General features: G+C 42.3%; 3 protein-coding genes and 1 pseudogene across 7 annotated transcripts; 3 read left to right on the top strand and 1 right to left on the bottom strand.

Annotated features, from left to right (window-relative positions):
- Positions 1-4,226: 4,226 nt before the first annotated feature.
- Positions 4,227-67,394, top strand: LCMT1 (leucine carboxyl methyltransferase 1). Of its 4 annotated transcripts, none has more exons than XM_090277712.1 (12): positions 4,227-4,395; positions 23,849-23,940; positions 39,248-39,369; positions 41,563-41,639; positions 43,140-43,201; positions 51,313-51,415; positions 52,939-52,992; positions 54,157-54,277; positions 58,426-58,527; positions 59,413-59,504; positions 65,062-65,159; positions 67,184-67,394. In XM_090277712.1, the coding sequence occupies exons 1-12, from the start codon at positions 4,286-4,288 to the stop codon at positions 67,204-67,206; spliced, it is 1,056 nt and encodes a 351-aa protein (XP_090133838.1). In that variant the 5' UTR covers positions 4,227-4,285; the 3' UTR covers positions 67,207-67,394. The 4 variants fall into 4 exon arrangements, with proteins under 4 accessions (XP_090133838.1, XP_090133839.1, XP_090133842.1 ...); XM_090277715.1 differs by lacking the exon at positions 4,227-4,395 and adding an exon at positions 26,520-26,630 and having other exon boundaries at positions 23,921-23,940; XM_090277713.1 differs by lacking the exon at positions 52,939-52,992.
- On the top strand, positions 45,815-47,057 carry LOC150009744 (ras association domain-containing protein 8 pseudogene; annotated as a pseudogene).
- A 23,079-nt stretch (positions 67,395-90,473) lies between the features above and the next one.
- AQP8 (aquaporin 8) lies at positions 90,474-96,710 on the top strand. The gene is given in 4 exon segments (XM_090279389.1): positions 90,474-90,715; positions 92,747-92,876; positions 95,030-95,244; positions 96,581-96,710. Coding segments are annotated over 4 exon segments (717 nt in total).
- A 19,882-nt stretch (positions 96,711-116,592) lies between these two features.
- Positions 116,593-117,058, bottom strand: LOC150009741 (cytochrome c oxidase subunit 6B1-like). 2 transcript variants are annotated; one of them, XM_090279209.1, is made up of 2 exons: positions 117,015-117,058; positions 116,593-116,809 (listed from the first exon to the last, which is right to left on the bottom strand). In XM_090279209.1, exons 1-2 carry the CDS (start codon positions 117,056-117,058, stop codon positions 116,593-116,595), a joined length of 261 nt encoding a protein of 86 aa, XP_090135335.1. The 2 variants fall into 2 exon arrangements, with proteins under 2 accessions (XP_090135335.1, XP_090135336.1); XM_090279210.1 differs by having other exon boundaries at positions 116,593-116,817; positions 117,026-117,058.
- Between the last annotated feature and the right edge of the window lie 8,755 nt (positions 117,059-125,813).

Below are 125,813 nucleotides of genomic sequence, written 5' to 3'. Positions count from 1 at the left end.
CTGAGGTATAACTAAGTGGTGATGGGAGGTAGGTTTAATCTGAGTTCAGCTTAGGATGAAAGCTGCAAGGTGCAAGCAGCATATGACAGTTTCTTCCATCTTTCTGAATTCAGCTGTTTCTAACTGCCCAGCTCCACAGACTCTGGTGATTTTCCCATCAGCTCCCACACTCCAAACTCAAGTCACCTCTAAGTGAGCATACAGTGCTCCAGACTCCATTTGCCTTGCCATTAGCATCATTGTCAGGCTGCATGAGGTAGCAAGATGGTTCTCAGTAGCTCCAAAGACACATCCTCCCAAGTTCAAGTCCAGCAGAAGAGAAAGCTATTCCAGCCTTAGCAACTTCCATTTAACTCCTGGGATTCATGCCCATTGGACCAACCTGGTCGCCACCACCGCCACCACCACCACATACACATACACCCTGAAGTATATTTACAGTGATTTTGTGTGTGATTGACCAGGTCTTTGTAAGGTTCCACTCATTAGGCAGGGAACCTCACCTTATAGACGCAGGCTAAAAGGAGAGTGTAGTTCTCCATAACAAACTCCCTATAGAAGAAAAAAATACAAGAGAGCCAAAGCAACAAATGCCCACTCTAACCTCTCGGGGGAAGTTTCATGGTTAATGCCCAGCTTTTTGCTCCCAATATTAATATGCACAGTGGTTTTAAACTCCACTTTCACTCTTCCTGACTTTGTCAGAAGATGCAGATTAGTTTGTAGTGACTTTTCTCCGTATGGGACATTGTTTGCAACTACTTAGTAGTCTCATATTTGGAGGCATCCCACAGCCTTAGATAGCTATGCTTGCCATTTCCAAACTCCACTTCTGTGTCATAAAGTTTTAACCCCTTGACCAGGAACTTAAATGGAATGAGCTGGCTCTGCCTGAGGGAAACCTTTGGGAGTGGCCCTCAGTGACACACTGACCAAAGTCCTCTGAATCACCATCTTTTTCTAAATTGAAGGCTCAGCAAAGGAACAGAAATGTTCTTTGCTCACCAAACACCACAGGTGTATCAGAGTATCTGTGACCTTCTTCCAATTACCCTCATCCTCACTGTCCACACCTATCATATCCACAACTTATTCTACTTGTTGTTGACACTTATTAACATCCATGGAATTTGTACGTTGTTGAGCTAGAAGACTGTGTTTGTTCAGAGGTTTGCATTACTCTTTTGGCAGAGGACCTCTCAAAGAAAGTGGTGTATGTCATCTCATCACCAGTACCCTTGACAAAACTCTCTAATCTCAGCCTTCCCCAGTGTCAGGTATTAATGAGCTCTTGTTTCTCCAATGAATACTAAGCAAATACTTTATATCTGATCTTGCCCCAGGCATGTGTATTGGTTTTTTGTTGTTGTTTATTTTGCTTGTGTGTGTATATGATCCAAGGTTCTTAAAGTTGGAGTATATCTGTCCCCTACTCCTGCTAGATAATAAAATGGAATATGCAAACATACCTCTTTATCTAGAAGATGCTTTGTAATAAATCCAGTACAAAGTATGTGTAATGAACACCTTGAAAATGCATAATAATGAAACAAACTTGAGAAATTATTGAGGTGTCTATAAACTTCTTCCCCATTCCCTTTCTTTGTCATCCTGTGTCCTACTCTCCACTGTTAACGGTCACAAATACTTGCCCCCGCCCCATTTCTTACTTTCCCGTATAGTATTATTTTACTGTATAGGCATGCCTCTCTAAACAACATTAATTTTTCTCAGTATGAACTCCACAAAAATGTTGTATTTCTTTCTTTAGGTGAATATCACATTTCTGAAATTCAGCCATTGGTGCTTGCAACTGGCAGCTCTAGTTAATTCATTTTCATTGCTACGTAGTTTTCCATTTGTATGACTTTCCCACACACTCCTTCTTTTACGAGATCTCAAAGGCCACTGTGTGTGCCGAGCACAACCCCGGGTGCAGAGGGAGCTTGATAAACACTTACTCAGTGGCTAAGTGAGGCTGAGCCCCGATTGACTGTCAACATGACGTTTGTTTCCTTCTGCTGGATTCTCAGCCTTTCACTCCAGTGGTAGGGTCCTTCCCTGACTTAATTAGTTTAAGATATTTCGTGACCAGCAATAAGAAATCCAGTGGCATATAGAAACTTCCGGCCAAGATGGAGGCCTAGACTGACACGCTCTGTCTCTCTCCACAACTAAGAAGGACTACAATTACCACAAAACCAGAAATAACCAGAAGTTCCAGAAAATAAAGCTACATGGAAGTCCAACGTATGAAGTTATAAACAAGTGGTGCTCATCTGGACAGGTAGGAGGGGTGAAGCTGGGTCAGAGAGATCAAGCTGTGCTGGTGGCTGCATCGACAGACCACAGTAAGCACAGACGCCCGTATTTAAGGGGAGGAGAAAAGCACCCAGGGAGCACCCCCGGCTGCAGACTGAAGCTGTCAGCTCACGATTCCAATGCCAGAGAAGGCAGACCCCCATTGCCTCGGTCTATGAGGCCCAGAGGGCATGGGGATGGAGGAGGAGGCTCCGGTCTTTCAGTGGAGAACAAATGGCAGGAATCCATCTTGGACCCCTGCCCCCACACAAAGCGCCACAGTGTGGTGAGAAGGGTCACCTGGTAGTGACGAGGGCACAGGGCTCTGCCCCCTATAGCATAGGAGGCGTGACAGTACCCCGCCCAAGAAGGAAAGATAAATGAAAATGGTCAGGATGGCAGGAATCATCATTGAAATACCAATCACGCAGCTGACCAAAAAGCAAATACGTGAATTAACCGATGACCAAATAGATAATCTTTCTGAGGCTCAGTTCAGAGCTATAGTTATAAGGCTGCTTACAGAATTAACAAAAGATATTGAACAAGATGGGGAAGGAATGAAGGCTAGTCATGCTGAAATGAACGAAAACACATACAAGACAAGTGGCGAGGGAAGGAAAACCAGGAATCAAATCAACAAATCGGAACATAGGGAAGGAACAAACAGTCAACCAGTGCTGAAAGAGAAAACAAAAAGTGAGGAATATGAGGAGAGGCTCAGAAACCTCCGGGACAGCTATAAGCGAATGAACCCCTGAATTATAGGATTGCCAAAAGGTGAAGAAGAACTAGAAATTGAAAAATTATTTGAAAAAATAATGAAGCAGAACCTCCCTAACTTGAGGAAGGAAATAGACTTACAGGTCCAGGAAGCACAGAGAGTTCCAAATAAAATGGACCCAGGGAGAACCACACCAAGACACATTATAATCAAAATGTCAAAAATTAAAGATAAAGAATCTTAAAAGCAGCAAGAGAGAAGAAAAGAATTACATACAACGGGGTCTCAATTAGACTACCAGCTGATTTCTCAAAGGAGACTCTGCAGGCAAGAAGGAACTGGCAAGAAATATTCAAAGTAATGAAAAGCAAAAACCTATAACCATGATTACTCTATCCAGTGAAGCTGTCATTCAGAATAGAAGGGCAGAGAAAGTGCTTCCAGGACGAAGCAAAACTGAAGGAGTTCATCAGATCCAAACCACTGTTATATGAGATGTTAAAGGGACTTGTTTAGAAGAAGCAGGATCAAAACTATGAACATTAAAATGAAAACTGTATCACAACAACCAACAAAATCTATGGAATCGAAACAAAGGCAAACTAAGTAGGGAATGAGAGTGGGAAAAGAATTACAGGTATGGGGAACATATTGGGGGGAGGTCAGTGGAGAGGGTGAAGGGGGAAAAGGAGGGAAATGATGCAAGAATTAAGCATAATAGGAAGGAATGGAGTAGACAGGAAGATGTTGAGAAGAACTATATGCACAACCAATGGGCATGGACTAAGGGGCGGGATAACTGGAGGGAAAGGGTCACTGGGTGGAGGGGAGCAGAGGGAAAAGAAACTGGGACAACTGCAACAGCATAATCAATAGAACATTTAAAAAAAAAAAAACCCAAAGCACCTAAGACTACAATTCCCAGAAAGCATTGCGTTGCCATCGTGGGTCAATTTCAGTTTATTGCCCCCACCAAGGCAATTTCCGGGTTATGTGGGCGGTGCCGAAGGAATTGTCCAATGATAACCTCCTCAGGCTGAGAGGCGGGGAAATTGCCCAATGGGCGCCTTTTCAGAGGCTCCGATAAGCGTGAAGGTTGCTGGGAGAGCGGTTGTGGGCGGCCTCAATGCGCGGCGCCAGCTGTTCACGGCAGAGCCGAGCCCGTCTCCTACATTGCTGTAGGCGTGCTAATTCTCCCGGCGGCTGTTGACCCCGCTTCCATGTCCGGGGTGGTTACAGCACCCCTGAACCTCTACGCCCATGGCTACTAGCCTGAGGAAGCCAACTTTCAACTCTTCTACTTCCTCTTCTCCTGAAACTGACGACGAGGGCGTGCGCGGCACCTGCGAAGATGCGTCTATATGCAAGAGGTGCCTGTGGGGCGCGCGTTAGGGGCCGCATTTCCGAGGTGCTGGGACCCGGGTGGGAGGCGGGCATGTGTCTGTGGAACACGCTTGTATGCCAACAGGCGCCCGCCAGCTTCTGCGACCCTCGCCTCATATCTGTGACTTGCACAGAGCAGGGTTTCATTTGTGTAACTCATAGTTATCTAATATTTTTTAATGTTTTTTATTGATTATATTGTTACAACAGTTCCAATTTTCTCCCCCTTGCTCCCCTCCACCCAGCACCCTCCTCCCCCAGCAATCCCTCCCAAGTCCATACCCCTGGTTCGTAAAAATTAACTATCCCCCCCCCTCAAATATTAGGACCCTTTGTAATCTTGTAAAGGACAATGGGCGAAGGTCTCGTGCTCCTCTAGCTGCTTCAAGCTGGACATGGTCGTCGTCCTACCTACCCTTGGGTCCAGAAACCCTAATAAGAGTGGGGGTGTGGAGGGGAGGGTGGCCTTCCCACATGGGGAAGGATCGTGCAGACTCCAGGTCAGTTGGCTGTCTCCGGTCAACGGCGTGCTTGGTTTAACAGGCTGGTGTCCTTGTTGTGTTCTGGGGGCAACAGATTTGGCGAAAAGGGTTAAAAGACATCATTCAATCCATAACTACTAGATGACAAAAGGCAGGGATTAATTTTTCAATGTTCCATATTAGGAAAAAAAAAAAAGGGGGGGGGGGGCTTCTTTGTAAGAAGGTGTGCTAGGCACATCTCACCTGTCCAAAACCCTTTTGCCCATTATACTTAGTTTGGGCTGAGGTAAATAGTTTAGGTTTTCCCCCTCTCAGACCTCTGGGCCTTTTCTGTCCAAGCCATTAGGATAGAAAAGAGAAACCCGTTTTAAAGTGAGGCCCACAGACCACCCCATTCTTCCCCAACCCAGCCATTTAGTTCAGTCAAACCATTGAGTCTCAGGAGGCAGCGCTGCAGAGAGGATTAAGTGAGGCTTATGCGTATAGACAATCACTCAGGTAATGCGATCATAGGCTTATGTCCTTTGAAAACAGAAAACACGTGTTAATTTATGTAACATAACCCACACATAGTTATCTAATTTTTGTTGTGTCTTCGGCACGGTGCAGGCCCAGGATACCGTGCTTGGAGTATGGCGCTGCACGAGGCACACGTGGTCTTTGGCCTACCTGGAGCTAAAGTCTTGCCAGAGAGAGCCGTGAAGCACGTGTTAACTACAGCCTTGATGATTTGGGAGAAGTTCAGGTTCTCTCTCTTATAGGACACATTCTATTGGGGGTTGTTATGATCCCCATTGTGCTCCTAAAATTTAGGCCAGTCAGGGGGGAAATGACATGTCCACTACCACATCTTATCGGTGTGCAGAGCCAGTACTTTTCAGAGTTCTTGCCTGTATGCTACAGAATCTACTCTGTTAGGAGTGTAGTGAGGGGCATTGTGACCTCAGGTATATGTCACACACCTGAAAACATGAAAAACAAAGCATGCTACTTGAGTGTGCTCCATTCATTCATTCAACACTTATTGAGAGCTTTGTGCCAGTCCCTTCATTTGCACAGGGTGGTGTGGATTCAGTGATTGGGTCCACATAATGAACAAGACTAACATGGTGTCTGACATACAGCCTGGTTGGAAAAGAGGGGACAAATAATCATGAAATGCACAATTACAGTTCGAGTGCTGAGAAATACAGCGTTCTGTTAGAATTTGTGATTTAGGTAATGATATTTAAACTGAGAATAAAAGTCTAAAAACTAAAACGGTGTAGGAGAATGACCAGGCATATGGAGGAAAGAGTGTGGACGGTTACAAGGAACTGATCAAATGTCCTGGCTGCTGGGGCCATGTAGGGATTGCAGGGTGGGGAGAACAAAGGTTTGGGACTAAGGCTTGCACTTTTTGTAGTTTCTTGGAGACTAAACATAGTGACACAGAAACTTACTCTGGAGTCAGAATGTCACACTGATTAGAGCTCTACCAGTTACTAGCTGTGTGAAAACTTGGGTAAGTTACTAAATCAGTCCGTGTTCTCAGTTTTCTGATACGTAAAGTGGAGATGATAATCCTACATACTTCATAGGTGATTGTAAAGATTAAATGATACTTAGTAAAGCACTTAAGCAGTGTCTGTCGAGTGATATGTGTTAATGATGGTAGATTAAATAAATAGATAAATACACACATAAGTATTCAAGGCATGGAGGCAGTGCATGCTGAAATTTGTGAACGTAAATGAATTACACACAGCTTTATTTTTTCTCCAGCTTTTATTGTTATTGACCACATCTATAGCACTGTTGAATTAGAAATATTTTTTCTCATATTGACTGTGTTATTTGCTAAAAGAATAGCTAGGAGAATCTGCAGTGCCGCCTAAATTATGAGAGGGAACTAAAGTAGTTTTCTGTAGCACATCAGCGTTAAATTTACTTAATATTTGTTGATAATATTGGTTTGCTTACTATTTGTTAGAAATGTTTTTGGCATACTTGCTTAAAATAGTAAATAGCTATAAAGAAGTTCAGACACAAATAAAAGTGCAGAGAAATAGTAGGATAGAGCAAGCCTTTCCTTGATTCCTCCTTGCGTAGTTTTTATAATTTTACTTCTTCTCTTCCTCAATTTCCAGTGCCCTCTGTGTTTACAGACATCTAAATATTGTAGTGGAAGTTCAGCTTTGGAACTGCAGAGAATTTAAGGCAGTATTTTTCAATCAAACTGCACAGTAGTATGGCCTGTGCAGCGTTTTAAAAAACACATCCTCGAGGCCTACTTTAGAGCTACTGAACCAGACAGTAGCTTCTGGTCTAGGTCCCAAGCTATGGAGACCAGACATGTTGGCCCTGTGGATGCATTTCATCTAATCTTTTTTGCACTCTTTTTTTTTTTTTTTTTTCCCCAACTTGCTTGCTATGCCTTTAGCATATTTTTCCTCATGATCTCCATCGTTTTTTCTACCCTGAGACGCTTCCTCTCGCCTGTTAACTCTCAGTTGAGCTTAGAGTTCAGAGTCAATCTGTCATTCAGTAGTTCTCTTGGCAGTGACTTTATCTCCCTTGCTCTCCAGTCCTAGTGAACCCCAAACCCTGTTTGAACCAAACTCTTCCTTTTTTTAAAATTTAAATTTTATTTTATTTTCCATTACTACCAAACTCCTTTTTCACCTTGATTACTGGTGGTAGAACTCAAACGGCAGGGAGCTTGGAACTACTGTGAGTTCATGTCACCCAGCCTCACCTGTGCCCTTAACAGAGGCTGACCATTCTAGTATGATTCTCTGGTCAACTCACTTTCCTACTTTACAGAATACTTAATTCAGATATTTTCCGCTTTCCTTAAACTTCTCCTTTACCCCGCCCTCCCCTCATTCGCAAGGTAACATGGGTGAAGGTTTAGGTATAGCTTAACAAAGAAAATGGAAGCCTTGAGGTTGGAATTCACTAACTTCCCACCAAGAATCTTAACCATCCTTTCCTGTTACAGTTGTCAGTGTTGTCCAGCAGAGACCACTGGAAACATATCTGTAGTTAAACAAGTTGGGTTGAATTACTGAGCGTATTGAGGGAGCACTACATGCGGAACTTCTGGGATCTGTCAGTGAGAGGGTGTTAGAACTTATAGGAGTTGGGCTTTGGTTGGATGATTTTGGGGAGAGTTCAAGGGAGCCAGGGATTTGCTCTAGATTGGATGCTGACAGGAGGTGGGACACTCCTATCATTGAGTACTTCACTCAATCTTTTCTAGAAAGAGGTGTTATTAGAGTGAGAAAACACTGATTCATAAAGGAGCCCCAGTCATATCAGCAAGGAGAGAGGGGTGTCTGGTATTTTGTGGATAGTATGATAACCTTGTTTTTGTCTGTTGAGACTAAATTATGAAGTGGTTACACTTCATCACTGTTGCAGCCTGACCTTGTGTTGATATCCTATGAGATTGGGTCCAACAGGAGGACAACATGGCTCTCTGTGAGGGCCAGACCAGCACCTAGATGTCAGAGCTGCTTTTCTGTTGTTCACAGTGGGGCAGGTGAATCTTAAGAAGGCAAATAGGTGTTTGTTAGGCCAGTGGTCCCCAGCCTTTTTGGCACTAGGGGCCAGTTTCGCAGAAGACAGTTTCTCCATGGACCGGCAGGTTGGGGGTGATTTTGGGATGATTCAAGCACATGACATTCAAGCTCACCTCTTGCTGTGTGGCCCAGTTCCTAACAGGTCTGGACTAGTACCAGTCCGTGGCCCGGAGGCTGGGGATTCCTGTCTAGGCAGAAGGAAATAGCGTGAGATGAATAGCATAGTGATTGAAGCAGTCGTGTGTTAGGGGAACTCGACATTGGATGGGGGCATGCGTGGCAAGAGAATGTTGGAGAGGTTGTGAGAGAACGGGTTGTGAACGGTCCTGAGGGATTTGAAGTGGGGAGCTGACACAATCTGGCCCACCTGGTATATTCGGTGCGTCCTTATTTTTCTCCCTGCTTCCAGTCTAGCCCCCTCCCCCATCCAAGTGTTTGTGCTGTGGCCAGGGTGACTTTTCAGAACCACACATCTTATCCTGTCACTTGTTACTGAAAACCTTTTGATTAACCCATCAGACTAAAAATCTACACAACATTGATTGGCACATCGTACCTTCCATCATCTGATCATGTCACCCTGGATATTTCTCTGCCCCCTGCAAGTCTCCATCTGGATGTCTCAGAATCATCTCAAATTCATTGTTTCCAAAACCACTCAAGATCACCTTCCCACCTTCTCCTTGCCATCCTCTCCCCGAACTCAGCGAGTGGTACCGTTGTTCATTTAGCTTACAAGTGAAAAATGTAGGGTGATCTTGAAGCTGCCCTTTCACTTATCTCCTATGGGATCAGTCACCCAGATCTTTGATTTTTAATCTGCTAAATTTGCCTGGAACCTGCTTCCTTTTCTTCACTTCTGCTTCTGCCGTCTCTGTCCAAGCTAAGGTCATCTGTGGTCTGAGTTATGGCACTAGTCCGCCTACATGGCGTTGCCTTCTCTGCCCTGCTTCTCCAGCCTCGTTTCACCCTAACCCTCATACCTACCCTCCAGCCTTTTGTTCATCAGGTGTGTCCTGTTCCCACCTTCCTTGGCACCAGGGACCTTCCAGCCTTCTGCTCCCCTTCCCAGAATGTTTTCTCCCATCCTCCTTGCCTGATTAGTTCCATGTCATGTCAGATTAATGCATTCATTCAACATTCTTTCTGTATGCCTACTCAGTTTATGGAGGCATTGTTCTTATGTGGAATAGAAGTGAATAAAACAGATAGAAGCAGAGCTCTTGTGTGGCATTCATTCTAGTATTTTGGGGTGGGGGACCAGCTGGAAAACAAAAAGCAAAATACCTGGCATGTCAAATGGTGGCCAATGCAGTAGGAGTGCTGAGGAGTTGTAATTGCGGATGGGATGGCCAGGGAGGGCTCCACCAAGAAAGTCAATGCTGGGAAAGACTTGCACGGTATAAGGGAGTGAGCCCTGTGGATAAATGGGAGAACAATGTTCCAGGCAGGAGAATGGAAAAGACAGCAGGCCCTTAGGCAAGAGCTGGCCTGACCTGCTACCTGGGGGCCATGGGGACGGATGTGACAGGCTCTTTTAAGGACCTAACTCTTACTCTGAGATTGGAGCCATTGGGGGATTTTAAACTGAAGAATGAGGTGACTTGACTTGGGTTTTAACAGGATCACTTCAGCTTCTCTGTTGAGACCGAAGTGCAGGGGGCAAGGATGGAAACCAGGAGGTCAGTTAGGCTTTGGGGTATCTGAGAGGCTGACGGTCTGGTGGCAGTAGGGGTACTGAGGATCTCAGGTAGAGCTGGTGGAATGTGCTGGTACATTGGACATGGGTGAGGTCGGGGAGTCATAGATGACACCATGGGTTGGCCTGGCTCAGATGGGGCTCCCTCAATCAAGGAAGCCTCTCTGACACTCGCAGACCCTGAATATACACCCGGTTGTATGTTAACATAAACACCCTTTGCATCTCCTTTGTGGTAACCAGTAGTTTGTAATTCAGATAGTCGTTGTTTAATGTTTGTGTCTCCCACTAGAGTAAACATGATACAAAGCGGAGACCTGTCTACCTTAGAGCTAAGCACATTGTAGACATAGAATGGCTAAAGTGATTAGGAACTGAATGCGAATGCTCAAGATTCTGTTGCCCTATAAGGCCTTAAAAATCTGATTTTCTTTTTTAGTGGTTTTGAGTGGTCTTTGGGTTTTAGAAACCAGACTGGGGACTGTAAGGCTGAAATGTCATTATGAAAATTATAGAAGTGAATCTGATTTCTCAACCAAATTGAAAAATGTACCCCTGGACATGCACGTGGCCATAAGATCACCTTGTGGGAAAGATGACGTTGTCCAGCTGACCCGGCTCTTCCAGCAACTGCATCATCACAGCTATGCCCTGGATAGCAGGGCTGAGACTTTGATCTGAAGTATTTGCTGGCCACCCCCAGAGAAGACATGAGCCACTGTAGAACTAGAACATTGTGTTGAGGAGAAATTACCTGCCAAACTTGCCCATCAAGGAAATCAAATAAATCCTGGTTGTACCCCTACCCCGCCCTGTTTTTAAAAAAGGAATGACTTAAATATTGGAAAATACCTGTGAAAGATAATGATCTTAGATCTAGAATAGTAATAGTCACATCATTTTTTTCCTCTTTGAAACTTAGTTTTTTAAGTGACAAAGTGAGAAGTTTCAGCAGAATGGTCCTCAGGAGAGGTGAGATTCTAATCTTTGTCTCAAATGGTTCATCAGCTGGTAGGTGGAAAATACTACCTCTTTAATTTTCATTTCTGTAATCACTAGTGAGACTGAGCATTTTAAGTCTGCTCACTGTTGTTGATATTTATTTTTTGTTCATTTTTATTTTTTAAGTATATTTTATTATGCTGTTATAGTATTGCAAATTTTTCCCCTTTGCTCCCCTCTGCCCAGTAACACCCTTCCCTCCAGCAATCCCACCCCCTTAGTTCATGTCCATGGGTTGTGCATATAAGTTCTTTGGCTTCACCCTTTTCTATATTATTCATAACTTCTCTATGTCTATTTTGTGCCAACCAATTATGCTTCTTAATCCTTCCACCGTGTCCCCATTTCTCCCCCTTCCCCCTCCCAGCTGATAACTCTCCAAATGATTGATCCCCATACCTATAATTCTGTTTCTATTCTGGTTTGCTTAGTTGGATTTTGTTTTTACTTTTTAGATTCAGTTGTTGATAGTTGTGAGTTTGTTGTCATTTTAATGTTCATAATTTTGATCTTGTTTTTCTTAAATAAGTCCTTTTGACACTTCATATAATAATAGTTTGGTGATGATAAGCTTCTTAAGCTTTATCTTGTCTGGGAAGCACTTTATCTGCTCTTCCATTCTAAATGATAACTTTGCTGGATAGAGTAATCTTGGTTGTAAATCCTTGCTTTTCATCACCTTGAATACTTCTTGGCAGTCCCTTCTTGCCTGTAAAGTTTCTTTTGAGAAATCAGCTGAAAGTCTTATAGGCATCCCTTTGTTGGTAGCTCTGCTTTTCTCTTGCTGCTTTTAAGGTTCTCTCTTTATCTTGAACCTTTGGTATTTTAATGATGATGTGTCTTGGTGTGGTCCTTTTTGGGCCTAGCTTGTTTGGGACTCTGTGTTTCCTGGACTTGCATGTCTATTTCCTTCGCCAAATATGGGTAGCTTTCCTTCATTATTTTATCACACATGTTTTCAATTTCTTGCTCTTCCTCTTCCACTTTTGGCACACCTATGGTTCGGATGTTTACATGTTTAAAGTTGTCCCAGAGGTTCCTAAGCCTCTCTTCATTTTTTTCAATTATTGTTTCCTCATTTTGTACTGGTTGACTGTTTTTTTGTTTTTTTTCTTATGTTCCAAATCATTGATTTGAAACTGAGTTTCCTTCCCTTCACCATTGGTTTTGTGTGGATTTTCCTTTGTTTCATTTAGCATAGCTTTCAACTCTTCCCTATTGTGTTTGCCATACCTACAGATATCTGTCAAGTCTGTAAGCATCTTTATCACCAGTGTTTTGAACTCTGAGTCTGTTGGGTTGGCTATCTCCTCATCACTTAGTTCTCCCACTGGAGCCTTGATGTGTTTTCCCTTTTGGGCCATACTTTTCTGTCTCCTCAACTTGAAAGGCTCCTGTGTTTGTTTGCCTCTGTGTCTTAGGTAGAGCTCTTGCACCTGTTACGTTGTAAGGGGCGGAGCCTTAGGTATTCGTCAGTACAGGGTGACCTGTTTCACCACGTTGTGGTGCTTTGTGTGGGGGAGGGGTCTGAGAGGGAACAATGCCGCTTGCTCAGCACTTGTCGCCCTTCTAGGCACTTCTCCCACTTTTGTATGGGACTGGTGCCTCTCCAGCTGCTGCCCTGGCTGTCACTTCCAGGGTGGGTGGGTCCGCAGATGTTCCAGGACCGTGGGGGCCCCTTAAACAAGCGGACTCTGCTGAGAGACTGGTAGTCTCCACCTCTGCCCCACACCCCACTCGTCCACACAGTCAGAAGCAACAAGGCTTTATCCTTCCCAGTGCTGGGACTGTGAGCTGTGAGGTCCGGTCGGTGCTGGGAGTGCTCCCCAGGTGTCTCTCCTGACCCCCTAAGACATGTGACTGCACCTCCTGCCGGCTACCGCTGCTGCCGCCGCCGCCGCCGCCGCCACCACCACCACCACCACTACCACCACACTGCGTCCTCTCTGCCCCGGCTCTGCCCCTCCTACCTGTTCGGATGAACATTTCTTCCCCATAACTGTGTTTGTTGGACCTCCATGCAGCTCGACTTTCTGGAACCTCTGGTTGTCTCTAGTCTTGAGGTAGTTGTATTCTCTTAGTTGTGGAGGGAGACGCAGCATGTCTCTCCAGGCCTCCATCTTGGCCGGAAGTCAAGTTGTTGATATTTTTTATGCAAACCCTTTCTGCAGACATTTTCCAACTGGGCTCTTGTCTTTTTCTTGTTTGGTTATTTGTATTTTTATTCTGCTTTAAAAGAACTTTTTATATGAGGGATAGTAATCTTGGCCTATTTGTTGCAGTATTTTCTCTCAAATGGATGCTTGGTTTTCACTTTAGGTTGTCCATACGTTTCATAATACAGAAATTGTGAAGCTTCATAGTGCAAGATCTGACAACCTAATTTCATGGCTTGTGGTTTTTGAGTAATGACTTTTGAAGGGCCTTTTTTTTTTTTAAAGATTTTATTTATTTATTTTTAGAGGGAGGGAGAAATAAAGGGTGAGAAATATCTTCGATGTGCAAGAGAAACATCGACTGGTTGCTACTCGCACACCCCAATTGGGAGCCTGGCTGGAAACCTAGGCATGTGACCTGACTGGGAATTGAACCAGTGACCTTTAATTAGGAGTCTGTCACTCAATCCACTGAGCCTCACCAGCCAGGGCTGAAGGGTCATTCTTAATCATTATAACATTTTCTTTTATCACTTTTATGGTTTTCTCTTTTATGTGTATGCTTAAATTATTCATCTCTTTTATGTAAAAAAGTAGCAGTTTTAATTTAATTTTGTCTCCAAGTATTAGCCAGTTTTCCCTACACTGTCTATTAAATGGTCTGTTTTTCCCCATTGATTTGAAGAGTCACATATAATATACTAAATTCTTATATATACTTTAACACAGCAATGCCATTCTTTACTTCCAGTTGAAATGGTTTTTTTTTTTTTTTTTTTTTTTTTCATTTTGATGCCTGAAAACTATAAATCACGAAGTTACTTAGTTGTGAATTGATTCAGAGCTCCCATAGCTTGCTTGCCAGGGTAAGAGCAGGTTTGTACCAGGGAATTTCAGAGTTTTTTTAGTCTGTTTGCGCACCTCTGCTCCAGGAAGAAAGAAAAGGAAGGGACACTAGCAAAAGACATGTGTCTGAGTCTGTCTCTTTTCATCAGGAAAGCAGTAGATTTTGGGGAAGCCCTATTCTGTAGACTTCTGCATATTAGGACATGTGGTCCCACCCCCAGCTGCAGGAAAGTGTGGGGAGGTGAGAATTTCTAATAGGGCAGATTGATGCCTCAAACCAAATTGGGGATCTTTTAGTAAGGGAGAAGGGCTGAGTGGATATTGGAAAGGAAACTTTAAGGTCCTGCTATACTCCTATTCCTCATCACCCCCCCCCACCCCCCAGAATTTTCCCAGGAGAGAGTGGGAGGCCAGGGAGGGGATGGGAGGGGAGGGAAGGTAGAGGAGGTAGAGAGGGACATTATTTATATATAATTAAGAGCTCAAGTTGTCAGTGTTCAGTTTGATGGGTGCTGACAATTATATATATGTGTACTACCACTCAAAACAAGATATAAAATATTTCTGGAACTCCAGAAAGGTCCCTTTTATCTCTTTCTAGTTAGTCTCCTTGTCCCTACCTCACCAGCATTTTCTGATTTCAGCTACCATAGATTAGATTTACCTATCCTTGATCATCCTATGAATGGAATCATGGAGTATGTATACTTTTTCTTTTACTCACCATGTTCTTTGAGATTCATTCATGTTGTCAGAGATAAAGCCAGATGCTAAAGTACTAAGGTCATCTTTTAATCAATTATAACTATTGCAATAGGGGAAAGAGTCCAGTGCGAATAAACTCAACTCCAATGTACAGAGGGCATTTTGAAGGGAGATGGGGGAGTAAGGAGTGGGGGATGAGCAGGGACTCAGTAGAGTCAGAGATGGATGTTCTAAATTTTCGTAGTTAGGAATTTATTAGAAGAAAACAGAAGATAGCATTATCAGACCTAAGGAACTCGAGAAGTTGAGTTGATTTAAAGATATATCAAATTGAACAGGTGTTGCGTGAATGTCATGAAAAATTTGAAAGCATTGGTGAGTTGAATGAAGACAGAAAATCTTTGAGGCCTTTCCAAATCTGAGATTTTTGATTCTCTGAATCTGGGTTTTAAACATGAAATCAGGATATTCAAATAAAGTGGATGTTCTCTGGGTTTTAGGAACAGAGGACTGTGGTGGAAATGGACAGCAGAGCTGGATGCACAGTGTTGAGGTGTAGAGATAATAACTGTTACCATTCTGGGATTTGCTCTGGACTGTCCTTATATACATATATATTCATTCTGAAAAAATTGGGAAATCCTGTATATAGGATTCTGCAGCCTGCTTTGTTCACTTGTTACTGTAACTCCAGTTTTTTTGTGGGAAAATCTTTGTGTTCATTCTTGGTTATTTCCTTAGGATGAAATTGGATTGTCTGGTCATTTTGTGCTCATATTTTTCTGGTGTTTTATACCTGTTACCACCAGGCTTTGCAGCACACCTCTGCCAGTTTGCAGTGCTCGAGTACCCTCTTCCTTATTTCTCTCCAAAGCTAGGTTCCATTAAAAATGCTTTTGTGGCTGATTTGATTGCAGAAACACTGCTCTTTGCTTCTGCTTTATTTATTTTTTCCTGCTTATCAATAATGCTGAGCTTTTTGTATGTTCATTGGTCAGTAGTTTCTTATTTTGTGAATGACCCATTTTTGTCCTTGGCCCATTTTTTGATTTAGAGATACTATTCTTTTCTCTTCTTTATGAGTGCTTTATATCGTAAGGATATTAGTACTTTGTGACATGCTACAGAAGTTTTACTTGGTTTCATGTTTGCCTTTTATATTTGTTCATGATATCCAAGCTTATTGTTTTTCTTGTTGTGTAGGCAATACTGTATTTGATCGCTTCTGTGACACACATATTCTTGTATTTTAACTTCTTTGAAATTAGCTGTGGTGTATTCTCAGATAAATCCTGCCATCATTGTTAACTTGTGTTAGAGGTGTCATTTCCTGTGCAAGCGGATGTGGTTGCTCGTCTTGGTGGCATGGCTAGACAGCTGTGACCACAGCCCCCAGGTGCTTTAGTCCACATACCATTTAAGGGCCATTTGGGGAAGGAGCACAAATCCTGGTTGCTGTTTGAGAACCAGCCATAGACACCTGCTGATGAGATTGAGAAAGAGCCAGTATCAGAACTTTATAGAGTGAGGAACAGCGGCTGGGAAGAACACTCCAGAGGAGTGTGGAGATCCATCCCTTAAGAAATTCCCCCTCGCCAAGGCAAAAAGGTCAATACAGTGTGGAAACTCACAGGCATCCTGAAAGTGAAGACTCAACTCATTTCACTCAACTTTTCCTTTTTCTTAAAGTTGATTATGCTATTACGGTTGTCCCAGTCCCCCTCACCCCCCATCCCCGACCCCCTCCTGGCAATCTCCCCTCCTTTGTTCATGTCCATGGGTCATTCGTGTAAGTTCTTTGACAACTCCATGTTCCTTACTATTCTTTACATCCCCCTGCCTGTTCTGTACCTCCCAATTTGTTCTTCTTAATCCCTTCATCTATTCCCCTACCCCCCCAGGCCCCCCTCTGCACTGGCCACCGTCCCAGTGTTCCCCATATCTCTGACTCTGCTTCTGCTTGTTTGCTTAATTTGTTTTTTAGATTCAATTGTTGACAGTTATGTATTTATTGCCATTTTTAATGTTCATAGTTTTGATCTTTTTATTAAATAAGTCCCTTCAATATTTCATATAATAAGGGCTTGGTGATGATGAACTCCTTTAGCTTTACCTTGTCTGGGAAGCACTTAATCTGCCCTTCCATTCTAAATGACAGCTTTGCTGGATAGAGTGATCTGGGTTGTAGTTCCTTGCTTTTCATCACATTGAATACTTCTTGCCAGTCCCTTCTTCCCTGCAAAGTTTGTTTTGAGAAATCAGCTGATAGTCTTATAGGCACTCCTTTGTAGGTAACTCTCTGCATTTCTCTTGCTGCTTTTAAGATTCTCTGTTTATCTTGAACCTTTGGCATTTAAATTATGATGTGTCTTGGTGTGGTCCTCTTTACATCCATCTTGTTTGGGACTCTCTGTGCTTCCTGGACTTGTATGTCTATATCCTTCACCAAATTAGGGAAGTTTCTTTTATTATTTATTCAAATAGGTTTTCTATTTCTTGCTCTTTCTGTTTTCCTTCTGGCACCCCTATGATGTGAATGTTGGACCTCTTGAAGTTGTCCCAGAGGCTGCTTACACTCCTTGTTTTTTTCTTTTGTATTTTTTTTCTTTTTGTCATTCAGATTGGTTGCTTTTTGCTTCCTTATATTCCAAATCATTGATTTGGTTCTTGGCTTCATTCACTCTGCTCTTGATCCCTGTAAATTGTTCTTTTTTTCAATTAGTATATCTTTCATTTATGCATGGGTCTTTTTTATGCTGTTGAAGAACCCACTGAGTTCCTTGAGAATCCTTATGACCAGTGTTTTAAACTCTGCATCTCATAGATTGCTTATCTCCATTTTGTTTAGTTCTTTTCTGGAGTTCTGTTCTTTCATTTGGGTCATGTTTCTTTGTCTCCTCATTTTGGCAGTCTCCCTGTATGTATTTGTTTCTGTGTATTAGAGCTTCTATGTCTCCCCAGCTTGGTAGTGTGGCCTAATGTGGTAGATGTCCTGTAGGGTCCAGTGACACAGCCTCCCCTATCTCCCAAGCTGTGTGGGCTAAGTACTCCCTCCTCTTATAGATGAGTCTTGATTCCTGTTGGTAGGTCAATGGGAGGGATTTACCCAGTTCATACAGCTATGACTCCTGGCCAACAACCGCCTCCTTCTGGCTTGTGGAGATGGTCGGGTGGTGCTCCGATGTGGTCTGTAACTCCACCGGATGTGCAGCCTATGGGGTTTCCTAGGTGGTGCAGGCCAAGGTCAGCCTCCACCCGTGTGCTGTCTGGGGCCCCTTGGCATAAGCTATAAAGTCATCTGCAGATGGCTGCTACTGGTGCCAGGTCTGGGGCCACTGAGTGAGAGGTACAGGGGGCTGAGCTCAGCTGTTGCTTGTTTGAGGGAATTTAGGAAGGTCTGAAGCCTGGCTTAGCCACTGTTATCAGCTTGTGTGGGCCCCTAAATTGAATAGGGTGGAGCCTTAGGTAATCATCAGGGCAGGGCCGAACCAGGTTGATGAAGATTCAGATAGGGTGCCCCTGCACTGTGGCACTATGGGACGGGGGCCTCAGAAAAGGAACAATGGCCACTCTCTGTAGTTCCATCTGGGAGGAAGCTGTCCCCCAGCTCTTGCCCTGATGCCAGACATTTCAATTCCTCCCTGTATGCCACTGGTGCCCTTCAAGGTGCTGTCCCAGTGGTAGAGACCAGAAGGAGTGAGTCTGAGTAAGTCCGAGTATAGTGTGAGTCCCTTTAAGAGGAGAGGCCTGAGAATCCCATAGCTTCTTCTGCCGATCCCACCCGTACTGGTTTTTATAGCCAGAAGTTATGGGAACTTATGTTCTGGCATTGGAACCCTGGGCTGAGTGGTCTGGTGTGGGGCTGGGATCCCTCACTCTCAGGATATCCATCCATTTTATATCCACCACATGTGGGTTTGGGACCAGTCCATTCCATGTCTCCGCCCCTCCATCCCTCCTACCCATCTGGATGAATGTGGGTTCTTTAATTCCTTAGTTGTTGGACTTCCATAGAGCTTGATTTTCTGACAGTTCTGAGTGATAGCTGTCCTGTAGTTTAGCTGTGATTTTTCTGTGGTTGTGCAAGAAGGTGAGCTGCGTTAACCTGTTTCTCCACCTTCTATCTTTTTACAAGACAGATACGATAACATATTTAACAGATATGATAAATAAAAGAATTTCAATAACCACAGAGTTAAAATTCGTAAGCAAGAAGAAAAACATGTCAACTAATTGGCAGTGTCTTTCTTTTTTGTCTTACAACTGAGGTATCTTAGATATAATGAAATATGACATATGGTTGGTCCAAAAAATTTTTTAAATATAGATTAATAGAAAATACCAGATATCTCAGAGATAATTATTGTTAATAATTGAGTATGAATCCCTGAGTAATTCCCTCTATATACAGATGCATGCACATGTATTTATGGCCATATACACTACCTATATTCCTGGTCTTCTCTTTTTCTGTTAACAGTGTATTTTGGACATCTTTCTTTTTCTTTTCTTTTTTTAAGTATATTTTATTGATTATGTTGTTACAGTAGTTCCAATTTTTTCCCCTTTGCTCCCCTCTTCCCAGTACCCCCTCCCCTCCAGCAATCTCACCCCCCTTAGTTCATGTCCATGGGTTGTGCATATATGTTCTTTGGTTTCACCCTTTCCTATATTATTCTTAACTTCCCCCTATTTTGTACCAATCGATTATGCTTCTTAGTCCCTGCACCATATCCTCATTTCTCCCTCTCCTCCCTCCCAGCTGATAACCCTCCAAACGATCCCCATACCTATGACTCTGTTTCTATTCTGTTTTGCTTAGTTGGATTTTGTTTTTATTTTTTAGATTCAGTTGTTGATAGTTGTGAGTCTGTTGTCATTTTAGTGTTCATAGTTTTGATCTTCTTTTTCTTAAGCCCCTTTGACATTTCGTATAACAATGGCTTGGTGATGAACTCTTTTAGCTTTACCTTGTCTGGGAAGCACTTCATCTGGCCTTCCATTCCAAATGATAGCCTTGCTGGATAGAGTAGTCCTGGTTGCAGGTTGCCTTTCATCACATTGCATACTGCTTGACAGTCCCTTCTTGCCTGCAAAGTGTCCTCTGAGAAATCAGCTGATAGTCGTATAGGCACCCTCCTGTAGGCAACTCTCCGCCTCTCTTTTGCTCCCTGAGACTCGGTCTTTATCTTTCACCTTTGACATCTCAGTCATGATGCACCCTGCTGTGTTCCCCTCTGGGTCCAGCTTGCCTGGGACCCTCCGTGCTTCCCAGACCTGTATGTCCATCTTCTCCACAAAATTTTGGAAGTTTTCCTCATTTTTTTCAATTCTTGCTTCCTCATTCTGCACTGGTTGACTTTTTTTCTTCCTTATGTTCCAAATCATTGATTTGAGCCCCGGTTTCGTTCCCTTCACCATTGGTTTTGTGTGGATTTTCCTTTGTTTCACTTAGCATAGCCTTCACTTTTTCTCTTATGCGTTTGCCATACTCAAGCATATCTGTCAAGCCTGTGAGCATCTTTATCACCAGTGTTTTGAATTCTTCATCTGTTAGGTTGTCTATCTCATCATCTGTTAGGTTGGCTATCTCCTTGTCGCTTAGTTCTCCCACTGGAACCTTGATCCATTCCCCCTTTTGGGCCATACTTCTCTGTTTCCTCATTCTGACAGGCTCCTGTGTTTGCCTCCGCATCCCAGGTAGAGCTGTCATTCTTGTTATGTTGTAAGGGGCGGAGCCTTAGGGATTTGTCAGTACAGGGCGACCAGTTTCACCACGTGGTGCTGTATGTGCGGGAGGGGTCCGAGAGGGAACATTGCCGTTTGCCCAGCACTCCCCCCACCCCCACCCCAGGTCCAGGCACCTCTCCCACCTCTGCACCGGACTGGCGCCCCTCCAGCTGCTGCCCAGGCCGTTGTTCCCAGAGTGTGTGGGTCTGTGGACACTCCAGGACCGTGTGGGCCCTCCAAAAAAGGGGACTCCGCCAAGAGACCAGCAGTCCCTGCCTCCACCCCAACCCCCACTGGTCCACAGAGCCAGAAACAATGAGGACTGATCTTCCCTGGTGCTGGGACCTCAAGCCACCAGGTCCGGTGAGGAGCTGGGAACGCTCCCCAAGGGTCCCTCCCGACCCTTAAATGTGTGACTGTGCTCTCTGCCAGCCCGCCATCGTCGCTGCTGCCGCTGCTGCTGCCACCACACCACATCCTCTCCACCCCGGCTCTGCATCCCCACCCCTCCGGACGAGCATTTCCTCTCCACATCTCTGTTTGCTGGACCTTCATGCAGCCCAACCCCCTGGAACCTCTGGCTGCCTCCAGCCACAAGACAGTTGCACTCCCTCCCAGCAGTGGAAGGAGACACAGCACATCCATCCATGCCTCCATCCTGGCCAGAAGTCCTGGACATCTTTCTATGTCCAGTTCTTCAAATTTATAAATTAAGTACTTGGTTAGTGTAGTGTATGCATACACTGTAATTTGTTCAGCTAATCTCCAGTTGATGGTCTGTAAATTCTGAAATACGGTGCCCATCTCCCTTCAGAACTCCCATGAGCAATGCCATCTTCCTCTTCTTTCCAGCTGTAAATCTTTTTATCTTGTCACTGTGATAGGTAAATCAGTAAGATCCTTTTTCCTTGGATGCACAGAAACCACTGCTAGTCATCTAGATTTGAGGATCAGAAAGAGACATGTTAGAAATGGTAACTAGTGATCAGATGTGTTTGTGTCTACATTGATGTATCTCTCTACCCATCCAGTATACTGTTAAAGTCAATCCCAGGCTCCTGCCAGGCTCTGTGTGACCTGAGCTTGCTTCTCTCTCCAACCTCTTCCCCAGTTTCTCCTGTTTTATTACTGTTCTCCAGTCCCCCTGCCTACTTTCCGCTACTGGGACACTCCAAGTCCCTTCCAACACCAGAGGGTTTCTGTTGGCTTTTCTTGCTGTCTGCAATGCCTTTTGCACAATGACTCTCTCCATTCTCTAGGGCTTAACTTGGCCATCCCCCTTTCGGAGTGGCCTTCCCTTTTACCTTCTCTCAGTGACATCCCTTGATTCTCCATATTTTTCATGCCTTTTATTTGCCATAATCTCATATTTATCTTTGCCTCTGGCCCTTCTCCGTCCTGTTCACTATGGTATCCCCAGTGCCTGGCACTGAGAAGACACTCAATAAATATTGCTCGACTGAATCAATGGTACAAAATTAACACGTAATACAGGGTTGAGAGGAATAGAAATTGCTCCTTGTTACCCACCAGGGCAATAATAATCCAACAAGGAGTGCTTGGAGAGAGGTCAACTGATGAGCTTTCCAGAAGTTGCTTCGCAGTGGAGTGAGCACTTTCTTTATGGGGCCTAGTCAAGCAGTGTCTTGATACCACTGAAAGTGTTCTTGCACTGAATGTTGGGGTTGACTAGATCATTTTCAATGCCCTTTCAACCCTTAAACTATCATCACTAGGCTGCCAGTCTTCCTTCAGTGCAGAACGGCAGTGACCACAAGGTGGCACTAGATGATTCCTTTGAAATCTGTTATTTAAACTCAGTGAGAAAACTTATTTCCTCCAACACAGACATGAAGCAAAAGCTTCGCAAAAGTCTGATCCCTTACTATGCATAACATACACCGGTGTTTTCTATTTTACTCTATTCTTTAATTTTTAAATGCAAGTTTTCAGACTGTCAAATTGATTTTATGATATTTCACAACTTACTGTTAGTAAAATACTTTTGGACCACTGAGCAACTTTATTCTTGTAATACTCAGTAGGTCTGTTTTCCTTGGACAGTCAGGGCTTATCGCAACTGGCATTCTTAGTGAATATTTTGTATAATTCTGTGCTGAGTGGCTGCAATGAGTAGCTGGACATGTGAGCTTTCTTATAAGTGTCTTATACGGGCGAGTTTCTGTCGGGGACATATTTTTTCAGAATCAGCACCTGTTGCAGTCAGGGCTGCAGTAAGGCTTATCAGTAGATATAAAGAAAAGAAAACAGACAGTATTTGCATCTGGGAGCTCAGATCCTATCTGGGAAACATAACACAAAAAACACACATACATCCCCTTTAGATTTCAGCTTACTTATCAAGCAACATGGCAAGGAGTGCATTACTGAAGTATTAGTCAGGATTATTTAGGCTGAAAGGAACAGAAGGCTGGCTCAAGTTGGCTCAGATGGTGAAGACATTTATGATCTTACAAAATATCCTTTGAGAGGTAGAGCAGGACCCAGGCCCACAGTGGCCAGGCCTGGCCTGGCTTTAGGGATCCGGGCTCCTTCTATGACTTGTCAGTGGTCCTAAGGCTCGATCCACTCATGGTTGCCAGAAGAATTCCAGTGTGATCAGGCTTCAGCTCTCAGACTCAGGACACTAAAACTTTATCTCCTTGTAGAATAGACTGGGGTAGAGAGAGTTCAGGCTAGTGTAGCATTTTCCAAGTTGTAGTTGTTTTCTTTATTCCTGGTCTCCCCACTTTGACCTCCTTCAGGGATGTGAAGTGACTGGCACCAAATACAGAGTCAGGAGAAAACTTTAGGTCATTATTAGCGATGTTCGCCAAATATTTCTGAATTTCCTTTTCTTTCAACACAGAACTTTTTGGTTGAGTGTAGTTATTTGATTAAAAGCTTTGGCCAGTGAATATACTGAGTGAATAAATTGTTGTAAGTCCTGTATATGAAGATGGACTGAGGTTATTTGCTGTATAGGGTTCTGCAAAAGGAATTAGTGATAAGAGGAAAAACAAAGGTGAGAAATGGCCACTGTGGAAAATGTGATGGGAAGTGTGTGTAATATAAAGATAGGTGGGTAAGTCTATTTAAATGTATAATGGAACACTGAATGTGCATTTATTGGCCTTTTGAGGTCGATAATTTTCTTCTGGATCCTTAACCTGGTTCCTGGGAATGTGGCCATGAACCTTGGTCAGAAATACAATTAATCTCTACTCACATGCCTTTTCTTTCATTCTTCTCAGGTTTGCGGTAAGCATTGGCTACTGGGATGACCCTTACATCCAGCATCTTGTGAGACTGTCTAAAGAGAGGAAGGCCCCTGAAATTAACAGAGGCAAGTGTGACAGTCTTTCTCCCAACATCTCATAAGCTAAGAGGCCTGAAGTTTTAAGGATTCATTCTTAAAAATAGAGTTTTAATATGCACTCTTTCCAATAGTATATGATAGTGCTTATTTCCCAATATCCTCACCAACACGATGTATTATGAAACTTATTAAAAATGTTATTTTTTAAAAACTTTTATTATGGGAAATTTTAAACCATGTAAAAGTAGAATCACATGTGAACCAGTTTCAATAATTACCAAATCTTGGCCATTAGCGTGAAACTTTTTTTCTTTTTCATCTTCACCCAAGGCTGTTTATTGATTTTAGAGAAAGAGGAAGGGGGAGAGAGATAGAAACATCGATGTGAAAGAAATATTGATCAGTTGCCTCCTGTATGCGCCTCAATCAGGAATTGAACCCAAAACCTAGGTACGTGCCCTGAGTAAGGATTGAACCTGTGACCTTTCGGTATATAGGACAATACACCAACCAACTTGAGCCACCTGGCCAGGGCTCAGTGTGAAGTTTTTAAAGATTTTATTTATTTTTCATTTTTAGAGAGAGGGGAAGGGAGCAAGAAAGAGAGGGAGAGAAACATAAATGTGTGAGAGAAATTGGTTACCTTTCACATGACCTGGCCCACATCCCAAGCATGTACCCTGGCCAGGAATCCAAACAGTGACCTTTTGGTTTACAGTCTGGTGCTCAATCCACTGAGCCACACCAGCCAGGGTGTGAAGTTTTTCAGTCTTTGTTAATCTAATATTGAGAAATGGTATCTTAGAGTAGTTTTGTTTTTTATTCCTCTTATGGGTAAGATTGAAGAGCATTTTCATATGTTGAAAAGCCATTTATATATCTTTTTATAAGTGTATTTTATTGATTATATTGTTACAGTTGTCTCAATTTTTTTTCCCTTTGCCCTCCTCTGCCCAGTACCCACTTTCCCTGCATGGTCGTGCATGTAAGTTCTTTGCTTTCACCCTTTCTTGTACTGTTCTTAACATCTTCCTGTCTATTTTGTTCCTACCAGTTATGCTTCTCGATCCTCGCACCTTTTCCACCATTCTCCCTCTCCATTTTCCCCGCTAATAACCCTCCATTTGATCTCCGTATCTATGGGTCTGTTCCTGTTCTAGTTGTTTGCTCAGATTTTTTTTTTTTTTTAAGATTCATTTGTTGATAGCTGTGAGTTTGTTGTCATTTTAATGTTCATAGCTTTGGCCATCTTTTTCTTAAATAAGTCCCTTCAACATTTCATATAATGATAGCTTGGTGATGATGAGCTCCTTTAGCTTTACCTTGTCTGGGAAGCACTTTATCTGCCCTTCCATTCTAAATGAGAGCTTTGCTGGGTGGAGTAATCTTGATTGTCCATCCTTGCTTTTCGTCACTTTGAATACTTCTTGCCAGTTCCTTCTAGCCTGCAAAGTTTCTTTTGAGAAATCAGTTGATAGTCTTATGGGAACTCCTTTGTAGGTAACTCTATGCTTTTCTCTTGCTGCTTTTAAGATTTTCTCTTTATCTTTAACCTTAGGCATTTAATTATGATGTGTCTTGGTGTGGTCCTGTTTGGGTCTAGCTTGTTTGGGACTCTCTGTGCTTCTTGGACTTATTTGTGTATTTCCTTCGCCAAATTAGGGAAGTTTTCTTTCATTATTTTTTCAAATAAGTTTTCAGTTTCTTGCTCTTCCTCTTCTCCTTCTGACACCCTTATGATTCTGATGTTGGTATGTTTAAAGTTGTCCCAGAGGTTCCTAAGCCTCTCCTAGTTTTTTTCAATTCTTGTTTCTTCGTTTTGTACGGGTTGACTAATTATTTCTTCCTTATGTTTCAAATAGTTGATTTGAATCCCGGCTTCCTTCCCTTCACCATTGGTTTCTTGTGGATTTTTCTTCATTTTACTTAGTATAGCCTTCACTTCTTCCCTTATGCGTTTGCCATACTCAATCATTTCTTTGAGCATTGTTGTCACCCGTGTTTTGGACTCTGTGTCTGTTAGGTTGGCTATTTCTTCCTCGCTTAGTTCTCCCTCTGGAGCCTTGATCTGCTTCCTCTTTTGGGCCATACTTCTCTGTCTCCTCAACTTGATAGCCTCCTGTGTTTACCTCTGTGTCTTAGGAAGAGCTGCTGCACCTGTTTCATTGTAAGGGATGGAGCCTTAGCTATTCGTTAGTGCTGGGCGACCCATTTGCCTGCTGTATGTGGGGTGAGGTCACAGAGGGAACAATGCTACCTGTTGGCCACTCACCCCTTTTCCAGTCACTTTACTCACTTCTTCATGAGACTGGTGCCTCTCTAGCTGTTGTCCCTGTGATGGTTCACAGAGTTGGTGGGTTTGCAGACTTTCCAGGACCATGGGGACCCCCCTAAATGGACTCTCTCTCCTGAGAGATTGGCAGTTTCTTCCATTGTCCTAACCCCAACTGATGTTCCCAGCCAGAAGCAATGAGGCTTTATTTTCCCAGAGCTGGAATTGTGAGCTCTGCGGTCTGGCTTGGGACTGGGATCATTCCCCGGGTGTCCCTTCAGGCTTTTATTTATTTATTTAGTATTTTTAAAAGATTTTATTTATTTATTTTTAGAGAGAGTGGAAAGGAAGGAGAAAGAGAGGGAGAGAAGCATCAATGTGTGAGAGATATACCAGTTGGTTGCCACTCGCATGCCCCCAACTTGGGACCTGGCTTGCAACCCAGGTATGTGCCCTAACTGGGAATTGAACCAGTGACCCTTAGGTTTGCAGGTCAACACTCAATCCACTGAGCCACACCAGCCAGGACTCTCCAGGCTTCTCTAATGTGTGACTGCTATTTCTGCTGACTGGCTGCAGCCACTACCTTGTTCCTGCTGCTGCCACACCGTGTCCTCACCATCCTGGCTCCCTGGCTCTGCCCTTCCTACCTGTCTGGATGAGTATTATTTCTTTATATCTTTGTTGGACTTCCATGCAGTTTGATTTTCTGGTTGTTTTGGTTGTTTTTTGTTTTGAGGTAGATGTAATCATTTTTATGATTTTGGAAGGAGGTGAACTGTGTCTGCCTATGCCTCCATCCTGGCTGGAAGTCTGTATGTCTTTAAAAAAAAATTTATTGATTGATTTGAAAGAGAGAGAGAGAGAGAGAGAGAGAGAGAGAGAGAGAGAGAGAGAGAAAGAAACATCATTTGAGGTGGATGTGCCTCACACACCCTAGGCTTGGTTGGAAGTTGCTCTGTCCAGCAGAGGCTTCGTGACCATGGCGGAACAAACTTTTACCCAGGACACTTTATTATGTCTGGGGGAAGGAAGGTGGCTGCCTCTCTAGGGGAGAACAGCAATTAGACCTTCTTCCCTCGTGCCTTTTATTGAGGAGGATACACACAAGAGATACAAGGTCAAGATTCATGAATCATCAATAGCTTGGAGGCGTTAGGATTACAGTTGACAGTAACAGATTACATGTACTAGTATAGAGAGTACAGTGACCAGTCTGTGTCAGGGTCTATCAAACATCTTGGTGCCACACTGGCATCAGGTGTAAGGTTTCATACACTCCTTGCTAGAGATTGTTTATGTTACATTAATGATAAAGAAAGCAGAGCAAAAAAAAAAAAAAAAGAAAGCAGAGCAAGTTCTAAACCATAATAAGCATTCTTTAAATCTAAATCCCCTGGTAACCCTTTGAGTGGTTTTCAGTCATGTTCCACACACAGCCTTATGTTGAAACTTAAAGAGAAGCACAGCCAGAACGCTGGTGGCAGTCATGCTCAGGCTGGGGCCACAATTCCCTAAACCACGAGGAACGGTTCCCTACAATCATTTTGTTCTTCCACTTATTCATGCATTCATTGGTTGATTCTTGTATGTTCACTGACTGGGGATTGAACCTGCAACTATGGTATAGGAAGAAAACCTTAGTGTAGTGGGATAATGCTCTAACCAACTGAGCTTGCTGGCCAGGGTTCATTTATATATATCTTTTACTGTGAAGTGCCTGTTCACATAAGGGTTTACATTTTTTGCTTTATTATATTGTTAGTTACACCATTAGGCTCTGCAAGTAATTTCCATCAGGGAAGTCACAGGACTTGACTGGACTGAATTATTTTCAGCCAGACTGAGAAATTGACCAAATGACAATCATTCCTGTGTGTTCAGGGATCTGGACTTGAAGACTGGATCCTAGAGATAGGGTCTATAAGAAATGCAAAGAGGACTTCTGGTTAAGATAGCGGTGAAGGCAGACATGGCTCACCTCCTCCCACAACAACATCAAAAGTACAACTAAAATATAGAACAACCATCACTCAGAATCATTAGAAATCGAGTTGAATGGAAGTCTGACAACTATGGGATTAAAGGACCCACATCCCTCCAGACTGGTAGGAGGGATGCAGACATGGAACAGGCTGGTCCCACATCTACATATGGTAGATAAAAATTTGGGAGGAATATCTCAGAAGTGAGGAGCCTCAGCCCCACACTAGGTCCCCAGCCCAGGGTTCCCGTGCCAGGAACATAAGTCCCCACGACTCTGGGTGCAAAAACCAATGGAGATTGAGTTCATGGAAGAAACTGCTGCAGCCCCAAGCAGTCCCTCTTAAAGACCCAACAAACGAACTCACCTACTCAGACAGACTCCCTCTGGACTCCAGCACTGGCGTAGCAGCTTGAAAGGCACCAGTGGCATATAGGGAGAAACTGAAGTGTCTGGCATCAAGGCCAGCATCGGCCATTGTCCCTTGTCTAAACCCTCCACCCACAGAGCCAGCAAATTGGTGCCATACCTGAGACTCCCATCAATTTGGCTAACACTGTGTGCCCTGCCCTGGAGATCCCCTCAGATTCCATCCCACCCAACTTATGGGCCCACCCAAGCTGCTTTTCCATATGAATAGCTCATGCTTCACAGCTTCCTAAATCTCATCAAACAATCAACCAACAGCTGGCTTCAATGAACTCCAAGCCCAGTGCTAGCAGCAAACAGCTTAGATTCACATCTTGGCTTCTTGGGAATCTCCAAGCCCAGCACAAGTAGCAGCCACTTCAGATTCCTTTATAGCTTGGGCAGGATACCCCAGGCAAAACAAAGGTGGGGGCTGACCTTGCCCTACACCACTCAGGAACCCTAGAGCCTGCACACTGAGAGGGCAGCTGTAGATCACGTCAGAGCACCACCACCATGTCCCTGCACAGCTGATCCTCCACAGAAGGTGGAGGTTGGTGGTCAGTGGTCATATCCAGTCCTTGCAGCTGACTGGCCTGGGTAAGTCCCTCCCATTGACCTGCTAACAGTAATCAAGGCTCAACTACAAAAGGAGGGTGTACTTAGCCCACACAAAGCGTGCACCTTGAGCACCCAGCTTGGGTGATAGGGGAGGCTGTGTCACTAGACCCTACAGGATACCTACTACATTAGGCCACACGACCAAGACATAGCAACTCTACCTAATATATAGAAACAAACACAGGGAAGCTGCCAAAATAAGGAGACAAAGAACTAGGGCCCAAATGAAAGAACAGATCAAAACTCCAGAAAAAGGGCTAAATGAAATGGAGATAAGCAACTTGTCACATGCAGAGTTCAAAACACTGGTTATGAAGATGCTCAAGAACTTAGGACCTCAACAGCATAAAACATAGTCAGAAATGAAGGATACACTCATTGAAATAAAGAATAATTTGCAGGGAAACAACAGTAGAGTGGATGAAGCTGAGAATCAAATCAATGATTTGGAACATTGAGGAAGCAGAAAGCAAGCAATCAGAACAAGAAGAAAAAAGAGTCCAAAAAAAAAAAAAATTGAGGATATATAAGCAGCCTCTGGGACAACTTTTAAGAGGTCCAACATTCACATCATAGGGGTGCCAGAAGGAGAAGAGAAAGCAAGAAATTGATAATCTATTAAAGGGGGGAAAATCAGGACAACTGTGGTAACATAATTAATAAAATATAATTTAAAAATAGTAACATTAAAAAAGAAATGCAAAGAAAATTAAAAATGGGGATTTCTGCAAATAAGGATGTGTTGTTTACTTGAGCTGAGGGTGAAACCAGGTGTCAGTAAGATTGAGCAAAGCCTGGCTAAAAGGTCTTCAGCTTCCTTCCTGTTCTCAGGGGGCAGGTCTTCTAATGAATACTCCAGAGGCAGGGACCTGCATGGTGACTTGGTGCCCCAGGCTGCATGTCAACCCTCCTTCCTTCCTTCTTCTCTCTGGATTTGAATCTCTAGTTTGGTGGCCTACAATGCACTAGGAGAGTGCTTCCCAAGCAGTGTGTGGTAAGGATATGTATTTTTCCAATAGCCAGTTTACTGTGTCTATTTCTATAAAATATAATAAGTGACTTACTAGAAAAATAAATGAAGGAGACATACAAAATACAAGTCCCAGGTATTTATGAGTAGATTCAATAGACATAAAATTCCTAAGAAGTTGCAAAAAAGTTCCTAAATGCTACTCTCAAATTTGGTTCTTAGAACATTTGCACTTTGAGCAGTGGGGATTCCTTTCTTCCTCCTGTATTTTCCATATCCTATGCCCTATCTCCCCAGCCCAGAGCTTAACAAGTCATTTTATCAGGCAGCCCAGTGTCTGTGCCCTGCTCCGCCCCATCTGATGCTCTTTGATAAAGATCCAGGCTCTATCACTGGAGGGCCAAGAAGACAGCAGTGTGATGAGAAACACCACTTTCTTTATTTATTTATTTTTTTTTTTGGATTTTATTGATTATAATGTTACAATAGTTCCAATTTTTTCCCCTTTACTCCCCTCCACCCAGCATCTCCCTCCCCCAGCAATCCCCCCTCAAGTCCATACCCCTGGTTCGTGAAAAATAACTATCCCTTCCTCTCAGATATTAACACCCTTTGTAATCTTGTAAAGGACAATGGGCGAAGGTCTCAAGCTCCTCTAGCTGCTTCAAGCTGGACATGGTCGTCGTCCTACCTACCCTTGGGTCCAGAAAACCCTAATAATAGTGGGGGTGTGGAGGGGAGGGTGGCCTTCCCACATGGGGAAGGATCGTGCAGACTCCAGGTCAGTTGGCTGTCCCCGGACAACGGCGTGCTTGATTTAACAGACTGGCATCCTTGTTGTGTTCTGGGGGCAACAGATTTGGCGAAAAGGGTTAAAATACGTCATTCAATCCATAACTACAAGATTACAAAAGGCAGGGATTAATTTTTCAATGTCCCACATTAGGGAAAAGAAGGACTTCTTTGGAGGAAGGTGTGCCAGGCACATCTCACCTGTCCAAAACCCTTTTTCCCACCATACTTAGTTTGGGCTGAGGGAAATAATTTAGGTTTCCCCCGTCTCAGACCTCTGGGCCCTTTCTGTCCAAGCCATTAGGATAGAAGAGAGAAACCAGTTTTAAAGTGACTCCCACAGACACCCCATTCTTCACCAACCCAGCCATTTAGTTCAGCCAAACCATTGAGTCTCAGGAGGCAGCGCTGCAGAGAGGATTAAGTGAGGCTTATGCGTACAGACAATCACTCAGGTAATGCGATTATAGGCTTATGCCCTTTGAAAACAGAAAACACATGTTAATTTATGTAACATAACCCACAAACAAATCTCTAAATCTGTAAGATTGTCTTATTGGGGAGACATCCAGTTGCAGGGCACTTGACATTCTACTTGCCTGCAACTTGAATATCTTTGATGATATCACAGACATGGTTTAATTTTCAAGTGAAACCATTTTTTAAATGAGAAAAAACTTTTAAGACAGTTAGTTGCCCTACTTTTTAGTCTACTGCTGATCATTGTGATTTTCCTTGCATAATGATTTTTTTCCCTAAGGTTACCCTCCTTGTCTCTAAAGGGACTACAGTAAGTCCATTTTAAATTTATCCTGTTCATTTGCATAAACATAACAAGAGCAGCAAATGATCACTTATGATCTTTTGTTCTGCTTTGCTGGAACTTACCCAAGGAACATTTAGGGTGACCCTCAGTCTGCTCTTCAGGGCACAGAAGCTGAGCCACATACCTGGCATTCATCCTTGCCTGTACACACCTGTCCTTTCCAAGTCTTTCTGGTTTTTCATTGTGCCTTAAGGTCCCTTCTAGCCATCTTTCAGGAAAACAAACTTCGTTCCTTCCCTGGAAAGATTGCTGTGGACTGCACAACCAACCATGGTACCAGGCCTTTTATCTCGTGGGCTTTTATTACCTTTGAAAGTCATTCCCAGTTCCTCGGGGCTTTTTGGTAACAACCTGAGCCCGAATATGTCACCTTTAGGCTTGACATTCCAGTCAAAGACTTGGTCAAAAAAAAAGAAAAAAAAAAGGAAGCTCTATTAACAACTGGTCTTATTAGTTTTCTGCAAAGAAACTTATGTCATTACTTACTTGTTTAGAATGCCAAACTCTGGAGGGATCAAATAGGGAGAAAAATATACAACGTGAAGGAAAATCTTTGACCTAATATTCACTGAACTGGCATTTCCATTCTTCATATTTTCATTTTTCCCCCAGTAAAAAAAATTTTTTTGTTGTTTTTCCATTACAGTTGTCTCACTTTTTTCGCCCTCTTGTTTCCCTGCACGCTGCCCTTCCCTTCCCCCACGTTCAGTCCCCACTCAGTTGCCCATGTCCGTGGGTCGTTTATACATGTTTTTGACTTGACCCTTCCCCTTCTTACCCCCTTCTCTCCCTCACTCCTACCTCCCCCCTTGTTACTATTAGTCTACTTCTTGTTTACTGCCCTGGCTGGTTTAGCTCAGTGGATTGAGCGTCGGCCTGCGAGCTAAGTGTCGCTGGTTCGATCTTCCAGTCAGGGTACATCAGAGAAGGAAAACTCTGACTCCAAAAAACCTCCGCTGCCTTGCGGCATACCTCTTCAGGGGAAAGGCTAAGGGAGTAAACCCCGACAGAAAATCCGGAGCCGGAGTCCCTAAGGCGGTTTGACGTTGTAGTCAACACCGGCAAATCCTGCGGCGCACCTGAACCCAAGCTGTATTGACTCCGTCTTTCCCTTGGATCCTTCAGCTGCGAAGAGAGGGGGGGTCTGCTGCATGGGCAACAGCAGACCCTCCATATTACCCTGCCCAGGCTCTGTAGCTTCAGCGTCATCGCAAGATGTCGATTCAACACGGGAGGAGACAGATACTACCATGTCACTCCCGAGTCGGACTGCACAGCCATTCTCGGCGGTGCAGATAGACTCTTAAGAAGCTACACCATCGTCTCTCGAGACGGACGGCTGCCGACGACGACTTCTTGTTTACATAGCTCTGGTTCAATTTTGCTCATTTGTTCATGTTGTTCATTAGTTTCCTGTAATAGGTGACAGCATAAGGTATTTTTCTTTTGTTGCCTGGCTTATTTCGCTAAGCATTATTCTCTCTAGTTCCATCCATGTTGTTGCAAATGGTAGGAGTTCCTTCTTTCTCTCTGCTACATAGAACTCCATTGTGTAAATGTACCACAGTTTTTTGATCCACTCATCTATAGATGGGCATTTAGGTTGTTTCCAGCACTTGGCTATTGTGAATAGTGCTGCTATGAACACTGGAGTGCACAGGTTCTTTTGGATTGGTGTTTCAGGATTTTTCAGATATAATCCTAGCAATGGAATTGCTGGTTCATAAGGCAGTTCCATTTTTAGTTTTTTGAGGAAATTCCAAACTGTTTCCCATAGTGGCTGCACCAGTCTGCATTGCCACGAGCAATGCACCAGGGTTCCCATTTCTCCGCATCGTCTCCAGTACAAGTTGTTTGTTGATTTGTTGTTGATGGCCATTCTGACTGGTGTGAGGTGGTATCTCATTGTGGTTTTTATTTGCATCTCTCTGATGGCCAATGATGTTCAGCATACTTTCATATGTCTATGGGCCCTCTGTATGTCTTCTTTGGAGAAGTGTTTGTTCAGGTCCTTTGCCCATTTTTTTAATTGGGTTGTCTGTCTTCTTGGTGTTGAGTCGTATGAGTTCTTTATATATTTTGGAGATCAGTCCCCTGTCTGTGATATCATTAGTAAGTATGTTTTCCCATATGGTTGGTTTCCTTTTCATCTTGCTGATGTTTTCTTTAGCTGAGCAGAAACTTTTTAGTTTGATGTAGTCCCATTTGTTTATTCTTTCCTTTATTTCCCTTGCCTTAGGAGATATATCAGTGAAAATGTTGCTACGTGGGATATCTGAAATTTTCCTGCCTATTTTTTCCTCTAGGACTTTTATGGTATCACGGCTTACATTTAAGTCTTTGATCCATTTTGAGTTTATTCTGGTGTATGGTGTAAGTTGGTGGTCTAGTTTCATTTTTTTTGCATGTCCCTGTCCAGTTCTCCCAACACCATTTGTTGAAGAGGCTCTTTTCACTCCATTTGATGTCCTTTCCCCCTTTGTCAAATATTAGTTGACCATATGAACCTGGGTTTATTTCTGGGCTCTCTATTCTGTTCCATTGATCTATATGTCTGTTTTTATGCCAGTACCAGACTGTTTTGATTATTGTGGCCTTGTAGTATAGTTTGATATCAGGTGTTGTGATTCCTCCTACTGTGTTCTTCCTCAAAATTGCTGTGGCTATTCGGGCTCTTTTTTGGTTCCATATAAATTTTTGAAGTATTTGTTCTAGGTCTGTGAAATATGTTGCTGGTATTTTAATAGGGATTGCATTGAATCTATAAATTGCTTTGGGTAGTATGGACATTTTAATGATGTTGATTCTTCCCATCCATGAGCATGGTATATCCTTCCATTTATTTGTATCTTCTTTAATTTCTTTCTTCAGTGTTATGTAGTTTTCTGAGTACAGGTCTTTTACCTCCTTGGTGAAGTTTATTCCTAGGTATTTTCTTTTTCTTGTTGCTATGGTAAATGGGATTTTTCTTTCAGTTTCTATCTCTGAGTTTTTATTGTTGGTGTATAAAAATGCCTTCGATTTCTTAATATTGACTTTGTATCCTGCTATTTTGCTGAATTCGCTTATTAGATTGAGTAGTTTTTTTGTGGAGTCTATAGGGTTTTCTATGTACACTATCATGTCATCTGCAAATAATGACAGTTGTACTTCCTCTTTTCCAATTTGGATGCCTTTTATATTTCTTTCTTGTCTGATTGCTGTGGCTAGAACTTCCAAGACTATGTTGAATAGGAGTGGAGAGAGCGGACATCCTTGTCTTGTTCCTGATCTCAGGGGGAATGCTCTCAGTTTTTGCCCATTGAGTATGATGTTGGCTTCAGGTTTCTCATATATGGCCTTTATTATGTTGAGGTATGCTCCCTCTATTCCCATTTTGCTGAGAGTTTTTATCATAAATGGGTGCTGTACTTATTCATATGCTTTTTCTGCATCTATTGATATGATCATGTGGTTTTTGTCTTTCATTTTGTTTATGTGGTGTATCACGTTTATTGATTTGCGAATATTAAACCATCCTTGCATCCCTGGGATGAATCCTACTTGATCGTGGTGTATGATCTTTCTAATGTGTTGCTGGATCCGGTTTGCCAATATTTTGTTGAGGATTTTAGCATCTATGTTCATCAGCGATATTGGTCTGTAGTTTTCTTTCTTTGTTGTGTCTTGACCTGGTTTTGGAATTAGGGTTATACTGGCTTCATAGAATGAGTTTGGGATTCTTCCCTCTTCTTGTATCTTTTGGAATAGTCTGAGGAGGATAGGAGTTAGTTCTTTCCTAAATGTTTTGTAGAATTCACTTGTGAAGCCATCCGGTCCAGGGCTTTTGTGTGCTGGGAGTTTTTTGATTACTGCTTCAATTTCGCTAGCTGTTATTGGTCTATTCAGACTTTCTGCTTCTTCTTGATTCAGTTTGGGAAGACTATAGGTTTCCAGGAATTTGTCCATTTCCTCTAGGTTGTCAAATTTCTTGCCATACAATTGTTCGTAATAATTTCTTATAATCCTTTGTATTTCTGTGGTATCAGTTGTGATTTCTCCTCTTTCGTTTCTGATTTTATTTATTTGGGTCCTCTCTCTTTTTTTCTTGATGAGCCTGGTTAAAGGCTTGTCAATTTTGTTTATCTTTTCAAAGAACCAGCTCCTACTTTTGTTGATCTTTTGAATTGTTAGTTTAGACTCTATGTCATTTAATTGTGCTCTGATCTTGATGATTTTCTTCCTTCTACTTGATCTGGGCGTTGCTTATTGTTCTTCCTCTAGTTCTTGTAGCTGTAGGGTTAAATTTTTTATTAGAGATTCTTCTAGCTTTTTTAGGTAGGCCTGTATTGCTATGAACTTTCCTCTTAGGACTGCTTTCGCTGTATCCCATAGGTTTTGGGTTGTTGTGCGCTCATTATCATTAGTTTCCAGAAACTTTTTGATTTCTTCCTTGATGTCATTGTTAACCCATTCGTTATTTAATAGCATGTTATTCATTCTCTATGAGTTTGAATGTTTTTGAGTTTTTTCCTTGAGGTTGATTTCCAGTTTTAAGCCATTGTGATCAGAGAAGATGCTTGATATAATTTCCATTTTCTTGAATTTATTGAGGCTTGTTTTGTGTCCTACCATGTGGTCTATCTTTGAAAATGTTCCATGTGCACTTGAGAAGTATGTATATTTTGCTTCTTTGGGGTGAAAACTTCTATATATATCGACTAAGTCCATTTGATCTAGAGTGTTGTTCAGTGTCTCAATATCTTTGGTGTTTCTTTGCTTCAAAGATCTGTCCAGTGTTGACAATGGGGTGTTAAAGTCCCCTACTATGAGTGTGTTGCTGTCTATATCTTTCTTGGAGTCTTTCAAAATTTTCCTTATATATTTGGGTGCTCCTAAGTTAGGTGCATGTATATTTATAAGGGTTATATCTTCTTGATGGATTTTTCCCTTAAGTATTATGAAATGCCCTTGTTTGTCTCTTTTTATGGACTTTACTGTGAAATCTGTTTTGTCTGATATAAGTATTGCTACCCCGGCTTTTTCTTTTGTCCATTTGCTTGAAATACTTTTTTCCATCCTTTTACTTTCAGTCTGTGTAGATCTTTTATTCTAAGGTGGGTCTCTTGTAGACAGCATATATGTGGGTCATTCTTTCTAATCCATTCAGCTACCCTATGTCTTTTAATTGGAGCGTTTAATCCATTTACATTTAAGGTTATTACCGATAAGTACTTATTCATTGTCAATTTTCCCCTTTGTACTCGTGTTCTTCTCTGTCTCTCTCTGTTTCTTTATCTTCTTAAAGCAGACCCTTTAGCATCTCTTGCATTGCTGGTTTGGTAGAGGTGTATTCTTTTAGCCTTCTTTTGTCTTGGAAGCTCCTTATTTCACCCTCCATTTTGAATGAGAGCTTTGCCGGGTATAGTATTCTAGGTTGTAGGCCTTTGTTTTTCATTGCTTGGAATATTTTTTGCCATTCCCTTCTGACTTGTAGTGTTTCTGCTGAGAAATCTGAGGATAGCCTTATTGGAGCTCCCTTGTATGTTATTAGTTGTTTCTCTCTTGCTGCTTTTAGGATTCTCTCTTTGTCTTTGAATGTTGCCATTTTAATTATGATGTGTCTTGAGGTGGGCCTGTTGGGGTTCATCTTCATTGGGACCCTCTGTGCTTCCTGGATTTGCGTGACTCTTTCTCTCCTCATGTGAAGGAAATTTTCTGTCATTAGTTTTTCAAAGAGCTTTTCTATCCCTTGCTCTTCTTCTTCTCCTTCTGGAATTCCTATGATACGGATATTATTACGTTTCATGTTGTCCTGCAGCTGTCTTAGAACCTCTTCAGTCTTGTTCAGCCTTTTTTCATTTTGTTGCACTTTCTGGGAGTTTTTGTGTACGTTGTCCTCCAGCTCGCTGATCCGATCTTCTGCTTCCTCTAGCCTGCTTTTAATTCCTTCTACTGTGTTCTTCAATTCAGAGATCATATTCTTCATTTCCTCCTGGCTCTTATTGATAGCTTCTATGTCCTTTTTCATGCTTATGTGATTCTCTGAGTTCCTTGTAGTTTTTCTGGCGTTCCTTGTAGTTTCCCTGGAGTTCTTTTTAGTTTCCGCTGAGCTCATTCAGCTTCTCCATAATCCATGTTTTGAATTCTGTATCTGATATTTTGCTCCCCTCTTATTTCATTTAGAACTCTCTCTCGGGATTCTACCTTTCCTTTTTATGGGGGGTTGTTTCTCTGTCTCCCCATTTTTGTGATTCCTATTGTTTGTTGGTGCTTTCTTAGAATGATCTGCTCTTCCTGGATCTGCCTCTGGTAGTGTCAGTTCGTGTACCAGACTGGCCCTAGGCAGCCTATTGGAGACTTCCAGTGATCTACTGCCTTTGTCTGTCTTCTTTAGTTGTTAATCTACTCAATCTGTGATTAGCCGTTGGGCTTAAGGACCGTGGATGTGGCAGCTTTAATTCCTGTAGGCAGGGCTTTTATTTCCCCTCAGGCTGACGGCACTTGTAGGGGAATGGTCTGTCTGCTGTACTGGGGCTGAGTTAACTCTGGCTGGTCCTGGTAGGAGGTTAGTGTAGCTTCCACTTACTCTTCCGCCCTCTTGGATCTCCGTCTGTGTTGTCCTTGATGTTATTTCTTTAATCTGGCTGGTTGTATTTCAGCTACTCTTTGGTGGATCTTTTTCTCTGGTTAGTTGATTGAGAGTCACTCTGTCCACCTTGTCTTGAGATCTTTTGTGGAGATGCTGCTAAAACCTAATCACACAACCTAGGCAAGAAACCCACAGCCTCCAATATCTCCCCCAACTACAATCTCTCTCTAGGCTGCCAATGAGCCCGTATTAATATACTTGTGGAGATGTTGGGACTCTTATTTCATAGGAGAAACAGATAGGAGTTGTTTTAAATGAAGGAAGGGTAATTTTTGAGTCAGTCACTCCTCTCTGCATTCGTTCCTGGAGTCTCTCCCTAACAGGAGCGAGCTGAGAACACTGCCCCTACTCCGCAGCCATCTTTCTAGAAGTCAAAATACCACTTTCTTTGGTTTGATATTTATATGCCTAATTTCCTGACTTAAAAATATTTTCCATTAGATTTTGCAATTTTGAATTTTTTCAGAGTACTGACTAGCTTTATGGCCATGAAAAAGGCCAAGAGGTCAAATTCCCAGAGGACTTTTCCAGGAGAAACATTTAAATTAAATGTTTTGACATAAAACCCTTGTCTTTCTTAAGTAAAATTACAGGACATTTTATTTCTTTTAAGATAGTCAATTCCAACACTAAATAGATTGTGTTTACTTTGGTTCAGACAGCTTTAAAAAAGTGGGGAGAGAATTTGAAAATTGCCACATCTCACATGAATCTACAGTGACACTCCTGACCCTGAGGAGGGCAGGAGTGTTCTGTTTTGCTCTCTGGTGGACTTTGCAGAGGTCACTGTTGTCACCGAGGAGTAACTTGTTTCCCTGTCTCTTTCTTAGGATATTTTGCTCGAGTTCATGGTATCGGTCAGCTTACAAAGGCATTTCTGCGGAAGACAGAATGTCACTGTCAAATTATAAACCTTGGGGCTGGGATGGATACCACCTTCTGGATATTAAAGGTGAGTTAAAATCCCCTCTCATCTTTCCCCAGTTGTTTTTGAAGATGTTTATCTGGTTTAAAAAATTCAAAGAATACATTAAAGCACATGCAGTGACAGCCCATCTCCCAGCCATGTCCCTAGCTGTTTTCATGCCACCAAGCACCCTCAGCCCCATGTTTCATAGCACCAGGGTCCTAGTGAAGGCCATGTGGGTTGTTCCTCATTTCTTGCTGTTACAAACAGGGTATTAATAATAATCCTGTGTATGTTTTCCTCTGAATGTGTGGAAATGCACCAGCAGAAAAAATTCTATTGGTGGAATTACTGAGACAAAGAGCACGCGCGTTTATAATTTTGATAATAAATAAGATTTTATTGTTGACGTAATGGTGTTCTGGGTAAAATTTGGAGGTTTGCATGGTGGGGTAATGGTAATGTAATTCAGAGCCCTTTTGTAGCCGTTCTTTGATTTGATCCCTTAACTGCTCTGTTAGGGTTCAAGAGCAAGTACAAACACACTCACTGGAAAGAGACTTGGATCTAGTTAGTGGCAGAACCAGGACAACGGTGCTGGTCTTTGACTCCTGGGCTGTAATTTCACTGCCAAACCCTTTCCCTATAAAGACCTCACTGATTGCTTTTCCATTTTTGTAGGTTTGTACAGATTTTTCTTGATTGTTCTTTGAGGTTGGTCATGAGGCAGTAATATCTACATGCATTTTCTCAGATTTCTTGCAGATGAACATGAAGATAAACTATAGTATGTGGGCATAACCCTACCTGCATATCTCTTTGGTCCCATAGCAGCTCACCTGATAAGAAGGTCTGTAGTCATTAGAGCTCCCAACCTTTCTCTTACTGAAGCAAGAACTCATGGGCCTCAACTCAGTTTTACTGTTGTTTGCCTCTGTTCTGCATTCAAGATTAAGAGTAATTCACATTGATGAAGTGCTTTGATTGGGTTGGCCAAAAAGTTTGTTTACTTATTTCCTTGATTCGGATGTTGGTATGTTTAAAATTGTCCCAGAGGTTCCTATGCCTCTCCTCATTTTTTTCAATTCTTTTTTCTTCATTCTGTACTGGGTGAATATTTATTTCTTCCTTATGTTCTAATACATTGATTTGAATCCCGGCTTTCTTCCCATCACCATTAGTTTCTTGTAGATTTTTCTTCATTTTACTTCATATAACCTTTACTTCTTCCCTTATGTGATTGCCATGCTTAATGATTTCTCTGAACATTGTTATCACCAGTGTTTTGAACTCTGTGTTAGGTTGGCCATCTCTTCCTTGCTTAGTTCTCCCTCTAGAGTCTTGATCTGCTTCTTCTTTTGAGCCATACTTCTGTCTCCTCAACTTGACAGCCTCCTTGTTTGCCTCTGTGTCTTAGTTAGAGCTGCTGCACCTGTTATGTTATAAGGGGCTGAGCCTTAGGTTATTTGTCAGTGTTGGGCAACCTGTTTCACTGCCTGTAGCGCTGTATTTGGGGGAGGGGTCAGAGGGAACAGTGCCACTTGCTCAGCACTCACACCTTTTCCAGTCACTTCACCCACTTCCCATATGGGACTGGTGCCCCTCTAGCTATTGCCTGGCTGATGGTTCTTAGAGTAGGTGGATTTGCTTATGTTCTAGGGTGGGGAGCCTCTAAATGGACTGTGCTAAGAGACTGGCAGTTTCTTCCACCACCCCCAACCCCCACTTGTTTTCACAGCTAGAAGCTATGAAGCTTTATTTTCCTGGTGCTGGAACCATGAGCTGTGAGGTCTGATCCAGCTTTTATAATGTGTAACCACTTGTTCTGCTGGCTGGCCACAGCTACTGCCTTGCCACTGCTGCCACCTGGCCTCTGCCACAACGTGTCCTCTCTGTCCCTCCTAACTGTTTGGATGAGTATTACATCTTTAAATCTTTGGTTGTCGGACTTCCATACAGTTCAGTTTTCTGGCAGTTCTGGTTGTTGTTGTTTTTTTTTTGTTTTGAAGTAGTTATAATCCTTATGGTTGAGCAAGGAGGCAAAATGTGTCTACCTGTGCGTCCATCTTCGGCGGAAGTTGCCTCTGGAGAGTGCATTTCCGACCATATTGTTTCCCTGATTTAAAACCCTTAAGTGCCACATTGCTCTTTGGAGCCTCATACTTGGTCCATGAAGATGATCAGTAAATGTATGCATGAATAAGTAATTCTAACAATTATTATGTTTTTTTCCCTCAGGATCAAGATCTTCTCCCAAGTAAATATTTTGAAGTCGACTTTCCAATGATAGTCACAAGGAAACTGCACAGCATCAAGTAAGTGTGGCTTTGGCCAGAAGAAAAAATTCAGAACTGGCTCTCTGTAGGTGTCCGAGTTGATTGTCAGGATCTCGTTTTTGTGCACTGCTTTCCTTTGACCATCTCTGGACCTTCAGTCTTGCCCTGGGATCCTCATTCCAATGTGCCATGCAGTCTTCAAAAGGAAATGCATCCTCTCCTTTGCCTCTACCCAGAGATAGTAATTTAAATAATTTGATTTTTTATGCATATTTTGTTTGCTTCTTTATCCCCAGGGCATAGAAAGGTATCTGGTTCCAAATAGACATGTAGTAAATATTTTTTGAATGAATGAATGGAGACTAAAGTTAATCGGTGATTATATATGAGATATTGTGGAAGCCATTCCAGGTTTCAAAGGGTTTGCGAAGTTGTAGATGATGAATTTGGTTACCTTTGCTGAGAGCTTTTCTTTGCCTGGCACCATAGTAAATGCTTCCCTTGGGTTGTCTCAGTCAATCCTCAGAGCAGACTCATGAGTTAAGTATTATTTTTAGTCCCTTTTTACAGATGGGAAAACTGAGGCCCAGACAAGTTTGATTAATTTGCCTGAGGTCACCCAGGTGGGAAGAGTGGAACTGAGATTTAAATCCTCGCTTCCAGCCCAAGGTCAAGGTTTCTCAATAGTTTTAATCCATACTTTCTCCCTTCTGTTTAAATAAGTCATTGAAATAAAATTCTAATTCCTACATTTACAAACATTTAATAAGCATAAAAGTTTAAGGTTATCCTTTAGAAATGTCTAATCTCTACAAACTGGAAATATTTTTCAGGCTTTGATTTTTTTTCTACTTTAGCCTATGAAAATAAGATTTTTACCCTTTCCAAATGGAAAAGAATATTTTATATTGAATGTGCTTTTCAGATGACATATGGCAAATTTCGATGCTGTGGTTATAACGAAGTGCAACAAAGCTTGTTAGACCTTAGTGAAGTATAAGAGAGGAGGCTCTAATTCAAGCTATTGTTGGTTACTGGAGCGGGAAGTGCATTGGCATCTGTGCATGGTTGCTGGATTACTGAAAATTTGGCTCTTATTTTTTTCCATAGTCTTGATTGGGGGCAGTTAGCATATAAATGTTAGGGATGTTAGGTCTAACTCAGCTTTTTAAGTCATCTATGAGAAATAATAGCTATCTTTAAAATTTTGTTTGAGAAGAGGGAAAAATAAGTAGAGATTGCTTTACAAATACTGGAACATTTGGGAAATTCTTGCTAGCCTGTCTTTAGCTATTTCCAAGTCTGAGTATTTCATGATCAGTTTGTGATTGACATCAAATTCTGAGTGTAATGCTTAGCTGACCTAATCCGAGGAAGGTGTCCACTGAAGTTTTACTTTATGCGCCTCTGATCAAATGGAATTGAACAGAAGACCCCACGGTAGCAATATCTATTTGCCATTTTTGTAGTGGGTGTCTGCATTTTTGCAGTAAATATGCTGCCTGACTCATCTTTCTCCTCTTTTCCATCTGACCATAGATACAAGCCTCTTCTATCAAAACCTATTTTAGAATTACATTCAGAGGAAACACTTCAAATCGGCAAGTATCCTTAATTAAGTAATGTAATATGAACTGTATAGCTGTTTTTGCTTTATTTCTCTTTCCTTTTTAAAGATGGTGTATGTGGCCCTGGCTGGTGTGGCTCAGTGGGTTGAGATTGGCTTGCGAACCAAAGAGTCACCGGTTTCATTCCCAGTGAGGGCACATGCCTGGGTTGCAGGCCAGGTCCCCAGTTGGGGGCGTGCAAGAGGCAACCACACATTGATGTTTCTCTCCCTCTCTTTCTCCCTCCTTTCCCCTCTCTCTAAAAATAAATAAATAAAATCTAAAAAAACAAAAAAGATGGTGTGTGCGTGTGTGTGCACATCTGTGCCTTTGCGTGCACCTGTACACATGATGTCACAGTGTCTACTTCTGATCCCTTTATACTTCCTTCACAGTTAGCATGAAGGAATTTTAAACAGCTCTTTGTGTGACTCTTCTTAGATGTCTGTAGATCCCCTATCTTAACTTAAAAAAAACATAAATTAGTTGCCAGCATTTTGATAGGAAATTCTTAATGAAAATCTGGATTTCCTGCTTTCCTTGGAAAGATCAACTTTGTCAATTTTGGACCCTCACTCCTACATGGAAGTCATCGAGGGGGGCTGAACATTCTCCACTTCTGTCCCCACCACTATCACCCGCTTATGTTAGCTCCTTGGCCCCCACACTCTCGTTTTCCCCTCCAGTTTTAATTATGAATGTTCCAGCAGCATGTTCCTCATTTCCAAGTTTTTCAAATTAAGGTAAATCTCCTTCAGAAACTTGCATCGTTTTCAGTTTGTGTATGACAGAGAAGTTCAAGGAGCTTAATAATAATTCAGGTCAGAAAACACGTTCAGGGAAGGTGGTCTTCTTGAATGGCCAGCCCAGATTACCCCTAAGCCCCCTTTTACGCACAACCACAATGCGTTAGTCATTCTGTCCTTATAGTGGTTGGGTGCCCAATTAGTTTTCCACTGAAAATGTCTCCCCAATTCTTTATTTTTCTCATACTAGTTATAAGTGGAACCTATTCAGGCTTTGCCATTTGTTGACCATTTGTTTGCTTTTTCACTCTTCTGCTATTATGATTTTCTCTATATTCAGTTAATATTTGTGTCAGAACAATTATATGTAGCAAAAGATCTGGCACTTTACATTGCTTTTGATCAATGTAGAACTATATGAAGTAGGAAATAAAGACCCTCCACAATCCCTCTGCAACCCAAGAAAACCAGTGTTCATTTTTTCTGCTACAGATGAATGTTATAACCAGAGATCAGTAAAGGCACACACAAATGCAGCCCAGTGCCTAGCACATAGAAGGTTCAAGAAATTTCTGTTGAATGAGTTTAGTACATCAAATGTATATTGTAGTTAAATATATGTGTTGAATGAATGAATCTATACTTCTTTGTATAAATCTATATTTATATGTAATTTTAATAAACTGAATAATTAACATGTACTGTTTGTAACTTGCTCTTTTCGTGTCCCAGCAAATCATGGCTGTGTCTCTTCTGTCTGCTTGGGTAGCTCTCTACATCAGCGATTTTCAACCTTTTTCATCTCATAGTACACATAAACTAATTTCTAAAATTCTGCAGTATGCCAAAAAATATATTATATAATATTTTTAATATAATTATATTTTTATATTAAAAATTACATGATTTTGATTCATTCACACTGGGCCCCTATTATTGTATTACCTGTTGTCATTTTTTATTTTTTTATTTGGCAGTCTAAGGGAAAAGAGGTCAGTGCCCCTGACTAAATCGTCAGGTATATTGCATGTTTAAAAAATTCTTGAAGCACACCAGTTGAAAATTGTTGCTCTATTATCATCAATTCCAATGGCTTCAAAGTACTTCTTTGCATGGAAATTTTATTTAATCTGTTTCCTACTGATGATCATTTACATTGCTTCCTTTTTTAATGTTTGTATATTAAACAGTGCTATAGAAAAGATGTGTATGGGTGCATATTTGCAGGAATTGCCAACTCAAAGAATTACATACTATGGATTCTACTAGCTGTAGCCACTGTTCTTTTAAGACCCTATTTACTAATTTCTGTTTCTGCTAGAGGGAGTAAGGATTCTCATTCCCTATGCCCTCACTAATGCTGGGTATTTTTATTTTTTTAATCTTTTCCAGTCTGGCTAACTGCTGTCAGGTACTCACAACACCCCCACCACCACCACCACCCCTGATTGGGGCATCCTCACTCCCAAGGGCAGGCTGCCAGGGGAGGGGTGAAGGTAGGGCACACCAGGGAGCTGGGGCCTTCCCCCTGTGGAGGCTGCATGGAAGGAGGTATGCGGGGATGTTCAGCCTGGCATAGGTGCTGGGCAGCCGAGGTGCTCCTGGTGCTGCCGTGTTCCCAGTGCCTGGGCCAGCCCTGCCGGGTGGCCTGTATAACTCCTCCTAGCTAGAATACCTGTCTGGTGCTTTACCCTTTCTTGAGACTACCTTACATTCCTCCTGCTTGGGGTCTCCAGGGTGCTAAGTTGACTACACAAACTGCCTTCTCCATGTTTCCGTAGCCAGAGGCATGACCTGACACCTTTGAATGAACAGTGTCAGGGCCCTTGGGTGACCCTTGGCTGGTATTCCCTGGAACTTAAAAGCATGGGTGGATGGGATCTAGAGGATTGTTTGTGAGGCCACCCAAGTCACAACTTGTCAGGAGATTATAGTAGCCTTAGGTCAAGTGATAGGTCAGAGTGAAAGGTACACTCTCATAGAATATGATAGATAGTGAGACATTTGGAGCCTCATGAGAGTCCTGTCATATCTTTAAACAAATGGGGACGGTATGCTAGTGATGTAGAGCTTATTTTACGTGGAACGGGGCTGGGCCATCTCCCTGAGCGACCCATATCAGATGATGTGGCTCAAATTTCTGAAAGGACTTTATACAGGCAGAGTTTGCCTCCCTGAGCTAAAGTGAGGCCTTGAATTGACAAATCAGTCCAAAGAAGAGAACCTAATAGGAAATCATAAACATTTATGGAGGAGCAAAGGATTAATGGAAATTTTGGGGAAAGGTAAAGAAACTGAACTGAAGCAAAAGATGCCAGATAACTGCAAAACAACAGCAGATGAGTTAAAGAAGCTAACCTGTTTGCAGACAGAAAAACTTCTATCCATTGAGAAAGCTAGAATCAAATGAACTAGAAATGCGATTTTGGGAGCAAAAATATAATTCTACCTTTGAAGAGGAAATTGTCCCCCTGGAGCAAAACAGCAAAGGAAATGATGTAGAAATTGAAGAGGAAGAATTTTAGGAAAATGAATTTCAAATTGGACAGGAAAATGGAAAACATCTGAAGGATCAATTTTAAGAAATAAGACAGAAAAGGACAGAATGTGAGAGAAAATGAAAGGACTATTTGTCTCAGATCCAGACTTTGGAAACTGGTTTTGAAGCCAAAAAAATTGCAACGCAAAGTCCAGGAGGCATAACTCAATGAAGGAGAGGTTAAAGGAAAGGTCAGTAAGGTCAAAGGGGAAACTGAGACTGAAGGCCAGCCAAGCCTGAGGCTGGAAATTGGTACTAAAGCTGCCAAAAGATCTCTTGGTCAAGCCACCAAACGATTACAGAACAAAGAGCAAGAAGCGGAGCAGTAGACTAAAGAGCTGACTAAGTCAGTCTCCAGCAGTTTATTCAGCAGAGAGACAAAGGATTGTGTTTTCCAGTGGAGCCCACTGAAGTAAAGGCCTCACATACAGACATAGAAAGGGAGGCAACATTCCAGTCTGGGTGCCTGAAGTGGCCAGGTTCATCTCGGCAGCTCCCCAGTAATCTTTTTATGCTACAGAATCTTATCTCATCTGGTTTTAATCCTGAAGGCATATGTGTATAACATTATGTCTTTAGGGGTGAGACCCAATAAAGTTATGACAGACAGTAACAAAAATAAAGAAAGAAAGAAGGAAAGAAAGTAAATACAGTTTTTCCCAACTGATAGGCTGAAATGATGTCCTGCTATTTTAAAATGTTATAAAACTTTGAATGCTGAGATGGCATATTTTTCTGAAATAGTAAAACTCCTTTGAAAGTCTCTCTGAGGCTGCATCCTGTAGTAAACACTTTCTGGTCCCCGCACAACAAGGGGAAGGCATCCTTGGAGGTCAGGTAATGGACCTATTTCTGCATAGCTTGAGTAGCCCCAGCTTCAGAGTGGCGCAGGAATCATGATGGAGTGCATGCTGTCGGAGTCATCAGAGTCTATCATTAATGAGACTGGGGCCATCTCTTCCAGTGCTTCCTGGGTGACATGCCAGCATGCTGTGGATATTGCTGGGTCATGGCTGCATGTGCCTCAAGTTCACTGATCACTTCAGCTCCCCTGTACCTTGTGCCAATTTTTAAGAGAAATTATGATGATGCATTTCTGTTTTATGTGCTACCTGTAGCTCCAAATCTCTGGTAAGACATGTGTCCCCTGAACTTCATGCTTCAAAATTCTGTTCTTGGTTTTTTGTGTGTCAGAGATGGAAAAACTCAATTTAAATATGCTTATTATTAATATGTGTGTTATTTGCAAGAAGGCACATAGACATTTGGGAATCATTTGGCTTCACAGTGTGGCAGACAAGTGCCTTCCTGTTCTTTATATTCTTTTCCTGATTTGGGCATTGTGGCACCTGGGGCTGATTTGGGTTTCCCCACTTGCTCTTGGGTGCTTTCCTGACACCTGGTAGGTTCCTGGGAGGTATTTCTTTTAGCTTATGATGTGTGGCTTAGTGTAGTGGCATCAGCCAGTTGGAGGCACCAAGATCATAACAGAACCTGCTTCTGCGCTGAGCTTAGCCTTTGCCACATTGTTTGCTGAGTTACCAGCAGTGACACAGGATGGCTGTTGGATGTTCCAACTCCTTCCCTGATTTTTACCTTTGAGAAAGTTAAGCGATGCTTTCGGTAAACAATCAGTTTTCTTTTTAACATAAATCTGTTTTTTAACTTGAACTGAAAAAATTTCAGGTGTACACAGAAATACTATGACTAAATGGATGAACTTCCATGAACCTGTTGCCTGACTTTCACTATTGCCAGTCTCATTTCATCTGTACCAGTGGCTCTAAGGGTGAAGTCCCTGATGAGCAGCATCAACATCATCTGGAAACTTGTCAGAAATGCAAATCTCTACATTTTTAAAAGTCTGTATCAGAAACCATGAGGGTGGATCCCACCATCGTGTGTGGTTCTGATGCTGCCACAGGTTGAGACCCACTGGAGATACCATGCCATCCAGCCTCTGCTGGAATACTTTAAAGCAAATATTATTTTATTTGTCAGTAGTTTAGGTCATATATTATTCCCTTTTAAACATAATACCTTGCAAATAGGCACACCATTTAGAGAGCAGCCTGCCAGTTGGTACCAGTGTGAAATAGGCTTTCTCTTTGACCTCCTCATTCTCCTTGTAGCAGCCTTCTTTTTTTTTAATATGTTTTATTGATTATGCTGTTACAGTTGTCCCAGTTTCTTTTCCCTTTGTTCCCCTCCAACCAGTTACCACCCCCTCCAGTTGTTCCCCCGCATTAGTCCATGGCCATTGGTTGTGCACATAGTTCTTCTCAACATCTTCCTGTCTATTCCACTCCCTCCTACTATGCTTCTTAATTCCTGCACCAACTCTCTCCCTTTACCCCTTCCCCCTCCCCGCTGACCTCCCCCCAATATGTTCCCCATACCTATAATTCTTTTCCCACTCTCATTGCCTACTTAGTTTGCCTTTGTTTCAATTCCCTAGCTTCTGTTGTTGGTTGTTGTGATACAGTTTTCATTTTAATGTTCATAGTTTTGATCCTCCTTCTCCTAAACATGTCCCTTTAACATCTCATATAACAATGGTTTGGATCTGATGAACTCCTTCGGTTTTACTTTGTCCTGGAAGCACTTTCTCTGCCCTTCTATTCTGAATGACAGCTTCGCTGGATAGAGTGATTGTGATTGTAGGTTTTTGCTTTTCATTACTTTGAATATTTCTTGCCAGTCCCTTCTTGCCTGCAGAGTCTCCTTTGAGAAATCAGCTGAGAGTCTTATTGGAACCCCTTTGTACATAGTTTTCTTCTTCTCTCTTGCTGCTTTTAAGATTCTCTCTTTATCCTTAATTTTTGACATTTTGATTATAATGTGTCTTGGTGTGGTTCTCCCTGGGTCCAGTTTTTCTGGAACTCTCTGTGCTTCCTGGATCTGTAAGTCTATTTCCTTTCCCGAGTTAGAGAAGTTCTGCTTCATTATTTTTTTACATAATTTTTCAATTTCTAGTGCTTCTTCACCTTCTGGAAACCCTATGATTTGGATGTTGGCCCGCTTATAGCTGAGCCTCTCCTCATTTTCCTCACTTTTTGTTTCCTCTTTCTGCACTGGTTGACTGTTTGTTCCTTCCCTATGTTCTGATTTGTTGATTTGATCCCTGGTTTTCCTTCCTTCACCACTTGTTTCATATGTATTTTCGTTCATTTCAGCAGGGCTAGCCTTCATTCCTTCCCCGTGTTGTTTAAGATCCGCAGTTAGATCTGTAAGCTTTCTTATAACCAGAGCTCTGAACTGTGCCTCAGTGAGATTTCCTGTCTGCTTGTCTGATAAGTCATGTATTTGCTGTCTGGTCAGCTGCATGATTGGGATCTCTGTCATGATCCCTGCCATCCTGACAGTTTGTGTTTATCTTTGTTTCCTGGGTGTGGCTGTCACACCTCCTACCTCATATGCTGTAGGGGGCAGAGCTTCGCACTCCCATCACTACCGGGGGACCCTTCTCACCACGCTGTGGCGCTTTGTTTGGAGGCAGGGGTCCAAGATAGATTCCTGCTGTTCACTCTCCGCTGAGAGACCAGGAGTCTCCTCCTCTGTCCCCATGCCTTCCAGCCCTCACAGTCCAAGGCAATGGGGGTCTGCTTTCCCCAGTGTGGGAATCACGAGCTGACGGGTTTGGACTGCATCCAGGGGTGCTCCCCAGGTGCTTCTCGCCTCCCCTTAAATGCGGGTGTCTGTGCTTACTGCGGTGCCACTGCCAGCACAGCTTGACCTCTCTGCCCCGGCTTCACCCCTCCTACTCGTCCAGACAAGCACCACTTCTTTATAACTTCATACATGGACTTCCATGTAGCTTTATTTTCTGGAACTTCTGGTTATTTCTGGTTTTGCGGTAGTTGTAGTCCTTCTCAATTGTGAGGGAGACAGAGCATGTCAGTCTAGGCCTCTATCTCGGCCAGAAGTCCACAACCTACTTTTTTTATTGAAATATATTTGACATGCAATACTGTGTAAATTCCAGGTGTTGTTAATCTGATACAGTTATATGTTGTAGTATGACTGCCATTATAGTGATATTTAGTACCTCCGTCACATCACGTTATTATCATTTCCTTTTAGTGGTCAATATAATTAAGATCTAGTCTTTTAGCAAGTTTGATGATTATAGTACAGTATTGTTGTCAGTGTTCACATACTATGCATTAGATCTTTAGGACTTATTTGCTACTCATTGCAAGTTTGTACCTTTAAATAACATTTCTGTCTTACACCCTACAGGGAGCATCCCTGAATGTATGTATCACACAGGATACGCTGTACTTACTTTAAAGAAATAATTAGATGGGGTGCTTCATGAAACATATACAGGATGCTCATCCCAGTGCCCAAGACAGAGACAGCTTGGAAATATCACATCTAGTAGTTAGGGATCAGCTCAGTCAGTTGTTTCATCCACTTAGCAGAACGCCATGAAATCACTGTTAAGTAGGAAAAAGCGTTTTCAGAACAAGTATTGAGCGGCCCCCTTTTCTTTTTCTGTGTGTGGGGTGATTGTGTGTCTTGAGAGAGAGGAAGACAGAGACAGAGAGAAAGATAGTGAGACAGTGTTTGTGTTGTGTGTATGAGTTTAATCACTTTGGTAAAAAAGCTGGAATGTTATGCATCAAAACACTAATAGATGTTTTTGGGAAATGTGATTTTAGTTAATTTCACTCTACTTGTATCAAAAGTAAAAAAAAAAAAAGCATGTATTCTTAAAATGGAGAAAAACAAATTTAATTTTGAAGAAGTCATGTCCATTGGAATTATCTCTTTTTTTTATTAATTTCTGTTGAAATGATCTCTTGTATTTGCAGATGGACACATGTTGGATTCAAAGAGGTATGCCATTATTGGAGCAGATCTTCGAGATTTATCTGAACTGGAAGAGAAACTAAAGAAATGTAACATGAATACACAGTGAGTTTTTTTTGACTTCTTACACATTTTTGATTTCATGCTAACACAAGACAAGGCCAGTTGGAAGTGCAGCATGAAACCCATGTCCCATTTTTCATTTCATTGCTACCTTGAGTAATTTTCTGAATTTTTTAGAAGCACTGTTTCTCAAGTCTCTCTCACATCAGAATCACCTGTTTTGTTTTTGTAAAATACAATACTGATGTGTAAGATAAACAAAGCTTTAGAGAAGATAATTGTATGCATAGAAACATACAGTTGCAACATACAGAGAAAGGATTAGCATCCAAAATGTAAAAAAAACAGCTACTGTAAAAAAAGAAAAAAGTCCCATAGGAAAATGGGGAAAAAATTAAAAAGACTAGGCAGCTCAAAGAAGAAACTGAATATCATAGGAAAAGGGTATGGAATCACAGTAATAATCAGATAAAATTTCATTGTACTCCCATCAAGTTGGCAAAAATGTAAATGTATGGCAATATTACGTGTTGGCAAGATGACAGAGTAAAACGAATGGTTACACACTACTGGTGGACATGAACTCAGTATGACCATGGTGAGGAACAGTCTGGAAATATCTAGTAAGATTGCAGATGTGGGTAACATATGATATACTAGTTCCACCTTCATGTGTGTCCCCTGCATATATGCACAAGGTGGATGTTCATTGCAGCCACTATTTTAAGTAGCAGAAAATTGGACACAATCTAAATGTCCATCAGGAGGGGAATGGATGAATAACCTTTACAATGCATGACCTAGGTCAACATGGAGAGAGCTCAGAAAGTTGAGTAAAAAAAATCAAGTTGCAGAGTAATATGTTTAGTGTGATACCAAATGTATAAAATCAAATCCCCCCAATACTGTATTTTCATGAATACATATATGGCTCACAGAGGTATTTTTAAAATGGAGAAGTGTTCACATCAGATTTTGGAGAGGGGGGCCTTTGGGGCTTAGGGAAGGGGAGTGAAATGTGTGATTTTAGCACAGTGATGCTGGTTATAATTAGATTGGAGTTAAAGAGTCAGTGGGAGATAAAGACATGTCTACATGATCTGTAGGTGAAGATGACACTTTCAAGAATATTTGAAGTAATTCAAGGGAGAGGCTTGAAGGGAAGATAAGGTCAAGGAAATATTTTAAAGAAGAAAGTGAAGGCAAAAGTCAATGGCAAATTATTAAAGAATTTACCAACTAGGGAGATCATTGCTAGAGAGGGAAGGGGACTGCAGAGCATGGACTGAGGCTAAGTGTCCTTCAGGGGAAAGGAAAGATACCCATTCTTCTGAGAGGGGAGAAAGGGGAGTAAGAACAGGTGCAAGTACAGGTGAGCTTTCGGTGACAGAGGGGAGGGAAGTGTAGGGAGTTAAAGCTTCATCTTTGTAATACATCTTTCATTTATGTGGTGATGGCTTTTGTGTCTACATTTTGAAGTTCTTGTTTATGTGTTTAGCCTAGAATCATCAACCAGATTGTCATTAGGATTTACATACCTGCCTGCCTTTCTTTTCTTCTTTGAGGAACCCTTTATATGACTCACAGATTGCGAGATATAGTGTGTTCTTTTGCAGAAGGTGAGTCTTGATGTTTAAGGCCACGACTGCTTTTCCTGGGCAAGTTAGTGAATGATGATTAATAGTAGGTTGTTAAAGCTGATACAGGTAAGCCTGGAACCCCCCTCCGCATCTTGGAATCTTATTCTGGGTTCCGATCTGACTTCTCTTGCTTGTTATTGAATAGGAGTGGGATTTCTTTTGTGTTTGTTTGTTTAAAAACCTCTTTGATTCAGTGTTCCCTTTAAAAAATTAAGGCTTTTAGATATTTCCAAAGGAGTTTGTTGCTTTTCCTAATTTGTTCAGTACTTTCGGACTTATAAATGAGAATGAGTATCAAGTATAATTAATTTCTTGAAGACTGTTCATGTTTTCAATTCTTCATGGTATAAGCTTTTATAAGAAGAACTAGATTCTATTAAGTGAATATCAGTACCAGTCAGATCTTCATGTGTAACAAATCCTTCTAAACTCAGAGGTTTCAGACAGCTCGCAGTTTAGTTGCTCAGGATCCTGAGGTGACAATTTGTGCTGGGTGTAGCTCTTTTCCTGGAGGCAAAGTTTAACAAGTATCCCTGGGATTCACCGTGTGTGTGTGTGTGTGTGTGTGTGTGTGCGCGCGCGCGCGCGCATGCTGCACACACGTGCAGAGGGCAGGTCAGCTAGGGGCTGACTCACTGTCACCTGGACTGCTTGGTTCATGCAGAGGGCTTCCCCTCCTATGAGGCTAGTCTGGGATCACTTGCACAGTGGTTTTAGGTTGCTGGTGCAGCAGGAGAGCAAGCACCCCTGTGCAAGTGATTGGCAGGCTTGTTTGCTCCTGTTCATTGGCCAAAGCAGGTCACATGACTGACCCAGATTCCAGGGGAAAGAAATGATCTCCCCTCTTGAATGGCAGAATCTGCAGTTTGGTATTGCCATGTTGTGGATACAGGCTGGGGGAGAATCTGTAGCCATTTAACATATTTTCACAAGCCAGACAACCATTGCTCACTACTCACCTTTGTGTAGTAAAAATCTTTGGGATGTGATGGTGTCACACATATATTACTGCGCTGATTGACCATGTGCTTGCTAAGTGCTTCTAGTTTTCCTGGGCTGTGAACTGCCCCGCTACTACTGCAACACATGTACAACCAGAGTCCCAACCTGATACATGTATGTGCCTTCTTTTCATATCTCAAGGTTGCCGACACTCCTGATAACGGAATGTGTGCTTGTCTACATGACTCCGGAGCAGTCTGCAAACCTAATCAAGTGGGCAGCCAACAGTTTTGGGACCGCCATGTTCATAAACTACGAACAGGTAAAAGGAAGTACAGGAAACTCACCTTCTGCCCAGGAGCCCAGGAGTGGCTTTCCCTTTGAGCACGCTCTGCATGCTACTGCTCTTTGTTTTCCATTGGCCTCTGGCCAGACATGTTTCATTTGTTAGTTGATGCCAGTAGTCCTGCTGCTCCTGACTTCTTGACTTCCTGCAAACTTTTAGTCAGAGTTTTGGAACTGCTATCTTGGCCATTATAAAATGTTTTTGAGTTCTTATTTGATCATTCTATTGGGTTGGCCAAGAAGTCCATTTAGTTTTTTCTGTAAAATAAAAGTCTTATTTTTCATTTTCACCAATAACTTCATTGATTTGGATATTTTGAGTATGTTGGCTATCTACCGCTGTTGGTTTCTAGTGGGTAGAGGCCAGGGCTACTGTGAAACATCTTCCAATGCATAAGACAGCCCCAGAGCAAAGAAATATTTAGCCAAAATGTCAGTAGTACCAAGAAACTTCACAAACCACTTTTGACACGTTTTCCAGTAGTCACAGCACCTTCTCCGTATACTGCAGAAAGATTTTTTTTGCATTTCAGTGTGTTTTTACCTTTCTTGAAATAATAAAGCATAATATGCTGAAAATGTTGCGTATTTTCTTCCATCTTCAATATTAAAATGGCTGCACAAAAATTCACCAATTTTGTTAAGTTTTTTTTTTAATGCATGCTGATATGACAGCTGTCACAATACAATCTAACAAAATTGTTTCAAATGAAATTAAAGACAACTAAAAGCTACTAGAGCCATCATACAGAAAAAAGGTAAGGGTATTTTTGGCCAATCCAATATTTACTATCAAGTCAAGCCATCACGGTAGGATAGCAAACAATGCCCTCAGTGGTGGGCACATGATGCAGGTGAAAGAAGTTGGCAAGTGAATACTGTGAGTGGTGAGGACTAGGGTACGCTAGCTACCCATGTCCCAACTTATGGGAATGGCCACTCTTCAGTTCCAGCCAGTCGTTACCATGTGGTCCTGTGAGCCTACGGTTGCCAGAACTCCCAGTTTTTCAGAAGTAAGAAATGCAGGATTTTAATGTAACATTTCCTAATTTCTAAAATCATTGAGTTTGTTCCATTGGCTACCCATTTGCCTTTCCTGATCTAGTGCAGAATGGATTGTTTTAGAGCTTTGGAATTATCCAGCTTGGTTCTGAATCCTGGCCCTAGTTCTTTATTTTATTTTATTTTTTATTTTAGAGAGAGGGGGAGGGAGGGAGAAAAAGAGGGCAAGAAACATCAATGTGAGAGGAACATCGATTGGTTGCCTTACCTATGTGCCCCAGGGGACCAAACATGCAACCCAGTCATGTGCCCTACCCGGGAATCAAACCGGAGACCTTTTGGTTCACAGACGATGCCCAACCAACTGAGCCACAACACCTGGACCTTGTTCTTATTATTGGCCATGTGATTGGTGGTTGGGGGTCCATGCTCTGAAGGCAGACTGCCTCACTGTGTGACCTGGACAAGTTCCATAACCTTTCTGGGCCTGTTTTCCTCATCTGAAAAATGAGGATAATAAAAGTCCCAACGTCATAGGGTTGTTTATAATATTACCTGGCTGTTAAGTGTTGACTATTATTTGGATCTCCTTGAGCTTGTGTTTTTTGTTCATGAAAGAATAAGGAATGCCTACCTCTCTGGTTCATAACGGGAGTTCATGAGATGTTGCAGTGGTGGGCACATGGTAGCTATTTTTGTTTATTTTACTTTAGTTTTATTGATTTTATTGTCTGTCTCATGTTAATTTTATTTTTAAATTTTATTACAGATAAGAGCAGTATAGGGCCCTGCCCAAGGTCATGTAATTATGGTCAGATTAGGGCTAAACTTTGGTCTCCTGCTCTGGTTGCCACCCCGTCCAGTCCTGCTCCTGTATAGGTGGTTTCTGGTCGGTTGATTTCCTCCATCCCTCTCTTGAACTGGGGACTGTCCTCATGCTCAGCGGATGTGATGGCAGCTGGCTTCCTTGGTATTTCCTTTTCTCATGTGAATAAATCCGGGGAACCTGCCTTTGCTTTCAGGATACCACACCTGGGGAAAATGAATTCTGCTTTCCGTATGTTCCTACACATCTCAGATGTGTACTGCTTTGTTCACTTTGCTTCATTTGTGTATTCCTCTGTTCAACAAGGATTTATCCATCATCAGATGGAGATGGATCAGTGAATTTTGACCAGAGATCCTGTCACCTGGGAGCAGGCCTGGAAATGGTCTGTTGTTCATTCAATATGTTGTCCATGGCTGTCCCCAAACCAGTTCAGATCCCACCAACCACTTAATTCAATAATTTTCTAGCAAATACAAAATCATAAGCATCCTCAGACTTATTAATTGCTCATATGTCTTACATTAATTCCTAATTAGTTAAAAATGACAAAACCACAATAATGATGGTAATAATAATAGCAGATTCTTATAATTTATTTAGTATGTATAGGTGTTATGTATGCTATGAGTTTCACATACATTAACTTAATCATCACAACAACCCATAGGGTAGGTACTTGTCCTTGTGGTTTTACAGGTGAGGGGACTAAAACACAGAGGGGTAGGCAGCTTGCCCACAGTCTCACAGTCTCAAGCCAGGATTCATGCCCAGGCAATAAAATGATGGAGTATGTGCTCCCAAACACTGCTATCCTGATTGAAGTGTGGATCTGACCATTAGTACCACATAAACCTTACTAATCCACCCAAAGAGAAAACACTGGTTCTTGTTGTCATGTGAACTCTGGGATTTGTTTTACATACTGTTAGTGATGAATTTTTGGTATTTTGTATGACAAAATAACAGAGTATATATGCTACAATAGTGTACATAAGATTATGTTTTGTGGCATTTGGGCACATATAGAATTTAATTATGGTTTATGGTTTTTTACATATTTTTTATTCAAAAGCAGAATAAAAATATTTCAAGTAGTACAAAAGAATAGACAAGGAAATATAAGTCTCTCCTGTCCCAGACCTCACCCCTCTCAACTGGGAAGCAACTTTGCCAGATTACAGATTTTTCCTATGCATGTATAAATGAGATAAACATTTTCCTTCAAGGCACATGGGAGAATACAGTACACATTCCTCTATACCTTAATTTTCAAGAGCTCTTAGATCTTAAAGATCTTTCCATATTGCTCTATATATTTATATCTGTATGGGGGGGACCCCAAAAAACTGGAATTTATTTATTAAAAATTGTGTATTCTTACATGTTTCAACTTCAGTCACCTTCCAGGCACTCTCCATTTGTAGCAACACACCTATCTAGACTTTTTTTCCACTGCCCAAAAGTTTTTGAACTTGTTGATTTTGATACATTTTAATGTGCTTCTGCCGATTTTTGTTTAACCTCTTCCACATTGGCAAAACGTTTCCATTTGAGGACTTTTTTCATCCAGGGAAACAAAAATGTCTCTCAGGGCGACATCCGGTGAATAGGGAGGGTGGGGCACAGGGATCATGCTATTTTTGGTCAAAAACTGCTGAGCACTCAGCGCAGTATGGGCAGGTGTGTTATCATGAAATGTGCAAACGGATTGAAAGAGTCTTCAAACACAATTCACTAAAACTGAGCACAACCTCTCTCACAGCAATGCCAGCTAGTACACTGCTACAGATGGGTTCCTAGAACACTCACCTAGCAGGGAAAGCCTATACAAGGGGCCCGCTCTCCAGAAAATAATTCTGGGTTTTTTGGGTCCCTCTTCATAACTATGTCTTTCCTGTTTCCCTTGCTATATGGTATTTCATTATATATGTGAAACATGCTAGAATTTATTTAACCCCAAATGATGCATATTTAAGTTCCTTCCAGATTCTTCTGTACAATGCTGCAGTAGACATTCATGCACCTCTGTGTACACATGCAGGCGCATCTGTAGGAGAGATTGCCTGCAGTGGGTTGGTTGTGTGGCCACAGGCTGTATTAACATTGGGTGTACAGGTGCCCTCCAGGGGCCGCCCAGGTCGTGCTCCTGGAAGCACACTGCACACAGATTTCATTACCTGCACTTGGGTATTAACAAACCTCAGTACTGTCTGGTTAAAAATAGGACATTATTTTATTTTGCATATTTAAGAATAAACCCTTATGGCAGTGCATGGCTGTTCTGTCCTTCCCAGGTGAACATGGATGACCGGTTTGGGCAGATCATGATTGAACACCTGCGGAGACGACAGTGTGACCTGGCAGGGGTGGAAACCTGCAAGTCCCTAGAGTCGCAGGTCGGAGAGCAGAGACTGGGATATTCTCTTGTACCTGTAGCCAACCAAGAAAGGGTGTCCACCATTCACTGACAGCAGAGTGTGAACAAGCCCTCCAGAGGGGCTGTATGCAGGTGGCTAGGGTTGTATGTGGGCCACTGGTTCAGCATGCTGGGGAAGTCCAAGCCTGCTTCCCTACCTCTGTATCAAAAATACATATTTCCTACACCCTATTATTCTAACTTTTTATTATGCATTTTTTAAACAACAGAAAAGTAGAGGGAATAGTAAAATGAACACCTATGTCCTATGTCCCGTCAGCCAGCTTCAGTAATTAGTATTTTGTAAATATTATTTATTCCCTCCAAATTTTTGTTGGTATTGTCCTTGGAATATTTTAAGGCAAATCCCAGGTAGTATATCATTTCCTTGCCATAAATACTTCAGTATAAATCTTCCAGTAGGAATTTTTCCCCCCTCCTCAAGTTAATGATGATACCATGATTATATCTTAGAAATTGGCAATAATTCTTCCATAGCATATAACACCCAGTTCATATTCAGTTTTCCACAATTATTTAAATGTTCATAATTGGTGAATTTAGATCAGGATTCTAACATGGTACATACTGTTTTATGTCCCTAAATCTCTTGGAATCTATAGTAGTCTTACCTCTTTTAAAAATGTCCTTTTTTGATTGAAGAGACAGCTCCCATTCCTGCTCTTATTTAAATAGGTAACAGTGCATGTTCAGTATAGAACACTGGAAAATAAAAAGAAAGATTATAGGGGCTGGAATGGGCTTTTGAAAGAGGAGTCATGGAAGAAATTCTCACATGTTTAAAGATATCTGCATTTATGATGTTGCCTTGTGGTTCTTCGTCTCTCTCCACCACACGTTTCAGAAAGAACGGCTCCTGTCGAATGGGTGGGAAACAGCATCAGCCATGAACATGATGGAATTGTACAGCAGATTACCTCGGACTGAAGTCAGCAGGTACAGGAACACAAGGGTTTAGGTCTGTGTTCAGTACTTGTGAACTAATGTGAAACAAAACCCTAACTAAGACTCATTTTGAAACAAGTAAACTTGCTCATGTAGATTAAACTCTCTAGCACCACAGTAGTAACTCATTAGCTATTAGCTGAGATAGGGTTTATGCCAAAACAGATGATCTTTTCAAAACAAGCAGTTATACCTGCAAAATTCCCAGAGCAACCTCTGCAGTGGAAATTGTGCATAATCCTTGTGTTGGGGAGTGGGAGGAAAAAGATATTGTTCAAGGGCTTCTAAGGGGGATAAAACCTGCTCGCAGATTTTTAAATGGACTTTTGCTCTCATTATAACAGAAATATACACTCGTTCTAAAACAGTTTTCAAGCAATGTAAAGTACATGAAGTTTAAAAGTCATGCTCTCTGTACCCACACCCTGCAGAGAGAGCTGCTGTTCAAGACTGGGGTGCATTCCTTCTCTATGCATGTAGAAAGAGAAGTACTTATTGATATGTAAATTTGTACTTTTTTAATCCATAGATTCATATTATATGTATTAGTCTGTAAACCACCCTCCTTTTTAAAAAACCTAACAATAGGTTGTATTTATCTTTACCTGTCAAAACATTGAGGGTCACTGTGTTTAATCGTGTTGCCATGGCCTTTTGTAGACAGCAGCATGTGTTCCCAACAGGTAGGTGATGAGGTGGGACAGCTCTGGTGTGTCTACCCCAGGCTGAGTGGTTTCTCAGTTCTGTGAAAGACACATCATTTGTGTTCACTTCTGCCGAGGGTTTTGCCAGATACTGTGCAAAGCAAGTTTATTGATTTAACAGGTGCTGAGTGTGTACTATGTGCCACATGCTTTTCTAAGCACAGGGGTGGGGGTGTGTAGCTGACCAAAACAGGGCACCAATATGCCTGCTTGTAGAGTCCACATTCTCGTGAACAGCAGTCTCCTGGCAGTTGAACTTGGTAATAACCTCCATTTTAGGGTGCTGGTTTCTTCTAGAATGTGGTATTAGGAAGCCTGCCTTGAATGTCTTCTGAGTAGTTGGGAACATCAGCTAGGAAGCAACCAAAGTCCTTTATGAGGAGACACTCTCCCCTCAGACGTGACCCTGGGTCTGCACACCATGGCAGGAACAAGGACATGGGTGCAGAAACGTGCACCCTCACACCCAGAGGCTGAACAAAGGCAGTCCCGGAGGGTTAGTGCTGGCTGTTGTCAATAGTAGGGCTATGGGTCATTTTATTGTTTTTTATATTTTTCAGAACTGCCTGAAGTTTTTCCCCATAGTGTATTCCTATGACAGAAAATATCTTATAAAGCTATTTCATATATTTGTGCATGCTTCTGTGTATGCATACATTTAAAATTTATATTTAAAACTTTTTCGAAAAAAATTATACAAGCATGTGTTTTTAAAAAAAATTAATATAGAGTAAAAACAACCCTCACCCCACTCCCCCTCACTGCTCGTCTGCTATCTTCTGTCAGTTTTATCTGTATTTTCCAAAATAGCCTACTCTTTGAAAGTTCTGTGCATACACCAGTATATGTACCTGCACTTTTTCTTTACGTAGATAGTAGTCAACCATGCAAATTATTTACTAAACAACCTGCTTTTTACATGCCATGTTGTGTCTAAGGGGATATTCATGTCAATACATTTAGACCTACCCTGTTCTTTTATGTGGTTGTCAGTGTCCTGTGTGAACCTGCTTTAGTTTATCAGACCATCTCTTCTAGTTTGTGGGACTTTTTGCTGTCCCTACATAGCAGCTGTGATGCTTCAGTGAGTGTCTTTGAACATGGATCTTTGTCCACAGGCAGAGTAGATTATCAGAACAGAGTGGCCGAGTGAAAGGATGCACATTGTAAACATTGACAGAGGGATGAAGTTGTCCTCCAAGAGGCTGTCCTATTCTGTAATCCTACACGTGATGCAGGAGGGCTCTTTTTCCGTGTCCTTTCTATGGCATAGCAGCCTTTGATCACTGTCCATCGGACAGTCAGAAAGGTGTCAAGTATTGAAATGTACATTTCTTTTCTCATAAATGAGATTGAAAATTTCTTGTTTTCTTTTCCCATTGAATTGGTTTTACCTGACTTTTTAAAAATTAAAGTATAGTAGACATAAAATAATATGTAAGTTTCAGGTGTACAACATAGGGATTCAACATTTATATACATGACTGTTTTCCCTGTGCTGTACATTAATTACATTCTGTGACTTAAATAGTGTATAACTGGACGTTTCTACCGCTTACTCCCCTTTGCCTTTTCCTCCATCCCCTTAAGCGCTAGCCATTTTTATATATTTATTTATTTATTTTTTATCATTTTTTTTTAATGTTTTTTATTGATTATATTGTTACAACAGTTCCAATTTTCTCCCCCTTGTTCCCCTCCCCCCAGCTCCCCCCTCCCCCAGCAATCCCCCCCAAGTCCATACCCCTGGTTCGTAAAAATTAACTATCACCCCCCTCTCAAATATTAGGACCCTTTGTAATCTTGTAAAGGACAATGGGCGAAGGTCTCAAGCTCCTCTAGCTGCTTCAAGCTGGACATGGTCGTCGTCCTACCTACCCTTGGGTCCAGAAAACCCTAATAAGAGTGGGGGTGTGGAGGGGAGGGTGGCCTTCCCACATGGGGAAGGATCGTGCAGACTCCAGGTCAGTTGGCTGCCTCTGGTCAACGGCGTGCTTGGTTCAACAGGATCATTCTTTTTTTTAATGTTTTTTATTGATTATATTGTTACAACAGTTCCAATTTTCTCCCCCTTGCTCCCCTCCACCCAGCACCCCCCTCCCCCAGCAATCCCCCCCAAGTCTATACCCCTGGTTCGTAAAAATTAACTGTCCCACCCCTCTCAAATATTAAGACCCTTTGTAATCTTGTAAAGGACAATGGGCGAAGGTCTCAAGCTCTTCTAGCTGCTTCAAGCTGGACATGGTCGTCGTCCTACCTACCCTTGGGTCCAGAAAACCCTAATAAGAGTGGGGGTGTGGAGGGGAGGGTGACCTTCCCACATGGGGAAGGATCGTGCAGACTCCAGGTCAGTTGGCTGTCTCGCTAGCCATTTTTAAATGAATTTTTGAAATTTTTCTTTTTTTTTAAGTATATTTTATTGACTATGTTGTTACAGTTGTCCCAATTTCTTTTCCCTTTGCTCCCCTCTGCCCAATACCACCCTTCCCTCCAACAATCCCACTCCCTTAGTTCATGTCCGTGGGTTGTCCATATAAGTTCTTTGGCTTCACCCTTTCCTATATTATTCTTAACGTTCCCCCTGTCTATTTTGTACCTACCAATTATGCTTCTACCTGCACCATGTCCCCATTTCTCTCCCTCTCCCAGCTGATAACCCTCCAAATAATCTCCATACCTATGATTCTGTTTCTATTCCGGTTTGCTTAGTTGGATTTTGTTTTTATTTTTATTTTTTAGATTCAGTGGTTGATAGCTGTGAGTTTGTTGCCATTTTAATGTTCATAGTTTTGATCTTCTTTTTCTTAAATAAGTCCCTCTAACATTTCATATAATGATGGCTTGGTGATGACGAACTCCTTTAGCTTTACCTTATCTGGGAATCACTTTATCTGCCCTTCCGTTCTAAATGATAACTTTGCTGGATAGAGTAATCTTAGTTGTAGGTCCTTGCTTTTCATCGCATCGAATACTTCTTGCCAGCCCCTTCCTGCCTGCAAAGTTTCTTTTGAGAAATCAGCTGATAGTCTTATAGGCACCTCTGCTTTTCTCTTGCTACTTTTAAGATTCTCTTGTTATCTTGAACCTTTGGCATTTGAATTATGATGTGTCTTGGTGTGGTCCTGTTTGGGTCTAGTTTGTTTGGAACTCTCTGTGCTTCTTGGACTTGTATGTCTATTTCCTTCTCCAAATTTGGGAAGTTTTTCTTCATTATTTCTTCACATAAGCTTTTTTTCCCTCTTTTCCTTCACATAAGCTTTTAATTTCTTGTTCTTCCTGTTCTCCTTCTGGCACTCCTATGATTTGTATGTCGGCACGTTTAAAGTTGTCCCAGAGATTCCTAAGCCTCTTCTCATTTTTTTCAATTTGTGTTTCCTCATTCTATACTGGTTGAGTGTGTTTTTCTTCCTTATGTTCCAGTTCATTGACTTGAACCCTGGTTTCCTTCCCTTCACTATTGGTTTTGTGTGGATTTTCCTTCGTTTCATTTAACATAGCCTTCACTTCTTGTTTTCTGTGTTTACCTTACTTAAACATATCTGTCAAGTCCGTGACCATATTTATCACCAGTGTTTTGAACCTACATCTGTTAGGTTGGCTGTCTCCTCGTCTGTTAGGTTGGCCATCTCGTTGCTTAGTTCTTCCACTGGAACCTTGGTCCGTTCCCTCTTTTGGGCCATACTTCTCTGTCTCCTCATCTTGACAGGCTCCTGTGTTTGTTTGCCTCTGTGTCTTAGGTAGAGCTTTCGCACCTGTTACATTGTAAGGGGTGGAGCCTTAGGTATTTTGTCAGTACAGGGTGACCCGTTTCATCACGTTGTGGCACTGTATGTGGGGGAGGGGTCTGAGAGGGAACAATGCTGCTTGCTCAGCACATGTCCCTTTTCCAGGTACTTCTTCCACTTCCTGTATGAGACTGGCGCCCCTCTAGCTATTACTCTTGCTGTGGTTCCCAGAATCGGTGGGTCTGTGGATGTTCTAGGACCATGAGGGCCCTTTAAACAAGCAGACTCTGCTGAGAGATGGGCAGTTTCTTCCTCCACCTTAGCCCCCACTGGTTTGCACAGTCAGAAGCAATGAGGCTTTATTTTCCCGGCACTAGAACCGTGAGCTGTGTGGTCTTGTCTGGTCTGGTGCTGGGAGTGCTCCCCAGGTATCCCTCCCTACTTTTTAAAACGTATGACTACACTTTCTGCTGGCCTGCCACTACTGCCACTGCTGTAGCCACTACACCACATCCTTTCCACCCCTGCTTTGCCCCTCCTACCTGTCTGGATGAGTATTTCTTCTTTATATCTTTGTTTGTTGGACTTCCATGGAGCTTGATTTTCTGGAACTTCTGGCTGTCTCTAGGTTTGAAGTAGTTGTAGTCCTTCTTAGTTGTGGAGGGAGATGCAGCATGTCTGTCTAGGCCTCCATCTTGGTTAGAATTCTCACTTTCTATTTTGAGTGAGAGCCTTGCTGAGTAGAGTATTCTTGGTTGCAGGCCCTTGCTTTTCATTGCTTGGAATATTTTTTTGCCATTCCCTTCTGGCTTGTAGTGTTTCTGCCTCTCTAGGCCTCCATCTTGACTGGCAGTCTTCTGAAGTTTTTCTTAATGAAGTGCAACAGCTCTTTATATAGCAAGGAAATTTACCCTTTTTTTTTTTTTTTTTTTACCTTGTACTTTGTCTTTTGATTTTGCTTATGGTACATTTTTTTCTTTTCAATAAAAATAAAATGGAACCACACCATACCTACTCTTTGTAGCCTCTTTTCCCATAGTCTGTCACAAACACCTTTCCATGTCTGTAACTGGGCGTTGTCCTCTTTTCTCATTGCACACATCTGTACTGTTCTGCCAGAATCGAGGCCCTGGAATTCCTGGATGAGATGGAGCTTCTGGAGCAGCTGATGAAGCATTACTGCCTATGCTGGGCAACCAGAGGTGGAAGTGAGCTAGGTACCTGCCTTTATCTTTGCTTTGACCTAAAAATGGGAACCTTTTCATGTGCAAATGGTGCAAGACATAGCTGAACTTGGAAACCAGAGCGCACTAGAGCACTGTGTATGTGCCGTGACTGCATCCAGGATTAGCCGTCATCCCTGTGTTCTGTGCATTGAAGCAGGAGGACTGTCAGGTAGAGCCCGTGCACCAGAACCTGCTGTTGAATTGCCTCAGCTGGAAGGTGACAGACCTTGAGAGTTTAAGATAATAATGGTCTTAATAAAAGTAACTAGTGTCTTGTCTTTTTAATCAGTTTATAACCAGATTTATTAGAATGTAAACACAGATCATGCTGTCCCTCTAACAAACTCCTGCAACTATGGATTGACTGTCTCCCTCTTAATATCTCCTGATCTGAGGGTGACATTGCCCAGTCTGCAGAGTAGGGCTGTGAGGAAAGCATGGGTCCCCTTTTCCCTTAGTCTCGCTCTAGTTTCTCCTTACAGCTACCCTGTGTTCATCCTTCTCCCTCAGGGGTCATCCCTTGGGTGTCTCTCCAGCCCTGTGGAGACTACTTAGATTCCAGTTATGGCCTTGAACATAGTAGCTGCCCCTCAAGCTTCCTACAGATGTGTCCCAATGATGTACAGCCTTAAACACAAGCAAGGACTGTACCCCATGTGAAAACTCAAGTTGATCTTGGGCCTTGTCGTCTCCACTAGTTTATAAAATTTACTCAGCTGTGCACTTAAGCCTACAACTTCCTTTTCAGTTTGTTTTTTATTTAAAACCACTTATTATTAGCCCTGGCTGGTGTGGCTCAGTAGATTGGAGCATCATCCCATAAACGGAAAGGTCATGGTTTTGATTCCTGGTTGAGGCACATACCTGGGTTGTGGGTTCGGGCCCTGTTTGGCACGTATGATAGATAGCCAATGGATGTTTCTCTCCCTCTCTCTAAAAGTCAATGGGCATGTCCTTAGGTGAGGATAAAAATAAAATAAAATAAAATTATTTAGTGGGTTTTTTAGATTGCTATCCCCCTCCAAATTTTCAAAATAATGTAATTTTTGGTATGACAAAAAAAAAGAATAATCATGTTGGGTGCCCGTCCCTCAGAGAGAACCTCTACTAACTTTTTCCTTCCACTGTTTTTCTAGTTCTTGTTGCATTTCTAGCAGAGTTGAATTTATAGATTTCTGCAACTTTGATTCCCGATCTTTTCAACCTAGCATTTAACACGAGCATTACACCTTGGAATTAAAAACTCACCGAGTGTAACTTGAATGGCTCTGTGAAATTCTGTCATGAGACTATGTCCAAATTTACTTAACTATCCCAAATTTTGGAAGTGAGGGCTGCGTGTAATATTTTTGAGCTGATATAAGGTTTCACAAAGTATATTGAACATTGTTATGATGGAGACTTCTTTTGTCCCTACTTCATCTGACTGCTGTGATGTCCCATATGTATGTGTGTGGTGAAGAAGCATGTCTACATTTGTTCAAAGTTCAGCTCTTAAAGAACAGGTTTGGTGTTAACAGCAGAGAGTCCATAAATTATGACATAGCCTTTATTTTTTTTTTTTTAATCCTCCCTCGAGGACATGCTTTTTTTAGAGAGAGGGGAAGGGAGGGAGAGGGAGGGAAGTATTGATTGGTTGTCTCTTGTACACACCCTTACTGAGGGGCTGAACCACAGCCTAGGCAGGCGCCTCCACCAGGAATCAAACCCATGACCTTTTGGTTTTCCGGATGATGCTCCAACCAGCTTAGTCATACTGGCCAGGGCTGGTAATGTTTTCTTTATACCTTTAAAACCACCAGTGAACACAGCCTTATGCATAGCTTGTTTCCTGGTGAAATCTCATCTTAGGAAGCAGGGGACCAGAGCTGAAGTGGTCAGGGGTATGGCCAGCACCCAGGGTGTGGTCTGTGCTCAGGACTGGCCATGGAGGCTGGGGCCCAGTGGGGTTACACTCTCCCACCTCTGTGTTTTCTTGGCACCAGGAGTCTCTCAGCTGTGTTTCCTCCCTTCAGGTTTGAAGGAGATCACTTATTAAGCTTTTCAAGTCTCGTCTTGAGCCAGAAGCTGCAGCCACTGACCTTCCTGGAGTTGATACACGAGTTTCCCAAGCGATGGCCAGGCCTCATTGACCAGTCATCCCACAGTTGAGAAACCAGATACTCGAGATATCGCACCACTTCCTGTTCCTGTTGACTCATTATTTAAATAAATCTCAGTTGCCAATTGCCTGTGAGCTGGTCCTTCCGTCCCCTGGGTTGGCTGTGGTTTTCCTCCACGTGAACTGAAACCTGAGGTCCTGACTCCTTCCCTGATCTGGCTGATTACCTGGAGTCAGACGCAGCTCTTGCCCTCTCATCCTTTTGGGATTTACTCCATGGGCTCTTGTTTGCAGCAGCTGGTATTGTACCTGTACCTTGACCCTGGGCCATCTGATGCCGGAGCTCCTCTCTGTTCCTGTTTCTGCCCCTGCCAGACTAGCCTGCAGAAATCCTCTTTCCTCTCAATTATTGTGGAGGCCGAATGAGGGCCCGCTAAAATGCCCTCCAGGTCCCCCAAACCTGTGAGTATGTTACCTTATGTGACTAAAGGGGCTTCGCATTTGTGATTAAGGATATGGAGGAGGGAAGGCTATCTAGGAGTATGTGGGTGTGCCCAATATAAGCACAAGGGTCCTTATAAGGGGAGACAGGAAGGTCAGAGTCAGAGAAGGAAGTGTGACGCCAAGCAGAGATTAGAGTGACACCTTGTGGCAAAAGCCAAGGAATATAGGTGGTCACTGAGTGCTGAAAAGGGCAAAATCCAGATTCTCAGAACCCCCAGCACCATGACTGGAGCCCCGTGAAATTGATTTCAGACGTCTGACCTCCAGAACTTTGAAGCCGTTGAGTTGGTGGTCATTTATTGCAGCAGCCACAGAAACCCCATACAGTTCTGACAGAAAAGGACCCTACAGGGTTTATCCCACAGTTCAGAAATACAAGCTTTGTCCACCCTGATGAACTTCTTGGGTCTGTGACCACCTATGAACCTGAACCTGCATATGCAGAATGGCAATGAGGAGACTTCCAGCCTTTCCTCTCCTAGAGGATAACAGCTTCTGATTCCACCATTTGATCTCTCAATCAGTGTTGCCTGGAGTGTGGGCTGCAGACCACACTGCACACTGGCATGCTGTGGTTGGAGCTGAGGCCCGGAGGCAGCGTGAGCCAACACAATCACTGGTGAGAAGCTCTGGGAGACCTCAAGTTTGCGCTGGTATGTCTAATGCTGCTGTAACACAAGCATTTTCCTTACCCACAGTTTTGCTATTCATGGTTTCAGTTACCTACAGTTGACTGCGATCCATAACTATCAAATGGAAAATTCCAGAAATAAACTATTCACAAGTTTTAAATTGCACCATGTGATGAGCAGTGTGATGAAATTTCTCACTGTCCTGCCTGGGATGTGAACCATCCCTTTGCCCAGAGGATCCATATGATACATACTCCCCACCCATTAGTCACCCAGTAGGTGTCTCAGTTATTGGATGGACACTTGAGGTATCACACCCTTATTTTACTTAGTAATGCCACATTTACATAACTTATTACAGTAAATTGTTACAATTGTTCTGTTTTATTAGTTGTTGTTAATCTTTTATTGTGCCTAACTTATAAGTTAAAATTTATCATAGGAAGTATGTACCGGGAAAAACAGCATATATAAGGTTCCATACTAACTGCAGTTTCAGGCATCCACTGGGGGTCTTGGGCTGTATCCCGATAGGTGAGGGGGCATGACTATATATGGGACACTGGACTAAATACAAAAATATAATTTAGAAAATCTAGAAACAATAGAAGGTCTGTATGTATAACTGCTGTGTCTAAATGTTCCTGAAGGCTGAGCATCTTACACAAGATTCCATAGTGGTGAAGTCTGAACCTTTGGTGAAGACCTGGAGGTCAAATTTACTGAATGGCTCACCTCAAAAATGTTAAGCGCTCACAACACTTAAATGCTTTTAAGGTGGAGGGTAGGGCTAAGGTCTTTATAGGAAAATGAAACAGCCAACACCAGAGGCAGAACATTGTAAGGTAGCTGCTTCAAATGCAAAATGGACCTGCCACATCCCCCTAAAACCCTCTGTGTAATTCAGCAGCCTGTTCGTTGCCTCTGGCCCTTGCCTACATTTGTCATTGTTCATATTCATCCCACAGGTATTATCAAGCAACTCTGTGTCATGACAGACTCTCATGTTACTGACCAAAATATTCCAAACTGACTGATTAGGATTGCATTCCTGGAGAAAGTTGAAACTGTTTGATTGGTCAGGTATTAAGTCTTGGTATGCTGTCATGGGTTAAGATAGGTGACTTTGGGGCCTGTGGTTTGTTTTTGCTTCGTATTTGTCAACTTGAAGATCAGCACAAGAGAAAAATAAAAAAGCCTTCAGGTCTTGCAATAATGCCGGTGCTGTTGAAGTCAGGCGCCTGTCGAGCCGTGGAGGAAAGGGAGTTGGTCAGTGAACTGGATCTAAGCTCTTGCTCACCTTAGTGCAGGGAATCATCTTACTTCATCTCTGCAAACAGAACTTGCTCAGCTCAATGACTAAGTGAGGAATAAAGTGACCTGGGAGAACTCTGGGAACTCAAGTGAGACCCAATTGTTTCAACTGTGGGTGAGCTTGGTCCTGGCAGTCTGAAGCCTGAGGTGGATCAAGGCTTCCAGAGGGCAGAGCAGAGAAAATTTAGAGACATGAGGAGATGAAACCCATTAAAGGAGTGTGGGGTGGGTGTCCTTGAGTAGTGGGGGTCAGGGACTGGGACCCTAATTGTATCCTGGTGAACTCATACTGAAAGGAATATCAAAGGAAGGGGAGTCACAAAGAACAGCGTCCACTTCGGCACTGGTGATGTGCTGGGGTAGACCGCAGAGATGTCTGCCAGAGTCAGTCTCCATCAGGAGTAGCTGTGTGGTCTGCTGTGGTTAATGGGACAGTAAAAGCATACAGGTGTGGCAGCTTGCAGGTGCTTGTGCACTGGGCTTCCCTTCACTTGCAGCTCTTGGGAAGCAGGTGGTGACTGGTGTGAGGGAGGAGGATTTACCTGTTGAGTGAGAAAACCAAGTAGGGCAGGCATGAGCTGTCCCGGATGAGGTCCTCCCTAGGCCCAGCTGATCACAGATGGTCAGCCAAGCCAGACCAGAACTGCCCAGCCCACTTGCAGGATCGTGAGCAAAATGGTGATTGCTTTAAGCAACTAGGTTAGGGGAGAGCTTGTGATCCTCATTAGGTAACCAATACAGGAAAAGATGTGGGTTGGGGGAAGAAGGCAAATTATCAGTTGATTTCTTTCCTTATTAATGCATGTTCTGTGCCAAGCTGTGTGCTGGTGTGCAGCTTTTACAATGGACCCGGCAGATGTGGTCTCTGCTCACACAGCACCATCCAGTGGTGGCCCCAATGAAGAGCTTAGCCATTTCAGAGTCCTGTGGCCACTGCAGGAGAGAGCTCTGCAAGGTGCTGCAGAGAGAGCTGTGTAAGTTGAGGTCAAAGGATGTACCAAGTGGGTGGCACCTGAGGTGGTGAAAGGAAAGAAAGAGAGTTTCTGACTGTAAGAGAGTATGGAGTGGTAGATGAGAGAATAGTTCCTCTTGGCTGGAGCCATGTGCTTAAAAGGGGCACACATTTCCCCTGCAGGGTCACAAAGATCCCCCAAGGGATCACAAGGAGACTTAAAATAGGTTTGTTTATATTTTTTTATTTATGTATTACAGTTGTCCCAATTTTTCTCACTTTGACTCCCTCCACCCAAATCCCCCATTCCCTCAGGCAATCCCCAACATTACTGTACATGTCCATGGGTCATGCATGTATATTCTTTGGCTACTATATTACCTGTGCTGTACTTTACATCCCCATAACTATTCTGTAACAACCAATTTGTACTTCTTAATCCCTTCACCTCTCCACCCAACCCCCTCACACATCTACCATCTGGTAACCATCAAAACATCTCTGTATCTGTGATTCTGTTTCCAGTTGTTTGTTTTATTTTTTAGCTTCAATTATTGATATGTATTTATTGCCATTTTATTGTTCATATTTTTAATCTACTTAAAGAAGACCCTTTAACATTTCTTATAATACTGTTTTGGTGGTGATGAACTCCTTTAGTTTTTTCTTGTCTGAGAAGCTCTTTATCTGTCTTTCCATTCTAAATGATAGCTTTGCTGGGTAATCTTGGTTATAAGTTCTTGCTATTCATCACTTTGAATATTTCTTGCCATTCCCTTCTAGCCCTCAAAGTTTCTTTTGAGAAGGCAGCTGACAGTCTTATGGAAACACCTTTGTAGGTAACTGCTTTTCTGTTGCTGCATTTAAGGTTTTCTCTTTGTCTTTAACCTTTGGCATTTTAATTTTGTGTCTTGGTGTGGGCCTTTTTGGGTTCATCTTGTTTGGGACTCTCTGCACTTCCTGGACTTGTATGTCTACTTCCTTCACCTAGTTGGGGAAGTATTTTTTCAACTAAGTTTTCAATTTCTTGTTCGCTCTCTTTTCCTTCCAGCTTCCCCTGATGTGAATGTTGGTACATTTGAAGCTGTCCCAGAGACTCCTTAGACTATCCTCATTTAAAAAAAATTTTTTTTCTTGCTGTTCTAATTGAATGTTGTTTTCTTCCTTATATTCCAAATTGCTGATTTGATTCTTGACTTCATCCACTATACTATTGATTCCCTGAAAATTATTCTTCATTTCAGTTAATGTATCATTCATTTCTGACTAGTTCTTTTCTATGATTTTCATGCCATTTTATTTTTTCGGTGGTGAAGTTCTCTTTGAGTTCAGCTGCTCTTTCCCTAAGTTCATTGAGCATCCTTATAACCAGTGTTTTGAATTCTGCATTTAGTAGATTACTTATCTCCATTTTGTTTAGTTCTTCTTCTGGAGTTTTGTTCTATTCTTTTATTTGGGCCATGTTTCTTTTTTTTTTTTTTTTAAGTATATTTTATTGATTGTGTTGTTAACAATAGTTCCAATTTTTTTCCCCTTTGCTCCCCTCCACCCAGTATCCCCTTTTCCCCAGCAATCCCACCCCCCTTAGTTCATGCCCATGGGTCGTGCATATAAGATCCTTGTCTCCTCATTTTGGCAGCCTCCCTATATTTGTTTCTATGTATTAGGTAGAGCCGCTATGACTCCCTAGTTTGGTAGAGTGGCCTAATCTAGTAGGTGTACTGTAGAGTCCAGTGCCAGAGCCTCTCCATCACCTAGGCTAGGTACTTGAGGTGTACCCACTGTGTGGGCTGTGTACATCCTCTTTTTGTAGTTGAGCCTTGATTGCTGTTGGCAGATCAGTGGGAGGGATTACCCAAGCTGATCAGCTTCAAGGACTGGCTGTGACCCATGACCACCAACCTCTGACCACCGTGGAGGATCAGCTGTGTAGGGGCCCACTCAACAGAGCAGGACTTACTTCAGTGGGGCTCTAGTGCCTGCTGAATTTGTTCATTGAGTATATCACTTTGTGGAGGTGGTTGGGTGATAGTGCTTCAACATGGTCTGTAGTGGTCCACTGGATGTGCAGGCTCTGGGACTCCCAGGAGGTGTAGACCAAGATTGACCACTGCCTGTATTCATTCCAAAGCCATCCGTCATAAACTACAAAGCGATCTGCAAATAGCTGTTACTTGTGCTGGCCTTGGAGGTGCCCAAGAAAGGCCAAACTGAACTAAGACCAGCTGCTGCGAGAGACATCCAAAGATGGCGGCATAGGCAGAAATGGCTCACTGCTTTGCACAACCACATCAAAATTACAGTGAAAAATACAGAACAGTCATCACTGAGAACTGTCAGAAATTAGGTGGAAAGGAAGTCGGACAACTACAAAATCGAGATGATTGGAAGTTGACAATTATGATATTAAAGAAACAACATCCATTCAGACTGGTAGGAGGGGTGCAAGCTGGAATGGGCTGGTCCCACACCCACCTGCGGTGGATAAAAATTCAGGAGGGATATCATGGGAATAGGGAGTCGCAGCACCACACCAAGTCCCCCTGCCCAGGGTTCCAGTACTAGAAAAATAAATCCCCATAATTTCTGGCTGTAAAAACCAGTAGGGGTTGAGACAGTGGGAAAAACTCCTGGAGCTCCAAGCAGTTCCTCTTAACTCATACACAGACTCACCTACTCAGACTCATTCCCTATGAGCTCCAGCGCCTGGGTAGCAGCTTGAAAGACACCAGTGGTATACAGGGTGGAACTGAATTGAGGGTGGAACTGAATTGTCTGGCATCAAGGTAAGTAACAAACACAACTATTGTCCCTGTGCTAAAACCTCCCACCACAGAGCCGGCAATCTGATGCCGTATCTGAGACTCCATCAACCCCTGCTAACACTGTTTGACCCACCTTGGAGATCCCCAGAGACTCTGCCCCACCAAAATTATAAGCCCACCCAGGCTGCTTTTTCATGTGATTGGCTTGTCTCGGCTCATGCTTCACAACCTCCTAAATCCTCTCAAGCAACAGCTGGCCTCAGTAAGTCCCAGACCCAGTGCTAGCAGCAGCCAACTTAGATTCACCAGCTTGGCTTTGCCTGGGGATTTCCGAGCCCAGCACAGGTATCAGCCATCTCAGATTGCTTTATAGCTCAGGCAGGGTGCTTCAGGCAAAACAGGCGGGGCTAACCTTGGCCTGCACCACCCTGGAAACACTCAGGGCCAGTGCACCCAGTGGACAGCTACCGGTCACATTGGAGCACTACCACCCTGCCCCTGCACAGCTGATCCTCCATAGAGTGCAAAGGTTAGCAATCAGTGGTCACATCCAGCCCTTGCAGCTGACTGACCTGGGTAAATCCCTCTCATTAATCTGCTAACAGCAACAAAGGCTCAACTACAAGAGGAAGGTGTACTCAGCCCACACAAAGGGCACATCTTAAGTACCCAGGTTGGGTGATATGGGAGGCTGTGCCACTGGATCTTATAGGATACCTACCACATTAAGCCACATTACCAAGACATGGAATCAAAGCAGCTCTACCTAATACATAGAAACAAACACAGGGAGGCTGCCAAAATGAGGAGATGAAAAGCCATGGCCCAAATGAAAGACTAGATCAGAACTCCAGAAGAAGAATAAATGAAATAGAGATAGCCAACCTATCAGATGTAGAGTTCAAAACACTTGTGATCAAGGTGCTGAGAGAACTTGTTGAGTATGACAAAAGCATAAGGGAAGAAATGAAGGCTACCCTAAGTGAAATAAATAAAAATCCACGGGGAACCAATAGTGAAGGAAGCTGGGATTCAAATCAGTGATTTGGAACATAAGGAAGAAATAAACTTTCAACCACAACAGAATGAAGATTCAAGAATGCACAAAAATTGAGGCATATGAGAAGACTCTGAGACATCTCCAAAAGGGCCAGCATCTGAATCATAGGGATGCCAGAAGAAGAAGAGGAAGAGCAAGAAATGGAAAACTTATTTGGAAAAATAATGAAAGAGAACTTCCCAAGTTTGGCAAAGGAAATAGATATACAAGTCCAGGAAGCACAGAGAGTCCCAAACAAGTTGGACCCAAAGAGGACCACACTAAGATACATCATAAGTAAAATACGAAAGGTTAAAGATCAGAGAGAATCTTAAAAGCAGCAAGAGAAAAGAAGAGTTACCTACAAAGGAGTTTCCATAAGACTCCTTTGCAGACCAGGAGGGGCTGGCAAGAAGTATTCAAAGTGAAGAAAAGCAAGGACCTACAACCAAGATTACTCTATCCAGCAAAGCTATCATTTAGAATGGAAGGTTAGATGAAGTGCTTCCTAGACAAGGTAAAGCTAAAAAATTCATCATTGCAAAGCCCTTATTATATGAAATGTTAAAGGGACTTATTTAAGAAAAAGAAGACGATCAAAACTGAACATTAAAATGACAACAAACACAACTATCAACAACAATTAAAAACAAAAACTAAGCAAACAATTAGAACAAGAACAGAATCATGGGTATGGAGATTATTGGAGGATTATCAGTGGGGAGGGGGAACAGAGAGAATGAGGGACAAGGTACAGGGATAAAGAAGCATAATTGGTAGGTACAAAATAGACAGGTATATTAAGAACAGTAAAGGAAATGGAGAAGCCAAAGAACTTACCTATGTGTGACCCATGGACATGAACTAAGGGGTGGGGGGCATTGCTGGAGGGACCAGGGGTACTGGGTGGTGGGGGGCAAAGGGAGAAAATTAAGACAATTGTAATAGCATAATCAATAAAATATACTTAAAAAAAAAAAAAAAAAAAACCGCCAGCAGCTGCTAGTGCCAGGCCTGGGGCCCCTTAGTAAGAGACTTGCTGAGGCCAGATGCTGCTTGTTTGTGAGAATTTAGGAAAATCTGAAGCTTGAGCCAAGACAAGCTATTTGTATGGAAAAGCCACTGGAAACAGGTTGAGTGGGCCTGAACATTGCATGGGGTGGAGCCTCAGGGAATCGCCAGGGTGGGGCAAACAGTGTGAATCAGGTTGATGGAGCCTCAGGTATGGTGCCTGACTGCCAGTCTGTAAGAAAAGGAACTGTGGCCTCTGCCAGAACTTCTGTCTGACAAAGCTGCTGCCCAGTTCTCACCCTCATGCCCAGACACTTTAGTTCCTCCCCATATGCCTCTGTGTTGCATCTCCACCCCTTCTATCAGTCTTGATGTGGTTTATTTTTTAATTCTGTAGTTGTTGTGGAACAGGAAAAGTTGGTGTCTGTGATACCTGTTACTACCAGAACCAATATGTAGGGTAGGTAGGACGACGACCATGTCCAGCTTGAAGCAGCTAGAGGAGCTTGAGACCTTCGCCCATTGTCCTTTACAAGATTACAAAGGGTCCTAATATTTGGGGGGGCGGGGGGATAGTTAATTTTTATGAACCAGGGGTATGGACTTGGGGGGGATTGCTGGGGGAGGGGGGTGCTGGGTGGAGGGGAGCAAGGGGGAGAAAATTGGAACTGTTGTAACAATATAATCAATAAAAAACATTAAAAAAAAAAAAAAGAACCAATATGTAGAGACAAGGATTAAATCTTTGTGGGTACTTTTTTCAGATGGCTGGTGATCTGAGAAGACAAAGGGTTATGTACCCTCAAAAACCTTAACATCTCATTTCAAGCCAACCTTTTTATAAGAAGAAGGGTAGGTAAGGGGTTTGGAAAAAAAGGTTAATTGGATAAGAGTTGCAGTCCAGTGGCAATTTTCCTAGTACTTCTTTATCTGTTGATCAACAATTCTTTGTCCAACAGTATTCCCTCCATGGAACACAGTGGCTCAGATACCATCCCCGGACTCCTCGACTCCTCAGGGCACAAAGGTTGGATTGCTTATCTGTCCTCCTGACTCTCTGGAGTCATGTATTCCAGTTTCTGGAATAACAGCCTTCCACATGCATTAATCACTTAAGCTTATAAATTGAGGCTAAAATGTTGAACTCTTGAGTTTCCCTCCATTCCCCCACTGTTAGTTTTTAATTACCTTATTTCTGTAAGAGTAGTTTACAAACTGAAACAACATAAAAGCCAATAGGATTATTTAAAAATTATTTTGCTGTTGAATAAACAGTCCTTCCACATATTAGAAACCATTCTGCAGGCAAATTGACATGGCTAAAAGCATAAGATGGTGGTGCAATTCATCTAAAGCAGTTTTTAGTACAGTTGACAAAAGTTGAATATTTTCCAGCTGGGGTTAAATTTGTGTTTAAGAAAGATCAAAACATTTCTCTTTCCTTTAGAGTTACCATAAGTCCCCTAATATCTCTCCAGGGGAGTACAAATGCTTATGAGACTTGAGATAAAAGTTTGTTTGACATAGGTTCCAGTCCACTTTTCTTCTAGTTGGCTTTCTGGAAATCCTGTCTTCCAGGTCTTGAGTAGCATCTTATCTCCAGGTTCAAAGGAATGTAGTGACCCTGTGCAGGAGAGGTCTTTAATACAAGCAAGATCATTGATCACAGCTAAGGTCTGACTTCGATACTGTACAGTACTTAGTTCTTTATGTTCACTTCTTGATCTAGTGTACATACATTACTCCCACCCCAGTCATTGTCTGAAATGGTTGCCCACAATCTCATTTTGAGCAGCGGCCCTTATCCTGTACAGGACAATAGGTAAAACTTGATCCCAATGGAGATGAGTTTCTTGACACATTTTGGATACATTGTCCTTCAAAGTGATTCATCTTTTCTGCCTTCCCAGAAGCCGGAGGTCTTCATGCCATGTGGAGCCTCCACTTGATTCCCAAAAATTTACTAACCTTTCATGTTATTTCTGAAATAAAAGTCGCTCCATTATCACTCTGGATGCTGCCAGGTAGGCCAAAACAAGGAATTATTTCTTTGAGTAAGGCTTTCACTACCTCCGAGGATTTCTCAGTTCTAGTAGGATGGGCCTCTACCAATCCTGAAAAGGTATCAACAAAGACAAATATTTCCATCCTCAGACCTATGATATCTGGATAAAGTTGATTTGGGAGTCATCAAACAGGCACTGCCCTTGGTATTGTTTCACTTCTTTTGTTCTAATGGGGAACTCTTAGGATTGTCCTTCTGGCACACATGGCTTTAGAAATTCTAGGACCTGTGAGCCCTGCTTTAATATAGGTTGTTCAAAACCCTAGCTCTTAGCTTTCTCAAATCTGCAGCCAAACATCCAGGGTTGAATTGTGACAAGTCTAGAACAGGTAACAAAGGCATTATAAATGTTCCTTTAGCAGCCTCTTTTGCTGCTTGATCAGCCAGATTGTTTCCCCTAGCCGCTTCAGTGTCCTTCTGATGCCTGAGCAGTGCAAACTGCAGCTTTTAATAATTTTAAATTTTCTGTTGCCTACGTAATTTCCTTTTATTTTTAAGTATATTTTATTGATTATATTGTTATAATAGTTCCCAATATTTTCCCCTTTGCTCCCCTCTGCCAGCACTCCCCCACCCCCAGCAATCCCACCCCCGACCACCACAGTCCATGCCCATGGGTCATGCATACAAGTTCTCTGGCTTCACCCTATCCTATATTATTCTTTCCTTTTTAAACATAATTAATTAATTTTTAAAAATAAAAATAATCCACCCCTCTCAGACTTAAAACCCTTTATAATCTTATAAAGGATGATGGGCGAAGGTCTCATGCTCCTCTAGCTGCTTCAAGCTGGGCATGGTCATCGTCCTACCTACCCTTCAGTCCAGAAATCCCTAATAAGACTGGGGGTGTGGAGGGGAGGGTGGCCTTCCCACATGGGGAAGGATCTGGCAGACTCCAGGTCAGTTGGCTGTCCCCGGACAACGGTGTAATTGGTTTAACAGGCTGCCATCCTTGTATTCTGGGGGCAACAGATTTGGCAACAGGGTTAACAGGCATCATTCAATCCATAACCACTAGATGACAAAATGCAGGTATTAATTTTTCAATGTCCCACATTAGGGAAAAGAAGGGCTTCTTTGGAGGAAGGTGTGCCAGGCATGTCTCACTTGTCCAAAACCCTTTTGCCCACTATACTTAGTTTGGGCTGAGGGGAATATTTTAGGTTTCCCCCATCTCAGAGCTCTGGGCCCTTTCTGTCCAAGCCATTAGGATAGAAAAGAGAGACCAGTTTTAAAGTGAAGCATACAGACAACCCCATTCTTCACCAACCCAGCCACTCAGTTCAGCCAAACCGTTGAGTCTTAGGAGGCAGTGCTGCAGACAGGATTAAGTGAGGCCTATACGTACAATCACTCAGGTAATGAGATCATAGGCTTATGCCCTCTGGTTCAATTTTGCTCATTTGTTTGTGTTGTTCATTAGTCTCCTGTAATAGGTAATAGCATAAGGTATATTTTCTTTTCTTGCCTGGCTTATTTTGCTAAGCATAATTCTCACTAGTTCCATCCATGTTGTTGCAAATGGTAGAAGTTCCTTCTTTCTTTCTGCTACATAGTACTCCATTGTGTATATGTACCACAGTTTTTTGATCCACTCATCGACAGATGGGCACTTAGGTTGTTTCCAGTACTTGGCTATTGTAAATATTGCTGCTATGAATATAGGGGTGCATAGGTTCTTTTGAAAGGGTGTTTCAGAATTCTTCAGATATAATCCTAGCAATGGAATTGCTGATTCAAAAGGCAATTCCATTTTTAGTTTTTTGAGGAAATTCCATACTGTTTTCCATAGTGGCTGCACCAGTCTGCATTCCCACCAGCAGTCACCAGGGTTCCCTTTTTTCCACATCCTTGTCAACACAAATTGTTTGTTGATTTGTTGATGATGGTCATTCTGAATGGTCTCAGGTGGTATCTCATTGTGGTTTTTATTTGCATCTCTCTGATGGCTAGTGATCTTGAACATTCCTTCATATGTCTATGGACCCTCTGTATATCCTCTTTGGAGAAGTATTTGTTCAGGTCCTTTGCCCATTTTTGAATTGGGTTGTCTATCTTCTTGGTCTTGAGTTGTATAAGCTCTTTATATATTTTGGAGATTAATCCCTTGTCTGAGGTATTATTGGCAAATATATTTTCCCATATGGTCAGTTTCCTTTTCATCTTGCTGATGTTTTTGTTTGCTGAGCAGAAACTCTTTAGTTTGATGTAGTCCCATTTGTTTATTCTTTCCCTTGCCTTAGAAGATATATCAGGGGGACCAAGATGGCCGCGGAGTAGGAACAGTGTTCTCAGCTCGCTCCTGTTAAGGAGACAATCCAGGAGGAACAAACTCGGGGAGGAATGACTGAGTGAGTGGGAATATCTGATAACGTGAACGGGGAGGAGATCGTGGGAGCAGCGTGGAGGGGGGTGGAGGGGTTTATCAAAAACTGCAGGCTGAGTCATTCTGAGACTCCGTGCGTTTGCAGTATCAAGCCGGAGAGCTCACTAGCCAGGAGTGAATTCTTGTAGGGAGTTAGGGAGAGGATTTGGCCGAAAAAGCCAGAGGAGGGAGAGAACAGTGAACAATCAGGACTGGGAGAAACTGTGTGATCTGAATCTAGAGAGAAACATCCTCAGCTGCAACCTCTGACGGAAAGCTCGGCATCCCAGTCATGCCCAGCACTTGCGCTAGGGCCCTACAGAACAAAGGAGCAGTTTTGGGGCAAGGAGAACGGCAGCACAGAAAAGCTGCTGCGGAACTCCGGACCGGGGGAGAACTGTGTTCTTGAAATCAGTGTTTGCTCTTTAGTCGCGCTAGAATCCCACAGAACAAAAGGCAGGTTTGGGGCTAAGAGAGAAATAGGACGTGCAGGGTGTGTAAGTAGGGAAGAGAGCGGAGGCGGAGGTTCTGGAGGGGAGACGGTTTTAGGGCAAGGAGAAGGGGCCGCAGGGAAGGGCTGCTGCAGAGCTCCAGACCGGCAGAGAGCTCCGGGGAAGGAGAGTGCTGCGCTGACCGACCACACTAGAGTCCCACAGAACAAAGGGACGGTGCTGTGGCGGGAAGAAAGATAGAGCGCGCAGGCCGATAGACAGGGAAGCCAGCGGAAGCTGTAGCTCGGAATAGAGAAAGTTTTGGGGCAAGGAGAAGAGCACAGGCAGGAAAGCCACTGCAAAGCTCCAGACTAGGGGAGAGGCCCTGGGCAGGAAAGGGCCACTGGGCCCGGCACTTTGACCGACTGTGCCAGAGTCCTGCAGAACAAAAGGACGATCTTGAGACAGGGAGAGAGATAGGGTGCGCAGGCATATAGACAGGGAAGAGAGCAGAAGCTGTAGCCTGGGAATAGAGACAGGACTGGAGGCAGGGCGGGGATTGCTGGCAGGCACAGGCTGGACCAACAGAGGGAAGGAGTAGCTGGACAAGCCTGAGGAGGGCTGAGGCTGCCTCAGGAGGGAACAACTAAAGGTAGCTCACAGCAGAGCGGTGGTAGGCCCACGAAAAAAAAGACTAGCAACCCCAGAATCAAGCAGAACCCTCCCACAGCCAGCCAGCCAACCAGAAAAGATTTGAAACTCATGGAATTTTGAATAGGAGCAGACTCAGGAAGGAAGCAAGGAAAAACCAAAAAAACAAACAAACCAAAAATACCCAGAGACTGTGCATAAAAGTTGAATTGAGTTAAAATCCTCATTCTTTTATCTCTCACTCTCTCTCTAACTACCCCTACCGTCAGTCCCTTCTTATTCTCACTCCTTTTCTCCCCTCCCCTTCCCTCCCTTCTCCCCCCTTAGCATTCTCCCCTGCATCCTATTCTCAGTTAATTTTATAATTTTAAGTTCTCTCCCTTTCTCACCCTCTCCTTTCTCTGCGCTACGCACCTTCAACTTTATTAAATTTCTTTCTTTATTTTGTCCCCCTTCAGTCTACATTCATTTTTCTTTCATCTCTTGTCCTTATTTTCCTTCTCTCCCTATACATAATCTCTCTCTCTCCCTATTACACGTTATATTCTAATCTCTTAATATTCAAATTATAATTCTAATCTATCCCCCTCTCCCTTTACTCTCCCATTCTTACCCCTTCTCTTTATCTACCCCATCCCCCCACTTCTTTCCCTACCTCTTGTATTTCTCTCCTTCATCCTATCTTTTGCCAACTCTTCAATTTCAATCCTCCCCTCCCTAATATCTCCTCTTCCTCCTGATTTCCTTCCCTCCTCTGAGCTCTTTTCCTCCCAAATCCTCTTGCTTTCCTATCTCCTATTCCTCTCTCTCTATATTCACCTTTTCTCTCTATCTTGCAACTTTATATCGTTTTAATCTCCTAATCTTTTTTATAATATATAATTTAAAAAAGAATTTTAATCCAGTCCCCTCTCTTCTACCTCCCCTTCTTCTTTTGTTCTCTCTCCTACCCTTCTCTTCTCTACTTTCTCTCTCTCTTTCCTCTCTCCCTTCCTGTCTTGCTATTTTCTACTCTGTATTTTTATCCTTAAAAAATTCTCTCTCAATCTATTTCCTACCTTCTAACCTCCCCAGCCCTCTCTTTCAATTTCTGGCTGTCTGTCTACCTGGATGTCTGTTGTGTCTACCCTACCTCCCACGCTAATCATATAGTATATACCGATTATATAATCCTAATACTATACACTTCCACTTTCACACTCCACACTGTAACCCTCCCCTCCTTTTCAAACAGACAGTGTAAGTGTTAATTGCTCTCTTACATAACCTTGATCCCAATTGCTAATATTAATACTCTATCAACTTCCAGCTCAAAAATTACCCTTCCTTCATTTAAAACAACTCCTTTCTGTTTCTCCTTCGAAATAAGAGTCCCAGTATCTCCACAAGTATATTAACACGGGCTCATTTGCAGCCTATAGTGGGATTGTATTTGGGGGAGACATTGGAGGGTGTGGGTTTCTTGCCTGGGTTGTGTAATTATGTTTTAGCAGCACCTTCACAAAAGATCTCAAGACAAGGTGGGCAGAGTGACTCTCAATCAACTAACCAGAGAAAAAGATCCACCAAAAAGTAGCTGAAATACAACCAGACAGATTAAAGAAATATCATCAAGGACAACACAGACGGAGATCCAGGAGGGCGGAGGAGTAAGTGGAAGCTACACTAACCCCCTCCCAGGACCAGCCAGTGCTGACTCAGCCCCAGTACAGCAGACAGACCATCCCCCTCCAAGTGGTGTCATACTAAGGGGAAATAAAAGCCCTGCCTACAGGAATTAAGTTGCCACACCCACGGTCCTTAAGCCTGACGGCTGATCACAGATTGAGTATAGTAACAACTAAAGAAGAGAGACAAAGGCAGTAGATCCCTGGAAGTCTCCAACAGGCTGCCTAGGGCCAGTCTGGTACATGATCTGACACTACCAAGAGGCAGATCCAGGAAGAACTGATCATTCCAAGAAGCACCAACAAACAAAAGGAATCACAAAAATGGGGAGACAGAGAAACAACCCCCCATCAAAAGGAAAGGTAGAATCCCCAGAAAGAGTGCTAAATGAAATAGAGGGGAGCAAAATATCAGATACAGAATTTAAAACATGGATTATGGAGAAGCTAAATGAGATCAGCGGAAACTACAAAGAACTCCAGAAAAACTACAGTGAACTCCAGAAGAACTATAAGGAACTTACTGAGAATTATACCAGCATCAAAAAGGACATGGAAGCTATCAATAAGAGCCAGGAGGAAATGAAGAATACAATCTCTGAATTGAAGAACACAGTAGAAGGAATTAAAAGCAGGCTAGAGGAAGCAGAAGATCGGATCAGCGAGCTGGAGGACAAGGTACACAAAAACTCCCAGACAATGCAACAAAATGAAAAAAGACTGAACAAGACTGAAGAGGTTCTAAGACAGCTGCAGGACAACATGAAACGTAACAATGTCCGTATCATTGGAATTCCAGAAGGAGAAGAAGAAGAGCAAGGGATAGAAAACCTCTTTGAAAAACTAATGACAGAAAACTTCCCTCACATGAGGAGAGAAAGAGTCACGCAAATCCAGGAGGCACAGAGGGTCCCAATGAAGATGAACCCCAACAGGCCCACCTCAAGACACATCATAATTAAAATGGCAACATCCAAAGACAAAGAGAGAATCCTAAAAGCAGCAAGAGGGAAACAACTAATAACATACAAGGGAGCTCCAATAAGGCTATCCTCAGATTTCTCAGCAGAAACACTACAAGCCAGAAGGGAATGGCAAAAAATATTCCAAGCAATGAAAAACAAAGGCCTACAACCAAGAATACTCTACCCAATAAGGCTCTCATTCAAAATGGAAGGCGAAATAAGGAGTTTCTCAGACAAAGGAAGACTAAAAGAATACATCTCCACCAAACCAGCAATGCAAGACATGCTAAAGGGTCTGCTCTAAGAAGATAAAGAAACAGAGAGAAACAGAGAAGAACACGAGTACAAAGGGGGAAAATGACAATGAATAAGTACTTATCAGCAATAACCTTAAACGTAAATGGATTAAACGCTCCAATTAAAAGACATAGGGTAGCTGAATGGATTAGAAAGAATGACCCACATATGTGCTGTCTACAAGAGACCCACCTTAGAACAAAAGATCTACACAGACTGAAAGTAAAGGGATGGAAAAATGTATTCCAAGCAAATGGACATGAAAAAAAAGCCAGGGTAGCAATACTTATATCAGACAAAACAGATTTCACAGCAAAGTCCATAAAAAGAGACAAAGAAGCGCATTTCATAATACTTAAGGGAAAAATCCATCAAGAAGATATAACCCTTATAAATATATATGCACCCAACTTAGGAGCACCCAAATATGTAAGGAAAATTTTGAAAGACTCCAAGAAAGATATAGGCAGCAACACACTCATCGTAGGGGACTTTAACACCCCATTGTCAACAATGGACAGATCTTCAAAGCAAAGAAACACCAAAGATATTGAGGCACTGAACAACACTTTAGATCAAATGGACTTAGTCGATATATATAGAAGTTTACACCCCAAAGAAGCAAAATATACATATTTCTCAAGTGCACATGGAACATTTTCAAAGATAGACCACATGGTAGGACACAAAACAAGCCTCAATAAATTCAAGAAAATTGAAATTATATCAAGCATCTTCTCAGATCACAATGCCTTAAAATTGGAAATCAACCTCAAGGAAAAAACTCAAAAACATTCAAACTCATGGAGAATGAATAACATGCTATTAAATAATGAATGGGTTAACAATGACATCAAGGAAGAAATCAAAAAGTTCCTGGAAACCAATGATAATGAACACACAACAACCCAAAACCTATGGGATACAGCGAAAGCAGTCTTAAGAGGAAAGTTCATAGCAATACAAGCCTACCTAAAAAAGCTAGAAGAATCTCTAATAAAAAATTTAACCCTACAGCTACAAGAACTAGAGGAAGAACAACAAGCAAAACCCAGATCAAGTAGAAGGAAGGAAATCATCAAGATCAGAGCAGAATTAAATGACATAGAGTCTAAAGTAACAATTCAAAAGATCAACAACAGTAGGAGCCGGTTCTTTGAAAAGATAAACAAAATTGAAAAGCCTTTAGCCAGGCTCATCAAGAAAAAAAGAGAGAGAACCCAAATAAATAAAATCAGAAATGAAAGAGGAGAAATCACAACTGATACCACAGAAATACAAAGAATTATAAGAAATTATTACGAAAAACTGTATGGCAAGAAATTTGACAACCTAGAGGAAATGGACAGATTCCTGGAAAACTATAGTCTGCCCAAACTGAATCAAGAAGAAGCAGAAAGTCTGAATAGACCAATAACAGCTAGCGAAATTGAAGCAGTAATCAAAAAACTCCCAGCACACAAAAGACCAGGACCAGATGGCTTCACAAGTGAATTCTACAAAATATTTAGGAAAGAACTAACTCCTATCCTCCTCAGACTATTCCAAAAGATACAAGAAGAGGGAAGACTCCCAAACTCGTTCTATGAAGCCAGTATAACCCTAATTCCAAAACCAGGTCAAGACACAACAAAGAAAGAAAACTACAGACCAATATCGCTGATGAACATAGATGCTAAAATCCTCAACAAAATATTGGCAAACCGGATCCAGCAACACATTAGAAAGATCATACACCACGATCAAGTAGGATTCATCCCAGGGATGCAAGGATGGTTTAATATTCGCAAATCAATAAACGTGATACACCACATAAACAAAATGAAAGACAAAAACCACATGATCATATCAATAGATGCGGAAAAAGCATTTGATAAAGTACAACACCCATTTATGATAAAAAACTCTCAGAAAAATGGGAATAGAGGGAGCATACCTCAACATAATAAAGGCCATATATGAGAAACCTGAAGCCAACATCATACTCAATGGGCAAAAACTGAGAGCATTCCCCCTGAGATCAGGAACAAGACAAGGATGTCCGCTCTCTCCACTCCTATTCAACATAGTCTTGGAAGTTCTAGCCACAGCAATCAGACAAGAAAGAGAAATAAAAGGCATCCAAATTGGAAAAGAGGAAGTAAAACTGTCATTATTTGCAGATGACATGATAGTGTACATAGAAAATCCTTTAGACTCCACAAAAAAACTACTCAATCTAATAAGTGAATTCGGCAAAATAGCAGGATACAAAGTCAATATTAAGAAATCGAAGGCATTTTTATACACCAACAATAAAAACTCAGAGATAGAAACTGAAAGAAAAATCCCATTTACCATAGCAACAAGAAAAAGAAAATACCTAGGAATAAACTTAACCAAAGAGGTAAAAGACCTGTACACAGAAAACTACATAACACTGAAGAAAGAAATTAAAGAAGATACAAATAAATGGAAACGTATACCATGCTCACGGATGGGAAGAATCAACATCATCAAAATGTCCATACTACCCAAAGCAATTTATAGATTCAATGCAATCCCTATTAAAATACCAGCAACATATCTCACAGACCTAGAACAAATACTTCAAAAATTTATATGGAACCAAAAAAGAGCCCGAATAGCCACAGCAATTTTGAGGAAGAACACAGTAGGAGGAATCACAATACCCGATATCAAACTATACTACAAGGCCACGGTAATCAAAACAGTCTGGTACTGGCATAAAAACAGACATATAGATCAATGGAACAGAATTGAAAGCCCAGAAATAAACCCAGGTTCATATGGTCAACTAATATTTGACAAAGGGGGAAAGAACATCAAATGGAGTGAAAAGAGCCTCTTCAACAAATGGTGTTGGGAGAACTGGACAGGGACATGCAAAAAAATGAAACTAGACCACCAGCTCACACCATACACCAGAATAAACTCAAAATGGATCAAAGACTTAAATGTAAGCCGTGACACCATAAAAGTCCTAGAGGAAAAAATAGGCAGGAAAATTTCAGATATCCCACGTAGCAACATTTTCACTGATATATCTCCTAAGGCAAGGGAAATAAAGGAAAGAATAAACAAATGGGACTACATCAAACTAAAAAGTTTCTGCTCAGCTAAAGAAAACATCAGCAAGATGCAAAGGAAACCAACCATATGGGAAAATATATTCGCCAATGACATCTCAGACAAGGGATTGATCTCCAAAATATATAAAGAACTCATACGACTCAACACCAAGAAGACAGACAACCCAATTAAAAAATGGGCAAAGGACCTGAACAAACACTTCTCCAAAGAAGACATACAGAGGGCCCATAGACATATGAAAGTATGCTCAACATCACTAGCCATCAGAGAGATGCAAATTAAAACCACAATGAGATACCACCTCACACCAGTCAAAATGGCAATCATCAACAAATCAACAAACAACTTGTGCTGGAGAGGATGCGGAGAAACGGGAACCCTGGTGCATTGCTGGTGGGAATGCAGATTGGTGCAGCCACTGTGGAAAACAGTTTGGAATTTCCTTAAAAAACTAAAAATGGAACTGCCTTTTGAACCAGCAATTCCATTGCTAGGATTATATCCAAAAAATCCCGAAACACCAATTCAAAAGAACCTATGCACTCCAATGTTCATAGCAGCACTATTTACAATAGCCAAGTGCTGGAAACAACCTAAGTGCCCATCTGTAGATGAGTGGATCAAAAAACTGTGGTACATTTACACAATGGAATTCTATGTAGCAGAAAGAAAGAAGGAACTTCTACCATTTGCAACAACATGGATGGAACTAGAGAAAATTATGCTTAGTGAAATAAGCCAGGCAACAAAAGAAAAATACCTTATGCTGTCACCTATTACAGGAAACTAATGAACAACACAAACAAATGAGCAAAATTGAACCAGAGGTATGTAAACAAGAAGTAGACTAACAGTAACAAGGGGGGCGGGGGGGAGGAAAAGAAAGGTGTAAGGGGATGGGTCAAGTTAAAAAATATATATATATATGAATGACCCACAGACAGGTGCAACTGAGTGGGGACTAAATGTGGGGGAGGGGAGGGACAGGGTGCAGGGAAACAAGAGGGCTAAAAAAGTGAGACAACTGTAATGGAAAAACAAACCAAAATTTCTTAGTGGGGGAAAAATGAAAATATGAAGAATGGAAATGCCAGTTCAGTGAATATTAGGACAAAGATTTTCCTTCACGTTGTGTATTTTTCTCCCTATTTGATCCCTCCAGAGTTTGGCATTCTAAACAAGTAAGTAATGACGTAAGTTCCTTTGCATAGAACTAATAAGACCAGTTGTCAACAGAGGTTCTTTTTTTTTATTTTTTTTGACCAAGTCTTTGACTGGAATGTCAAGCCTAAAGGAAACATACTTGGGCTCAGATTGTTACCAGAAAGCCCTGAGGAACTGGGAATGACTTTCAAAGGTAATAAAAGCCCGTGAGATAAAAGGCCTGGTACCATGGTTGGTTGTGCGGTCCACAGCAATCTTTCCAGGGAAGGAACGAAGGTTGTTTTCCTGAAAGATGGCTAGAAGGGACCTGAAGGCACAAGGAAAGACCAGAAAGACTTGGAAAAAACAGGTGTGTACAGGCAAGGATGAATGCCAGATATGTGGCACAGCTTCTGTGCCCTGAAGAACAGACTGAAGGTCACCCCAAATATTCCTTGGGTAAGTTCCAGCAAAGCAGAACTAAAGATCATAAGTGATCATTTGCTCCTCTTGTTATGTTTATGCAAACGAACAGGATAAATTAAAAGTGGACTTAATGTAGTCCCTTTAAAGACAAGGAGGGTAACCTTAGGGAGAAAAATTATTATTCAAGGAAAATCACAATGATCAGTAGTAGAGTATAAAACAGGGCAACTAACCGTCTTAAAAGTTTCTTCTCCAGATTTAGAGACTTGTTTGCGGGCTATGTTACATAAATTAACACGTGTTTTTTGTTTTCAAAGGACATAAGCCTATGATCGCGTTACCTGAGTGATTATCTGTATGCATAAGCCTCACTTAATCCTCTCTGCAGCGCTGCCTCCTGAGACTCAACGGTTTGGCTGAACTAAATGGCTGGGTTGGGGAAGAATGGGGTGGTCTGTGGGCTTCACTTTAAAACGGGTTTCTCTTTTCTATCCTAATGGCTTGGACAGAAAGGGCCCAGAGGTCTGAGAGGGGGAAAAACCTAAACTATTTACCTCAGCCCAAACTAAGTATAATGGGCAAAAGGGTTTTGGACAGGCGAGATGTGCCTAGCACACCTTCTTACAAAGAAGCCTTTGTTTTTTTTTCTTTCCCTAATATGGAACATTGAAAAATTAATCCCTGCCTTTTGTCATCTAGTAGTTATGGATTGAATGATGTCTTTTAACCCTTTTCGCCAAATCTGTTGCCCCCAGAACACAACAAGGACACCAGCCTGTTAAACCAAGCACGCCGTTGACCGGAGACAGCCAACTGATCTGGAGTCTGCACGATCCTTCCCCATGTGGGAAGGCCACCCTCCCCTCCACACCCCCACTCTTATTAGGGTTTTCTGGACCCAAGGGTAGGTAGGACGACGACCATGTCCAGCTTGAAGCAGCTAGAGGAGCTTGAGACCTTCGCCCATTGTCCTTTACAAGATTACAAAGGGTCCTAATATTTGAGAGGGGGGGGATAGTTAATTTTTACGAACCAGGGGTATGGACTTGGGGGGGATTGCTGGGGGAGGAGGGTGCTGGGTGGAGGGGAACAAGGGGGAGAAAATTGGAACTGTTGTAACAATATAATCAATAAAAAACATTAAAAAAAAATGTCTTTGTTGTCTGTCACTGGAGAGTCATCTGTGCAAAATTCAGTCCCAGATCAGGCACTCAGGGTGAATGAGTGAGTGGACGTGTTGAGGCATCGTGTATAAGGAAATGTCTATGGGAACTGGTGGAAAAAACACTGAAGATTAGTTAGCTGTTACCTTCTATGTGTGATCCTAACCCAGTGGGGCATTCTTCATGTCCACTTTGGACATGAGGGTCTCCTTTGGACCCTGATGTTGACCACAGAAATCTGGGCCCTCCCTCTCCTGCTGGGGAAGGTCCAGAGGCTCCCCAGATATGCAGCTAAGCCAGTGCCTTTTCCCCTGGTTGGCAGAAAGTGCAGCAATCCTTGACCAACACCTGCTCTGTGCAGTTGAGATTTAAGTTTTCTCCTCTGGGCCTCAGGGCCACCTCCTACCCAGGCTTTATTGTTTTCTCACCACCCTTTTAAATAGCCGAGCCTGCACTGGGATCAGCAACTCGAGTCCCAGAGATAAGAGAGTTCAGGAGAGCAGGTGTGGGTTCCTAGCCAGCTCAGGCACAGCCTGTCCTGTGTGGTCTCAGCCCTGGTGTCTGCAGAGGTGAGCCCGCTGTTGCGTCTTCATCTCCAGCCTGGCCCTTTCCAGGTTACTGAGAATTAATTCAAGGTTGGCAGGTGGAGGGCTTCTTCCTGGGCTGCCCTTCCTTCCAAGTCCACTCTCCCTTTCCTCTTCTGCAGGCAATGGCATCTATGGGTGACCATGAATTTGGCAGTGGCGAGGGGAAGGAGCCAAACATGGGGGACAGGTGACGTGGGTCCTGGTTTGAGCAGTTTGTGCAGCCCTGCCTGGTTGAACTGCTGGGCTCTTCCTTCTTCACCTTCATTGGGTGCCTGTCGGTCATTGAGAACAAGCCAGAAACTGGGTTGCTGCAGTTGGCCCTGGCCCATGGGCTGGCCCTGGGCCTCATCATTGCCACGCTGGGGACTATCAGGTGAGGCCCCTCTGTGCATTCAGCCACTGCTAACCTGGTGGGCTAAGCTGTCAGCAGGGACCCCTGGGCACACACTCAGGATTCTGGGAGCACTGTGAGTAGGAGTGTAGGCTTAGGAGTCAGTCTGCATGGGTTCAAATCCTATCTCTGCAGCCTACAAGCTCTGTGACTTTGGGCAAGTCACTCTTCAAATTTGAACCTCTCCACCTAGAAAATGGGAACCATGGAGTCTGTTTAAAATTATTTTTTTCAGAAGCTAACACGTATATTATACTGCTAACGTGTACCAAGCACTGTTCTAAGCACTTTACAGATATTAACTCATGTGATCCTCACAACAACCCTGTGCAGTTGTACTCTTATTATCCCCGTTTCCAGCTGTGACAAAGAACAGCTATGTCACTTGCCCAAGGTTACATGGCTAGCAAGCGGCAGAGCCAGGAGACAAGCCAAGCTGTTTTACTCCAGCATCCAAACACGAGAGCCTCATGGTGGAGGGAGGAGCATGAAATGATGTGAAAAGTAGTTCATATTAAGGGTTCAGTCACTATTGGTTGCTTTATTGCTGTTAATATTAATTGAGTGGGATTTTATTCCAGCCCAGGGCTTTCCCTGGTTGTAGAGAGGTTTTGCACTTTAGTATCCATGAACCTGAGTGGTCCCGGCCCATCAAGTGGTGACCAGAGAGGGTAGTGAGAAGAGGAGCTTCTCTTGCACAGCACCCCTTTGAACAGGAACCCCACCCAGGGGGAGGTCCATGAGCTTCCAAGAGAGCCATAGTGACAAATGCCTTGAATGGGGCACTGGCAGGGTGATGTAGGCTGCTCTGTATTTATTCTCACTCAGAAAATGAATCGGAATAAAGAAATCAAAATACTGTTTCCCAGAAGAACAGAATGGAAAGAGAACTTTAACATTTTGTTTAAGAGTCCAAGGGAGGCTGCCTGTGGCATGAATAGCACATGCTCTTCTGTTTCAGTGGGTCTGGGGTTGAATGCAACCTTTGTCACATCTAGAAAGGATGGCTCTTCACCCATGACCAATGGAGAGGCCGGCCAACCTGAATCTGTCCTTTGGTGCTAGGTTCAACTTAGTCTACCCACCCACCCCCTTCACATCCTGAACTCCAGGTGACAATCCTAAACCCAGTGGTGAACTTCTAAGCTCTCTCCTGATTCTCAGTGCCATTTCCAACCTGAAGTCCTACTCTCTATTTTATCTTCAATACTAATCACACTTTCAGCCCCCAAATGAGATTTTCCAAGCTCATAGATACAGAGAACAGATTGGTAGTTGCCAGAGGCATGGGGTAGGGGTGGGGGTGAAATGACTGAAGGGGGTCAAGAGGTAAAAACTTCCAGTTATAAAATAAGTTCTGGGATGTAATGTACAGCATGGATGGTGACTATAGTGAATAATACTGTTCTGTATATTTGATAATTGCTGAGAGAGTAGGTCTTAAAAGTTATCACAAGAAAAGAAATTCTGTATGTGTGGTAACAAATGTGAACTAGAGTTATTGTGCTGATCATTTTGCAATATATACAAATACTGAATTATTATATTGTACACCTGAAACTAAGATGTTATTTTTCAATTATATCTCAATGGAAAAAAAAAGGGTCTTATTGGTTAAGCAGTTCAACCAACTAGGTGCATGTGTCCAGAGCCTGGCTACTTACAAGGGGAGGCCAGGATGCCTCTCTTGGTCTGCTAATTTGGAGCCTGGGGTCTCATTTTGTCCTGTGGCCCATCTCTGAAGGGCTGGAAGGGGCTCTGAGGGAGTCTGGAAGGAGCTTAGAGATGGCTTCCCATGTGTTCTTCCTCTGGTATTTATTAAGAAAGTGGGCTGCCCTCCCTCCCAGGCTCTCCCCAGGTCCCTTGCCCTACCAGTGCCTGTTTCTACTTGGACTGGGCCTTTGCCTGACTAGCTGTGCAAGGCCAGCTGGTGAGGGTGCTGGTTGAGACGCATTCCCTTGGGCATAGCCTGAACCTGGACCTCACACTTCCTTCTGCTTTTGTGGCTCACAGTGGTGGACACTTTAAACCTGCTGTGTCCCTGGTGGCCATGCTTATCGGAGGACTCAACCTGATGATGTTCCTTCCCTACTGGATCTCCCAGCTGTGCGGGGGGGTGACCCCCAGTGGGGCTAAGCTGCTGGTTTCTGCTCTGATGGGGCTGCTCGGGGCAGGAAAGGGGGACTGTCAAACTTCTCCTGTGTTTTCCAGTGGGATTGGATGGGGAGGGGGATACTCAAAGGGACTTTGGTTCACTCCAAACGCACCCATTCTTTCCACATCTGGACAAACCAGGACAGATCAGGAAGAAGAATTTGGGACTAGATGTTTTTCTTCCTTAGTCTATTTCTGGCTTTGGAGTGGATTTGCTAGTTCTAATGTTTTTTAACATGTTCATTCATTCATTTGTTCATTTACTTGTTTATTTATTCTACAAACATCTCACTAAGCACTGACTGGGGTACAAGGTGAATATAGTTATTCTTGAAAAACTCCTGAGCTGACTTCTGTTTGTGTTCTCCAGCTTGACCCCTTTAAACTGAGTCCTCTGCCTTAGAAGGGAGTTACTATTCAATTTATGTTTGGAATTCTCCCATCCCAACAGGAAGTCTAGCGCTTTCTTTTTGCCGCAGAATTTTCATAGTTCTACATATAACTCTTAGCCCTGGCTGGTTTGGCTCAGTGGATTGAGCGTCGGCCTGCGAGCTAAGTGTCGCTGGTTCGATCTTCCAGTCAGGGCACATCAGAGAAGGAAAACTCTGATTCCAAAAAACCTCCGCTGCCTTGCGGCATACCTCTTCAAGGGAAAGGCTAAGGGAGTAAACCCCAACAGAAAATCCGGAGCCGGAGTTCCTAAGGCGGTTTGACGTTGTAGTCAACACCGGCAACTCCTGCGGCGCACCTGAAGCCAAACTGTATTGACTCCGTCTTTCCCTTGGATCCTTCAGCTGCGAAGAGAGGGGTGTCTGCTGCATGGGCAACAGCAGACCCTCCATATCACCCTGTCCAGGCTCTGTAGCTTCAGCTCCACTGGAGAGGACACTCCAGCGTCATCGCAAGATGTCGATTCAACACGGGAGGAGACAGATACCGTGTCACTCCCGAGTCGGACTGCACAACCATTCTCGGCGGTGCAGATAGACTCTTAAGAAGCTACACCATCGTCTCTCGAGACGGACGGCTGCCGATGATGATGATGATGATGACATATAACTCTATGGGTGGATGCCCTTCCTCCTTCCTTCCCTCTTTCTTTTCTTCTTCTCTTCTCTCTTTCACTTTTTCTATCTTTCTTGCTGCCCTGAAGCGTCGGTACAACCAGGACTTCAAGATGTAAGCCTTGCTTGGCACATGTGTTAGTGGGGACGGGTTGCCCTGTTAGCCTGGCTGGGTCTGGACAGTGGCTCTAAGCTCAGGCCCATGGTAGACCTTGGTTTCAAGGCCCATTACACTCTCTTCCCTGTCCTGGTCTCCCCATGCCTCATTCAAGACCCTGTTCCTCTGCCTGTACCTTTCTGTTCTGGTCCTTGGTGGAAAGCAGTTTTCAGACTCTGCCTCTGGCTGGGCCACTTTGCAAACTTTTTGAACCTAACAGTGACTGGTACAGGGCAGCAGTTGCCAATCACTGAACACCGCTGCCCCCGTCCAACGCCCCTTCCCCCCCGCCAAGCACTTTACATCTCTCATTTCTTTTTCCAACAACTTCACAAGTCCTTAGAGGATGCTCACTCCCTGGGTACAGAGCTATTATTATCCCCATTTTGTAGAAGAGAAAATGGAGGCACAGAGAAGGCGGTGACTAGTCCAAGTTCACATGAACTGCTGAGCAGCAGAGCAGATTTGGGTTCAGGGTCCAGAACCTTGTCTACTCTGCTGTCTTCCCTCTGCAAGTACTGTGATGACCCCTGATGCTGATTTTCTCTGAAACCAATTGAGCTTTAGCCTCACGGACCCTTTGCCCCTTTGAAGGGACCTTATATGGGTTAGCAATGTGTTGACCTGGTCATGTGTGTTTGCAAAATTCAAAAAAATAAGGTAGATTTGTATTCTTTTTCTCAAAGAGGTTCATCTAAGTTACATATGTTTAAGGCCCACTGAAGTCACCACTGGCTTACCCCCATTTTACAGATGAGCAAAATGAGGCTCAGAGAAGTCCAATAGCTCGCACATTGCCACATGGCAAAAACTAGTGGAGCTGGGATCACTAATGGTTGGGGCATGCATTTTGGGGCCCCCTCCCAGCTCCTGGTCATCTCTTCACCCCCCACTGTGGGGTTCAGTGGCTTCTCTCTGCAGGTAGTGAGTCCAGAGGAGAGGTTCTGGAATGCATCTGGGGCAGCCTTTGTGACAGTTCAGGAGTCAGGGCAGGTGGCGGAGGCAGTGGTGGCAGAAATCATCCTGACCATGTTGCTGGCACTGGCTGTCTGCATGGGCACCATCAATGAGAAGACACAGAGACCTCTGGCCCCATTCTCCATCGGCTTCTCTGTCACTGTGGATATTTTGGCAGGGCGAGTGTCCCTCAGCTGTGGGACTAGAGTCCCTGGCCCTACGTCAAGGCTTGGCTCTGGAGGTTGGGCTTGCAGAGCTTACTTGAGGGACACAGACTCAGTTGCCAGTGGGGGTCAGGAATGTAATGCAATGGGGGAAGTGGGCTGCATTAGGCAGACAACAGGGAGTGATATCTTTGGAGGTACCACTATTCATTTCTAGGAAGTTATTGTTATGTGGAAGTGTGGGCCTGGAGGGAACCTTCTTCTAACTTCATTCCAAGGAATTCATAAAACTGGATTTTTATGTGAAATTATTTTTGAAGTGTCAGTAAAGCATTTCTGCAGGATATGTTTGCCTATGCTGAGCTTCTTAGTAGGTTTGGGAAGGAATTAAAGAGATAAGACTGGGTGAGGTGTTATTTCTCTCATTTTTTTTGTGAGAGGAAACTGAGGTTCAGAGAGTACACAGTGACTTATTGAGGGTCACTGGGCAGCAGTAAATTAAGTGACAGATCTGGGACAAAAGCCCAAATCTCCAGCTGAAAAGGATGAGGGAGCCCCTCCCTAATGTCCGGCTCTTTCTTTTCTCTTGGACACAGTTTCCTGGCTCTGCCCTCTAACCCTATGTCATCCTTGGGAAGGGGAAGTGGGAGTCCGGGGAGGATATGGTGAACTCCTGTCTAAAGCTGTGGCAATGCTTTTCTGCCCCCTAGTGGTTATTTGTTTCACTTACAAGCGTATTGACCCACGGCTACTGAATGCCGGGGCAGGTAAGGAGCCAAGTCTGCAGAACCCCAGCTTGAGTGAATGGGACAAAGACTTAGACACCAGAAGTAGAGGGGTGCACCTGGGCCACAGTCCCCTATAGGAGATGCTGGGTCAACTATATTAAACACCTGTACATGAATTATATGTGAGACTTGGGCTATATATATGTTTTTTCATTGACTTTCGAAAACCCATGAGATAAGTACTTTCACCTTAACTGAAACACAGAGAGGTTAGACAACGGTCGCACAATTAGAAATGGCTGGTCTGAGTCTTGAATCTAGGTCTACTTGACTCCAAAATTCACATGACTGACAACTGCTTGACATTGCTTTAATAACTTTGGAGAGAACCTGGGTCTATCTTTTTTCTCTTCCTGCCATCCCTAAGCAAGCATATGCAGAGTGGCAGACTGTATGTCCAGTGCTAATAGCCTCTTTACCTGTGTCTTCTTTGGAACCCTCCAGAACCCAATGATAGGGAGGATTTGGGGGAGGTGTGTGACATAGGCCTAGTTGGGAAAAGAAACCTGAAGTAAGTTGGGGCCTGGCTGTAATCCTGGTGACATATGGCTGGGTGTTTGCAGGAGTGCTGTGTCTGGAGCCTTCATGAATCCTGCTCATTCCTTTTGACCTGCTGTGGTGGCCAACCACTGGGATGTCCACTGGCTGGGCCCACTCCTGTCCAGCCTGCTTGTGAGAGTGCTCATCAGGTAGGAGTGCGACACAGGGTCACCATCTGATGGGCACTGATGATAGCTCCCATAGCATGCAGGGGCAGAAGACTAGGATCTCACTATAGTTTGTAGAAGAGAAGAGGGAGCCTTCTTCAGAGGCAAATCTTTTTTAAAGTGTACTTAGTCTTATTAGAAAATATTTTATTTATTTGTTATTTTTTAGAGAGAAGTTAAAAGAGGGAGAAAGAGAGGGAGATAAACATTATTGTGAATGAGAGATACATTAACTGGTTGCTTCTTTTTTTTTAATGTTTTTTATTGATTATATTGTTACAACAGTTCCAATTTTCTCCCCTTTACTCCCCTCCACACAGCATCTCCCTCCCCCAGCAATCCCCCCCCAAGTCCATACCCCTGGTTCGTAAAAAATAACTATCCCCTCCCCTCTCAGATATTAAGACCCTTTGTAATCTTGTAAAGGACAATGGGCGAAGGTCTCAAGCTCCTCTAGCTGCTTCAAGCTGGACATGGTCGTCATCCTACCTACTCTTGGGTCCAGAAAACCCTAATAAGAGCGGGGGTGTGGAGGGGAGGGTGGCCTTCCCACATGGGGAAGGACTGTACAGACTCCGGTCAGTTGGCTGTCTCCGGTCAACGGCATGCTTGGTTTAACAGGCTGGCATCCTTGTGTTCTGGGGGCAACAGATTTGGCGAAAAGGGTTAAAAGACATCATTCAATCCATAACTACTAGATGACAAAAGGCAGGGATTAATTTTTCAATGTCCCATATTAGGAGAAAGGAAAAAAGGGGGGGGGGGCTTCTTTGTAGGAAGGTGTGCTAGGCACATCTCACCTGTCCAAAACCCTTTTGCCCATTATACTTAGTTTGGGCTGAGGGAAATAGTTTAGGTTTTCCCCCTCTCAGACCTCTGGGACTTTTCTGTCCAAGCCATTACGATAGAAAAGAGAAACCAGTTTTAAAGTGAAGCCCACAGACCACCCCATTCTTCACCAACCCACCCACTTAGTTCAGCCAAACCATTGAGTCTCAGGAGGCAGCGCTGCAGAGAGGATTAAGTGAGGCTTATGCATACAGATAATCGCTCAGGTAATGCGATCATAGGCTTATGTCCTTTGAAAACAGAAAACACGTGTTAATTTATGTAACATAACCCACAAACAAGTCTCTAAATCTGTAAGACTGTCTTTTTTTTAATAATGTTTTTTATTGATTATATTGTTACAACAGTTCCAATTTTCTCCCCCTTGTTCCCCTCCACCCAGCACCCCCCTCCCCCAGCAATCCCCCCCAAGTCCATACCCCTGGTTCATAAAAATTAACTATCTCCCCCCTCTCAAATATTAGGACCCTTTGTAATCTTGTAAAGGACAATGGGCGAAGGTCTCGTGCTCCTCTAGCTGCTTCAAGCTGGACATGGTCGTTGTCCTACCTACCCTTGGGTCCAGAAAACCCTAATAAGAGTGGGGGTGTAGAGGGGAGGGTGGCCTTCCCACATGGGGAAGGATCGTGCAGACTCCAGGTCAGTTGGCTGTCTCCGGTCAACGGCGTGCTTGGTTCAACAGGCTGGTGTCCTTTTTGTGTTCTGGGGGCAACAGATATGGCGAAAAGGGTTAAAAGACATCATTCAATCCATAACTACTAGATGACAAAAGGCAGGGATTAATTTTTCAATGTTCCATATTAGGGAAAGGAAAAAAAAAAAAAAAGGCTTCTTTGTAAGAAGGTGTGCTAGGCACATCTCGCCTGTCCAAAACCCTTTTGCCCATTATACTTAGTTTGGGCTGAGGTAAATAGTTTAGGTTTTTCCCCCTCTCAGACCTCTGGGCCTTTTCTGTCCAAGCCATTAGGATAGAAAAGAGAAACCCGTTTTAAAGTGAAGTCCACAGACCACCCCGTTCTTCCCCAACCCAGCCATTTAGTTCAGCCAAACCGTTGAGTCTCAGGAGGCAGCGCTGCAGAGAGGATTAAGTGAGGCTTATGCGTACAGATAATCACTCAGTTAATGCGATCATAGGCTTATGTCCTTTGAAAACAAAAAACACGTGTTAATTTATGTAACAACCCGCAAACAAGTCTCTAAATCTGGAGAAGAAACCTTTAAGACGGTTAGTTGCCCTGTTTTATACTCTACTACTGATCATTGTGATTTTCCTTGAATAATAATTTTTCTCCCTAAGGTTACCCTCCTTGTCTTTAAAGGGACTACATTAAGTCCATTTTTAATTTATCCTGTTCGTTTGCATAAACATAACAAGAGCAGCAAATGATCACTTATGATCTTTAGTTCTGTTTTGCTGGAACTTACCCAAGGAATATTTGGGGTGACCTTCAGTCTGTTCTTCAGGGCACAGAAGCTGTGCCACATATCTGGCATTCATCCTTGCCTGTACACACCTGTTTTTTCCAAGTCTTTCTGGTCTTTCCTTGTGCCTTAAGGTCCCTTCTAGCCATCTTTCAGGAAAACAACCTTCGTTCCTTCCCTGGAAAGATTGCTGTGGACCGCACAACCAACCATGGTACCAGGCCTTTTTATCTCACGGGCTTTTATTACCTTTGAAAGTCATTCCCAGTTCCTCAGGGCTTTCTGGTAACAATCTGAGCCCAAGTATGTTTCCTTTAGGCTTGACATTCCAGTCAAAGACTTGGTCAAAAAAAATAAAAAAAAAGAACCTCTGTTGACAACTGGTCTTATTAGTTCTATGCAAAGGAACTTACGTCATTACTTACTTGTTTAGAATGCCAAACTCTGGAGGGATCAAATAGGGAGAAAAATACACAACATGAAGGAAAATCTTTGTCCTAATATTCACTGAACTGGCATTTCCATTCTTCATATTTTCATTTTTCCCCCACTAAGAAATTTTGGTTTGTTTTTCCATTACAGTTGTCTCACTTTTTTAGCCCTCTTGTTTCCCTGCACCCTGTCCCTCCCCTCCCCCACATTTAGTCCCCACTCAGTTGCACCTGTCTGTGGGTCATTCATATATATATATATTTTTTGACTTGACCCATCCCCTTACTCCTTTCTTTTCCTCCCCCCCGCCCCCCTTGTTACTGTTAGTCTACTTCTTGTTTACATACCTCTGGTTCAATTTTGCTCATTTGTTTGTGTTGTTCATTAGTTTCCTGTAATAGGTGACAGCATAAGGTATTTTTCTTTTGTTGCCTGGCTTATTTCACTAAGCATAATTTTCTCTAGTTCCATCCATGTTGTTGCAAATGGTAGAAGTTCCTTCTTTCTTTCTGCTACATAGAATTCCATTGTGTAAATGTACCACCGTTTTTTGATCCACTCATCTACAGATGGGCACTTAGGTTGTTTCCAGCCCTTGGCTATTGTAAATAGTGCTGCTATGAACATTGGAGTGCATAGGTTCTTTTGAATTGGTGTTTCGGGATTTTTTGGATATAATCCTAGCAATGGAATTGCTGGTTCAAAAGGCAGTTCCATTTTTAGTTTTTTAAGGAAATTCCAAACTGTTTTCCACAGTGGCTGCACCAATCTGCATTCCCACCAGCAATGCACCAGGGTTCCCGTTTCTCCGCATCCTCTCCAGCACAAGTTGTTTGTTGATTTGTTGATGATTGCCATTTTGACTGGTGTGAGGTGGTATCTCATTGTGGTTTTAATTTGCATCTCTCTGATGGCTAGTGATGTTGAGCATACTTTCATATGTCTATGGGCCCTCTGTATGTCTTCTTTGGAGAAGTGTTTGTTCAGGTCCTTTGCCCATTTTTTAATTGGGTTGTCTGTCTTCTTGGTGTTGAGTCGTATGAGTTCTTTATATATTTTGGAGATCAATCCCTTGTCTGAGATGTCATTGGCGAATATATTTTCCCATATGGTTGGTTTCCTTTGCATCTTGCTGATGTTTTCTTTAGCTGAGCAGAAACTTTTTAGTTTGATGTAGTCCCATTTGTTTATTCTTTCCTTTATTTCCCTTGCCTTAGGAGATATATCAGTGAAAATGTTGCTACGTGGGATATCTGAAATTTTCCTGCCTATTTTTTCCTCTAGGACTTTTATGGTGTCACGGCTTACATTTAAGTCTTTGATCCATTTTGAGTTTATTCTGGTGTATGGTGTGAGCTGGTGGTCTAGTTTCATTTTTTTGCATGTCCCTGTCCAGTTCTCCCAACACCATTTGTTGAAGAGGCTCTTTTCACTCCATTTGATGTTCTTTCCCCCTTTGTCAAATATTAGTTGACCATATGAACCTGGGTTTATTTCTGGGCTTTCAATTCTGTTCCATTGATCTATATGTCTGTTTTTATGCCAGTACCAGACTGTTTTGATTACCGTGGCCTTGTAGTATAGTTTGATATCGGGTATTGTGATTCCTCCTACTGTGTTCTTCCTCAAAATTGCTGTGGCTATTCGGGCTCTTTTTTGGTTCCATATAAATTTTTGAAGTATTTGTTCTAGGTCTGTGAGATATGTTGCTGGTATTTTAATAGGGATTGCATTGAATCTATAAATTGCTTTGGGTAGTATGGACATTTTGATGATGTTGATTCTTCCCATCCGTGAGCATGGTATACGTTTCCATTTATTTGTATCTTCTTTAATTTCTTTCTTCAGTGTTATGTAGTTTTCTGTGTACAGGTCTTTTACCTCTTTGGTTAAGTTTATTCCTAGGTATTTTATTTTTCTTGTTGCTATGGTAAATGGGATTTTTCTTTCAGTTTCTATCTCTGAGTTTTTATTGTTGGTGTATAAAAATGCCTTCGATTTCTTTTTTTTTTTTTAATGTTTTTTATTGATTATATTGTTACAACAGTTCCAATTTTCTCCCCCTTGTTCCCCTCCACCCAGCACCCCCCTCCCCCAGCGATCCCCCCCAAGTCCATACCCCTGGTTCGTAAAAATTAACTATCCCCCCCCCCTCTCAAATATTAGGACCCTTTGTAATCTTGTAAAGGACAATGGGCGAAGGTCTCAAGCTCCTCTAGCTGCTTCAAGCTGGACATGGTCGTCGTCCTACCTACCCTTGGGTCCAGAAAACCCTAATATGAGTGGGGGTGTGGAGGGGAGGGTGGCCTTCCCACATGGGGATGGATCGTGCAGACTCCAGGTCAGTTGGCTGCCTCCGGTCAACGGCGTGCTTGGTTCAACAGGCTGGTGTCCTTGTTGTGTTCTGAGGGCAACAGATTTGGCGAAAAGGGTTAAAAGACATCATTCAATCCATAACTACTAGATGACAAAAGGCAGGGATTAATTTTTCAATGTTCCATATTAGGGAAAAAAAAAGTTTCTTTGTAAGAAGGTGTGCTAGGCACATCTCGCCTGTCCAAAACCCTTTTGCCCATTATACTTAGTTTGGGCTGAGGTAAATAGTTTAGGTTTTTCCCCCTCTCAGACCTCTGGGCCCTTTCTGTCCAAGCCATTAGGATAGAAAAGAGAAACCCGTTTTAAAGTGAAGCCCACAGACCGCCCCATTCTTCCCCAACCCAGCCATTTAGTTCAGCCAAACCGTTGAGTCTCAGGAGGCAGCGCTGCAGAGAGGATTAAGTGAGGCTTATGCGTACAGATAATCACTCAGGTAACGCGATCATAGGCTTATGTCCTTTGAAAACAAAAAACACGTGTTAATTTATGTAACATAACCCGCAAACAAGTCTCTAAATCTGGAGAAGAAACTTTTAAGATTGTTAGTTGCCCTGTTTTATACTCTACTACTGATCATTGTGATTTTCCTTGAATAATAATTTTTCTCCCTAAGGTTACCCTCCTTGTCTTTAAAGGGACTACATTAAGTCCATTTTTAATTTATCCTGTTTGTTTGCATAAACATAACAAGAGCAGCAAGTGATCACTTATGATCTTTAGTTCTGTTTTGCTGGAACTTACCCAAGGAATATTTGGGGTGACCTTCAGTCTGTTCTTCAGGGCACAGAAGCTGTGCCACATATCTGGCATTCATCCTTGCCTGTACACACCTGTTTTTTCCAAGTCTTTCTGGTCTTTCCTTGTGCCTTCAGGTCCCTTCTAGCCATCTTTCAGGAAAACAACCTTCGTTCCTTCCCTGGAAAGATTGCTGTGGACCGCACAACCAACCATGGTACCAGGCCTTTTATCTCACGGGCTTTTATTACCTTTGAAAGTCATTCCCAGTTCCTCAGGGCTTTCTGGTAACAATCTGAGCCCAAGTATGTTTCCTTTAGGCTTGACATTCCAGTCAAAGATGGTCAAAAAAAAAAAGAACCTCTGTTGACAACTGGTCTTATTAGTTCTATGCAAAGGAACTTATGTCATTACTTACTTGTTTAGAATGCCAAACTCTGGAGGGATCAAATAGGGAGAAAAATATACAACGTGAAGGAAAATCTTTGTCCTAATATTCACTGAACTGGCATTTCCATTCTTCATATTTTCATTTTTCCCCCACTAAAAAATTTTGGTTTGTTTTTCCATTACAGTTGTCTCACTTTTTTAGGCCTCTTGTTTCCCTGCACCCTGTCCCTCCCCTCCCCCACATTTAGTCCCCACTCAGTTGCACCTGTCTGTGGGTCATTCATATATATATATATTTTTTTTTTTCAGATTTAATGTGTTTTATTGATTAAAATATTACATTTGTGCCCCTTTCCCTTCCCTCTGCTCCCCTCCACCCGGTGGCCCCCTCCCTCCAGTTGTCCCCCCCTTTTAGATTATGTCCATTAGTTGTGCTTACAGTTCCTCCCAACCTCTCTCCGTCTATTCCATTCCCTCCTACCATAATCCCCAATTCCTATATCATCTCCCTCCCTCTCCCCACTCCCCCTCCCTGTTGGCCTCCCCCCACTATGTTTCCCTTACCCACAGTTCCTTTTCCATTCTCGTTGCCTGTTTCGTTTGCCTTTGTTTCATCTCCCTAGCTTCTGTTTTGTAAACCAGTCCCTTTAACTTCTCATATAACAGTGGTTTGGATCTAATGAACTCTTTCAGTTTTATTTTGTCCTGGAAACACTTTCTCTGTCCTTCTATTCTGAATGACAATTTCGCTGGATAGAGTATTCGTGGTTGTAGGTTTTGGATTTTCATTACTTTGAATATTTCTTGCCAGTCCCTTCTTGTCTGTAGGGTTTCCCTTGAGAAGTCAGCTGATAGTCTAATTGGGACCCCTTTGTACATAATTCTTTTCTTCTCTCTTGCTGCTTTTAAGATTCTCTCTTTATCTTTAATTTTTGACATTTTGATTATAATGTGTCTTGGAGTGGTTCTCCCTGGGTCCAGTCTCTTGGGAACTCTCCTTGCTTCCTGGATCTGCAAGTCTATTCCCTTCCCCAAGTCTGGGAAGTTCTCCTTTATTATATTTTCACTCAATTTTTCAAGTTCTAGTTCATCTTCCTCATTCTCTGGCAAACCAATGATTCTTATGTTGGGCCTTTTATAGCTGTCCCAGAGGTTTCTGATCCTCTCATTGTTGCTTGCCATTTCCTCTCGCTGCATTGGTTGACTGCTTGTTCCTTCTCCATATTCCAGTTTGTTGAAATGGACTCTGGATTCCTCACCATCTGTCTCGTATGTGGTTTTGTTCCTTTCGTTATGAAAGTTTTTCGCTTCTTTCATATCTTTTTCCTGCTCTTTTGTGAATTCTGTAAGCCACCTGATGACAATGGCCCAGAACTGAGCCTCTGACAGGTTTCTTATCTGTTCATCTGTCAGGTTCTCTATCTGCTGCCTGGTGAGTTGTGTTACCGGGATCTCTATAGTTGCCTGCCTCATTTTGACAGATGCGTTTTGTTTTCCTGGGCCGGCTGTCGGGGGCAGGGGGCAGTGCCTGCGTACGCGTCACAAATCAGCGACCGCCGGTGCCTGCCTGTCCGCAACCTATTTCGCAGCTCTGTGGTGCTTTCTGTGGGGGCGGGGGTCCAAGATGGATTCACACAGTTATTCAGCTAGGAGACCGGGATCCGTCCTCCCGCCCCCCTGGGCCTCACTGTTCAAGGTGATGCTGCGGCTGCTCCCCAGCGCCGGGAGTCGCGCAAGCCAGGGGCTTGATTGGAGTCGCGCACGCCAGGGGCTTGATTACCTCCAGGATTTTTCGCCGCCCCGCCCCGCCGCTCCGCAAACAGCTTTGCCTTCTTTAACTCTTACCTGCCCAAATGGCACCGCTGGTTTATAACTTCATATGTTGGGCTTCCGTGTAGCTTTATTTTCTGGAATTTCTAGTTATCCTTTGTTTTAAAGTAGTTGTATTCCACTATAGTTGTAGAGGGAGACCTAGCGTGTCCGTCTAAGCCTCCATCTTGGCCGGAAGTCTATATATATATTTTTTTGACTTGACCCATCCCCTTACTCCTTTATTTTCCTCCCCCCCCCCCGCCCCCCTTGTTACTGTTAGTCTACTTCTTGTTTACATACCTCTGGTTCAATTTTGCTCATTTGTTTGTGTTGTTCATTAGTTTCCTGTAATAGGTGACAGCATAAGGTATTTTTCTTTTGTTGCCTGGCTTATTTCACTAAGCATAATTTTCTCTAGTTCCATCCATGTTGTTGCAAATGGTAGAAGTTCCTTCTTTCTTTCTGCTACATAGAATTCCATTGTGTAAATGTACCACAGTTTTTTGATCCACTCATCTACAGATGGGCACTTAGGTTGTTTCCAGCACTTGGCTATTGTAAATAGTGCTGCTATGAACATTGGAGTGCATAGGTTCTTTTGAATTGGTGTTTCGGGATTTTTTGGATATAATCCTAGCAATGGAATTGCTGGTTCAAAAGGCAGTTCCATTTTTAGTTTTTTAAGGAAATTCCAAACTGTTTTCCACAGTGGCTGCACCAATCTGCATTCCCACCAGCAATGCACCAGGGTTCCCGTTTCTCCGCATCCTCTCCAGCACAAGTTGTTTGTTGATTTGTTGATGATTGCCATTTTGACTGGTGTGAGGTGGTATCTCATTGTGGTTTTAATTTGCATCTCTCTGATGGCTAGTGATGTTGAGCATACTTTCATATGTCTATGGGCCCTCTGTATGTCTTCTTTGGAGAAGTGTTTGTTCAGGTCCTTTGCCCATTTTTTAATTGGGTTGTCTGTCTTCTTGGTGTTGAGTCGTATGAGTTCTTTATATATTTTGGAGATCAATCCCTTGTCTGAGATGTCATTGGCGAATATATTTTCCCATATGGTTGGTTTCCTTTGCATCTTGCTGATGTTTTCTTTAGCTGAGCAGAAACTTTTTAGTTTGATGTAGTCCCATTTGTTTATTCTTTCCTTTATTTCCCTTGCCTTAGGAGATATATCAGTGAAAATGTTGCTACGTGGGATATCTGAAATTTTCCTGCCTATTTTTTCCTCTAGGACTTTTATGGTGTCACGGCTTACATTTAAGTCTTTGATCCATTTTGAGTTTATTCTGGTGTATGGTGTGAGCTGGTGGTCTAGTTTCATTTTTTTGCATGTCCCTGTCCAGTTCTCCCAACACCATTTGTTGAAGAGGCTCTTTTCACTCCATTTGATGTTCTTTCCCCCTTTGTCAAATATTAGTTGACCATATGAACCTGGGTTTATTTCTGGGCTTTCAATTCTGTTCCATTGATCTATATGTCTGTTTTTATGCCAGTACCAGACTGTTTTGATTACCGTGGCCTTGTAGTATAGTTTGATATCGGGTATTGTGATTCCTCCTACTGTGTTCTTCCTCAAAATTGCTGTGGCTATTCGGGCTCTTTTTTGGTTCCATATAAATTTTTGAAGTATTTGTTCTAGGTCTGTGAGATATGTTGCTGGTATTTTAATAGGGAGTGCATTGAATCTATAAATTGCTTTGGGTAGTATGGACATTTTGATGATGTTGATTCTTCCCATCCGTGAGCATGGTATACGTTTCCATTTATTTGTATCTTCTTTAATTTCTTTCTTCAGTGTTATGTAGTTTTCTGTGTACAGGTCTTTTACCTCTTTGGTTAAGTTTATTCCTAGGTATTTTATTTTTCTTGTTGCTATGGTAAATGGGATTTTTCTTTCAGTTTCTATCTCTGAGTTTTTATTGTTGGTGTATAAAAATGCCTTCGATTTCTTAATATTGACTTTGTATCCTGCTATTTTGCCGAATTCACTTATTAGATTGAGTAGTTTTTTTGTGGAGTCTAAAGGATTTTCTATGTACACTATCATGTCATCTGCAAATAATGACAGTTTTACTTCCTCTTTCCCAATTTGGATGCCTTTTATTTCTCTTTCTTGTCTGATTGCTGTGGCTAGAACTTCCAAGACTATGTTGAATAGGAGTGGAGAGAGCGGACATCCTTGTCTTGTTCCTGATCTCAGGGGGAATGCTCTCAGTTTTTGCCCATTGAGTATGATGTTGGCTTCAGGTTTCTCATATATGGCCTTTATTATGTTGAGGTATGCTCCCTCTATTCCCATTTTTCTGAGAGTTTTTTATCATAAATGGGTGTTGTACTTTATCAAATGCTTTTTCCGCATCTATTGATATGATCATGTGGTTTTTGTCTTTCATTTTGTTTATGTGGTGTATCACGTTTATTGATTTGCGAATATTAAACCATCCTTGCATCCCTGGGATGAATCCTACTTGATCGTGGTGTATGATCTTTCTAATGTGTTGCTGGATCCGGTTTGCCAATATTTTGTTGAGGATTTTAGCATCTATGTTCATCAGCGATATTGGTCTGTAGTTTTCTTTCTTTGTTGTGTCTTGACCTGGTTTTGGAATTAGGGTTATACTGGCTTCATAGAACGAGTTTGGGAGTCTTCCCTCTTCTTGTATCTTTTGGAATAGTCTGAGGAGGATAGGAGTTAGTTCTTTCCTAAATATTTTGTAGAATTCACTTGTGAAGCCATCTGGTCCTGGTCTTTTGTGTGCTGGGAGTTTTTTGATTACTGCTTCAATTTCGCTAGCTGTTATTGGTCTATTCAGACTTTCTGCTTCTTCTTGATTCAGTTTGGGCAGACTATAGTTTTCCAGGAATCTGTCCATTTCCTCTAGGTTGTCAAATTTCTTGCCATACAGTTTTTCGTAATAATTTCTTATAATTCTTTGTATTTCTGTGGTATCAGTTGTGATTTCTCCTCTTTCATTTCTGATTTTATTTATTTGGGTTCTCTCTCTTTTTTTCTTGATGAGCCTGGCTAAAGGCTTTTCAATTTTGTTTATCTTTTCAAAGAACCGGCTCCTACTGTTGTTGATCTTTTGAATTGTTACTTTAGACTCTATGTCATTTAATTCTGCTCTGATCTTGATGATTTCCTTCCTTCTACTTGATCTGGGTTTTGCTTGTTGTTCTTCCTCTAGTTCTTGTAGCTGTAGGGTTAAATTTTTTATTAGAGATTCTTCTAGCTTTTTTAGGTAGGCTTGTATTGCTATGAACTTTCCTCTTAAGACTGCTTTCGCTGTATCCCATAGGTTTTGGGTTGTTGTGTGTTCATTATCATTGGTTTCCAGGAACTTTTTGATTTCTTCCTTGATGTCATTGTTAACCCATTCATTATTTAATAGCATGTTATTCATTCTCCATGAGTTTGAATGTTTTTGAGTTTTTTCCTTGAGGTTGATTTCCAATTTTAAGGCATTGTGATCTGAGAAGATGCTTGATATAATTTCAATTTTCTTGAATTTATTGAGGCTTGTTTTGTGTCCTACCATGTGGTCTATCTTTGAAAATGTTCCATGTGCACTTGAGAAATATGTATATTTTGCTTCTTTGGGGTGTAAACTTCTATATATATCGACTAAGTCCATTTGATCTAAAGTGTTGTTCAGTGCCTCAATATCTTTGGTGTTTCTTTGCTTTGAAGATCTGTCCATTGTTGACAATGGGGTGTTAAAGTCCCCTACGATGAGTGTGTTGCTGCCTATATCTTTCTTGGAGTCTTTCAAAATTTTCCTTACATATTTGGGTGCTCCTAAGTTGGGTGCATATATATTTATAAGGGTTATATCTTCTTGATGGATTTTTCCCTTAAGTATTATGAAATGCGCTTCTTTGTCTCTTTTTATGGACTTTGCTGTGAAATCTGTTTTGTCTGATATAAGTATTGCTACCCTGGCTTTTTTTTCATGTCCATTTGCTTGGAATACATTTTTCCATCCCTTTACTTTCAGTCTGTGTAGATCTTTTGTTCTAAGGTGGGTCTCTTGTAGACAGCACATATGTGGGTCATTCTTTCTAATCCATTCAGCTACCCTATGTCTTTTAATTGGAGCGTTTAATCCATTTACGTTTAAGGTTATTGCTGATAAGTACTTATTCATTGTCATTTTCCCCCTTTGTACTCGTGTTCTTCTCTGTTTCTCTCTGTTTCTTTATCTTCTTAGAGCAGACCCTTTAGCATGTCTTGCATTGCTGGTTTGGTGGAGATGTATTCTTTTAGTCTTCCTTTGTCTGAGAAACTCCTTATTTCGCCTTCCATTTTGAATGAGAGCCTTATTGGGTAGAGTATTCTTGGTTGTAGGCCTTTGTTTTTCATTGCTTGGAATATTTTTTGCCATTCCCTTCTGGCTTGTAGTGTTTCTGCTGAGAAATCTGAGGATAGCCTTATTGGAGCTCCCTTGTATGTTATTAGTTGTTTCCCTCTTGCTGCTTTTAGGATTCTCTCTTTGTCTTTGGATGTTGCCATTTTAATTATGATGTGTCTTGAGGTGGGCCTGTTGGGGTTCATCTTCATTGGGACCCTCTGTGCCTCCTGGATTTGCGTGACTCTTTCTCTCCTCATGTGAGGGAAGTTTTCTGTCATTAGTTTTTCAAAGAGGTTTTCTATCCCTTGCTCTTCTTCTTCTCCTTCTGGAATTCCAATGATACGGACATTGTTACGTTTCATGTTGTCCTGCAGCTGTCTTAGAACCTCTTCAGTCTTGTTCAGTCTTTTTTCATTTTGTTGCATTGTCTGGGAGTTTTTGTGTACCTTGTCCTCCAGCTCGCTGATCCGATCTTCTGCTTCCTCTAGCCTGCTTTTAATTCCTTCTACTGTGTTCTTCAATTCAGAGATTGTATTCTTCATTTCCTCCTGGCTCTTATTGATAGCTTCCATGTCCTTTTTGATGCTGGTATAATTCTCAGTAAGTTCCTTATAGTTCTTCTGGAGTTCACTGTAGTTTTTCTGGAGTTCTTTGTAGTTTCCGCTGATCTCATTTAGCTTCTCCATAATCCATGTTTTAAATTCTGTATCTGATATTTTGCTCCCCTCTATTTCATTTAGCACTCTTTCTGGGGATTCTACCTTTCCTTTTGATGGGGGGTTGTTTCTCTGTCTCCCCATTTTTGTGATTCCTTTTGTTTGTTGGTGCTTCTTGGAATGATCAGTTCTTCCTGGATCTGCCTCTTGGTAGTGTCAGATCATGTACCAGACTGGCCCTAGGCAGCCTGTTGGAGACTTCCAGGGATCTACTGCCTTTGTCTCTCTTCTTTAGTTGTTACTATACTCAATCTGTGATCAGCCGTCAGGCTTAAGGACCGTGGGTGTGGCAACTTAATTCCTGTAGGCAGGGCTTTTATTTCCCCTTAGTATGACACCACTTGGAGGGGGATGGTCTGTCTGCTGTACTGGGGCTGAGTCAGCACTGGCTGGTCCTGGGAGGGGGTTAGTGTAGCTTCCACTTACTCCTCCGCCCTCCTGGATCTCCGTCTGTGTTGTCCTTGATGATATTTCTTTAATCTGTCTGGTTGTATTTCAGCTACTTTTTGGTGGATCTTTTTCTCTGGTTAGTTGATTGAGAGTCACTCTGCCCACCTTGTCTTGAGATCTTTTGTGAAGGTGCTGCTAAAACATAATTACACAACCCAGGCAAGAAACCCACACCCTCCAATGTCTCCCCCAAATACAATCCCACTATAGGCTGCAAATGAGCCCGTGTTAATATACTTGTGGAGATACTGGGACTCTTATTTCGAAGGAGAAACAGAAAGGAGTTGTTTTAAATGAAGGAAGGGTAATTTTTAAGCTGGAAGTTGATAGAGTATTAATATTAGCAATTGGGATCAAGGTTATGTAAGAGAGCAATTAACACTTACACTGTCTGTTTGAAAAGGAGGGGAGGGTTACAGTGTGGAGTGTGAAAGTGGAAGTGTATAGTATTAGGATTATATAATCGGTATATACTATATGATTAGCGTGGGAGGTAGGGTAGACACAACAGACATCCAGGTAGACAGACAGCCAGAAATTGAAAGAGAGGGCTGGGGAGGTTAGAAGGTAGGAAATAGATTGAGAGAGAATTTTTTAAGGATAAAAATACAGAGTAGAAAATAGCAAGACAGGAAGGGAGAGAGGAAAGAGAGAGAGAAAGTAGAGAAGAGAAGGGTAGGAGAGAGAACAAAAGAAGAAGGGGAGGTAGAAGAGAGGGGACTGGATTAAAATTCTTTTTTAAATTATATATTATAAAAAAGATTAGGAGATTAAAACGATATAAAGTTGCAAGATAGAGAGAAAAGGTGAATATAGAGAGAGAGGAATAGGAGATAGGAAAGCAAGAGGATTTGGGAGGAAAAGAGCTCAGAGGAGGGAAGGAAATCAGGAGGAAGAGGAGATATTAGGGAGGGGAGGATTGAAATTGAAGAGTTGGCAAAAGATAGGATGAAGGAGAGAAATACAAGAGGTAGGGAAAGAAGTGGGGGGATGGGGTAGAAAAAGAGAAGGGGTAAGAATGGGAGAGTAAAGGGAGAGGGGGATAGATTAGAATTATAATTTGAATATTAAGAGATTAGAATATAACGTGTAATAGGGAGAGAGAGAGATTATGTATAGGGAGAGAAGGAAAATAAGGACAAGAGATGAAAGAAAAATGAATGTAGACTGAAGGGGGACAAAATAAAGAAAGAAATTTAATAAAGTTGAAGGTGCGTAGCGCAGAGAAAGGAGAGGGTGAGAAAGGGAGAGAACTTAAAATTATAAAATTAACTGAGAATAGGATGCAGGGGAGAATGCTAAGGGGGGAGAAGGGAGGGGAGGGGAGGGGAGAAAAGGAGTGAGAATAAGAAGGGACTGACGGTAGGGGTAGTTAGAGAGAGAGTGAGAGATAAAAGAATAAGGATTTTAACTCAATTCAACTTTTATGCATAGTCTCTGGGTATTTTTGGTTTGTTTCTTTTTTGGTTTTTCCTTGCTTCCTTCCTGAGTCTGCTCCTATTCAAAATTCCATGAGTTGCAAATCTTTTCTGGTTGGCTGGCTGGCTGTGGGAGGGTTCTGCTTGATTCTGGGGTTGCTAGTCTTTTTTTCGTAGGCCTACCACCGCTCTGCTGTGAGCTGCCTTTAGTTGTTCCCTCCTGAGGCAGCCTCAGCCCTCCTCAGGCTTGTCCAGCTACTCCTTCCCTCTGTTGGTCCAGCCTGTGCCTGCCAGCAATCCCTGCCCTGCCTCCAGTCCTGTCTCTATTCCCAGGCTACAGCTTCTGCTCTCTTCCCTGTCTATATGCCTGCGCACGCTATCTCTCTCCCTGTCTCAAGATCGTCCTTTTGTTCTGCAGGACTCTGGCACAGTCGGTCAAAGTGCTGGGCCCAGTGGCCCTTTCCTGCCCAGGGCCTCTCCCCTAGTCTGGAGCTTTGCAGTGGCTTTCCTGCTTGTGCTCTTCTCCTTGCCCCAAAACTTTCTCTATTCCGAGCTACAGCTTCCGCTGGCTTCCCTATCGGCCTGCGCGCTCTATCTTTCTTCCCGCCACAGCACCGTCCCTTTGTTCTGCGGGACTCTAGTGTGGTCGGTCAGCGCAGCACTCTCCTTCCCCGGAGCTCTCTGCCGGTCTGGAGCTCTGCAGCAGCCCTTCCCTGCGGCCCCTTCTCCTTGCCCTAAAACCGTCTCCCCTCCAGAACCTCCGCCTCCGCTCTCTTCCCTACTTACACACCCTGCACGTCCTATTTCTCTCTTAGCCCCAAACCTGCCTTTTGTTCTGTGGGATTCTAGCGCGACTAAAGAGCAAACACTGATTTCAAGAACACAGTTCTCCCCCGGTCCGGAGTTCCGCAGCAGCTTTTCTGTGCGGCCCGTCTCCTAGCCCCAAAACTGCTCCTTTATTCTGTAGGGCCCTAGCGCAAGTGCTGGGCGCGCCCGGGATGCCGAGCTTTCGGTCGGAGGTTGCAGCTGAGGATGTTTCTCTCTAGACTCAGGTCATACAGTTTCTCCCAGTCCTGGTTGTTCACTGTTCTCTCCCTCCTCTGGCTTTTTCGGCCAAATCCTCTCCCTAGCTCCCTACAAGAATTCACTCCCGGCTAGTGAGCTCTCCGGCTTGATACTGCAAACGCACGGAGTCTCAGAATGACTCAGCCTGCAGTTTGTGATAAACCCCTCCACCCCCCTCCACACTGCTCCCACGATCTCCTCCCCGTTCACGTTATCAGATATTCCCACTCACTCAGTCATTCCTTCCCGAGTTTGTTCCTCCTGGATTGTCTCCTTAACAGGAGCGAGCTGAGAACACTGTTCCTACTCCGTGGCCATCTTGGTCCCCCCCTGGTTTCTCTTTTCTGTCCTAAAGGCTTGGACAGAAAGAGCCCAGAGGCCTGAGAGGGGGGAAACCTAAAATATTTTCCTCAGCCCAAACTAAGTATAATGGGCAAAAGGGTTTTGGACTGGTGAGATGTACCTGGCGCACCTTCCTCCAAAGAAGCCCTTCTTTTCCCTAATGTGGGACATTGAAAAATTAATACCTGCATTTTGTCATCTAGTGGTTATGGATTGAATGATATCCTTTAACCCTGTTGCCAAATCTGTTGCCTCCATAATACAACAAGAATGCCAGCTTGTTAAATCAAGCATGCCATTGTCCAGGGACAGCCAACCAACCTGGAGTCTGCACGATCCTTCCCCATGTGGGAAGGTCACCCTCCCCTCCACACCCCCATTCTTATTAGGGACTTCTGGACCCAAGGGTAGGTAGGACGACGTCCATGTCCAGCTTGAAGCAGCCAGAGGAGCTCGAGACCTTTGTCCATTGTCCTTTATAATATTATAAAGGGTCTTAAGTCTGAGAGGGAGGGATTGTTATTTTTTATTGTTAAAATAAATAAATAAATAATTATTTAAAAAAGAAGAAGAAGAATATATGAAAGGGTGAGGCAGGAGAGCTTGTATGTACGACCCATGGGCATGAACTTGCGGGGGGGGATTGTTGGGGGAGGGGGTGCTGGGCGGAAGGGAGCAAAGGGGAAAAAATTGGAACTATTGTAACAATATAATAAATAAAATATACTCAAAAAAAAAAAGAAAACCATGTACATGGTGCCCCCATTAACACGCATGTCAGGGGTATTTTTCACATAAAATACAATGTGGAGAGAGCTTTGTAGAGTTCTGCAATGGATAGGGTGGATGTTATCAGAGGGATAATATCTGCTTGATTGCTTTTCCTTGGGCTCTCTTCTTGGGAGCCTCCAGTACCTGTAGGGCCTTGTTCTTCCTGCTCTAGGTTGTTCAGGGATTAGGGTGTAGATTTGGCACAGATTGAGTCTACCTCCCACTACCTTGGGAGAGGACAGGAACTGGGTTGGGCTGGGCTAATCTAGACTCCCAACATCACCGCCTATTGGCAATCCTGGCTGAGCCTATAGCTTAGTGAGAAGCATCGCTGATTGTTCTGTCTGCGGCTTTCAGAATGACAGATGAGCATCTTCAGGAAAAGGGCTGGACATCAGATAGTAAAGGGTTTCTCCCTCTCCCCAAAGGGACCTAGCAATTGAGGCTGGGAATGCTCAGGAAGGCATCTCTCTGAAGAACTCTTGTCCTGGAGATATTGATAAAAGGCTCGGTGACTCTCCCCAAAGGGTTCAGAGACCTCACCAGGCCATTGTTTTTGTAAATTCTTCATTGGAGATGGGAAAACTCGCCTCATCCTAAAGGGCTGGTGAACTGAGATGGTGGACTTCCTACTTCCCAGATGACCTCAGTGGACCTGTCCTGGCCTGCAGACAGAGCAGCTGCATTTCCTGCTATTGCACAGACCCAGAGGAGCAATTGACTTTTTCCCCTGACTGGGGACTGGCTTCTCAGATGGACAGACTGCGGCTAGGTCCTGAGAATGCTTTAGGTTCTGGGAATTCCCCTATGCTCATCAGTCTGGGGGTATAGCTAGCATGTCTCAGAAAGACAGTTCCAGGTGCAGAGGAGCAATTAGAAGAGGGGCTGTCTATGTATAGCAATTCACTTTCCCACCTCCTTTCTTTTCCTCTCATGCCTTGAGCTCTCTGTTACAGAAGGGCCTTCTGTGTTCTATTCCCTTGCTTCCTGAGCGGCCAATCTAGCTTTGCAATAAATAGTCCCATATTTCTTTTCATGTGCCCATTTGCTTGCCTTTCATTTCAGAAATGGACACTGTTAGGGAGGAAGAAAAAGTCCAGATTGGGCCTTGTTTGTCCAGAGTCTAGTTAAGGCTTAAGTCCAGCTTAGAATAGATACTTAGGGTGCAGGCCAACCCAGTCTGTCTCCCATGTAGCAAGACTGATTGGAGCTCTGTCTGGAGCTCCGAGTCCAATCTAGAATCCAGTTTGGATGCTAGTAAGAATCAATTCCAGACCACAGACTTCAGGACACTGCTGAAAGCCCACTGCAGACTCCAGGGTCTGGTTTAGAGTCCAGGACTATCCATAACATAGATTGGCCCTCTCACTGTATTCCAGCTGGGGATGAGTGTGGGTATGGGGTGGGCCAGATCTGCAAGGGTTTCCTGAGGAAACAGATAATGTAGCATAATACAGGTCTGGAAGGACAGTGGTATTTGGATGCAAAATGTGAGTATAATGATAAAAAAGGATAAAAGACACATTTTGAACTTCACCTCTTATAAGTAGAGGGTGTATCTTCTCTGTAAGAATCTATGCATCATTTATGGAAGGTGACCATTATAACAACATAAAGAAGTTCTAGGGAAAAATAATTCTCAAGAACAAAATGAACAAAAAAATCTCACCCAGCTCTACAAGATGATTAAAATACTCACCTGAGTAAAAATAAAATGTTCAATGGAGAAAAATCACCAATATAATAAGACACTGTCTATTGAGAGAATGTATGCTATATACCCAAACATCCAGAACATTTTTGGAGAAAAAGAGGAAGACAAATATGAATGACAACCACAAACCTAAAGAAAAAGAAAAAGGAGGAAATAATATGATAAGATCAGAAACAAGCAAATTAGAACACTCACAAAGAGCAAAAAATATTGAAAGTTACCATCTATTTCTTCTGGTGAAATAAATACTGATATAAGCCTTAAGAAAATCTAGTAATAGAATAGTTACATGTGCGTACATGTGTACAGATAACATTTATTGTGTTGATGTGCCCAGCCCTGTGCAGAATGCTTTCCATGCATTATGTCATTTGCTCCCACCACAGTCTATAAGGTAGGGTAGTAGGTTGAATGGTGTCCCCCCAGATTCATGTCCACTTGGAGCATAAGAATGTGATCTTGTTTGGAAATAAGGTCTTTGTGTACATCATTAAGGAAGGATCAGTTAAGGTGAGATCATACTCTGTCAGGGTGGGCCCCAAATCCATGAGACACACAGAGACACAGAGAAGGAGGCATATGGAGAAGGGCTGTGGCTACATGACAGCAAAAGGAGACACTAAGAGCTACACAAGGCAAGGAAGGACTTGCCACTGCAGCCTTTGGAGGGAGCATGGCCCTGCTGACATTTGGATTTCAGACTTCTGGCCTCCAGAGCTGTGAGAGAATAAATTTCTGTTGCTTTTACCAAGTTTGTGTTGTTGCTAAGGTGGCCTCGGGAAAATAATATAGGTGGACAACTCTTTTCTCATTTTCCAGAGGAGCAAATGGAGGTTCCGAGAGATGACACCATCCAAAATCTCACAAGTTGAAGGAGCTGAAAATGTTTTTTACAATTTTCCAACAAATATTTATTAGTTAAGCCATGATTCAGGATTCTAGGGTGGAATGTACCCTGGTGCCCCTTCACCTCCCTGGGAGAAGGATGAGGACAGGGGACAGGTGGGGTGCAGCCAGTTTAGATCTTCCCAGGAAATGTGCCTTCTTCCCGGTGGTCATCCCAGGCTGACACCCAGGATATGGGGCAAAGGGACTTGCACACATGCCAGTACCATTTACACATGAAGACATCACCCCCTTCAGCAGTCATTGCCTTCTCACAGCGGTGGAATTCCGGGCAGTTCTGCCAACAGTTCCTGGTCTGGTTCTGTTTGGGGATGCAGCTATCAAAAGGGCAGTCTTGCCCTGGCTGGTGTGGCTCAGTGGATTGAGTGCCAGCCTGTGAACCTAAAGGTCGCCAGTTTGGTTCCTGGTCAGGCTGCATGCCTGGATTGTGGACTAAGTCCCCAGTTCGGGGCATGGGAGATCCAACAGATCAAAGTTCCTCTCCCTCCCTTCCCATCTCTAAAAATAAGTAAATAAAATCTTTTTTAAAAAAGGGCAGTCTTGTAGTTCTTCATTTTGGTCTTGAAGTCTTCTGCCATGTTGCTGACTCCTAAAGATGCCCTGATGCTGCTTGCAGCTCAATGTGACCCTCAGCAAAGATGTCTCCATCTGGCCTGAAAAGGCCAAAATTTAAGATTAGATATGTTTGAGTGCAGAGTCCAGGACCTTTGTCATCAATCACACTTTACTGTTTCTGAGTAAGGAACACTATGTCCCTTGCCTTGTCTTCTTCTTCTTCTTTTTTCTTTTTTAATTTTATTTTTTGTTAACAATTACAGTTGTCCCATTTTTCCCCCATTGCTCCCCCCTCCCAGCCCATCCCTTCTCCCACAATTGTATCCTTCCCCGTTGTCCATGTCCATGAGTCATTCATATACATTCCTTGACCTGGCCATTCCCTTACTTATCCCCCTTCTCTCCCTCTCCCCTCCCCCCTACTGACTACTATTCTAGTCTTTGCCTATTTAGTTCGTTTGTTTGTGTTCCTCTTTAGTTTCCTGTATTGGGTGATATCATATGGTATTTTGCTTTCTTTGCCTGGCTTATTTCACTAAGCATAATTCTCTCTAATTCCATCCATGTTGTCGCAAATGGCAGGAGTTCCTTCTTTCTTTCTGCTACATAGTATTCCATTGTGTAGATGTACCACAGTTCTTTGATCCACTCATCCACAGACGGGCACCTAGGCTGTTTCCAGCACTTAGCTATTGTAAACAGGGCTGCTATGAACATAGGGGTGCATAAGTTCTCTTGAATTAGGGTTTTAGGATTTTTCGGGTATAATCCTAGCAGTGGAAACGCTGGTTCAAATGGCAGTTCAATTTTTAGTTTTTTGAGGTAATTCCATACTGTTTTCCATAGTGGCTGCACCAGTCTGCATTCCCACCAACAGTGCAGTAGGGTTCCTGTTTCTCCACATCCTCGCCAGCATTTATTGTCTGTTGATTTGTTGATGATGGCCATTCTGACAGGTGTAAGGTGGTATCTCATTGTGGTTTTTACTTGCATCTCTCTGATGGCCAATGATGTTGAGCATTTTTTCATGTGCCTATGGACCTTCTGTATGTCCTCTTCGGAGAAGTGTTTGTTCAGGTCCTTTGCCCATTTTTTAATTGGGTTGTTTGTTTTCTTGATGTTGAGTCGTATAAGCTCTTTATATATTTTGGAGATCAGTCCCCTGTCTGTGATATCATTGGCAAATATGTTTTCCCATATGGTTGGTTTCCTTTTCATCTTACTGATGTTTTCTTTTGATAAGCAGAAACTTTTTAGTTTGATGTAGTCCCATTTGTTTATTTTTCCCTTTATTTCTCTTGCCTTGGGAGATGTATCCGTGAAGATATTGTTACGTGTGATACCTGAAATTTTCCTGCCTATGTTTTCCTCCAGGACTTTTATGGTATCACGGCTTACATTTAAGTCTTTAATCCATCTTGAGTTTATTCTCGTGTGTGGTATAATTTGGTGGTCTAGTTTCATTTTTTTGCACGTCCCTGTCCAGTTGTCCCAGCACCATTTGTTAAAGAGGCTCTTCTCACTCCATTTTATGTTCCTTCCTCCTTTATCAAAGATTAGTTGACCATAGAGGCCTGGGTTTATTTCTGGGCTTTCAATTCTGTTCCACTGATCTATATGTCTGTTCTTATGCCAGTACCAGACTGTTTTGGTCACAGTGGCTTTGTAGTATTGTTTGATGTCTGGTATCATGATTCCTCCTGCCGTGTTCTTCTGTTTCAAGATTGCTTTTGCTATTCGGGGTCTTTTTTGGTTCCATATGAATTTTTGGAGCATTTGTTCTAGGTCTGTGAAATGTGTCATTGGTATTTTAATGGGGATTGCATTGAATTTGTAAATTGCTTTGGGTAGTATGGCCATTTTGATGATGTTGATTCTTCCCATCTAAGAACATGGTATTTGCCTCCATTTATTTGTATCTTCCTTAATTTCTTTCTTCATGTTGCATAATTTTCAGTGTACAGGTCTTTTATCTCTTTGGTTAAGTTTATTCCTAGGTACTTTATTTTTCTTGTTGCTATAGTAAATGGTATTTTCTTTTTTGCTTCTGTCTCTGCTATTTTATTGTTGGTGTACAGAAATGCCTTAGATTTCTGTATATTTATTATGTACCCTGCTATTTTGCCAAATTCACTTATTATATCAAGTAGTCTTTTAGTGGATTTTATAGGGTTTTCTAGGTATACTATCATGTCGTCTGCAAATAGTGATAGTTTTACTTCCTCTTTCCCAATTTGGATGCCTTTTATTTCTTTGTCTTGTCTGATTGCTGTGGCTAGGACTTCCAACACTATGTTGAATAGAAGTGGGGAGAGTGGACAGCCTTGTCTAGTTCCTGATTTCAGGGGGAATGCTTTCAGTTTTTGTCCATTGAGTATGATGTTGGCTTCAGGCTTCTCATAAATAGCCTTAATGATGTTAAGGTATGCTCCCTCTATTCCCATTTTGCTGAGAGTTTTCAACATAAATCGGTGTTGTACTTTATCAAATGCTGTTTCTGCATCTATAGATATGATCATGTGATTTTTGTCTTTCATTTTGTTTAGGTGATGTATTATATTTATTTATTTATTTATTTATTTTTTAATTTTGGTTTTTCAATTACAGTTGTCCCCTTTTCCCCTAGTTTCTCTCCCCCACCCAACCCACCCCCTCTCCCGCAATCATATCCCTCCCCGTTGTCCATGTCCATGAGTCTTTTATATAGGTTCTTTGACTAATCCCTTCCCTTACTTATCCCCCTTCTCTCCCTCTCCCCTCCCCCCTATTGACTGCTATTCTGCTCTTTGTTCTATTTAGTTCCTTTGTTTGTGTTGTTCTTTAGTTTCCTGTATTAGGTGATATCATATGGTATTTTTCTTTCTTTGCCTGGCTTATTTCACTAAGCATAATTCTCTCTAGTTCCATCCATGTTGTTGCAAATGGCAGGAATTCCTTCTTTCTTTCTGCTGCATAGTATTCCATTGTGTAAATGTACCACGGTTTTTTGATCCACTCATCTACAGATGGGCACTTAGGTTGTTTCCAGCACTTAGCTATTGTAAACAGTGCTGCAATGAACATAGGAGTGCATAAGTTCTTTTGAACTGGTGTTTCAAGATTCTTCGGGTATAATCCTAGTAGTGCAGTCGCTGGTTCAAAAGGCAGTTCCATTTTTAATCTTTTGAAGTAATTCCATACTGTTCTCCATAGTGGCTGCACCAGTCTGCATTCCCACCAACAGTGCAGTAGGGTTCCCGTTTCTCCACATCCTCGCCAGCACTTGTTGCTTGTTGATTTGTTGATGATGGCCATTCTGACTGGTGTAAAATGGTATCTCATTGTGGTTTTTATTTGCATCTCCCTGATGGCTAATGATGTTGAGCATTTTTTCATGTGTCTATGGACCTTCTGTATGTCCTCTTCGGAGAAGTGTTTGTTCAGGTCCCTTGCCCATTTTTTAATTGGGTTGTTTGTTTTCTTGATGTTTAGTCGTATCAGCTCTTTATATATTTTGGAAATCAGTCCCTTGTCTGTGATGTCATTGGCAAATATGTTTTCCCATATGGTTGGTTTCCTTTTCATCTTGCTGATGTTTTCTTTTGCTGAGCAGAAACTCTTCAGTTTGATGTAATCCCATTTATTTATTTTTTCCTTTATTTCTCTTGCTTTAGGAGATGTTTCCGTGAAGAGATTGTTACGTGAGATATCTGATATTTTCTTGCCTATGTTTTCCTCTAGGACTTTTATGGTGTCACGGCTTACATTTAAGTCTTTAATCCATGTTGAGTTTATTCTCGTGTGTGGTGTAAGTTGGTGGTCTAGTTTCATTTTTTTGCAGGTCCCTATCCAGTTCTCCCAGCACCATTTGTTAAAGAGGCTCTTCTCACTCCATTTTATGTTCCTTCCTCCTTTATCAAAGATTAGTTGACCATAGAGGCCTGGGTTTATTTCTGGACTCTCTATTCTGTTCCACTGGTCTATATGTCTGTTCTTATGCCAGTACCATACTGTTTTGATTACAGTGGCTTTGTAGTATTGTTTGATATCTGGTGTTGTGATTCCTCCTGCTGTGTTCTTCTGTCTCAAGATTGCTTTTGCTATTCGGGGTCTTTTTTGGTTCCATATGAATTTATGGAGTATTTGTTCTAGGTCTGTGAAATATGTCATTGGTATTTTAATAGGGATTGCATTGAATTTTTAAATTGCTTTGGGTAGTATGGCCATTTTGATGATGTTGATTCTTCCCATCCAAGAACATGGTATTTGCTTCCATTTATTTGTTTCTTCCTTAATTTCTTCTTCAATGTTATGTAATTTTCAGAATACAGGTCTTTTATCACTTTGGTTAAGTTTACTCCTAGGTACTTTATTTTTCTTGTTGCTATAGTAAATGGTATTTTCTTTTTTGTCTCTGTCTCTGCTATTTTATTGTTGGTGTACAGAAATGCCTTATATTTCTGTATATTTATTTTGTACCCTGCTATTTTGCCAAATTCACTTATTATATCGAGTAGTCTTTTAGTGGAGTTTATAGGATTTTCTTTTTTTTTTTTTTTAATTTTTTTATTTTGCTTTTTCAATTACAGTTGTCCCCTTTTCCCCCAATTTCTCTCCCCCACCCAACCTACCCCCTCTCCCACAATCATATCCCTCCCCGTTGTCCATGTCCATGAGTCTTTCATACAGGCTCTTTAATTAATCCCTTCCCTTACTTATCCCCCTTCTCTCCCTCTCCCCTCCCCCCTATTGACTGCTATTCTGCTCTTTGTTCTATTTAGTTCCTTTGTTTGTGTTGTTCTTTAGTTTCCTGTATTAGGTGATATCATATGGTATTTTTCTTTCTTTGCCTGGCTTATTTCACTGAGCATAATTCTCTCTAGTTCCATCCATGTTGTTGCAAATGGCAGGAGTTCCTTCTTTCTTTCTGCTACATAGTATTCCATTGTGTAAATGTACCACAGCTTTTTGATCCACTCATCTACAGATGGGCACTTAGGTTGTTTCCAGCACTTAGCTATTGTAAACAGTGCTGCAATGAACATAGGGGTGCATAAGTTCTTTTGAATTGGGGTTTCAAGATTCTTCGGGTATAATCCTAGTAGTGGAGTCATTGGTTCAAAAGGCAGTTCCATTTTTAATCTTTTGAGGTAATTCCATACTGTTCTCCATAGTGGCTGCACCAGTCTGCATTCCCACCAACAGTGCAGTAGGGTTCCCGTTTCTCCACATCCTCGCCAGCACTTGTTGCTTGTTGATTTGTTGATGATGGCCATTCTGACTGGTGTAAAATGGTATCTCATTGTGGTTTTTATTTGCATCTCCCTGATGGCTAATGATGTTGAGCATTTTTTCATGTGTCTATGGACCTTCTGTATGTCCTCTTCGGAGAAGTGTTTGTTCAGGTCCCTTGCCCATTTTTTATTTTTTTATTTATTTATTTTTTTTATTTTTAATGTTTTTTATTGATTATATTGTTACAAGAGTTCCAATTTTCTCCCCCTTGTTCCCCTCCACCCAGCACCCCCCTCCCCCAGCGATCCCCCCCAAGTCCATACCCCTGGTTCGTATAAATTAACTATCCCCCCCCTCTCAAATATTAGGACCCTTTGTAATCTTGTAAAGGACAATGGGCGAAGGTCTCAAGCTCCTCTAGCTGCTTCAAGCTGGACATGGTCGTCGTCCTACCTACCCTTGGGTCCAGAAAACCCTAATATGAGTGGGGGTGTGGAGGGGAGGGTGGCCTTCCCACATGGGGAAGGATCGTGCAGACTCCAGGTCAGTTGGCTGCCTCCGGTCAACGGCGTGCTTGGTTCAACAGGCTGGTGTCCTTGTTGTGTTCTGAGGGCAACAGATTTTCCCTTGCCCATTTTTTAATTGGGTTGTTTGTTTTCTTGATGTTGAGTCGTATAAGCTCTTTATATATTTTGGAAATCAGTCCCCTGTCTGTGATGTCATTGGCAAATATGTTTTCCCATATGGTTGGTTTCCTTTTCATCTTGCTGATGTTTTCTTTTGCTGAGCAGAAACTCTTCAGTTTGATGTAATCCCATTTATTTATTTTTTCCTTTTTTTCTCTTGCTTTAGGAGATGTATCCATGAAGAGATTGTTACGTGAGATATCTGATATTTTCTTGCCTATGTTTTCCTCTAGGACTTTTATGGTGTCACGGCTTACATTTAAGTCTTTGATCCATTTTGAGTTTATTCTCGTGTGTGGTGTAAGTTGGTGGTCTAGTTTCATTTTTTTGCAGGTCCCTATCCAGTTCTCCCAGCACCATTTGTTAAAGAGGCTCTTCTCACTCCATTTTATGTTCCTTCCTCCTTTATCAAAGATTAGTTGACCATAGAGGCCTGGGTTTATTTCTGGACTCTCTATTCTGTTCCACTGATCTATATGTCTGTTCTTATGCCAGTACCATACTGTTTTGATTACAGTGGTTTTGTAGTATTGTTTGATATCTGGTGTTGTGATTCCTCCTGCTGTGTTCTTCTGTCTCAAGATTGCTTTTGCTATTCGGGGTCTTTTTTGGTTCCATATGAATTTATGGAGTATTTGTTCTAGGTCTGTGAAATATGTCATTGGTATTTTAATAGGGATTGCATTGAATTTGTAAATTGCTTTGGGTAGTATGGCCATTTTGATGATGTTGATTCTTCCCATCCAAGAACATGGTATTTGCTTCCATTTATTTGTTTCTTCCTTAATTTCTTTCTTCAATGTTATGTAATTTTCAGAGTACAGGTCTTTTATCTCTTTGGTTAAGTTTACTCCTAGGTACTTTATTTTTCTTGTTGCTATAGTAAATGGTATTTTCTTTTTTGCTTCTGTGTCTGATATTTTATTGTTGGTGTACAGAAATGCCTTAGATTTCTGTATATTTATTTTGTACCCTGCGATTTTTCCAAATTCACTTATTATATTGAGTAGTCTTTTAGTGGAGTTTATAGGATTTTCTAGGTATACTATCATGTCATCTGCATATAATGAAAGTTTTACTTCCTCTTTCCCAATTTGGATACCTTTTATTTCTTTTTCTTGTCTGATTGCTGTGGCTAGGACTTCCAACACTATGTTGAAAAGGAGTGGAGAGAGTGAACAACCTTGTCTAGTTCCTGAGTTCAGGGGGAATGCTTTCAGTTTTTGTCCATGGAGTATGATGTTGGCCTCAGGCTTCTCATATATAGCCTTAATTATGTTAAGATATGCTCCCTTTATTCCCATTTTTTTGAGTGTTTTCATCATAAATGGGTGTTGTACTTTATGAAATTCTTTTTCTGCATCTATTGAAATGATCATGTGATTTTTGTCTTTCATTCTGTTTAGGTGATGTATTATATTTATTGATTTGCGAATATTAAACCATCCTTGCATCCCTGGGATGAATCCCACTTGATCATGGTGTATGATCTTTTTGATGTATTGTTGGATCCTGTTTGCCAAAATTTTATTGAGGATTTTAGCATCTATGTTCATCAGTGATATTGGCCTGTAGTTTTCTTTCTTTGCTGTGTCTTCACCTCGTTTCGGGATTAGGGTAATACTGGCTTCATAGAAAGAGTTTGGGATTTTTCCCTTTTCTTGGATTTCCTGGAATAATTTGAGGGTAGGAGTTAGTTCTTCCCTGAATGTTTTGTAAAATTCGCCTGTGAAGCCATCTGGTCCAGGGCTTTTGTGTGCAGGAAGATTTTGGATTACTGTTTCAATTTCCTTCTTTGTTATTGGTCTGTTGAGACTTTCTACTTCTTCTTGATTCAGTTTTGGAAGGTTATATGTTTCTAGAAATCTGTTCATTTCTACTAGGTTGTCAAATTTCTTGCCATAGAGTTGTTTGTAGTAATTTCTTATAATTGTTTGTATTTCTGAGGTATCAGTCGTGATTTCTCCTCTTTCATTTCTGATTTTGTTTATTTGGGTCTTCTCTCTTTTTTTCTTAACGAGCCTGGCTAGAGGCTTGTCAATTTTGTTTATTTTCTCAAAGAACCAGCTCCTAGTTTTGTTGATTTTTTGGATTGTTCATTTCGTTTCTATGTCGTTTAATTCTGCTTTGATCTTGATGATTTCCTTTCTTCTTTTTGCCCTAGGCTTTGTTTGTTGTTGCTGTTCTAGTTCTTGTAGCTTTATGGTTAGGCTTTTTATTTGAGAATCTTCTAGCCTTTTCAGATATGCCTGTATTGCTATGAACTTCCCTCTTAGGACTGCTTTTGCTGTGTCCCATAGGTTTTGGGCTGTTGTGTGTTCATTGTCATTAGTTTCTAGAAATCTCTTGATTTCCTCTTTGATGTCATTGTTAACCCATTCATTATTTAATAGCATGTTATTGAATCTCCATGAGTTTGGGTGTCTTTGATTTTTTTCTCTGAGGTTGATTTCTAGTTTCAAGGCATTGTGATCTGAAAAGATGCTTGATATGATTTCAATTTTCTTGAATTTGTTGAGGCTTGTTTTGTGTCCTATCATGTGGTCTATCTTTGAAAATGTCCCATGTGCCTTTGAAAAGAATGTATATTTTGCTTCTTTGGGGTGAAAAGTTCTATATATATCAGTTAAGTCCATGTGGTTTAGTGTGTTGTTCAATGCCTGTATATCCTTGGTGTTTCTTTGCTTGGATGATCTGTCTATTGTTGATAATGGAGTGTTGAAGTCCCCTACTATGAGTGTGTTGTTGTTAATATCCTTCTTGTGGTCTTCTAGTATTTGCTTTATGTATTTGGGTGTTCCTATGTTGGGTGCATATATGTTTATCAGTGTTATATCTTCTTGATGAATCGTTCCTTTAAGTATTATGAAATGTCCTT

This window comes from Furipterus horrens, unplaced genomic scaffold (assembly GCF_987537825.1).
Source record: "Furipterus horrens unplaced genomic scaffold, mFurHor1.1.pri manual_scaffold_5, whole genome shotgun sequence".
NCBI classification, from domain to species: Eukaryota; Metazoa; Chordata; class Mammalia; order Chiroptera; family Furipteridae; genus Furipterus; species Furipterus horrens.
The sequence above is the reverse complement of the archived record's forward strand: the minus strand, read 5'-3'. Positions and strand labels throughout refer to the sequence as shown.

What these genes read in the sequence shown, in the direction of transcription:
- LCMT1 (XM_090277712.1), top strand. Translation starts at nt 4,286, where the DNA reads ATGGCTACTAGCCTGAGGAAGCCAACTTTCAACTCTTCTACTTCCTCT. An exon ending in CCACCTTCTGGATATTAAAG is followed by an intron (nt 39,370 to 41,562) that starts GTGAGTTAAAAT and finishes TTTTTCCCTCAG; the next exon opens with GATCAAGATCTTCTCCCAAG. An exon ending in CCTCGGACTGAAGTCAGCAG is followed by an intron (nt 59,505 to 65,061) that starts GTACAGGAACAC and finishes CTGTTCTGCCAG; the next exon opens with AATCGAGGCCCTGGAATTCC.
- LOC150009741 (XM_090279209.1), bottom strand. Translation starts at nt 117,058, where the DNA reads ATGGCAGAAGACTTCAAGACCAAAATGAAGAACTACAAGACTGC. An exon ending in ATGAAGAACTACAAGACTGC is followed by an intron (nt 116,810 to 117,014) that starts CCTTTTTTAAAA and finishes AGGGCAAGACTG; the next exon opens with CCCTTTTGATAGCTGCATCC.